This window comes from Athene noctua, chromosome 5, assembly GCF_965140245.1.
Source record: "Athene noctua chromosome 5, bAthNoc1.hap1.1, whole genome shotgun sequence".
In the NCBI taxonomy this organism is placed as follows: Eukaryota; Metazoa; Chordata; class Aves; order Strigiformes; family Strigidae; genus Athene; species Athene noctua.
Genome location: NC_134041.1, coordinates 6,238,814 through 6,344,993, shown reverse-complemented (window position 1 = coordinate 6,344,993; position 106,180 = coordinate 6,238,814). Strand labels below are relative to the sequence as shown.

Below are 106,180 nucleotides of genomic sequence, written 5' to 3'. Positions count from 1 at the left end.
ACTGACTGGCTGGAGGAACTGGAAGAGATTCCAGAGGATTGGACTTGAGACCCACAAGACAGGGGAAATGCAGAGAACAAGGGAATGCTTTAAGGACAAAACCAGAAAGGAAGGTGGGGAAAGAATACAAAACCAGAGATGAAAAAGCAATAGGCCCACAAGGGCTTCATTTTCTCAAAGGGTGATGCTGAATGTGACAACAGGGTACTTGGTACTTGACAGTACAGTTTTTAATTATTCTGTGATGACTAGTCTCCCCCCCTGGAGCAACCTCACCTGCACAACTCTTATTTATGCCTTGGGTTACCTACTGAATCAGATTGCTGCTCCTCAGTTCTTCCTTCCCTCCAGTGGGGAGACTGGAGCCGTGTGGCTCGTGGGTAAAGCAGGAGGCCAGGATGGCCAGTTCCCAGCACTGTGACCCGTTCACAAGCTGTAATTCGTGTGACCTCTGAAAATCCCTTCAAACAGAGGGTCTGGAAGGGCACAGGCTCCTGAACCCTCCAGAGTGCCTCGCTCCCAAGGCTGGCCTGGCTCTGAAACCTCTGATCTGTAGTTTGCCTGTGGCAAACCCACTCACAGGGGGTCCTGCAGAACCCTCACTAGCTTGGGTTCCCCTGCCACAGGGGTTACCCATCAGGCTGGAGGAAGGAGGAGTCCCTCACACATCCTGAAGTTTGGCCTCACTAGCCCAGGTGTGCATTTCTCCAAAATTCTTCTCTTTCTCCTCTGGTTTCCCTTAGCAGTTGCTGTTGGTGCAGGGTAGCCACAGGGTACAAGTAAGACATGTTACAGAGGCAGGGACTCTCCACAGGCTCCTGTCTTCATGCTGGGGAAACCCTTTCAGATTCAAAAGGATGAAAGGGCTGAATGGTGGCTCCCTTGTGCTAGGTTTCTCTGGCATGGTGCTTTTGAAATAGCTAGTTCCCTTTTTACAGGGGAAACATTAAACGAAGGAGGCACCCAATCTGGAGAAAAGGTTCTTTTTTCCCTTTTCTTACCAGATTAAGCCCAGTGCACAGGTTTCTTTCAACAAAAGGGTAGATAAAGCCAACAGACCTACAGAGACCTGCTGCACCCAGCAAAGAGGGGAGGGAAGCACCTCCTGGAGGTGAGTGACATCTCCTGCTCCCCCTACCCATGCTGCTGGTGCTCAGAGAACACAGGGTGGGCTTGGGGCAGCACCGGGAGGGACAGAGGAGGGATTCACCCCTGCCAGAGCTGACTTCTGAAGAGCAAGTTTGGGAAGGCACCAGGTGACAGCCTGCTCTGTTCATCAGCAGGCACAGCTCAGGAGAGCTTTGTCCTGACACAAATTACTTGGGCGAAAGAAGACGGGAGTAGACAAGACCCTCCCTGTCCTTTGGAAAAGAGAGTGCACAGCGGCTCGCCATTTTTCATCTTTTAAGAGGCTCTTCAAAGGTTTCTCCACAAAGAACCCAAACTTTAAGATCTCATTTGCCTCCCTGGCAGCCCTGTAATATGAAGGGTTTGCTAGGCTGGCCCTGGATTAATAGATGTTAAGGCAAGGAACAGCCACAGATGTCTTTTGGAGCCCTGATCATTTGAAGGAGGCTCTGGGAACTTCCCTCACAGGGTGTGTTAACACACAATGGGAGCAGAAATTGGGGGCTGGAGCAGAGGAGGGACAGTAGAAAGCAGAAAAAAGAGGTAGAGGGAGGGAAACACATTGATGAGTTCCTCAGCCTGGCCAGCAAGAGCTGGCAAACCCTTGCCCCCTGTGCAGCGCACAGCACCAGAAGCACTGAATCTCTCTTGCTGCTTTGAATGGCTGCAGCACTTCTAAAGTGGTTTTAATGCTAAGGAGTGAGCCCTCCCATAGCAGAGATCATGTTGTGGAGGGTACCATAAGGGCCGGTGCCCTTGTTTTTGTCCCTGCACTTGTTTAAGCACCCCTCTGCACAGGTGTAAATACTGCAGGATAAATCCCCCCAGTTCAGGTGGATGTACTGGCATTTCACAGGAGAGGAAACTGAGGCACAAAGGGACTCTGACATGCCACGCAATGCAGAAAAGGGAAGCTCGTGCCAGGGTTACACTGCAATTAATGTTGCTCTAATTCTTCTGCTGGCAGTCCACTGAACAACAGCCATGCTCTCTGTCAATTAGGCTAGATTATGGGATAATCCTTGCTAATTATATATTATTATACAGCAAGCAGTTATCTCCCTATAAAAGGGTGCTCCTATAATGGACAAGCACTGTTTCTCTAACACAGCCAGCCATAATGGCAAAAAAAAAAAAAAAAAAAGCCAAAACCATTTCCACTGTGGCCAATATTTTGCCTAATCTGAAATTGGATAGATGGAGGAGGAGGGCTGCAATAGATAGAGCCAGTCAGAGAGGGGAAGCAGGGTCAAATCCACACCCCCTGTACCCGCTGCAGGGGCATGGCCATAAACTCAAAATCTGGCTGTAGATTCTCCCATACATCACGGAGCAAATCCTCCGTTCAGCCTCTGCACTCCAAAATCCCCACGAGCAGGGGAGGAGGAGGACCTTGCCGTCCCCAGGGCCACAACGGCTGGGAAACGGGCTTTAAAATAATCTGGGAAAACAACTCCCGGTAAACGCCGTGATTACCTTTTTAATTGTCCATATGCTTGATCCATTGTATTTCCCCAGATGGCAGGGCTGCTTGACTACTGCCTCCTCATCTGTGCTGCCATGCCTGGGGTCTCGGGCGGGTACCTGGATCCCCAGGGTAGAGATGCCCACCCGAGCAGGCAGGGTTAGCTGCTTCCCCGCAGAGAGGAGCTTTGGTCTGCCGGGGAGAGGGGATTTGCTTGCAGCTGAGGCTGAAGGGGTTGGGGGTTCCCGTTTCCCTTATTGCTGGTCTGCACCACGGAACTTCAGTCCATGCAGGGACGCTGCAGGGAGACTGGATGGCCAAAGGCTGGCTGTGAGTCACTGATGGGGAAGGAAGGAATCCGTGAGTGAGGTCTGAAAGTCACACAGCTGAAGAAAATAACTTCAGGGCTTTCTACGGCTCCCCCATCCCAGTTTGTCAAAGCTCCTTTGGCATTTTACATACTCTGACCCAAGCAAAAGTGACCTGCCCAAACCATGGGCTCAGAGCAGAAAAGTACCTGGAATCCTACTTGTGCTTTAGCTTTTATACGCTCCCATGTAGGAACAAATTGATGCTTTCTTCAGATCTAGAAACAAATAACCCCCTTTCCAGGAGCCAAAACAAGTCCCAGTTTTGCAGCCCAGTGATGCCCTGTGAGCAGGGCTGGAGGTGCTTGCACCCACCTGGCAGGTTTCACCGGGACAGCTGACACGGTTTCTGTCCCCATCTGCCCTTTTTGCAGATGTTTTGGTCCCCATCACAGCGACAAGGGAAAGAGGGGGCAATTCCCAAGGCTGCTGGTGGCCAGTGCTGCTGCTTACATTGATGCCCCAGCCAGCTCCAAACCAGTTACACCTTCCTTCTCCCACTGGGTGCAGAGGATGGCCAGGCAGCCTTGGCAACTGGGACCAGTAAGTGCCTTGCTGCACCCCAGTCTGTGGGGGCTCCTTGCCCTGACCAGTGCAGGACAGTGAGACCCGTGAGGGAGACACAAGGGAATGTGCTCCGTCCCAGACCGATCTCTGGTTAAGCAGATAGGGTTGTCTCTGGGGTGCAAGGCTGGGACCCAGTGAGGGCTGTCACCAACCATGGGCTCAGGCACTGTAACATGGTGCTATGGTTCCCCCCTCCCTGTCCCCACAGGGGTGGGGAGCCAACACCTCCCTACACCTCTGGTACAGGATGAGCTAAGTCCTGGAAACCTTATCCTGACTGTAAAATGTGAGTGGGAGCAGCCAAGGGGAAAGATGGCATGACTCAACCCATGGCGTAGGATGTTTTTCCTTCTCCCCCAGGCATCAGGGGGTACCAAAATATCACGGCTCACCCCCTCCCTGTAACAGAGCTTGGGGAGGCCTTTGCCAAGTTGTTTTTCCACCCACAAATACAAGGAGAGACTGCGGGGGTGGCTTCGTGCTGGGAGGGAGTGCTGGGGTACAGGGCAGCACCACCTCCATGGGGCTGCTCAACTCACACCCACTGTTTTCAGGGGGCTGGGGGCACTGGCTGGCCCCACAGCACACTGCCTGCATGCTCACCGGCTCCTTGGGGCGCAGGAGAGCCCCTGGAGTGGAAGAGTGCAAAGACCACATTGCCACTGGCCCCAAGTGCTACTTGGGGCTGCTACTTCAGCCAGGAAAACTTCTGCCTCTACTCCATGGATGAGATCTGGGTGGAGGCTGGGGGATGGGTGTCTGAGAGGCTGGTGGTGAACATGGGGGACATCAGCGAGTCCATCACTGTGCTGGGAGGGAAGAGGAGGAGCCAGCGTGTGAAGCTGGTGGTACCTAATGGTGCAGGCTGGGTGGAAGGGGGCTTCCTTCACCAACACAATCCCCTGTCCTCAGTCCATCACCAGTAGCTCGAGGGAAGCTGCTGAGCAGCCCCTTGCTGCCCGCAGTTGATGCTGACTCTGTGGTTTGCTTCCCCCAAACAGAGCAGCCAAAACAGGGCACGACGGCCAGGGCACCGACCTGTTGGGCTGTCAGTACCAGCTGGGCATCACCATTTCCTACTTCCCACTGTTGTTCCAGCTGCAGTACCAGGAACAGGGCAGCGAGTCCTGCGTCCATCCCAGCACAGAGCCCCTCGCAGTACAACACCCGCCGACCTGTCTGTGCCAAGGTCCCAGGGAGCCGTGATCAGCTTGGTGGCAAAGGTAGCTGGGGGCCTTCTGGCCTTAAACACCAAACTCCTGAGAAAACTACCCCGAGGAGCCACAAAGCTGCTGGTGCAAGCCCACAAACTGCCCTTGCTGTTGCCTCAGGGACAGGCACTGTTAAATTAACCATAAAGACCCATTTGAGGAGAAGATGCAGGTTGGAACTGGGAGAACGGATTAGGGGAGCTGAGCCAGCCTCATTCCTGACATTCCTGGGGAAAACAAGGTAAAAAGCCAAAGCAGGATCAGAGTGGGACTTCCCAGCTAGATGGACCCCAGCCATGCCTCCATGTGGGACTCAGTTTGGCCAGGCAGCACGCTCATGCCAGGGTTGCTGGGGGTATCTGGAGCTGTCCTGCACACATCCTGCACGGGGAGCAAGGAGCCTGCAAGCAAGTCTCTGCTGGCTGGTGCCATGATCAGCCACTCCCAGGGTCTTCACACCACCACTTCTGGAGCTGGGGGATTCTGGGGAGGGTGGAGGACACAGGGCACACTCCCAGCCACAGGGTACATGTGCCAAGAAGGAAAAACCCTCAAACTATTCACCAAAGAAGCAGGGTTCATGCCCCAGCAAAGCTGCACACCACCAGCACCGCTCAGAGACACGGGGTTCAGCTCCAACACTGGCTTCCTGGGTGTCACGAGCATGCCAGTTCTCTATATCCTGATCCCATGCTGTGGGACTCAAGTATAAAACCTGAAAATATACAGAAATAACCCTCTGAGCAGAGGAACAGGATGAAGAGGAAGAAATCACTGGAGAAGAGCTGCGATGTAAATACATTTCCTCCCCTCCTTCTCAGCACGAGCTGACGTGGGGGAGCAGAGCAGCTACCACATCTAAGACGTGAGGCCAGACACAACCTACATGCGGATGGTTTGCTGCGAGAGCACGGAGGGGAACGGCTTCTGGAGTGAGCAGAGCACCCTGGCCAGCTTGAGCTCGGGGGCTGTTGATGCCCACAGCGAGAGCACACACCCCTCAGAGTGGGGCTGGCCCCAGTCCCAGCTCCCCTTCCCACCCTGGGGTCACTGCAGAAAACTTCACAGAGTGTTACACAGAATAAACCACTGAAGGGCAGTTGCCTGGTAAGGGGCGAGCACCCATCTGGCGCTCAGGAAGCTTTTCTCTTTCTTTCTGCAGCCACCAAGGTAACATACCAGCCATTTTATTTTTCATTTTAAGAGAAAGATGTGAGTCAGCAGAACCTCAGTGTGCCCCTCGGGCCACATAAATCTCATGTGAGCAGAGCGTGTGACGCTTCTGCTTAAGAAAGCATCAGGACATCCTTCATTTTTTCCAAGTATGAAAACCTGGGGTCTATAAAGCATTCCTGGAAAGGAGAGGGACCTGAGCTGCCCATCACGCCAAAGCATTGCTTTGGCAAGGAGAAGCCCCTCAAACAGCCAGCTCCTGCATGGTGACTCGCAGGGCTGGGCTTGCAGCCCCTGACCTACAGCATCCACCTGCCTGCGGGAGCAGGGCCAGGCCCGATGTGCTGAGCTGGGGTGACAAACCAGGCACCTGCCTCTTAATTACCGCACTGCAGCCAGAGGGGCCCCATCCCTCTCCCCACACCCCCAGCCCCATGGTGTGTGTGCAGCCAGGCAACTGTGCTTGAGCAACCAGAGAGCCCCGAGCTCTACCCCGCACTGCAGGGACAGACCCAGTGTCCCTGGGGGGGGGGACCCAGCATGGCCACTGAGGGGTCACCCAGCCCCGAGAGATCCCCAGAGCTCACCCAGCTGTGGTGCTGCTCGGCATTCCACCTCCCTCATGCCAAGCGGCTCCAGGGGCCTGGAGAGCAACAACACCAACCCAGACAAACTGACACCCTGCCCACACCGCACTCCTCCCAGGCCTTATGGTACTCCGACTGCCCACCCACAACTTGGGGGGTGTCTGAGAGCCTCTGAGCAAGCCTGAGTTCAGCTGCAGCGCTGCTTTCAGCTGTGCTGAGTTTGTACCCTCAACAGAGCCCTCCCACCCTGGGGCTCCTCACGGCCATCACAGCATGACTGGCTGCACCTGAATGGGCTTGCTCCAGCAGCAGGCAGGATTTTCCGAGGCTGCCAGACCTTCATGTTGTGGATCATGACACCATGTGCTTGCTGAGAGTTCCAGTGGGATGCCCTGTCCTCCCCAGTGCCGGCCCCGTGCCTCCGGGCAGGGGGAGCAGGGTCCTGCTCAGGCAGTGATGCCCATTTTGGGGCACTTCAACCACCAGGGCACTTGCCCAGTGCAGCAGCAAAGAAGCACAAAAGCCCATCAGCACATCCCACCAGTGTGACATGTTAGGAAAACCTTCCTGGTAAATAAAGACAGAGAGCATGGCTGGGATTTTTAGGATATTTTAGCCCAGCTTCTCTCCGGTAGAAGCAATTCCCCCAGGGAGGCAGAGGAATAAACCAGCCAGGGCTCCCAGGGGCTCTTCCAGTCCTGTTTTCTATGATCTACGATTTTCACCAACCGTTCTTCCCCAGATTTGCAAGCAGACGTTTGCAGAGAGATAACGGAGGTTCTCCCTCCTGCACAACAGCAAAGCCTTTGTCTGCTCCGGAGAGACACGACTCCACATCCATAAGCAAAGCCAGGAAATGGGGTGGCTGCATTCAGCCCAGCGCAATCGTATCATCAGGCTCTAAATAAATAATCAGATGAGTAATGGGAGCGCTGCCTACGCCCGCCCCTCTCCTCGCCTGCTCGGGAAGCACCGAGCAAACGCTAAGGAGGGAAACTGAGGCCCTGTGCCTGAGGACTGAGGGCATGGTGGAGGGAAGGAGCTCTGGTGGTGGATTCCTGATATCTGTTTGCAACTCATCTGAGTGGCTTTTACATGAGAAAAAGGGGTTTGCTTCACACAATGACCCAGGCAGTCCCTCTCTTCAGACTGGCACAGTCCCCCTTCCCTGCTGGCCTCCATCCCCAGCCGAGGCAGTGCCCAGCCAGGGGACTTGGGACCCACTCACAGGAACTTCTCCCCTCCCGGCTGTCCCTGTGTGACCTCCTGTGCTGCTGGGATCTTCACCCGTGGGGATGAGGACGGACCTGTTTGCTGAAGGAGAACTGCTTTGGGTGCCTCTCTGGTCCATGCCGTGGCCATGCTCAGCAACAGCACGAGTGGCAGCAGCGAAACCCTCCAGACCACAGACATGTCCCTTGATCCATTTCTGGGGAGCTTTGGTTGCATGGAGGAGATCAGATGAACACAGATTTCTTATTAAAATTAATTTGCAAGGCCAAAAGAACTCCAGCCCCTGGTTATGCCTCTCCCTTCTCCTCCTGGCCCCTTTCTGCTGGCTCTTTCTGCAGCTCCTGCTTGTTTCGCATCACATTGTTTATCGAGGTGACAAATAAGCGGGTGCCTCCCCAAGCCCCCCTCCATGCCAGGTGTCTCTGTCACACCTGGCTGTGGCCAGGGGCCGGCTGGGACTCGGGAAAGGCAATTTAAGGCTTCAGGAGAACCTGGTGAACCTCAGCCCTGGAGGAAGAGTACAACCACTCCCTGTCACAGTTGGGTGCTGGACAAGCACAAAGCCCCATGTGCACAGAGCTGCGCTGAGGGGGAAAGGTTGCCTGAGGCCAGGAGGGTGATGGCTACAAGGGTCTTTTGTCCTGGGTGTGACAGGGACAGGGATGGAGAAATGCCTCTGGTGCTGTCAGGTCTTTGTGTGCACTGGTGTGAGATGCTGGGGCCGTCGTGCTCTGGGACCATGTCTCAGCCAGCAGCATCACACTGCTGGGCTGCCTGCAGCCCCTGGGAAAGGGGTGCTGGCAGGGGAAACACCCCGACATGATGGGGGAAAGGAGCTGGGGGAGCTGTTGGGAGATTTGGGGAGCAGGGGGTGCAGAGAAAGCAGGATAAACCAGCTGGGAGCACGTTTGGGCTGGAAATCTGGAGGGATTATCACTGGCAGTGCAGGGGTCTGGGGAGGCTTTGCAAAGCCACAGGCACATCATGAGCCCTTTGGCCATTGCTGTTTTGGATGGAAAACAACTCTGCATTAACTGGGGAGAGATGGTGCTCCCAAGTCCTGGCCACCAAGCTGGAAGCACAGTCAGGGCCTCAAGCATTATCTCTGTCCCCAAGATGTCCCCTTTGCCCCATGCTGCCAGCATGGCACTCACTGGGGTCCTCACTGGTGGTTTTGAGTCTCCAAAAGCAAAGAGGACTCACGGCCAACCCTCGTGGTAACATGTCCAGGATTTTTGCAGCAGCAGCTTCCCATGTGTCAAATTTGGAATGGAAAGGGAGAGCCCTGTATATCAGGGAAGAGGCAGTTTAACAGTGGACATCAGTGAGCAAAATCCTGTGGGGCAGCAAGAGACTGGATGCCAAAACCCAAAGGAGAAAATGGGAGGCTTGCACATGCTGGAGTGTGACTGGAGGGTGAGGAAGATCCGTGCTGGGCGAGCACGGGAGGCTTTCCTCGCTCTGAGGGGGATGACGGGCCCGAGTGGCTCACCGCCGGGGGCAGCCGCAGATGCAGCTGTGAACGCAACCGGGAACAAGCCAGGAAAGGGCTTTTGTAAACCTTCAAGTCACATTTAATTGCCCCAGCCATGAGCCCCTGGATAATGCTCTGCGGGGCCAGGGTGCTGGGGAGCCCCTTGGCTCGGGGGAGAGGATGTGCTCCCACGCTTCGGTCCAGAGCTGGAAACCCTCCCTGCAACGAGAGTAACAGCAGTCCAGTTTGCTGTAAGACTCTGGGACCAGATCCAACTCCTTATTTGAGTTCAACACCACCAGCTACCCAGAAAAGCCTTTTTCCTTGCAAATCACAGGGTGCCAGAGGCTCCCACTGGGCAAGGAGTTGCCCATCCTGTGGGCAAGGGGCTGGATGCTGCTGGGTGCTGTGGGCTCCCCACCAGGCATGAGCGGCTGCAGCATTCACCTGTTTCAGCAAAACCTGGGCTGCCAGGAAGGTTAATTATATCTTTAAGTTTCTTCAGTTGTCCAATCTTGTAACTATGGTCTCAAGCTGACAGTTATATACCTAGCAATTAGCTGGCAGCAAGGCTTTGCAGGCAGCAGGGGGGTCTGGCCTTGTTTCCCATCGATGTACACAACACGCTCTCAAAACGTTGACTTAATGGAGCTTAACAGGGCTGGCAAATATTTCACACAGAAATCTTGCATTTGCCGACATGTTGCACCAACAGACACCGAATCAATGCAGGCTCTGATAACAAAGGCTCCTCGGTTAGGAGGCATGCGCAGATTTGTGCCGCCTTTCCTCCCCAGACACCCTCTCAGACATCCGTGGGCTGGTGTAAACCAGGAGGAAAAGTCACTTGATCATCATCCTTTTCCTTTTACTGTTGCTTCCTCTGATGCCCTGATGTACAGACCTGTCCCAGTGGGTGTGGGAAGCAGAACATCAGCCAGGAAAGCCTTTCACCTACGGGACTGTCCTGCTGGCTCCTGCTAAAAATCCCACCAGTGGATTCAGCAGCAAGAGGGGTTTGCTGTGTGGTGTGATGCTTTACAGGAACAGCCAGGACCCCCCTTAGGATGGGTTCATGTTTGGAGATAGCGCTATTGAAAAATGGCTCCTGGATTACCCACTGCCCTCAAATTCGATTTTTTTGCCCTTGAATGTCCACATTTGGACAGTTTAAGATCTCTCCCTGCACCAGAGTGTGTTTTGCAGAGTTTGGGGTGGGTGGTCCCTCTGCCAGGCTCCCAGGGCTGCATTCACCCTGCTTCTGCAGTGAGATTTCATGTGGACTTTGCCATATGCTGGCTCTGGCCCATGCCAGGACAAACACAGGCTGCTCTGTGATAGCCACCCGCTGCGTGATGCTGAAAGGGAATTTTCTTCGCGTTGGTACGGCACAAGAGGCAGGTGGGGGTTATTTGGCCATCCAGCAGTCAGTAGCATCAGGGCTCTTGGGGAGGAACCCAAGTTTTCTGGAGGTGCAGATGACAACAGGACTCTTGTTTTCATGCTCTCAGCTGCTGAGCTCACCTTCTGCGAGGACCAAGGGTGGAGGTCTGGTGTCGCTGAGGCTGTCAGCAAAGCCAGACAGTCCCAGAGGAGCCAACCCCTCCTGCTGAGGCCATCTTTAAAAGGTTACTGAAACCTCCGTGCCCAGGGTTTCAGACTCTGGGAGCGATGCCAGTATGGAGCTCACAGTGGTGGATGCCTGGGCATGCTGGAAAGGAGCAAAACACAGAGAAGAGAGATTGTTCTCCTTCCCTGGTGACTGAAGTGCTCAGGTGAGTCCTGTGAGCAATGGGTGGGTTAGACGACATCTGAAAATCAGATGAGGATCTCCAGAAAACTCACTGAATGCATCTCATCACATCACCCACGGACATCCGAAAACCACCTGGAACCATCTACATGAGCTACATCTATACTTGCTGAGTGGAGATACCTCTAACACAGCTCTATGGTACCCCCCTGAGCACGGGTGGGAGCGTGGAAAATATTTGTTGGGAATATCATTGTGTTTGGGGATGGTTTGTACCTTCAAGAATTCAGCTAGAAATAACTGAGAGGATGATTTGCAGCCATTGGCAAACAATGTTACTTTCCCGAAAAGCAGCAGTACCAGAGGGAAAACAAATTGAAGCAGGTGCGGGAAGAGTTAGGAAGTGCAAGAATTGCATTCCTGAGCCAAATGGACAGATTGAGACAGAGGAACACAAATTGGGAAGGGAAACGGCTGCCTATTGCCCAGATTTTTCAGGCGCTGGGAGGTTGGGTTCAGGCTCTGTTTCAGGGCCTGGGAGCTGTGTCTCCATGTGAGCAGCTGTGTTAGTGCTCAGCCTAGGGTGAGGGTGGATTTTGGGGTGCATTTCCACTCTGGGCAGGGCTGGGATTGCAAGCCCTGGAGATCTGGGGAGCAGCACCCTACAGAAGCACCAACCCCACCACCGCAATGACCATGAGGAGCCCGGCCAGGATGCAGATACTGATGAAGATGATGTCGCTGGTGTCCTGGCTCTTGATTTCGTGGGTGACCGTTGCTCCCCCCTCCCGCTGCTGGGCATCCACCAGGTTTTCTGCCTGGCTGAGCCTGGATGGGTTGGGGCCGGCAATGAGGGTCACTGAGGCTTCCTTCCTCTTGGGCTCACACTGCACCTCGTACTGGTGGATGTCCTCCTGGCCACCCGCTGAAAAATCGATGTAGAGGGTGCTGACGATGACAGACGTGTTGTTGCGTTTCTGCAAGACAAGGGTCGTAGCTCATCAGGGCTTTGTGCAGCTCGTTTTCACAGAGGTTTGGAGGGCAGTTGCCCATGGATCAGACCAGCATCTACTGGTAAGACAGGACAGGGACTGGGAACTTCTCTCTGCAGCTGGTACAACCATTGCGGGGCTGACTATCTACTCAGCTTGCTTTGAAGGAAGTTTTGCTGACTGCTTACCTGGGATTCAGTGCCACAGGTGTCAAACCTGGTGTGTATTTTAAAGTTCCCGCCAACCACCTGGGCTGCACAGAAGGGGGTCCCCAAATAAATCCTCTTCCTCTCCAGCTGGGCCAGGGACCGCACGGGGATCTGGATGTGGAAGTCTGTCCGGGTGCAGCTGACGTTCATGGGCACAACTGTTGGGACAGAAAACAAAGTACACATGAAGGACGGCTGGGAGGGGATTTCCCCAGGCTGCAGCGACTGCAGTAGCTCAGTGCAGAGCCACAGCCATTTTCAAAGCTCGCTGCCCCCATCACACATGAAGCAGGCAACCAGTGGTGCCAGGAGTAGCAGAGACATCGGCATCATGAGTTTGCCATGCATCTCGCAGTAGCTGGTGTTGCTGTAGGACTCATGGGATGAGTTTTCAGGAAAAAAGGAGCTACACCTGAACTGCGGAAAGCAATATCAGTATTTTAGCTCTGTCCTGTGACAAAGTCAGGCACAGTTGGCTCCCAGGCATTGCCCTGCTTTCTGCCCCAGGGAGAGACCCCACCAACAACCCTCTTGAGCTTCATCCTCCTTCACAGCTCCCCGAGAGACACTCAAGTGCCATTACAGGCCACACCATCAGGTCACCACTGCCATAATCAAGGAGGGATTTACCCTGTGAGAGCAGCCACTCTCCATCATTGCAAAGCCAGCGAACCATTTGAGTTACTGCCCAGGATTAGACCATGAGAGCTTTGCTGACGGCTGCCGTGGGCACAGAGCTCCCCTGCATGCTACAACACCCCTGCAAGAGACTCTTACAGTGACAAAATGGAGGAGATGCATCTCAGGAGGACCCCACCCCTGCCCACCCTGGAGTGATGGTCCCCAAGGAAGGGTGAACTGGGTCCCCGGCCCTGGGGCAGCCTCCTAGGGATGGCCCAGCCCAGGTCCTGTCGCAAGCATCATCAGCCCTCCACCGCCCCCAGAACGTTATTTTTGATGGGGAGCTGGTGAAGAGTGTGTGGAGGGAGCTGCAGTTGAAATGCCCATGATGTCAAGATGAAGAGCAAGGAAACCCAGCCCCTCTCCATCACTCTGCCTCGAGCACCGTATTTGGCCCGTCTGAATGCAGAAAGCATTCTCACAGGGAAAGAAGCAGGGAGGAAAAATGCCCCCCTCTTTAAAGTTAATCCTGACTCAGCTTGAACCAGCCACTTGGGCAGTATGAATTATTGAATTATTCCAGCTTCCTCTGAATCTTGGCCTTATGAAACTGGTAAGACGCAATAAAATCAATACAAAAAAAATAGTGTCCCTTTTCTCCACTTAGTGCATTATAAAATCATTAGAAGATTTACCAAATAACTAAAGTGCATTAGATCAAGAGGAGGAGGAGGAGAAAATGGATCCTATCTCCCGGCGTGAATGCTTTCACTCAAGCGGCCATAAATCATACACGCCCAGCCCAAGTCATGCCCTTTCGCGGGCCTGGAAGGAAAATATCTGCATGGCTGAAGGGCCATAGATGTGGACACAAAAAGAAAATATTTGCATGTCTGAAGAGCTGTGGATGTGGACGTGGAGGCTGAGGTGCCCCTTTGCCACCGAGGGCTCCTGAGGAAGCCAGTGGTGGGGAGAGGCCGGTGGCCCTGCGGAGGGCAGCTGCTCTCCTGGCAGGGTGCTGGCGGTTGGATGTGCCATGCAGGCTGCTAATTGCAAGCAGATGCCCAAATCGCTGGGCAAACAGAGCAGGCAGCCTTAGCTTTACGGAGGGAGGCTTGGTTTTATGTTCAAGCTTTTGTCCACCGCCAACGTGCATCCAGCAGTGTGTACTGGGGGATGTGGGAGCTTCAGGCAGCTGGGAGAAGCCACGTCCTTCTCCGTGATGGGGCTTTCCCCTGCTGTTCAAGCTAGCATCCCATCTATCTGCCTGCAAGCTCCTCCGAAGGGAATGGGGTTTCTCCATGACCAGACACAGTGAGGCCAAGATTTCTCTCCCTGCACACCACTGTAAAACAGTAAGAAATAAACAGGACAAGGACAGGGACAGACCTGCTGTACACACTAAGGTCCTAATAGATGTCTGGTACAACCTCACTCAGGCTGCAGAGGCTGAGGACAAAACTTCATCCCATCTCTTACCCTTAATGCCACATACCTCCAGGTCGCTTCTGCTACACTGAAAATGAAAAATGGTTTTGCTGCTGAGGGATAAAAAGCTTGTAAACCCAGGGCCAGCCACCCCCAGCTCCTGTGCTGCTCATCCAGCAGCTCTGCTCTGGCTCCTGCCCACCAACGAGGCTGCCCCTGACTGAATCATCCCTGACACACAGGTCAGCTCAGATGTAATTATCTTGAAATACAACAAATGCCATAAATTTGCTGGCTTTTGAGGTGCAGAGGTTGGCAAATACACGAGGAAGGTTACACACCGCTCCTCCCACCAGCTGCGGATGCACCAGCTGGGATATGGGCACACTGGCAGCAGAGAGGTCCCGGGCAGGGTTGGCTGGGAGGATTTGGGAGCACCGTGCCCCAGGAGTCCTGCCCCTCCGGTGCTGCTGCCAGAGGAGGAGGGGACATGTTTTATGTCTGCCTGCTCAGCCATGTGCCAGCAGGGATGGAGAAGAGAACAGTGTCGTGATGCTTGAAGTGGTCACCTACCCTGGGGCTTTGGTCCCATAAAAACCACCTGGGTTTTCTCTCCTTCATGCCCTGAGAGAGGAGCAGGAGCATCGAAGTGGCAGAGATGCCAGGAAGAGAAGCTGGAAAGCATCTCCTGAATACTAAGCATGACGTGGAGCATGTGCATCTCGCACTCTGCGAGAGCGGGAACTCACCCACCACACCTTCTTCACCTCATCCCTAAAGAGCCACGTGCTCTGCTCCTTCACTTCATGGTTCTTCTGGAAATTACATGGTCTTGGGCATATCCCAATGGAAATAAAGCACTGCAGAGCACCCAAGTGAGACCTTACCTCCCACGTAGGCGATGGAGAAGCCCCTCTTGGCCGTGTTGCGGTCGGTGTGGAGGACCAGCAGCAGCTGGTTGCTGCGGGAGGTGACAGGTGCCAGGCTCTCCCACCCGCACCAGCGCCCCAGAAGGGACCCGTCCTCAGTGCCACCATCGAAGGCAGCCAGGTGGTCATAGTCACAGCCACCCGTCAGGCTGCTCCGGCCCTCCAGCTCCATGTCCAGGAAGAAGACCTTGACCCGGTAGCCCGGGGGCAGCTGGATGCTCCACTGGCACTTGAGGTTGTTGGGGTAGAAGTTGGGGTACCGAGGGCTAGAGAAATTCCCTTTGACGGTGGTGAACACCTCCTGGCACTCACCTGCTTAGGGAAAAAGGGGAAAGGAAATAATGAAAGCCAACCTGAAGGCCCCTGAGCGGGGATAAGCTGGCAGATGAGCAATCCCTTATTTTATTGCTAAAGCATGCACTGCCCTCCACCTCACCGCTCCCCGGACTTGCATCTGGCTGATGGACACCTGTCAGTTTTGGGGAATATTCCAAGGTGGCCAAAGTCCTACAAGGGCAGAGAGGGAAAACCTGTATCCCCAGGGAATGTCATGAGCAAGGGGGAAGGACGGCCCTTGCTCAAGAGAAAGACAACCCAGGGCCTGGGAGAGCCACAACAACGCCATTTGCTTTGTGTGGTGGTTTACACTTCACACCATCACCTCATGAGCTCTCCCCAAAGGGCTCCTCTCCGCTATCATCTCCTCTTGCTGCTGTGGGAGGGACAGCATCGCCACCACCACCTTGGGGACCCATCCCCACATCCTTCCCACTGCCCCACCACCCCGAGAACCCCGCACCCGAGTAGAAATGGGCCTTGAAGCCCCTGCCACCGATGTTGAAGTCTGACTTGAAGAGGAGGAGGAGGTGCGGGGTGGAGGAGACGGTGCGGGGCGGGCGGGTGTTGCCGCAGTAGCGTCCCAGGCGGGGGGCGGCAGTGGTGGGGCCATCGAACAGGGCCACATAGTCAAAGCCACAGCCCTGGCCCCCCTCCACCTGGAAGTCAGCGAACACCAGGGTGAGGAGGCCGCTGCCACCGTCCCCCCCGATGTTCCAGCGGCACTCGGCGTCGTTGGGGTAGGTCTCAGGGTAGCGGGGGCTGGTGATCTCCCCGGACAGCCCCGTCAGCTGCCCGCCACAGGCATCTGTGAGGAGGCACGAATGGTGAGGATGGTGGGAGAGGATGGACAGACGATTCTCCGCCACCACCATCCCTCCTCACTACCTTTCCGGTAGGCGGCGGCGAAGCCACGCTTGGCCACGTGGCGGTCGGAGCGGAAGACGACGGCCATGACGTGCCAGGCGGAGGAGAAGGGTGGTGGGGGGCTGTGGCCGCAGAAGGTGCCCAGGAGGTTGCCCCGGTCTCGAGCAGCCCCGTTGTAGACCTGGAGGTAGTCGTAGGCGCAGGCAGCATGGTACTCCAGCTCGAAGTGGCTGAAGGAGAGCAGGACGGAGGAGCCCTCGGCCACCACGATCAGCCACGTGCACTCTGTCTCGTAGGGGTACAGCCCTGGGAAGTTGGGGCTGGAGAAATTGCCGGAGGGTGCTGAGAGCACCCCCCCGCATTTGATGCCTGGGGGACACAGAGGTGGATGTGATGTCCCCTTTCCATGGGAAAGCCTAAAAGAACGGAGACGGGGTGCACAGCACCGGCTCCATCCCACCACCAGCACTACCGAAACACCAGCACCCTGCAGATCTCCGGTGGGCTCAGCCCCCGCCTTCTCCCTGGACACGAGTACCCCCATCAGCTTTCATCCCTCCACTGCCCCCTTCTCCCCCTGCCACTCCTGTGCTGCCCCATGGTGTGGCTGCAGCAGGGCTCAGCCGTGCCCATGAGCTTGTCCTGCCAGCGACAGCGTGACGTCCCCATCGATTTATTGCTGGGAAAAAGAAAGTAGGGAGTGAGTTTTAAAGGCTCACTGGCTCCAGCCTCACCAGTGCCCCGGCTGCCCAGCCCCTCAGCTTTGTGCCTCCCACTAATGATGCACCCCCCATATAATGGCAGTATCGGTGAATTCAAGCTGGAAGAAATAGGGGTGAAGGGCTTGATGCGCTTAACAATGAGTTATGCATGTAGGGATCGATTTTCTAATGAAATCTTCATACTGAGACATGGTTATTATAAAATAAGGCGGAAGGGGGGGGGGGGGGGCGGCTGCCACCTGCCCCTGGGTCTGATTAGGGTTGGGGTGAAGAGGCTGATACAGTGGGCACATACATCATGTCTGGGAGGGACACAGACCCTGTGCAGCCCCCGGGAGACCTGTGCGGGTTCCCAAGCAAGGTTGGGCACTCGCTGCCATCAATCTCGGCCAAGTATATTGCAAATCAATAGCCAGCCAGCGCGCGTTGCTTTTCATCACGCTCGCCGGTGCCGTGACCTCCCAGCGAGGGGGGGGTCCTGCGGATGTGTGTGATGCAGCACCACAGAAAAAAATGGGTAAGAGGGGGGTGTGCATGTGTGGGTGTGTCGGCATAAGCAGCAAAGCTGGCCAGATCTAAAACCGCCTTGCTAATTACCAGGGATAGATAATAAAGTAATATGGGGCTGGTACTAAAGGAATAATGTAATTGGAATTAAATATCCAAGAGGGGAGCATGTGGGTGGGGTGAATAGCCATGGGGCAGGCAGATTGATGGATGAAGGGCTGGGTGACTTGGGGTGCTCTGGGAAGCCCAGGTGGGTGCAGGCAGGGGGGTGAGCAGGCAGCCCTGGGCAGCGGGGCAGCTGCTTGCCCCTCAGGAGCACCCCCACTGGGGCAAAGATGGGGTTTGGTTTCTGACACAGCCCCTTTGTGAGAAAGGCCCTGCTGTTTTCGGGGAGGGGTACTGCTCATTAGCCAAGTTACTGGCCTGATCTGGCCCACCCTAGCCCCCTGGATTACTGTGTTGTCTGCTAACCCTGCCCTGAGTCCTGGGGGGTGTTTTATCCAGGTAAGGTGAGGGGTTTATTACACGCACAGCAGCATACACATGCATACATACATTCAAATATATATGTACAAATATGTGTGCAATGTGTATATATATATATATTTATATAGGCATGTGCAACTCCAGAAGTTAACAAACCCTTCAGCAAACACCACAACAGGACAACCCCTACCTGCAATCTTCAGGGAAATAAGCGTGAGACAGAAAATCAAGTGCGGAGCAGTGTCCCGCACTTCCTGCTGCGCTCAGCGACTGCAGATCCCAGCTCCTTTCCCCAGGCCAAGCTGGGCAGCCCCTGGCCTGAGCAAACGCCTCTCCCTGCACAGGCTGAGAGCTGGGACCTGCTTGCACCCCAGAGCCACTGCAGCACCCTCAAACAGCCCTCTCCTCCCCGGGGTCCCCACTGGGAGATGGGACCAGGCTCTTACCTCTGCTGGGAGCATCCCCAAGAGCCCCGCACAGCACGGCCAGCGCTGCCAGGCAGCCCAACCCCATGCACCCCATCCTCCGGCAGGCAAATCTCCCCTCACCGGCACCCGAGCATTCTTTTGGATCTGTCTATCTGTGAGGAAAAAAAATAAATAAAGAGAGAAATAAATAAAAAGCGTGAGGACGGTAGAATTAATGGCAGACTGAATAATTCATCGCTTGTTTGAATTAAGAGCAGCACAGTAACTTGATCTATTCCTCCCTTCCTTCACTCAGTTTTAATGATCTGGATCAAATGTCCCAAGGATTTACACTATACCAGATACCTTGTCAATACACTATATTTAGAAGAGATATTAATGTTTCAGATATGGTGTATAATGGCAGTAAGTCTGGGCTGACAATACGCCCTTAAGGGGCTATGAAAATAATTTAGTTCGCCAAGCAAGCCAGTGAACCAAAATGGGAATTTCAGACTTACCACGGAAAAGCACCTCAGGAATTAACGTGATTTGTACTGCGGCACCCACTGCACAAAGCCAGGCAGTGGTGAAAGCTAGAGAAAGAGGGAACAGGATTTAAATGCAGCCACATCTCCAGGTCGACTGCCAGGTCAGCATCCCTGCAGCGAGTGCCCAGGCTCTGCGGGATGCTCAGCCCGGGAAAGCGGCAGTCGCGAGCACTAAAGATAGCAAATCCCACCTCCCCCAAGGAAGAGTAGAGATGAATTGTGACTCACGGGCAAAAAACATTGTTTATTATAGAACCTGCTAAGGCCTTGGAGAATTACCATCTTCTTCCACGCCAGCTCACACTCCTTCTCACCCAGGCTCTTGGATGCACTCGGCTGAAGGTAATCAAGGCTTTGCATTCGGTGGGAAAGATGTGCTCCTCGTGCTGTGCCACATTAGCTGGAGAAAGCCCAAACCCAGCAGTGGTTCAGTTCCTTCCCTCTCGCCCAGGAGAGAACAGACTTTCCTGCTGCCATAGCCCACACCCAGATGAATGCCAGGAAACAATAACCCACACAGGCTTCCCAGCGTGAGGGACCTGTGCTAAAAAAGTCACCTTCAAAGCAGTGGGGAAAGAAGCAGTGAGTATCTCTAAATCTTGGGTGGAGAGACAAGTTGCATTTATTAATTAAGCAACGAGGATCGATGCCTGAGACATTTCCTGTGGATTAATGATGGGCTGGGAGGAGCTGATGGCCTGAGGTGCAGCTAAGGACCATTAACGCCAACTGGTCATGAATCCCCAGGAAATGCTCCATGCCAAGGTCGTTAAGTGCCTGCATATATTTATGGGTAATAATAACAACAATAATATTTGTATAGGCTCTCTCCCCACTGCCTGGCCTCACTGGAGCCAGGCTGAGGGCTGATGGGAGCATCGGGGCATCCCAGGCAGGAGCCCTCTGTCCTGAGCCCAGCGGAGGTGGGGTACATTGGGGTGTCTGTCCTGGGGCATTGGGCAGTGCGTCACCCCATGGGCACCAGGACTAAGTGCACGTTCAGAGGAGTTGATGCAAGGCAGCTCTCCCTGTCCCGGGCTGCAGCACAAAGCTCCAGCTTGGGGAGATGGCTGCTGTGCTGGCACATCTCCTGCCAACCTCTCAGGGATACTGCAGAGCTTCATTAGCTGCTTTGCCAACGGGTTTGGAGAGGAAGGCTGTCCCTGTGCCTTGTCCAACACACATGGGGCCAGCACCCACAGCAAAGAGGCAGGAGAGGTCTGGCACCGTGGGTGATGGACAACGTGCTCCCCAGCTTCTCCATTGTTGAACGACAGAGCCACACATTCACCCTCGCCACATCCATCTCCGGCAACACCCGCTGTCCTCCCGCCCTTCTACCGACGGCCTCAGCGCCGCGGCACCTCTCAGCATGGAGCCAGAGTCTGGGACACCAGTAGCTATGTGGCCACTCTTCTCCATCCCTCCAGCTGCGCTCTATATCAGCGACATCCCCAGGAGACCAGGGGGAGAGGCCAGGGCTGTGCAGCACAGCAGCTGTGCCCCCCTCCTGGGAGAGGGCATCCATCACCCCCTCCTGGCCCGGGGGTGGCTGTTCCCTGGCTGGGCCTGAGCCCAGGTGACACAAGCAGAGAGGGAGGGTGGAGGGAGGCAGGGGGAGGATGAGATGTGGCAGGGAGCAGGCAGAGGAGCCAGGCAGGTCCTTCTGCATGAGGTCTGGTTGGAGATGCTCTGGCTAAACCCAGGGTGCTCTGGCTCCGGCCAAAGACACAGTGGGTGATTTTGAGGTGTGGTCTATCAGGGCTGCCTCTATTCCCCTTTGGGAAAATTTATAAATCGTGAGTCAAAAAGGCATTTGATTCATTTAAATAGAAAGGATGTGATCAGGACTGAGACTTCAGAGGAGATCAAAGGTTTAAATACAGTCCCCAGGAGAAACAGGAATTATTTAGGCAGGAAATAATGAGATGAAATGGAGAAGGTATTTAAGCTGCACATGAGGAAGAAGAAAGGAAGCAAAGCAAAGTCCCTTTCCCCAGCACGGCGCTGCCCAGGCAGTGGGGGCTTCCTGGGGGGCAGCCAGAGCACCAAAGCATCCTGCCAGCACCCCCCTGCCCCGGCAGGAGAGGGATCCTGCCAGCACCCCCCTGCCCTGGCCTGGCAGCAGCCACCCACCATGCAGGGAGCTCACGCACCTCCAGCTCCACAGATCCCCCGATAATCGACAGCATCGCCACCGTTTCCCTATGAAACTGCCACCACGGAGTAGTTTCTGGACTTCCAAAGGGAAGGAAGCCACTCATCTTCCTTTGGTAGGGAAAATCCTACCCGAGAGCCTCTCCATCCAACGTCCCTGCCTTTGCAGATGCGCCATGCACGCCTCTGAAAGAAGCTGTCCCCACGGGGGACATGGCTGAGAAGAGGGGACTTGTGTTAAAGCCAGCCTGAGAAATGACAAAAGGCAGGAGGGGGAAGGGAGAGAAGGCCAGAAAATAGAAAAGTGCCTACGGGCGGTTTAAAGGCCCCTTCGAGTTCATACTTCTAAGGGCACCCTCTCCCCCACAGAGAATGTCTGGCAAAGACCCCCGTCCCCTCCGGCACGGCGAGCTGGGCTGCCGGCTCGGCATGCATCACCTCCTCCCGCTCTCCTGCAGCCTGCCTTTGCAGGATTGCAACCCGCAGCATTCACAGCCTGCTCCGTCTCTCACCACCCTCCCTTTTAGCCACGAACAAAGACGGAGGCTTCGCGGCAGAACGGCCGGACCAGCTGGGTAGGGTTTAACCACGGTGGCCCATATGTGCTGAAATACCCAGACATATTGGGGTTGCGTTTAAAGGAACACTCCCAGCTTTCGTTGTAGAAAGTCGTCGCTTTTCCAAAGCGAGCGTGAAGTTTTACTTCAGGCCTTTGCAAAAAGGCTGGGTGGATTTTTAGCAAAATCTTAGGCAGAATATTCAGAGCAAGAGGTATATAAGTAAGGATTTAAAGCAAGAGTATATAAGTAAGGTTTTCAGAGTATGTCATATTTGAGGAAAATATTTTCCCCATGTTCCCAGCTAAGGCCAAAGTAAGAAGAGAAACTGGAGAAAGCAACTCCTTATTTTATCAGCCCCATGCTGTGCAGAACCACCTCCGCTACACAGGGGCTAACAGCCGCTGAAGCACAGTTTGGATGGGAGTCAAGAACTTGCCTTGGACCTATGATGGACAACTTCCCTGGATCTCCCTGCGTTAAAATCCAGAACCCTATTTTGGGTTACGAAGACGGCTTTCTTGTCAACTCTTGCTCTGAGGAAATGAACATAAAAGCTGCAGCTCCATGGGATTAATTCCAGGCATTTGGTAACTGGAGACAACCCTCACTGATGCGAGCGGAACCTACGCTTCCTCCCAACGCGTGAATCAGAGCCATCGTTTTAGCTGCTGGTTTTGAGTAACTCTTAAACTACCTCTCCTTTATGTAAGGAGATTGCAGGTAAAAAATGAGGCACGAATGATAATGCAGCATCATGTCTGGGAAACCCCGACACAGGATGAATTGGGAATGAACAGAAAAGCACAAAGGTGTGCAGAAAGGCCGTGTTACCAGCTGTAGTTAGTAAATGGAGTGGTCTAAGAGGGCAGAAGAGTGGACAGCAGATACCCCAGAGGAAAGGCAGCAGTGCCTTGGGCTGGAAGAAGCAGAAGGGGCCAGGGCAGCCACGGGGTGTTCATGCCCCAAGGCAGGCCTTCAGCTCTGCCCCCCGCCCCATGGCAGAGCGCCCCAGCAAAGCCTTGAGAAGCTTTCACTCCTCAGGTGGTGTTCTCATACGCTTAGGGCACCTGTGAGAGTTCTGTGACAAAAAGAACCAGCTGTTTATTTGAAAAGAGGTTCAATTTAATGAACCAGGGCTATTCTACAACACTTAGGGGACACAGGAAGCAACCAACCATCCTCCCTGACAGATAGCAGCTACAATGCAGATGCTTTCTCCCACAGTTTTAAAACATGCTGTTTCCTTCCCCAGGCAGCCTTACGTGGGTTAAGGATCAGTGTAGACAAGGCAGGCTGTGCCAGGGCAGGAGGGCAGCCTGCCTCACTCCTCACTGGGCATCAGTATAATTCCATCCCCAGGTATAGTTTTTCCATATATGGTTGGAAAGGCTCTTTTCAGGGAAGATCAGTGCCTCCTTCTCTATATTAGTCTATAATGGGGCAACCGAGGTGCACAGAGGTTAAAGTGACTTGCCTGGCATTGCCCAGCAAGATAATGACACAACCAAAATGAACCCCACGGACTTCAGAGGGCCGGGCCAGTGCTCTGCTGTTCCCTTGGCCAGGCAGTCTTCTCCTCGAAGATTAAATTTCTCCTCTGGATATCTAACAGGGCAAATATAACTGCAGACTAACATGGATCACAAAGCAAGACAATGTTTTTTGTATTACAGCAGAGCTATGTACTTGGATGCTCTTTAGTACCCTTAGGATCTCTTTAAGATTGCATGTAGAGACTTCCATTAACATCACCATGCTGTTCCCCAAGGTGTAGGTGATCGTAGCAGCCACTCTGGAGTGAGACCTGATCCTTAAAACACTCTCAAGAGGGAGAACCGTACTGGAGACAAATATTTGATCCAAAGGGTATGACAGTATATGCACAAGGAACTCAGTCTGTGGAGACGACTGAATCTGAGCAATGTCTGCAGAGAAACAAGGACATCCAAGACTCGGCCTAAGATTTCTTAGATCAGGAATATTCTGCTAAAAGACAAAACAGGAATTTTCTTTGATTCCTGCAGCTTTCAAATATCTACTCATATCTTCATTGAATGCAGAAGAGCCACATATTAATACAAATGGCTTTCTTCGACAGGAATTTATTATCATCTTCAGCAAGTCTTCACTGAGACGACCAGTATAAGTGTTTTCCTGATAGCTCCAAGGAAGTTTCTCCAGTGATGTTTCCTGAAAAGACAAAAGGTTTGCAGTGTGCCATGTTAAAAAAAGATGATTGCTTAGAGCCAAATCTCCCTCTTCCCCTCAGAGTACTGCACAGGACGTTTGTCACCCTTGTGACTCCATCTGGGTAGAACTGATCCATCCTAAGAGCTATGTTCCTCTTCCAAAGACCAGATAAAGTCATTCCCTGTCACAAGACCTAGCCACTCACTCAGAGCAGACTGAACAAAACCAGAGTGTAATTCTTGCCAAGAAACACTGCAGAACCTTCTCCTTTGAGAACCACTTCCCACCATGCCACTTCTATTCCCAAGTCCTAAATCCTAAATCTGTTCCTCTCTATTGCCTCTTCCATTCCCAAGTCTCTTTCAGTCCCATCTCCCTCGACCAAAACTGAAGGAATCCAGCCCTGCTCCAAACACAGCTCTGATCCCACGAGAAACATTAGATCCCACCGTGTTAGATCCAGCAGGGACTCCCCTACTGCTATTAATTAGAAGCAGAAGATGCTCAGATGTGGTGGTGACAGGCAGCAGAGTGAAATGCTGAGACAGACAGAAATATAATCCCCTAAAAGGGACGATTCAGAGTCAGTGCTGGACTACAACAAACCTGCCAAGAGAAGAGAAGGAAGGGAGAGATATACACACGGGGCAGGCAGTGTTGACAGGGGTTAGGTGGGTTTCTTGCCCTTCACTGATTGAATTTCAAGACCTCCTCCTCATGCTCTTGAGGCAGCACTGTCCTGAAAAGGGTACTTAAGCTATGTCACCAGAGACAATTACTGGCTACTCTCCTATAAAGTAGCTGAGGGGGTGCCTAAATCACAAGTACTTTTCTCTATACCCAATCTCAACTTGTCGAGGCCATATGTGGAACATAATGTATGAGGCAGATCCACCATGAGAGATACAAAAAAAAATGATTCATCTGAGAAACTAAAAATGCAATGGGATTCATTCCCTTAGCATAAATAATTCTTTCTGTATCCTCCCTGCAATGAATCCTCATTTCTGAGGGAAATAATTTTCAACTACCAAATCTGTGCAGAACACAGGCAACTTTGGGACCAAATGGAAATGAAAAAGACTGCTCAAAATGTAAGACCACTGAGAGGTATGCCCTCATCCCATGGATGTGGCAGAAAAAGTAATTTTAAGAGGGGGAAACAACTTTAAGAAGTTTAAAAATGGGTCAGCTGGGAAAGATAATTGCTGGGAAGTTGGTGCTAACACACTAGAAGAAAGGAGCTCTAGCCATGAGCAATGAATGGAAGATAAGGACAGATTAAGGCACTGGCATCAGGAAAGAAGAAATAGTTTATTTGCTGTGGGTCTCCCAGTGTCCAGTTTTCTTTGCACAGATGTTTAAGCGCAACAACAACTATCTGAAGTGGGGGGAAAATAATCAACAATGACTATGAACCAGTGGGTCCATCCCAACAGAACCAAGAAGGTAAAGAGGAATAAGCAGTGACAGTTGCCTCCCTGAAATTCTCCAGACTGGTAGCAGTGTGAGAATATGTAGCAGATTTAAGAAGAGCAGCTACTGGATCACAAAATACTCTCTATGATTGGGAAAGAATTAAGATCACGTTGACAGAAAAAACAGGAGGCTCATTCAGCACCCAGAACCTTCACACAAACACGTTTCATATCCATTTATTTACCTGGCTTAGGACATAAAATATTCTGATGTTCCAGTATCGAGCCAAATCCTGGAGAAGAGGTTTCAGGTAAATTTTGTCAAATGTACGGAAGCAGCCAACAAGAGTTACAAAGGTTTCATCCTCTTCATCATCTGTTATGGACTGGAGGATGGGAAGCATGGGTGCGAGGCCGGTACCAGATGCCAGCATGAGGAGTTCTCCGTGCTAGCCAATAAAACAGAGAATTTTGAATGAGCTGAGGTGACTGGAAACGGATGTACTCATTGTCAGTTCCTGCTTGCTGCCACACTGGTAAGGGGCCCCGAGAGAGAGAGAGAGAACATATCAGAAAGTCATGAAGTAAATTCAAATCACAGAACGTATTTTTCTGCGAAGAATATATATATAAAGATACATAAACACCTTCAGGGTTTATATATCAAATGTAACAAAACTCTATTTTACTCAAATATAAATATTTGTCTTAACTTTAGTCTTGGTTGCAGTTAATTTATATTTCAGTTCCGATTCTGCAGTACACTTTGCTGACCCACTGTGTGTTGTTTTCCCACTGGAAATGCTCCCTGTGTTTATCCTGAATGCTGCAAATCCTGAATGTTCTCTGGAGGAAATGGTTTATTCTCCATCCTGATCCACGTGTCTTCCTGGTGCATGATCTAGCTTTTCTCAGAAAGCTCCCAGCAGCACACAGTGCTTCCCACCTGCAAGGGGGGACATTCACTTGACTCACGATAGGGATGTTCAGGCAGTAAGGTGCTGTGTGTAGGAGGACTGAAAGTTCTCAGCAGTTTCCCCAGGTGCCAGCCAGCACACCAGTGCCAGAACTGGGACTGAAGCCCCTATTAAGCCCTCAGAGGCTGCTTGTGCTCTGTTTTGACTGGGCAGTTTATTGTGCATGGATCTGATCTGCCAGAATCTGAATCCTATTCTATTGGCAGCAAACAGAGATAAAAGAAAATTTTACTATGAAACTAGTATTTGAGACTTTTGTTATAATTCCTAAATAATTCCTACAGCAAGTTGCTTTAAAGGTTCCTCAGGTGCTCTGCCAACTGCATGTACACGGATCACCCAGAGAGCCCCTGAACGCAGCCGCTTCTAGGCATGACTGCCATGTTCTGTCCCAAATGATTATCTGGAAGCTTTTAAGAAGAGAAGGGAACAGTAGCCTAAAACAGCAGGGAGAGCATTTCAGGACGCAGAACACAATTGCTCTGCATGGGAGCTTGGCCACTGGGATTTTACAGCCTTGTTTCTGTTGGGGGAAAAAAAAAAAAAAAAGAAAAAAAAAAATACAGCTTTGGGATCTTAATGACCAGTGTTTCAATTTTGCTCCTCATTTCAAAGGTCAGAATTAAGTAACCAAATTAGTATGTGTGAGAAGGCTTCCTCTGAAATTGGATCTGCCTTTCTTTGCACCGAGTCTGGTATCAGCAGGTGGGATCAACATTTGCAGAGTGGCTGGGTGACGTGACACCTCACTGAAGCTGCTACAGTTCAGGGAATACCCAAGAGAAAAAGAACAACACCTCTCCTTCGCTCACGCTCGGTCACAGAACAGCAATGTGGTTCAAACAAGGCAACACCCAATCCACACTCATTGCTGGTACAAAATAAGTTCCCTTTGTTAAACACATCAGGAACTCCTAGTGCAAGTGATGAACAGAGCCTTGCTAATATTTTCCAGGCTCCCATCCACCTCCCTCTCCTCTTCCTCCTTAAATATTCTGCAGTTCAGTAAGGTGTACTTTCTCCAATTGACTGCTAATGCTCTAGCACTGTACAGTAACCCAGGAAGTCCCTAAAATAATCATGAAAACAGTAATCAAATTGATGTCTTCCCTTCTAAGGGGAGTACTAAACAAAGCTAGCTGCCACAGGCTGAAACATCCTATGTCTCTTAGGGAACTAACCTTATTAGGTCGATATGGGAACCCTCCAAACGGCCCACGCCAAAAGACCATGTCTCCTTTTTTCCACGTTTTTATGTATTGTGACATTAGCCCAGCTTCATAGCACTAATAAAAAACATTGCACAAAAGAAAAGAATAATTATACTCTGTTGGAAAGTTTCCCAGCTTAAAGTCAATTATAAAGTTATCTACATTTAAACAAGAAAGGGACAAAAAAACATTTCATGTGTTTAAAAAGAAAGAAAGATCATTCTATTTGAAAAATAACTCAAAGTTAGACCCAAAACAAAGACATTTAAATTAAATCATATTGGATCCATTCCAGTTTGACTATAATGTAAACACAACCCACTCTCACGCAGCCTGAATCTCCAAAACTGGAAAAAGCTTATCAGAGTTCTTGCTTACAAAGCACACAGAGAAGAGTGTCTTGAATGCAAGGCACAGTCCAAGCCTTCAAGTGCTCTCTAAATCTCAGGGTATGGGGTCTGGAAATGCCCTCTGGGTATTGGTAGTTATATAAACACTGCAGAGCTCTTGCTTTATTTCAGTCTCTCAGATGCTGTGTTGATACAATTAGTGATCCAAAGTCAGGTTTCTCATTTATAAAACTCTTGTTTTCAGAACAGATCATCTGGACGCTAAGGGATGTCTTCACATTTAAAAAAAAAAAAAATGTTAATTTGGGCCTCCCAGAATAAAAACTTAGCAAAATCTGCTGTACTTTCTACCAGGCACAAAGGATATTAATCTAGGCTTTTGCCTGCAGGAATGCTAACCTCATTCATGACTGATGAGGAAGGGTCAGTGCTTGCTAGAAACAGAGAAGCAAGAAGAGGCTGGAAAATGAAGGGCTCATCCAAGCAGCCTTGTTGCTATGTGCTGTATATACCTGTACATTCTATCTGTATGACCACTTTATGGTTAATTAGAAAAAACATGCACAGAAGAACGGCCACAGTCTAGGGGATCTGACCAGGGAACAAGGGCTGGCCCGAGCAGCAAGAGCAGATAAGCCCAAGAGCTGTGGCTGGTCTCGCACAGAGGCGATGCCACTGATAAGCCCGAGGAAGCGCAACACAACCAGAGGTCAAAAGATGAGATGTGATTTAAGCCTTCAAAGACTCCAGCCCATACGAAAGAAGCATATTTTGGGGTATTTTCTGCACACGCATTGGACAGAAGCCCAGCTCCACACCCTGGTGCCTTGGCTGGCCACCAAGCTGCACTGCAGGCAAATGAAATTGGTGAACCACAAAGAAGCTAAGAAAAAGCGAATGAGGGAGCGCGCGCTTGTGCTTGCAAGCAGTGTTAGCTAATAAAGAACAGAGATGCTCCTCCCCTCCTAACAACCTCACTTAAACAAGATACCTGAAGTATTAACAACTATTAGCACCGGTTGTTACACTCAAAAGGTAAATGTGTAACATACACATAACAAGGCTCTGAGTTGCTGTCAGAAACATTTTATGTTCAGAGAGCTCTGGGCAGGTACCAAGTCTCTCATGCAAAGAGTGTGCAGTGGCATCAAAGGAGCTGTATTTTATACCTCCCTTCTTCAAATATATATGGAAACCCACGGCAAGAACAGAAAAGGCAGCCCCACTTACTGCCTATTCCCAGTGGACCAGGGTAATGGAAACTAAAACAATCCTTCTTTCACCAAAATTATTTCCAAAAATTGAAGTGAGAAGTGATTGAGTGGGTTTAAAATGAATTTTTCTAAATAAAAAGAAAAAAATAATTATCTCCTGGGGGAAAACTTCTACACCCAGTTTTACATGGAGAGAAACCCTAACATTATAAAATCACTCAAAAAGAGGGTTATGCTCTCTAAATGGCAACTCCCTCACTCTTAACTGTAGTATCACAAATGCAATGCTATAATAACAGGAGACAGAAGGATTTGAACAGTGCTTGGATTGCATAGTAATAATAATAATATAGTACTTTCCAAAATTGCCTGAATAGTGTGAAATATACCACAACCTACAGGGTGAGTTATAAAAATGGCTGCTTTACACTGGGTGTTACCAACCTCTTTTGTCACTGCCAGAGAATAACTAGAGCTCCCTTTGGGATGAAAGGTTCTATAGAAAGGAAAGGTATCATTACAATCATTACTATTATTATTGAAATGCAAAACCAGTGAGTAATAAGCAAGTATACATGAAATTTCACAGTCATCCTGTGAATGTATCCTATTAATGCAACTCAAATGCAACATTTCTCTCCCCTACCATACACCAATTGCCACAAGAATGGTGAAATGACCCTCCCACAGGTGTCCTATAGAAGCTGTACACTTTTCTAAAGAACAGGATTTGTGTTTGAACATATAACGCTTAATAAACCCCAAAAAAGTGAAATCCTGGAAGGCAGGCAGAGGACAAGTGGTCATTCTCTGCAAGCCACCTGGGATACCCAGCACTCTGTGCTGCACACCTATACTGAAGCCTGTGTCTACCCTGAGGAATCACTAGTGACATACCAGTGCAGTATCAGAAAAATTTTCATTAACTGGATATTCTCCACACAAAGTAATCATTTATGAGGGCGACGCAGACTTTATACAGACAAATTTCCAAGCCAAGTTCTCCTACAAAATCCTTCTGAACTCAACCAACATTTTGTGGTGGCCTCCAGAATGGCTGGAACATGCGTCCAAAATGGGGCTCTGCCACCCCTTGCACCTCAATAGGTGCAGCCCGTGGGCCACAGGGACGCTCTCAGCCTGCAGGCAGCTCCAGAGCCCTGCCTGCAAACCAGAAACAGCTGCCTGTCTAGGTTTTTAAACAAAATGAAAAATTTTCCTGAGGAGCGTTCTTAAAGCAAAACACAAGGGGGAGGGTAACAGCTGGGCAACGACTTCCCAAACTCAGTGGTTCAACTGGGCTGACAACTGGGTGCGATTTCAAAGACAGATTGAAAAGGCAAAATGAAATCGTGGAAGTGGAAGGGGCACCTCTTTCCACACTGGTGACCACAGTGCTCCTGAGAGGTTCTCCCAAGTACTTAACAGGGCTCATGCTGCAAAGCACTTGTTTGTGCGTCACCTTCCTCTGCTTTCGGTTTTGTTGGAAAACCTACAGTTTTTATCGGCAAAGCACAACCGCTTCAAAACAACACCGAAACAGTCCACGAGGGATTTGAGAGAGTCTCACTTAAAGTGCTGACAGCGTGCTTGGTTCCTAAAGAAAACACAGGCCCCGGCACCTTCGACTCTAATCCATATTGTACAGGCTTACTTACTTTCATTAACACTTCAAAGTACCCTTCTGCATTCCCTGGGCTAATCGGGGTATAGGCTCGCTGGACCTCCAAACCATTCACCACTCCTCTGAGGAGAGAAATACAGGAACCCACTGTGACTTGGGTCATTGACTGGTATTACCAAACTTCTGCAGTTCTCTGGGGAGATGAGGGAGGCTGCAGGTCCTCTTCCCAGTGGCCCAGCCTGCATACAGATGCAAAACATTTCCCTTCCGGAGGTAAAAATCCGGGGAGAACATAATGGTTAAACACACCTTTTGTTATCCCAGCGGTGGCCCCAGCTGTACCTCACATTCAGCTCTTGGACACACCCCTGGAAGGATGTTTGAGCTGGTTTGTGAGAAACAGCCAAACGTGCAAGAGTGGCAAAGGGCAGAGAAAATTTTGTTTTCGTGGTTAAGTTTGCTATCTCTTTTGGGCTGGGGTCTACTTTCCTTTCTGTGTCCAGAGAGCATCCGGTAATTAAATAATGGAAGGTGGGGCACAGCCCTGATCCCAGGTCTTGTCAATATATACCGTATTTTCCTTTAAGTCTTCTCTTTCCATAGAATATATCCACCTTGCTCTTTACTACTGACTGTGGTAATTGATTGAAGTGACCGAACCTTCTCCTCTGCAGCATTATGAGAGATGGCTGAAGGGAGAAGCGTGTACTTTCAGCAGCCAGCCAGCTGTACACATCAGCTGTTAACGCACAAATAACGTCAACAGATACAGATCAATGGCATCATAACATGACTTTTTCTATCTGGCAATGATCACCACAGATGGCTGAGAGAGACATAAACTCTTCCCAAGTGGCTCCTTTCTGGCAAGAAATAAACTATGCAGGAGGGTTGTTTTGTTAGAAATCAGGCAGGAAATGCCTGGACACTGGGGGTAACACCCCGAGTGCTGAGTTACCTCAAGACACACGGCCTAAAATACCAAGCTCTGGGCTAAGCGCAGCTCATTGTCTTCATCCCAACATGCTGGAGTAAATCATCTGTCTTTGACTGTTTCTTTCTGCAAATGGGTTTTCTTAATCACACCTGGTTCTTTCTGACCCACTGACGCAATGATAATGCTGAAGAAAAATACAGCTTTGGAATGGCTTTTACTATAAAATTAGTAGCACTAACGAGCTCACAAGTTCTTTCATCTGTGTTACCGTGGAGGTATAGGAATTATGATTTGCCTGGTATGAAGGCTTTGTCTATTGACAAAAACCTACATATTAGGTTACATAATGCAGACTGTTTAACTAGCAGAGAGAACAATACCTTAACACGATATGTTGTCCTAAACTCAATCGCAGACTGCTATTTCCCGGTAATTCAAATTTGTACTGGTAGGTGTCCTCTGTTAGCTGCTCCACTGAGCTTATGTTGAATGCAGTAAATGTATCTGGATTCAGTTCTGAATTATTGCTCTGCAAGAACAACAATAAATAATTACTTGGTTAGATGGTGTCTTTTATTATTTCATTTTTCTTTGGAAGCAACCGTGTGTGCTAATTTAGTGCCGGAGATACTCAGGACTCCAGAAGAACGCGTATTAAACGCTGGGGCCCAGCGCAAATTTCAGCTCTCTGCTGATTCATTATCATGTTCTGCGGCATGCACTTTGGGATCTTACATTCCCTCCCCCTCTCCCTTTTAAATTACATTTTTACACCTTCCAGCAAGGTCATCCTATTATGACTCACCACAATCATTTTCTCTTGTCTGGAAACAAACAGAAATAATACTGCTAAAAGAGCTGAGCGCTGCTTTGGGGGCAACTTTGAAACCTACCGACGACCACTGGGAATAGGAAATATTGTTAGCTGTTTCAACGCTGATCATTTTTGCTTGACCCAGCATAGTTAATCTTATGTAAAAGGGCACTGACAAGTTTAAAATTACGCTCTGAAGACAACTACTCCACCACACACAAAGAAGCTTTTTTCACCCTCAGAATGAGTCTAAGAATCGGGAAAAGGTGAAAAAGGTCAGGAAAACAGAGGTTCTCCGAGGAAACCATCAGAGAAAATTGTGATTCTTTGTACCTTTCACCTATTCCCACTTCCCAGAGAGGCTGGCTCTGGCTGGCTGAGGTACCCGAGCAAGGAGAAGCTGCAGACCCAGGGCTGTAATGCGACACCAGGGCGAACTCGACACTTGGAAAATCACATTACAGCAGGGAGAGAGCGGGCAAGGGGGAGGGTGGCTGTGAAGGCAGAGTTTGGGGAATTGCCTTTACAGTCTTCTCTTAAGGCACCGCTTTAATCTACTGCTGCATCCCTTGCCCAACACCACAACCCCTCATGCTAACAAGTACGATCAAAGCACAGGCTCTAGGATGTGAAGAAGATAAATTGACCTGCTTCTTGTTTTCCAGGAGGAGGCTTTTGTCTTGCTTGGCTTTGGCCCTCTCCCATTGTGCAAGCTCCTTCTCATACACATCATAGATGCAGGGTTTGCAGCCGCTGCCGCAGCACTGGGATGGAGAAGGTTCCTGGGGTTTGAGAGCCAGCCAGTCGTGCTCATTTCCACTCATTGTCTGCAAAACACAAGCCCTGCATCAAAACCAGCACACTGAAGAGCAGCACGTGCTCATCAGCCAAGCATTATTTAGAGAAGGACTGAGAAAATCTCTCTCAAGCATCTTGCATGTGTATCTCAGAGGACACAGAAAACTGAAAACCTGCGAGCCGATCTGGTGCCTGCAATGCTCCATTTTTGCTCAAGTGCTCGTTCGCTGCCTCTGAGCTGTCCAGTGCAGGAATGCCAGACGTGGCAGCTACAGGCCCAGAGCTGCACAAACTGACCCCAGCCCAACCTCAAGCTCTGCTTCCCAGCCTGGCTGCCCAGCAAAAGCAACCTCCAGCAGCAGCAGGCACACCGTTACTCCTTCTCGTTCTGCCATGGTGATTTCCTACAAAAGAGCTTGGTCAACCGGAGCACAAACATCTTAAAAAAAATCTGCAGCTCGCTCCACGAGAACAAGTAACAAACCCCAGTCACCAAGACATGGCCTGCTGGTGCACAGCTTTAAAATGGGAGGAGGGCAAGTGAGCTGAAAGTGGGGTTTAGAGCCAAGAGACTAGAGGCAAACGTGGTAAAGTCACAGACAAACAAACGCTTCGGTTATCTGGCAGATTTGAGTCGGGCTTTAAATGCAGACAAAAGGCAAGAACCACGGGCAGTGTGGTTTTTATCCTTTACAACCACCCTTGTTCCAGACAGGTATGTACCTACTGAATGCTCCTCAAACCGAAATCACGATGCAGCTCTCTGGGGGACTCTGTTGTTTTTACACAATGGTGGGCTTAACGCTGTTCCCAATGCATCTGTAACTCTATCAGACAAAAGGAGGTCCAGAGGAAATTACAAAGCCACGGGTGAGGAGGCTGAGGAAGAGAACACTTAACACTTAGAGTAGCTTCATTTTCAAGGTTAATTAATTAACTAACCTTCACCCCTGCAACACAAATACACTTATTCTAACGTTACAGGGGGAAAAAAAAGAACTAAAAGCTTTCCACAGCGGCTGCCAGGTCCGTGCCCCCATAGCGGGTCTGGGGGCCCTGAGCACCCACAGCTCCTCCAGGGGTGATGAAGATGGGGGACCCTGACCAGGCCGCGGATAGAACCCTGAGTCCCCAGGCTCGGGCTGGCCACATTTATAGAGTTCCGAGCACTTACTGTGCACGGCTGGGGGCCGGGGCACCCGCAGAGCCCCGGCCCAGGCCCAGGCCCAGGCCCAGGCCCAGGCCCCAGGCCCAGGCCCCAGGCCCCAGGCCTGCAGGCCCGGCAGCCCCCGCCCCCTGCCCGCCAAGGGCCGGTCTCTCAACTGCTCCTCCCGTCCCGTCCCGTCCCCCCCCTTGCCTCCTCACTTACCAACATGGCACCTGCCCTTCACCCACCGCCCCGCCCCGCACTTTGCCGACCCTCCCTGACCGCGGGGCGCCTGTTCGCTATTGGCCGCCGCCGCCGTCAGTCCCTCGGAGGGGTGGGGAGAAGGGGGGCCGTGGGCCCGCCCGCCGCGCTCCCGCCGTGCCGCGCGCGCCAAGATGGCGGCGGGCGGGCGCTGAGGCAGCCGCGGGAGGATGGCGGCGGCGGGGCCGAGGCCGATGGCGCTGAGGCGGGCGGGGGGGGCGATGGCGGCGGCGGCCCGGGAGCGCGGCCTCCTCACCCGCGGCATCCTCACCCCTGCGGTGCCGCCTCGTCACCGCGGGCCGCTGCCGCGCACGCCCTGGACCACCCGCGGGCCGCCGCCGGAGGTGCTGGCCCGGGCGGTGGAGCGGCGGCCGGTGCGGGAGCAGGTGGAGCTGGACACCATCACGTACGCCGGGCGGCAGCACTTCCTACCCGGCCTGGCCCGGCCGCGCTTCCCGCCCTGGGACCGCGGCTGGTACGACCCTTGGCACTCGCCGGGGCCGTGCTACAAGGACATGCCGCTCTACAAGGAGCGCGGCTGCTACATCTGCCACCAACGCGTCCGCATGCTGGAAGGTACCGGCCCCGCGGCCCTTCCCGCGGCCCTCCTCAGCCCGGCGCACACCCCTCTGCTCCCCATCCCCCAGCGCTGCCCCGGGCCGCGCAGCGTGTTCAAACACTTGCCCTTCCCTCCAGCCAAGGTTTCTCCTCAGTAGTGTATAAAAACAGGCGGCGGAGAGCCCGCTCTGCTTCAGGCACTAACTGCGCTGCCAGCCCGCGCGGCAGCCTCGGTAATACGTATTTTCTTTGTGTTTCAAGGAGTTCGTCAAGCACAGTGGCTCACCAAGACGAAGCTGGTGGAAGGCTTACCTCCGCCGGTGCTGAGCATCGCTGACAGCCTGGCTCACCAGCTCGAGGAGCACGAGGAGAGGGTAAAGCACGCGATCTCACACGCGCGGTTCTGGAACACGACAGAAGTTGCTCCCAGGAGAGAACATTATTGGTAAGTATTCGGTCGTAGGGAAAATCCTTTTGCTGTGTGGTTATGGCTTTAGCATAAGCCGCTCATCAAGCAGGTAACTTAAGAACCAGAGTTTTTAACACTACAAAGAAAATTCATACGTAGATCTGCTGTCAAGAGATTCACTTACAGTGCGGAACTGTTAGACTCTTTGTATCAGGTTGTCAACTTGTAAAACAACCACCAAAACACACACACCCCCCCCAATTCTGAATGTTGACAATAGTACCCATGTAACCACATACTCTACATTAAAGCTTCTTTCAGGCCAAAGTCTGTGTTTCAATTTGAGATCTACTTCTGGCTGATGCAGAAAATCAATTTTTAAAATAACTAATGGTAAGCATTACCTCTGCCAACTTGGAACAGGACTGGTGTGTGGGATATTAATCTGAAATCTGTGTTAACTGTTTGGAAATATTATGCTGTTCTGTGTTTTACATACAGCAGTGTTACAGCATTCATGTCCCAGAAGCATCTGCCCACCATTTTGATCACATTTTTTATATAACTATTTTTTTTTCTCATTCTAAAGCCCAGTACTGTTTGAAGACTTGATACATTTATGTCGGTTAATATCTGTGAAGTGGCCTTCTCTGTCTAAAAGAATGTTGGCTAGAAACTACAGGATATCAGCTACGTGGGAAAGAGGTTAGTTGCTGCTATGGTGGAAGCATTTAGCTCTTTTAATTAATATAAGAGGGGTAACAAAGTCACTAGCTTTAAGGTTGAGGCCTTGGAAAAAATTAAACAATTTCTGGAACCAAGTAATTCTTTCAGTTTTAAATAGTGCTGTAAGCGTGGGCAGCCTTTGATGATGGCAGGATACTTGCCCTGAGGAGACTGTTAGGGTGTTAAGACAATATTGACAAGATGGTGGGAGAAGAGAAGCAGTTTCTTAGAACTGATTGTTTATTTTTTGTGTCCAGAATCGGTGCTGTTGTTTTTCTAAGTATGTTTAGTTAAATTAACGCCACCAGTTGCCACTGGTATTTTAGAAGAACCTATAGCTGAGCTGCTATTTAAGATGAGTTTGCAGGTGATAGGGAGAGACCGAGCCTTGCAGAACAATGACTTGTTAGAATGCTGCTGCCCAAAAGGAAACATACATTTTCCCCTAATCCTATTTCAGCAATGTTTCAGCCTAATTTCCCTTCCCAGAATCCATTCTCCTTCAGGTCCGTGGCCTGAATGGAATACTTCTGAACTCTATGGCCCCAATACCACCAGTCGCTTCCAAGGAGGAGATCCTGGCCACTGAAGAACATGTTCTGGAGACCTTCTATCCCATTTCTCCTACAATTGATCTCCAGGAAGTGAATGTGTACAAAGAGCTTAACAGTACAGGTAAATCTAGCCGTTGATAACAGTTTTCTGTCAGACTTAAATGTTCAGGCTAACCTGGAGTCCCTGCCCTTCGGCAAGAGGGCTGTGGGTAGGGAGTGTGTGGGAATGAGGGGACACAGGAGCCAGGCACAGGGTTTGCAGTGCAAGTGCTCCAGACTTGTGGCATGTATGTTGTGGCCTAAGCAGGACTGTGGAGAAGAACTTAAATCCCAGCAAATTAGCAGTTCCTGAAGATATGGGAGGAAACATTGGCTGTGTAGTCTCTTACTGAGCAATTTCTGACATGTTTATCTGCTCCTTAGGTTTTAGAGATGGTTATCCGTACGCTCATCCTCACACTCTGTTCTTCCTGGAATCGGCCAACATTCGTCCTGACAGGTTCAGACCAGAACAGCTTCGTGCTAAAATGCTGATGTTTGCTTTTGGCAACGCACTGGCAAAGGCTAAGGTGCTGTACGGGGTACGTACTGGAGACTGCTCCTCGCTGCCTGGACCTTTGTTCTTTTCTGTAGTGCTTCAGCTAGTGGAAAGAGTAATGAAATTCCCTTGCTGTGGCATGTTAGAGTAGTTTTCACATCTGAGTTTCCCAGTCCAGAGGTCTAACTCTTAACCTTCAGGTATGGTCACTGGTGTCTGCTGATCCAGAAAGCCACCGCTCAGCAGTGAGCTTGTTCGTGATGTAACACGCGTTGGTGTGGTAATGGGTAGGAACCAGGGAGTAGGTTCGACTGTAAAACTCTTAACCCATCCCACAGCTCAGTATGTAAATTGATACTTCATTGCTGGCTGAAGGAAGAATTTTAATTAAAATACAAAATCTACATTCAGAACTTGTTTGACTAGAGTAATTTTCTGGGCAAGGTAACAATACATTTATTAAAACCCTGGCTTTAAACCAAGTAGAAGATGCAGAATCAGCAAGTACTCACACAATTTCTGCGGTAACTGGCTTTTTAAACATTCACCCCCCCCACTCCCTTCTTTCCTAGAACGATCCCCAGGTTTTGGAGCAGCCAATAGTGGTGCAAAGCGTTGGCACAGATGGCCGCGTCTTCCAGTTCATGGTGTTCCAGTTAAATACAACAGACCTTGTCTCTAATGATGGCATAAAAAATCTAGTCTGGATCGACTCTGATCAGAATCTGTATGAAAGAGCCCAGTGTATTCCAGAAGTCAAGAAGAGAGTTGTTACGGTAAGCAAAACTTGGGAAACAGTCCTGGAAGTCCTGCCCTTTCAGCTCTGCTGGAGTTTTGGGAGCTGGCGTAGAGCTGCAGTGCGGGTTTGAAACCAGCAGAAGGGACCTGACAGAGGCACTGGCCTCACTCTTATTTACGCCGGTGTTACTGACAGGGAGTATTTGTAGTGCTGATGTACCGCGAGGCGTGCGAGCCACATGCCACGCTTAATGCGAACTCCTACATAAAGATATCCCCATCTGTAATCTACCGTCTGATAATATGCTTGTTTAAAATCAGCCCGTGCTCCGATGAAGGAAGCGCTTACGTGCAACTGTCAGCTTTGCCGTGGAGTAAACGGAGCCCGGTGCTGTCAGCCCTGGTTACGCTGGGAGGGCGCCGCGGTTGGATGGGCAGAAGGGTTCTGCCGTTTGAGATTTACACCAGTTGAAGTACCCACAGACAAACCCATCTAGGGAGGGAGAGCGCAACTTGGAAGCTACCACGTCTGAAGTCTTATTCAAGCGTATTTAAAGCTGTTGTTTGTCTGCATTAATCACTTCACTGCAAACTGAGCATCCATGTCTCTTTTTCTCTGCAGAAGCCCGCTGGAATATATGGCTTTCAGCCAGACACATTCAAGAAGTTTCTGGCACTGTATCTGCATGGAACTGTGTGAAATTCAGCTCAAATGAAAATACTTCACCAACTGTACCTGCTGCTTCTCTTTGCCAGAACCTTCACATAATTAAAGAAAGGTGGATTAATTTACTTTCAAAAATAAATTATATTGTTACGGAAGGGAAATTTTTTATTTTTTTTTTAAATTAAGTTGTGCGTGAAGAAACCCTTTCATTTTAGGGGCTCACCTCTGGATTCGGGTTAGAGAGAGTCATCAAATGCATCCTCCTGCACTCTTCCACTGTTGCTTAGAAAGAACATAAGCCAGTCATTATTCTTCTGCGCAGGTTCTGCTCTCGGTGTGCTTTTGCACAGAGCTAGACTCAAACCTATTTTCCGAGGTTGCTTTGAGTACCTCTGAATGCAGTGTGTGTGGAAGAGACTTACAAAGCGTCAAGGGGGGAGCCTGAGACATGAGCCTTTTTCATTCTGCCTAGCTTTTACTTTGTTTTACTCCTGCCTGCTTTGGGATGTGTCGTGCTGCCCTGCGCTTAGTTCCCAAAGCACTTAATCGGTGAGATTGCTTTGTTGGATCTATAGAACCGCAGTTCTTTTATCCCCCAATCCTGGATGAAGAGACCTATCCATTTTGGGAAAGTGGTGTAGAATGTAGCGTGAAACTTTGGTGCCTGGTAGCTGGTATTTGCTGCTAAAAATACAAAGGAAGAATTTTTTCCTGCCACACAGAGTTAACTGAGCAGGAAGCATATTCTTTTTAAGATGGGGGGATTAGTGTGTTTTTTGTAAAATGAAAGCTAAATTAGCTCCAGCCAAATGTAGAATGTTTTGCAGTTCTACACTGATACCCTCCAGCACATGGGAAGGAATAGGACAGCCTGCGCTATTTTAAGGTGTGGAAGAGCATATTTTCAAGAAATTCATCTTGTTTCAGTGTCTTGTGTCAGAGACTGGTCTGTGCTTTGTGATCTTCTCTGACCATCTGGATGAACACTCCAGTTGTGTGTTCCAGTCTCAATCCACCAGACAGCTCTACTCTGGAGGTTTCAGAAAACAGATTTTCACTACTCAGATTTGACATCAACAGTTGCACCCGGTAAATTGGGATGCGTTGGCTCTAAGTTAACAAATCCCTCAATAGGAGAAAATACTTGAAGGAGAAATAATCTAGGAAGAGTTGCATTGAACTAAATCGTGTTGATTCTACCTGCTCAAGGGATGCCTCATTCAGCTCATAGATTTAAATCTGCTCAGATCTGTAATTTGCACCCAGTTGTTTAGGAATGTATTTTAGTACCCCCGTGCTCTGTGGAGACTGTTGCAGTAGGTGGTTCAGGCTGTTGGCTCTCAGCTGTGTCCCACCGACCCTGCTGAACAGCTCTAGGCAACAGCCCTCAGACTCTTGACATCCCCTCACCCTTCCAGCTTTGGGTCATTACCCTTTTTAAGGAGGAAACCCTGCAGGGCAGCGTTAACATTCCTGAGCAAAACGGTTTCACTAAGGAAAGGGGGCGTGGAGAAATGAAACACCTCCCATGCTTCTACTAGGTGTGGGAATCTGTGAAGATGGTCTACGGGGGAAAGAGCCAGAGTCCCTTTAGATGCCTCTCGACAAAGATGTCTCTGTTAGGACAGGCAGAAACTATGTGAAGGTGGAATCCTGTCTCCAAGAGTGAGCAGAGACAAAGCTTGAGAGCGTGGGGGGAGATGCACGAAGGCAGAACACAGGCAATTTTGAAAAATGGCAGCAGCAGTAAGACAGGGGATAGTCAGAGGGGGAATGAGGTGTCAGCAGGTTACAAGAGGCATCATGAAGCCACTTGAGATGAGGGGATGACACACACATGCAAGACCGTGTCCCTGGTTTGCTCAGGGCATGGCTGATCCCGCCTGTGGCGAGGGGGGAGCAGTGCTCGGGTGTTGCTGGAAGGAGCGGCTGATCCCGGGGCTGGGTGAACTCCTCGGAGGTTCAGGAGGGGAAGAGCAGAGCGGGGCTCCCAGCTTGGCACCTGGGGCGATGCTCAGGCTGGTCGGTCGTGGTGCGGGGGCGAGGTCTGTCCGTGGGCAGCCGTGTACACGCGGGTGCTGTCCCGCTGCTCTTCCCAAGCACGTGGCTCGGTTCACCCGCTCGTTCCTCTGGTGTGATCTGCTGGAATTCGCCCAGCTGAGGGAGATGGGACCGGGAACAGGATGATGGGTCACAGAGGCACATCTGGGTTGGCATCAATAAGTTATAAAGACTCGTCAGCAGATGCATGGCATTACCTCAGCGTGGACCGAGAGCCAGGCATTAACTTTTAATGAACAGCAGCCAGGGAAGCAGAACATGCGAGAACAGGGCGGCAGGAGTCCGAGGGGAAGGCCTGGTGGTGCCTGGCTGCCCAGAGGAGAGCTCTGCAGCCCCGGGCGCAGGGCCTGGCCCCCAGCCTGCCCTGGGGATGGTGCACGGTGTGCTGTCCAGGCTCCACCACTCCACACCGCCTTCTCCTGAACCGCTCCAGGTGCAAAATCCAACTCCACGGGCTGTGCTCACCGTGCCAGCGAGGACATGCTGTGCTCAGACCGGAGCTCCTGGTTGTTCAGATCCTCCTCCCGCATTTAATTTAATGAAAACTAATGGGGGAGACAATTATCCCTAAGGTTGGGCTCAGGAGACGTTCAGAGGAGGGAACTTGGCAGTTTCTCGTGCTGGTGTTTAATAAAATTAGCCTGTGACCCAGTAGGAACCAACGGGAAGGGCTTTTCTACACCCGGCAATAAAAACACAACAGGCAGCCAAGCACTGCCTGGCTGGGCAGCGAGGGCAGGAACGGCCCCAGGGAGCTGGGAGGGCAGGAGGCCCTCATCAGCGTCAACTAATTACCCCTGGGTCATGTTTCCAAATGACAGACAAGGCTCACACGCTACTTTCTGCAGAGCACAGCAGGACATGGCTCTCTGGACCAGAAACCCACATGGGGGCACGGCTGCAGACCCTGCACAAGGACACCTGTGGTGTTCACCTGGAGGCAAACCTGCACAGGGTGCGAGCACACACCGCTCCTCAGCCCCGCCGTTAATTACAAGCTAATGGGCTGTGCAGGCAGGATGATTTTTCTGGGTGGTTCCCAAACCCAGCAGACATCCATCGCGTTGCCTCCTCGCCCTTCTGGTGCATGAGCATCCCCGAGCACGTGGCACTCGCTCCTGGAATCGCAGCAGTGACCTGGCTGCGGGAGCATCCCCCAGGACTGACAGAGCTCCAGGATGGCTCACAGGCCCCCGAGCCCGCAGCCCCCCGAGCCCACGCTTGAGCATTCCTGCAAGGAGGGAGAGGAGCTGCCCAATGGCAGCCATCCATATCCTGCCTGAACTAGTCCAAGGCAGAGAACAAGTCTCAGACAGCAGCTCCCAGGAGCGTTTCAGGCACCCGGCACTTGCAACCACCCATCTAAAGACCTAGAAAGCCCCAGTTCTCCCCAGACGCTGCAGCAGCCTCTGATGCTGCCTGTCGGGGAGCCAGGTCAGCCTCGCCCGGGTTTCCCCATCTCCAGCAGCTGGTTCAGAGCCTGGAGCCGAGTTTGATCCTGCAGCGGTGCATGTACCCACCCTGCACTGCAGCCAGCCCTTGCCTGAGGAGGGGCTCAGCACACCCCACGGCAAGCTTATGTATGTATATGTATTTTTTTTTTGGTGACACTCATGTCCCTTCCCCTCCCTTGCTTACCTCCCAGCAGTGCAGGACACAGCTCCTCTCCCAGGGCATCCCCGATCTGTAACCTGCTGCATGGGACACCAGCGGGGAAACCCTGGGGGACAGGGTGCAAAAAATTTCCACACCCCTCCCCCTTTAACCCCAGAAAATCCCCCCTCTGCCTGCAGCAGGGAGGGTGAGGGTCCTGCACAGTCCAGTGCAGGGCAAGAATGACCATTTTCTTAGGCCAACAGCTTAATTTTCAAAATGCTTAAGCAAAATAACCTAAATACCAAGTGAGCATCATTAAACCAAAACTCTCCCAGCCCCTCGGGAGCCAAATCCCTGTTCACCTTCCCTGCCTCAGCCAGACCACCCCCCCCACCCCCCGACACCGACACCGGCCACCTCTCAGCTCCCGCATCGCACACCTGGGGTTTGGGCCTTGATAAATAAAAAGTAAAAAAAAAATACCCCCCCCTCCAGGTCTGGCATCAAATGCCAGGAACAAACTGCAGAGCACTGAAATCAAATGTTTATGTTGATATTTATTACAGCATGGGGGGGGGGGGGGGGGGAGAGAAGGGGGGAGAACCGTTTCATTCAAAAAAACATCCCATACCAATGAAGACAATAATTTAGCTATTCATTTTAAAATACATTAAAACCGGTCCTTTCACTTCCTCACGTCAAAACAAGAAAACAAAAAAAAGAAAAAGAAAAAAACCCTGAACAAGATGTAAAGCGGAAAAGGAAAAAAAGTTGACCCCCTTGGGGAGCCCCCGGGTATATTTGCGATGCAACAAATCTGCGTTCGGTTATTTCTCAGCATTAACTGGAAAATATTAACCTGACTGTAACTATGAGACTGACACCTTCACACCTCCCCCATCCCACCCACCCCTCCCTCCCCAGCGACTTTCTACAGGTAAAGCACAATTAAAATGCCTAGGAAAAAGAAGGCAAACATTAAAAAAAAAATAAAAATCGTATTACACACTAAAAAAAAAGTTTTGTCAATCATGTCTTGCAGTCAGAATAATAAAAACAAGCCAAATGTTCCCCAAAAACATTTCAATGAAGGGGTGCGGAAAAAAGACATCCCTTTAATAAAACATTATCAACAAATATCGTACACAAACTACAATGTATAATAATTATTTTTTTTTTCCCCTCGGTAATTTTCGAACCAGACTACAAGGTAAGAAAAAACACTGAAACAAGATACAATGCTTTCAATAATCCGCACAAAGGTCAAATCCAAGGGAGAGAATATTTTACAGAATATGATATACATGGAGCAGAAATGGGAGCTGGAGAAAAACAAAGACCAAACTACAGGGTAGTGTCATGTACAGAGATCCCAACCCGCCGCCTTGGCTCGTCCCTTCCTCTCCCACCAGAAGGAAGGGCCTTCGATGCTTGCCATTAATTTTTATTTATTACAGAGCGAGCCTACAGAATAGCAAGGTTACATTTTAACAACAAGAATTCCTTAAAAAATATCTCCATCCAGTTCCAAATCATAGATAAGTGAAACCCTGACAAGAGCACATCTCTAAAGAAAAGACACCCCCCCCCCCCCCCCAAAGTACCCCCCCAAAGTAAATGAAAACCCCCAAAAAACCCCCAAAGTTAGCTGGAGATCACAGTTTCAAAGTCCCAGGTCAGATTAACTCTTTCTTTCGGTGGATTTAAAAAAAAAAAAAAATTTAAAAAATCAATTTTTGCAGTGAACCAGCTGAAGGACTCTGGGGAAGGGAGGGACAGAGATTTCTTCTTGTATTCGGAGGGGGGTGGGGGGGGGAAGACTAACACAGTGCATGCCACAGTCACAGAGAGCAAGATCACGATTCATTCGAGGATGTGATCCTAGAAGGGGTTAACTGCGTTAACAAAGTTTATAACGAGGTGGTGGAGTCTCTTCCCCAAAGCAGATCTTGTTAACTGGAGGAGGAAGCGTTGTGCTGCAAACGAACCAAAAAAACCCCAAAAATAGAAGGGAAAAAAACCCCAAAACCAAAAAAAAAAAAAACAGGCCTTCTGAACGAAAACCACCATTGTAAACTGTCCAGTTTATTTAAAAAAATGACTACAACAGAGACAACATGAGATTTTATATCTAGACTAGCTTCCTGGTGTCGCACGGCACAAACATACAACAGGTTCGGTTTCTGTCTTTATTTAAAAGAACAAAGCAAAGAGATCGGAGTTGGGTGCTAGAGGCTTCCGTTTGTTTCCAAAAAGAAGTGTCATGTACATATATAAACCCTTCTGCACAAAGAAGGGTCTTGTCATGTCTTGAAATATTTTAAGTTTTGTCCTTCATGTTTTATGGAATAAAAAGTTCAGCCTTTTTATTGCATGAAACTAAACCTGGGGTTTTGGCCCCCGCCACGCGTCTCCCTGCCCATACACCTAGCTTCCTCTTCTTCTTCTTCTTGCATAATTCGTTGAGAACCTCCGAACGGCAGCTGACTCTCTTGATCCTGGAGAGGAGGAGGGGGAGGGAAATCACACACTCATCGTCATGCTGGGGGAATACTGGAAGAGAGACAGAGCCAGGGTGAGAAACCAGGCGGGCCAGACCCCTGGACACCGAAGCGGGGTGGCAAAAGGAGGCTGATGACAACTCTACAGCAACCTAATTGCATCTAATAAATCAGGAGGAGAGGCTATGCTGGAGACTTGGATTTATCAGGGCATGGTCTGCTCTGTAACTTGCCTTTCCAGGGAGAAAACCGTCAGAACAGTATGGGGTGAGATGCAATTAAAAACAAATAATTAGCATATGCATGTGTATATGCTGCTAATAGAGAAAGAAGAGGAGGGGTGTCTGCAGCCACGCACAGCACCTTGAATCAGCCAGGCAAGCACAGCTGGCTGCATCTGCACCAGCTCCCCTCCATCCTGCGGGATCGTCTCCCCTCCCTCGGTGCACCCCCATCCCGCCGAGGACCCGGGCTTGCACCCACCAGTGTATTTCTTCCTTCCTGCTTTCTGTCCCGGCGCAGCTCACACACGGCACAACCCAGGTCCAAAAGGCACCCGCTGCCAAATCCACCCGCCCCTGCCCCGGGGACCACCCCCCCGTCCCCAGGGAGGCACTCACTCACATTGTCATTTTGGAAGGAATGGAGAAAGTTGCCTCCCAGCTCCCCGTCGTCTCTTGGAGTTCCCGGGGGATTGCTAATGCCACTTATGTTGTTTGGAGAATTCTGTGGGAGATGGGGGAGGGAGGAGGGGGTGAGCAGGTCCCTGTGCCCCCCCCAAACACTGTGGGGGCAGGACACAGCCCCGCCTGCCCCAGTCATGTCCCCCCGACGTGTCCCCATCCACTGGGGTTACACTGGCACCCTGGTGCCGAGAAAAGGGGGACCCACACACCCGCTCTGCAGCTCACTTACTTTTGGAAGTCCATCTATGTCTCCTGACCCTGCACAGGGGGACAGACAAAAGGAGAACAGCCTTACTCAGCATGCAGCAATGGCCCCATACCATGCCACCACCCCCCCCCGGTCCCTCTTCTGATTTCCAGTCAAAGGCTCTGCTTCAAGCACTGGCCCAAACTGGGGGCTGACCCTGGGACGGGAGCAGGCACTGGGACGCTCCGCCAGCGTCCCCGGGGAGCGAAGGCACGGCGGGGCTCCCCGATCCACAGCCCCCCCCTGCACAAGCACTCACCTAACGATCCGTTCATGTGATGGGGCTCCATGCCGCCCATGCCGCCCATGGGGCCGTCAGAGCCGGGGCCCATCGGGAACTGCAGGAGAAAAAAGGCAACAAAACCAAAATCAGCCACAAAACCACCCCGGGCACGTCTGCCACAGCCCCGGCAGCTCCTGGGGACTGTCCCCTCCCCAGCCATCCCTCTGGAGCGGGGCGAGAAGAGGGACCCATGCACCCCCTGAGGCTGCGGGGCACATTTGGGGGCTCGTGGTCCTGTGGGTTCACCTAGAAAATTTGGCCAGATGGGTGTGGGCAGACCCAGACCTGTGGCAGCGCAGAGGGCTTCCTCCTATCAGCATTTAATGAGATTTAAATCAGCCCGTATCCCGCAAAACACAGCATCTCGCCGGGCACACAGCTGCCACCACCTTGGCCGGAGCAGCAGGACTGCTGCTTTCTAATAAGCATAAAAAATTAACAAAGTTGCCGAAGAGTTAATCGCTTTTTGATGGTTTGTTTTATTTCTGTTTTGTAACAAATGGCTGAAATCAATTAAACTGCTTTACTCTCAACTGATGAAGTTAATTATGATTTGTTATGGTATCTGATATGTAAATTATTAGAAAGCAGACTTACATTCGATCGACTGCCTGCGGGCGGTACTGGATTAATCATTGTGTAGATGTTGTCACTTGAATTTGTTGAATCTGTGGAACAGTGAAGCCCAGTAAGTCGGGTGATTAATTCATTTCTTAATTAAAACAAACTCATGCCACTTGAACTCATTCTTTTGTATTTTATCACCTAAAATTCCCTCTAAGTACCACCATTTTCTGCCTAATTTGTATTTAATGAAGATCCACAAAGTTTTTAATCACAGAAATTCAACTGTGAAAAATAATTCAGCTCCTAGCTGGGAAGCGTGGGGAAGTAATTCCCCACTGTGTAGCATTCCCCACCTCCCCGAGCCCCACAGCATCCAAATCCAAAGGGGGATGTAAAAACATCCCCAAACGCCATCCCAAGTCCAAGCAGCCCACGCTGCTCGCTCCCCAGAAAGGCGAAAGCTACATAAATCAGTTATTGCTGGTGGGGCAGGGGTTGCCCGTGCTCTGTGGCGCAGCCCCAAGGATGGGGGCTCCTGGCAGGGGAAGGGGCAGGAGCCCGGGAGGGCTGGACCTGGAGAGGGGGGACTCGGGGGGCTCGTACCTGCAGGACTGGGCATGATGGGCGTCCCCGGAGGACCGCCGCCACCGGGCGGACCCTGCAGAGAGACAAAGCGAGGGTCAGCCACGCAAGCACAAGCATAACCCAACTCCTCAGGTTTTCAAACGCCTCCTTCAGCTGGACCTCGCAACCCCAAACCCAGTTCCCTGTATCGATTCCCCCTCCAAAACCACACGAGCTCCCTGAGCCGTAACACCTCCACACCCCAGCGACAGGACAGACAGATGGAGCAGGAGGACTCACCACGTATGTACCAGGCGATGAAGAAGAGTATGGGATCTATAGAGAGAAGAGAGCCAGGTTCAGACACGGGGTGCACGGGGGCTGCGCCTCAGCAGGGCACAGCCAAGAGCCCCCACTGCCCCCCCAGCCCAGCCAGGACGGGGGTCCCAGGGTCCACCAGCTGCACCCCACTGCAGGGAGAGCAGCACAGGAGCAGGGCTTAAGCTTTAGATAGAGCACCTCAACAAGAAGCCAGGGAACCCCCTCTCGTTAGCAGGATTCAGCTAACGGGGAATGGCCTCATTTGCAGGACGGTCCCCAACCAGCCCTGCTCTCACTTCAGGGACCACGAGATACTCACTGAGTTAGCACTGCTGGGGTTCGGCCACGGTCTGCCTGCTCCCGGCCCCCTGGGGTCAAAATTAAACAGGGAAAGAAAAAAAAAAAAAAAGTGTTTTTATCGGTTCGGTCCCACAAAGCCCAAGTCAGCAGCCAAACACCCCCAGCGCGGGGTTTGCCTTACATGTTAATTCCAGGCATGCCGGGACCGAGGGAGTTGGGTGGAGGTCTCATGCCGCTGCCATAGTTCTGCAACGATAACCAAGGGTCAGTCTACTGTAACGGGAAGGGAAACCAGAGAATGAAAAAAAACCCCAAAACCAAGAAACAAACAAAAAACCAAGAGGGTTAGTTTGCAAAAATGAGCTTTAAAAAAAAAAAAAAAATTAGATGATGATGAACGTAGAGGCCATTAGCAATTGCTTTTATAAAAAAACAGGCAGCTGAATATGGAAGGGAGCCAGTCTGAGCCCCAGAGTGCCCCCCCAGTCTCTGATGCCCTGTTGGTGGAGGGAAAACAGCCCCCTCCCAGCTCCAGGAGACAAATCTGCTTACAGCCCCCAGGCGCCAACAACAGCCTTTCGGGTTTCTCTTTTTGTGCAGGAGAAAACAGGAGCAGGAGGAGAAAAGCTGCATCGCTTGGAAGGTTATTTCTGCAGCGTAAGGATAGGAAAAGGCTGCACGACCTCCCTCCGAGATGGAGCATCCCCTGCTCCCAGGATGACGGCTGGAGTAGGGGAAACCAAGCCAAGCTTGTTTTCCCGTTGCTTCCCAGCTCTCTGCTACATCTCCCGGAGCTGCGGGGAGCAGGCGAGGGCAGGCAGCCCCTCGGGGCTCCTCTCCTGGCTTATTCCACCCCGGCTTAGCCTCCAGCTGGGACCAGGAGCCTCAGATCTGCATCCCTCATCTCCTAAAACCAGCTCTAGTACAAAGCCAAGCCCAAGGCAGTGAAGGAAGAGGAATCCCCCGAATGCCGCGCTCCATTTGGTCTGCGCTTTGCTCCCTGTGCCCCGCGGGCAATGTGCAGCCAGATTTAGGTCGTGCTGCTGCTCCTCCCCTCCCACCTTCCTGCCACAATGCATCTTTTTGGGCTGTATTTCTGCCATTTAGAGAAAAAATTCCTAGGGCAGGAGGAGGGACGGCTGGCCGCTTCCTATTTCGCAGCCCCTCAGAGCGCTCCGAGCTGGATTTTAAATGCAATCCTTCAGTGCTGTTGATTTTTCTCTGCATTTATGGACCCACCGGAGCACGGTGCTCTGCTGAGGGCATTGCCAAAGTTTGTTTTGAAGAGGCAGAAAAGGGTTTTCCCAAACAAATTACCGGCAAGTCCTTAATTGATTGAAATCCAGCCATTTACACTGAATAGCAGCATCAAACCCCTTGTTTAAAAAAAAAAAAAAAAAAAAGCTCAGCGGTTTTAATTGGAGCTGAAAGGCTGGAAAACGAAGCCATCTGAAAGATGCTCAGAGAGGGTGGGGAGGGAACGCAGCTGTGCCGAGCGACCTGGATGCCGGGCTCCAGCAAGACACCACCGAAACCCAGCAAGCTACAAACCCTCTTCGTAGAGGCACCAGCAAACCTAATTTTGGCCTCTGCAGAGCTAAAACTGTGACTATTAAAGGGAAAAAGGCAGTGGTGACTGGTTGTAAGGGATGATTCATCATCGGTGTGTAATAAGTAGCTGTTGTCAGGTCGCCGGGATGTCCTGGCTGGATGCTCTGCAGCCCTTTGGAATAACTTAAGGAGTATTTGGGAAGGTCCTGATGCAAAGCTTAAAGAAAAAAGCAGCCCATGACACGCAAGGGTGTGAGGGGCTGCTGGGTTTGGGTGGCTATTTTCAGTGGTTGCCTGCATAGGCGCTGGTTCCTGGAGGGCTGCGGGGAGGCAGCGCCCCGTGGGTGCCAGATTGGGAAGCCCAGCTCTTCTCCAGGGGAAGGCTGCCTTTTAAAAAACCTCTCCCTAATGTACATACACAGGGAACGGCGGAGTCAAAAATAAAGCTCTGAACATTTCACAACTCCTGCCGGCTCCCAGAGCCGCCGCATCCCACGCGGCGTTGAACGCGCGCTCGCGGCTTCCAAGTTTCACGGCGAGCTCTGCAAGTGGGAAGCGAGCAGCCTCCCCCAGGCAAACCGCCGCCGCTCTCCTTGGCGCAGGCCACGCTAACAAATGCCATTTTTTTTTTTTTTTTTTTTTGGGTGCAATCCTCCTGGAAAGGAGGATTTTAAGCAGAGCAGCGGCGCTATTGCAGGGCTTGTCCGCAAAACGATGCTCGTGCAGGTTTTTTATCCCCTGCCCTAGGATGGATCTGGGTGCCTAATGGAGACGGGCGGGCATCCCTGAGCAGCATCCTCAGCCTGGTGTTAAAAAAGAGATGACACAACTCCCTCTTTACACAATATTCACTTATTGCAACAGTCTCTGGGGGAAAAACAAAACAAAACTCCAGCGCACCCGCTTGTCTCTTGACAGACTCTGATCCTCGCGCTACAAACTTGACGTAGGCGACGATGCAGAGAGGATAAACCTCCAACCAAAATATGGTAATCTGGTTTTGAAGTCTCGTAGAAGGAACAAACAGGAGTGAGTCAACAAGCCACTCCGTAAAGTGAATCAATGGAGAGACAGCATATATTAACCCAGATCTGCTTAATTTCAGGAGTTTACTCCCCTTTCCTGAAATAGAGAGCTCAAGCAGGCAGCGGGAAGGGCAGGCAGAGGGGAACCTCGCAGAGGAAAGCCTTATTCCCCTGCTAAAGGGATCTTTGCAATTTATTTTTATTTATTTATTTTTATTGCAAGCCTCCTTTGCCTTTCCTGCTGTTAGGGTCGTAACTATTTCCCAGGCAGGCAGTGTAATGCACTCAAAGGTTGCTCCGGCGCGGCGCTAAGTGCCATCCCCTTTGACGGAAGGGCAGGAGGGAGGTTGCAATACCCTTAATGAGCTCTGAAGACCTCGCTCATGTTAAAAGGAGGGATTTCCAGATGCAAGACTAATGTAAAACACATTAACACTAATGGGAGGACAGGGCATGGGGGGGGAACTCCCAGCCCTTTGAGCCCCAGGAGGTTGTTTCGATGATGCTCTTTGGCGCTGGGCTTACCTGCGGACCGGGACCCATGGGGCCCATCCCTCGCGGAGGATTCATCCTTTGCATGGGGCCGCCCATGTTAGGGTGCCCTGTTGGGAGGAAAGCAGGGGTGTTATGCGGCACAGCAGCCACTCAGAGTCCCAAATTAACAGCTAATGAGAAACGTTAACGTTTGACCCTCCTCCGCTGGGTTTACCTTGCTGTCGCGTGGGATCCATCGAATTGGGCAGCAATGGTTGTGTACCGGGAACGGCACCCGGGGGCTGTGAAAACAAGGGGAGGGAGATTAGAAAAAACACTAATTGTTAAAATGCAGCCTACAAAGAGAGGTTTGGGTTGAGGCTTTAGGCTTTCAGGGGGCTCCTCGGTGTGCTCCCCACAACGCACCACCACTCCTGCCGCAGCACAACCTGCGGCTGCACGAGCATCACGCGGCATCCTGCATCCCGGGCATGGTCCTACAGCCTCCAGGTGTTTGCCTCCCTTTTCCTTTTGCAAACACCTTCTAAAAACCAAATAAGGCACCAGCTTTTCCTCCTCTCCTTGCAGCCTGCGTACAGTCTGGCTGCCGTATTTTAGGGGAGTGGGCTGCATGGGGCAGAGGCGTCAAAGTCCACAGGGAAAGGAGACGGGCAGCGTCACTCCCCGGTATTTACACAGCGCCAGGGCCAAACCATACAGGTTGCAGTGACCCGTTGGCTGCCCGTGGGGAGATGCTCCATTTGCAGCAGACCAGCATTTGGACCCACACCCATGCAGGCAGAGGAGAAGGTGAATGCTCACCCCTCCCCAAACCCATGCTCTGCTTGGGCAATGCGGCTATTTAAAGTTCAAAGGCTGCTCCAGACAGATAAAGGGGGAGAAAAACACAGATATCATCTGCCTGGGGGAAGCAAACTGTAAACAGTTTTGCTACAGTGCTGCCTTTTATTTGAAGGCCGACATAGGACGGATTCCACTGCTGGAACACAGCACAGGCACTGGGTGTGCACGGCTGTGCCGAGACAGAATCTGCCCACTCCCATTTTTTTTGCAGCTTGGAAGCTGGCAGCAGGAGGAAGATAAACCAAGGGGGTTGTAGGGATGGATATTTACACTCCTGCTGTTTGACCTTCCTGCCTGCCCATTTATTCCTCTCGTCCCTCTGGATGTGACCATAACCTTACCGAGCTCTGCGTAGGTACAAACCTGTGTTTTATATGTGGTGTTTGGGGGAAAAAAATTCAGTCCTTATAATTAACTCTACCTACTCCTGAAGGTTTGACCCTGCTGCAAGAGCAGTCCCCCCACACCGGTCTCTCCTGCCTGCCCCAGCTCACTGTGCTCACCTCCAGCGGAGCTCGGGACGAGCCCGGGACCGCAGCAGGATGGGGTCCCCTTAAAACTGTCCTGTGAGGAGGTGCAGTTAATTAACACCTCACTAAAACAGCCATCAGTGCCCTGGGATGCTCTTCCAGCTTAGCTGGGCTTGGGGGTCCTACATCAGCCCCTCGCCCCTGCTGAGTTCTCAGCTATATCTCAGCTGTTTCACCATCATTTTGCAAGTTCCAGCAATTCAAGTCTCAAATCCAGCAATCACAAACACCAAGCTGTTACATCCTACTCCCCAACTATCCTGCTCTTTCTGCTCCTAAGAGCTACATAAAAATGCTAGCCAAAACCCAAGCTCCCACATTAATTTTTGCAGAGTCACCTTTGCTACTCAGAGGAATTACAGGTTTCCTTTATTTTCCGTTTAATGACAAATAACCTCTGGTTTGGTCATTACTCTATGGATCTGCACGGCATCGTTGGGAACGAGATGAATTCCTCCACTCAAGGCCACGCGTTCAGGCAGCGTGTGGGGTGGAAGCCTTCGTCCGTAAGGCCAGAAACAAACTGCCCTTGTTTAAGCCAGGATAAGAGGATAAACCAACCCAAAAAATTCAGCAGTGACCTGCCCTGCTTGACCCCACTGCTGATCTAAGTGCTCGGTCAACCCAGCAGCAGGATTATCTCCATCACTTTAATTTTCTGCGACTGCAGGGAAAATCCAGCCGGGCAGCGAGCCCACAGCACGGCATGGCCGTGCTGAAACCACCACAAAGGAAAAGCAGCACGTTCCCCACCGCTGTTTACACCCTGGATATGCCCAAACCTCAAAATAAAATTAAAATAAAAAGGTTATGTGACGCTTGATGCTCCAGCACCAAGAAAACGGAGGATGCCGAGGGAGGAGACGCTTGCTGTCCAAACCCAAGGAGCATCTGCAGGACACGTGGTCCTTGTTCCCCTCCCCAGGTAAAAGCCCTCCCCAGGAAACCCCCAGTACCTGGTTGCCCATCCTGATGGGGGGCCGGGGACCTCCAGCGTAGCGCGGCGACATGAACGGCTGCGGGGACACAAAAAGGAGGTCAGGGCCGAGCTGCGGGGAGGCAGCACGCTCCCCACGCACGCCGGTTAGACTGTACACACTGTTCTGTTTTGGTTTTGTTTTGGTTTTTTTCTGGAGACATCCTTTTTAAAAAAGTTAAGTTTCAAAAGGAAAAAAAAAAAAAAAAAAAAAAAAGATGTCCGGAGTCCATTTTTAACATTTTCTATGTAGATTTATTGTTTGAGAGTGTTTGACATCGGCAATACTAGGTGAGGCTGTTAAAATTAGCACATGGGAAACCCTGAGTGTTAGATACTGTTCAAGTTTAAATATATAGAGATATATTAAAAAAAGTGGCAAATAAGCACATACAGACACGCACACACAAAAAATACCCCCAATGCTAAGTACTGAAAAAAAAAGAAGAAAGACTTAAAGTTACTTTTTTACAACTGCTGCTACTAACAGAAGCTTAAAAACCCACATCAAGTTAAATTTCTCAGGCTACCTTGGGAAGGTAAAACAGTCTGATACCCACGATTGACTTCTCAGTCCATTGACAACTGCACATCCAAAAAAAAAAAAAAAAAAGAAAAAAAAAGAAAAAAAAAAAAGAAAAAATGGGAAAAAACCCAGTATTTTGCTTCGGAGCTGGGGTGCCCGGGCGGATGCTCCCCGGGGGAGCGGGTACCCGCTGCCCAGCATGCTTATAGAGGGAAAAAAAAAAAGCAAATCGAGCGCACGTCCCGGTTCACAGCCCTACCCATCGCTAGTGTCTTTACCTGACTGTGGGGTCCCATCATGCTGTTAGGATTGTGGGGTGGAGGCTGTGCGTGTGGCGAGGGCTGTGACCCAGGCGGTCCCTGTGAGGTCAGACAGTAGAAGGAGGTTATAGATTAGCACATGAAAGCGCAGAAAGAGCTAAAAAAAGGATTGACGGGTGGACCTGTTTTGTCGGGGAGTCAGTTCTCCCATTTTTAATTTTTTTTTTCTTTTTTTCCTCTTTTTAATTGAGTTTCTATTCATTTGTAGCTGAACAATGAATAATGATATATGCAAAAAAAAAAAAAAAATTAAAAATCAGAACATCTGTCAAAATACAGCAGCCACACTGACGGTAAACGGTCCAGTAGTTCAAACCAAGTCTGCAATGATAAACACACAGGGAAACACTTTGCAAGGGCGTGCAACAAGGAAGAAAAAATATGCAGGAGAGGACCACTGATGTTGGGGGAAATACAAAAAACATCCCCAATCAAAAAAAAAAAAAATTATTTTTTCCTCTCTCATCCCAAAGGTTGGAAACACCTCCGGGTTTGGTTTATTTTTTTGAGTGTGGTTCACTGGAGGTGCTGGAGCGAGCGCAGAGGACGCGGAGCACGTCCCAGCTCGTGCCTGGGCAGCATTTGGCCGGCACAACCGGGGCTGCATCGCCAGCCTGTACGGATGCAACATCCTTCCTCGAGGTGGATTCCCTAAGGATGCGAGTAAAATGGCTTGCGAGCAAAGAAAGGATGTCTAGGGGAAAAAAGGAGAGATTAGTCGGTGCAGGTTTAAGGCTGCAATGCAGCAGCCGCTGACATTTTGGGCTTCAACGCCCACTTTTTTTTTTTTTTTTTTTTTAAATTTCCCTTAAAAGCACGAAATGAAAATTTGCTTGGAAAAACCGCGAGCTCAATGCAAGAATATACCGGTGCGTGTTAATGTAAGGAAAAAAAAAAAAAAGTATTTTTTTGAGTCAAAGGAGGTGTAATTGGTAGAGAAAGCAAACGAGCTTTGTCAGTAGGTGATGGGAAGCGACGGCAGGCTCCAGGACCGGCGCCGGAGCAGATGTTTTCTACCTGCCTCGTTACTAATTTCAACAAGTGTTCGCCTTCTAGCTGCTGCCAGCAATGGCATGGTTTGTTACCATGAGCAATTTTCTTAATTAACAGACATTAATTAGCCATTTAGCAATTTTGCAAGCATTTGTTTAGCAGCTTTCCTAAACATGAATACCACTGTGATAATGGTACTGATTAGAGGGTCCCCTAATTAACAGTACAGGGAAGGAAAATTGAAATCACATAAATTAAAAAGGGAGGGGAAGTTAATGAAGGCAGGACATATTTGCACCTGCAAATCTTTTGTACGGCGGAAACTTGAGTGCAATGTAAATAAAGTAAGAGGGTGGGTTTTTTTCCTTTTTTTTTTTTTTTTTTTTTTTTTTTTTTTAATTTGAACGGTTCGGCGGCGAGATGGAGCCAAGCGGATTTAAACCAACAGCCTCCTGCCAGGCTCTCTGCCCGGGGAAATGAAGTCCCACCATTTATTCTCCAGGACCCAAAGGCAACCAGCCCCTGCCCCTACTGCCCTGTGAGCCTTGGCTGGAAGAGGTCACAGAACCTCAGGACAACCCTCCCGCTGCCAACACAACTGCCTTCACCACCCACATCCCACCAGAGAGGAGAAGACAAACCACTGGTCCAACTGCAGCATCAACCTCCTTTAGCAGAAGTCCTCTCCATGCATGAAACTTGACTTAATTTTGCTTCTGAGGTGGCTAACTCTGTGCAAGGGGCAGCAGCCACCTCCCACCACTGGCTCATGGAGGACAGCACTCCCCGACCAGGTCTGGCCACCACCAAAGCCCTTCCTACACGTCACAGCTGCAGAATTTGGGGTAGGGAACATGGGCAGAGGTGAACGAGCGATAAAAACAAGTGGAAGGGAAAAAACAGGACTCGCAGAGGCCAAACCTCGAGACCCATCAATGCAAGAGTCAACAGGTCCTCCACATGCTACAAGGAGGAGGTCACTGTTATCCAGGTACTGACCGGAGAGGCACACAGACCCCATCCTTAAGTTATTAAACCCCTGATGTCCTCCCTGGGTGGGAGGGTGTGGGGTTAATGGGTATCAAACGTGTGGGGGACATGGCCACCTACACGCACGCTGGCGGGGCTCGGTGGTGATGCTTTGCATCTGCATTTACAGCAGTGCAGCGCAAGCAGCATTTGGTTATTGTAGAAAAAGCAGCTCTAAAACACAGCAGCGTTTTCACCAGAGAAAAATCCCCCGTGGCAACTGGATCTGGAGAGCACCAGTTGTTTGTGCTGCTGAATGCATCCTCCAGAGCCTGGTCCTGCCTCGCCGCCCCAAGGCTGCTCCCTGGGATGCTCCAGGCTCGGCGCCGCTGCATCTCCGCTGTTGCATTATCCCATGTGGTGCCACTCCCGGCACAGACTTCTGGATAACATGACTGCAGACGCCCAGCTTGTGCAAAATGGGCCTTTTTTTTTTTTTTTTAAAAAAAAAAAATTCTCTTCTTGCTTTTTCAAAACAGCAACGAGAAGCAGCATCCAAAACGCTTGCTCCGGGCTGCAAACGCTGCGGCCCCTTCCTGGCATGGCTGCTCTGCTCCATCAGAAACACAGACCCTCTGGATATTGTTATCTCTGTAAATATTTGCAGATGTTTCAGGGCTGGGACCTGTGTTGGGCCAGGAACGCCTGCCGGATCGGTTGCTTTTTCGCACGGGTTTCCCTTGCTGCAGAGGAAGCAGCACATGATCCCAATGGATCATGGCAGTTGAGACAAGTGTTTTGCAGAGACGACATGTGGGCTCCAACCAACAGAACAACCCTTTTTTTCTCAAAAAATGTGTATTTAGCAGTTATTAACTAGTGCTGCTACAAGAGGAGGCTGAACACACGCAGTCCTGCTTCCTCCACATCCCAAATTCCCCAGAGTTGCATCCCCTCAGCAAAGCTCCATCCGATGTGTCATGCCAGGTGAGCAGGACCTGCTCCACAGTTAACTCACTCTCATTAAGACCAGTGCTCTCCTCAACCAGAGAAACCCCATCATCTCTCAGGTTTTCATTTTTTTTTCCAAACTGGATGCCTTGCACAGGGGGGTTATTCTTCACCTTCCTGTAGCTGCCTCAAAAAACCCGCAACAAACAACCCCAAACAGCTAAAACGGTGTTAGAGGAAACTGTTTTCAACAGCTCTTGGTGCCCCAGCCTCCTCTCCATTTGATTTTTTTTCTCCCCTTTAACTACAGGGACTTTAAAAGCCCAACCTGGCCCGTCAGACGACCCAAGTTTGCTGCCGCTGCTGCTTTCTACGGGGAGTTTCCAGGCGATCAGGTTATTTCCACTCTGTCTTTCATGAGCTCGAGCCCTCAAAGTTCTTGTAAAATATTAAAGATGGAAAATGGCACGAGCTATCATAGCTCTGTGTGTGTCAATTTATGTTTCCAGCGTAATTCACCACAAATGGATCATGTTTTATGGGCTACATACTTTCAGCTAATGGGGGAGTTTTTCTATTTAAAAACATTTTCAAGCACCTCTAGGGGTGGCAGAACAATGCAGGATGGTACGAGAAGGCAAAGCATTGCTGCCATGAGATACCAACGTTAGAGTCAGCGATAAGAAGGCATCTTGTGTTTTAAAATACCTGCCCCCGCCTACTGGTTTTGACATTAGAAAATACTAAAATAAATTAGATGGAGATTAATTAAAGATGTGCCTGGGTTTATTGGATAGGAGCTTTCTTTCCACTGAAGGAGAGAGAAGTTTTGCAAGTTGTCAACAAAAAAATAAGGTATCTCTGAAGGAGCCTTTAGGAGAGATGCTCCAGGTGCCTTCAAAGAGGAAGACCACGGTGGCCTTCCAGCGTGCAGTGCCGGCTGAGGACCCAACCGCACCTTCCCGAGAGAGGGCAAGGCAAGGCAAGGCAGGGCAAGGCAGGGCAAGGCAAGACAAGGCAAGGCAAGGCAAGGCAGGACAAGGCAAGGCAGGGCAAGGCAAAGCAACGCAAGGCAAGGCAAGGCAAGGCAAGGCGGGCCAAGTTCCCCCGCAGACGGCGGAAGGCAGCCGTGGGCAGGAGCTCTGCCTCGCCTGCAGCTGGGGCTCCCAACTGCAGGAGCCTGGTTTTAAGGAATATGTTTAACACAAGCTCTTCAGGAAACAAACCCGTGTCAGCCGGAGCCAAGAACAGTCACCTCCATCTGGCTGGAGCACCCGAGAGAAAGTTGACTGCAAATCCCACCATATGCTCCAGACGCTCGGTACAAAAGCCTCAGGCATCCTACTAAACTTCCAGAAAAAAAACTTTCTCCAATGCTTGGTTTTCCTTTCCTCGAGCTCGTAAGTCACCTTCCTTCAAACCCTGCCTGGTGCAAGGCTGATACTGAGTTCTGCCCTGGGATTTTGGGCAGGGCAGCCTGGTTTTTGCCACTCTCGTGCCACCTAGCCGGAGCTGGTTGATCATAGATGGTAGCACCCACTGAGAGGTGGCACATCCCAGCGAGACGTCAGGACAGCCGAGCAGGGGGAAAATGGTGGCATCCAAGCAGGGAGCAGGACAACATGGACCCTCTCCTACTACCACTGCTCTACCCTCCTCACCCGCTGTGGGCAACCTTACCCAAAGAGCTGCGCCCCGGGACGCAGGGAGGAGAGGCGGGGAGGGCAGGGGATATTGGGGTGAGTCCCCCTGGGCTCCGGAGCCCCCCATCCTCCCCAGCTCCCGAGGTCTCTCTGCATTAGGGGGCAGTGTGGGAACACCGAGCAGCCCGTGCTTTGTTTTGGTGCATCTCGGCGCCGAGCCGCTGATGCATAGCTAACACAGCCGCCGACATTGATTTATGGTCAACTTTCCATTTCATCAGCGTGCGGGGTACGGGGCGGCGCGGGGAGTTCGCACCGGGGAGAGGAGGCATGGCTGTGGTGGGGGGTGCTGACTGAGCTCCCTGCCCCCCCCCCCCCCCTTTATTTAGTGTTAAGGTGTGGTATTCATTGCTTTCAGTTTTTTATTTTCCTTCCCACATTTCCCTGGCACTCCCCTGTCCCTCCTCTGAGAGATCTGCACCCCGGCATCAATCCAGCTTTCAAAACAAAAGCAGGAACGCCTCCGATGACCTTTAGGAGGATGAGCAGAGGGTTTGTTTGCTCATCTGAATGGGACAAAGAGAGAGATTTAAATAAAAGCATCTACCCACGCTGGCCATCAACCCAGCCACCTTTTGTCCAGAGCGCAGCCTGATGCCGTGTCGCTGGCTAGCCCCAGGCAATACCCTGGCAACCCAAGGGTGCCCCGAGCCTCTCCTTTCCCATCGTTTTGGGAAGGTTTTGGGAGACCCTGCGGGCTGCATTTCCCTTGGCCCCCAGCCCAAAGGTCGCTTCTGAGCCCCAGCACGGGGAAAGGGCTCTCCCTGCAAGACAGTGCCTGCAGACAGGCGCTGCAGCCTGGATTCATCCTCTCTTCTCCCTGCCACTTCTCCTCCAAGCTCACTCCCACGGGTTTTTGGGCCACTAACTCCGAGGAATGGCCCATAGTTTTCTCCCTTTGCCAGTGGTGGACACTCAAATGCACAGGGCTGGAGGTGTTCATGCAGCCCGAGGGAACTTTTCTGAAACCTGAGCTTCGCTGGTGACTCCCTCCTCAGCTCTGGTGTGATGCCCCACCATGTCAGGACAGGACCAGGCCCCTAAACCCTCCCAAAAATGGTCTGCCCATGCCTGCTAAGCTCGGGGATATCCCTTGCAGGTCCCTAGTGCCTGCAGTATGGTGCAGAAGAGGGAGATGCTGAAACCCCGAGCCCTCTCCATCCTCTGGCCTCCTGGGATGAGGAGGGCACTGTCTGAGGTGGAACCTCGCTCACTCCCAGGGCTGGCACACCAAGAATTGTGGAGAAAGTCCTTGTCATCTCCTCTGACCTTTCTGGTTTTGCCCTCTTCAGTTCAACACTTTAATTTCCTACAGAGATAGGAAATTACCCACAAGCTGTAACCAGCTCATCGCTGAGCCTCCAGCCGCCTCTGCAAGAGCTGGTCTCCAGCATCTCCTGAGGCTGGAATGAGCTCCAGCACCCGCAATAAATCAGAAGGGCTTTCATGGAGGCGATGTTCAGACTGTGTTAAAAGGTGGGATTTTTCTTCTCCCCTCCTCCCCTCCATCCCCAGGGCTGGGAGGAGAAACCAGATGTTGGAGGGCTTTCAGGAAAGGCAGGCTCTTGAGATGTCACATGCGAGCCATATGCAGCGGCAACCGTCTTCTCTTCCCTCCAGCAGCTCTGGGGATGAGCAGCATCCCTGCACACAACACCTGCACTGGTGCCATTACTTCTGCTGGGTTTTGAGGACGCCCCCACCAAAGGCCCTAAGAAAGAAGAGCTGCTTTTGAGCCCCCCCCTTCCCCAGCAGCTCCTGATCCAGCCGCACGAGAGGTATGGAGCCGGGGTAGGTTGTCTGCTCCTGAATTGGACCTTCAGTGCGAAAATGCTACAGGAGGGCAGAAAGAAAAGCAGGGGGGACAGCTTGGAGGCTGTCAACGGGAAGAGTTGAGATGGGAGCATGCACAGCATGTCTGGGGAGATGCGACTCCTCTTCTTCACCTTCCCTTCATGGGGAAAGCCAACCCATACTCTTGAAGCCTTGCCCTAACTTCGTGCCAGTTTTGCAGCCCTCGCAGCTCTGAGTGAAGCAGGAGCCCCAAAGGACAGTCAGCTTCACTGCGGGGCGAGATCAGGACTTTTGGAGACACATTTGTTGGAAGCAGCAGCTTGGCACTCAAATTGCTGGCAGCAGCTATGACCTGCGAGATAGCATCTCCACTGTTGGCTTCACCCCGTGCCGCCGAGCCTGTTTTAGGGTTCTCGATCAATATCGGATATTCTTACTTTGTCAGAAGCATGTTCAGGAAATGGGATCTCTCTAAAAAAAGAAAAGACAGGACCCTCCTTCCCCCTTTCCACACACACACACACAAACGGCGATATCGGGCTCAGATATCACCACAATAAATCACAAGCGCCTTATCAAGTTCGCCTGTCTACTGCCCGAGAAGTTCTCCCATATACAAATCACAAGTCCAGATTACAAAAAAGCAGCTTGCCAAAACAAATATTCCTTTCAACTCTTATCCCATTTGTTACATGAACAAGTGTTTCTTCCTCAAGAAGGGAGATTTTAATGCACCAAGAGCTTACGCCGCTGCAAACCAATGTGGCTCATGCCATGCAAAGAGATTCCAGAGAAACCCCCAAAACCCCCCACGGTTTCAAGTTTTGAAAACTCCTTTTCTGTGTGCTTGGCGAGATCCTTTCCATCAGTGTCACTCCAAACATACGTTACCCCCTCCTCGGTCAGAGCTCGGTGCGGGAGGTGGAAGGAGCGAGGGGACTTTGCTAGGTATTTGCTTACAAGGTGCCTCCATGGCATTTGGGGACTTGGCTGGAGCCTGCTCCTGCCTGCAGCCACAGCCAGCGTTTGTTAATGCTTTCAGTGATTGCATTTGGAAAAAATCAAGCGGTTAACCAGAGGAGGGGGAAAAAGTTTCAGGAATCAAAATCCAGAATGTTTTCAATTATGCACGTCTGTTAGGACCGGAGAACAAATACAATCCCAACCCAAACACAAACCAAGCAGCTTTGGAAAAAACATCGGTTGTAAATACACAGTAACCTCTTCGAGCAAGAAAGAAATTTGCTTTAAGGCCACAAAAAATAGAAAGCAAATGTGGAAGGACAGCAGAATGCGAGTTATTCCTAGACAGGTCAGCTGTGCGGGCATGCTGCTTCCCTAGCATCCCCTTAGAAAAAAAACACAGGCACGACAGCGCTGACACCCAGAGCGTAAGCAAACACGTGCGTGGTGTGGAGGCGAGCATCGGGAGGAGCGGCAGCCTACCTGGAAGAACCCGGGCGGGATGGGGCCCCCGGGCATCCCGTCGTTCGGGGGAATGTTTCCAAGCACGGGACTCGGGGCGGCAGCTGCGCTCTGCAGGGAACAAAACCAGAGAAAACATGGTGGGTTTGAGTCGGAATTAAGAGAAAAAAACACATTAAAAAAGCCGTCTCTCCCGCCACACCACACTGAGTCAATTAGCCTGTTACCTCCAGAGCCCTGAGCATCACGCCCCGTGCCCCGAGCATCCTCCCCCCATGAGGGAATGAGCAGAGGATGCTTGGAGCTGGAGGGGCACCGGCCTCTGCAATTCACACATGGAGAAGATGGCTGCACAAAACCCGGGGATAATTCTAGGGCTTATTTATTCATTTACCCAGGCATTTAGTCTCGTTAATCCACCAAGGAACCTCATCCAACGCGTCATTTCAGGCAGAAGCTGTTTTAAGGCTTTTTAAATGCTTCTCTTGCTCCACCTTCCCCCACATGCTCGCTGGCTCAGTTCTGTCCTCCAAAAAAGATGCCTCCCTGACCTCAGCAGCACACCACAGTTTCATTACAAATTTCCAAATTCATTTCACCCAGTCTGTGGGGTCACAATCCCCCTCATGCCTCCCCAAGACAAGCCACCCAAGTGGCTCAGCACTAAAAAGGAGGGATGGGGCAGACACGAGGTACCCGGACACCCTGCTCGCTCCTGCTCAGCATCTCTATTTGTATTTACTTCCTCTCTGTGATGTACATTGACAGACAAAAGAGGTTTTTCTGGGGCAAGAGGCAGCTCTGGCAGTGCTGAGGGAAGGGCAGCATGCACCAAGCCCCCTTGGGAAAGTACCAGTGTGACGGGAGGCTCCTACCCAGAAGGAAAATGGTAAGAAAAAAATCTTTCCCCTGCTGACACATGTGCTTGCTAGGATAGGAGTGATACCTGTGCTGCTGAAGCGCATTCTCGTTTACCATTGCCAAACAAACCCGCATTCCCAGGGCAGTTACAAGGGAGCCTCAATGATACTAACTGGGTTTGGATCACTGAACTACTCCGTCCACGAATTTTTATGATGGACTTACCCACCTAAAACTATGTGGCAGGCCCAAGGAAAATCATCCACCGTGAAAAAAATTGGTGGAAAAATTTTCCACTGTGGAAATCCCATGAGCATATGTGCTACACGTGAGCCTGCTCAGGCTTGGTTTTATCTCAAAGCTTGGAGCACCCTGATCCCACCAAACCCCGCATCCCAACAGCAGCAGAGACAGGCCTGGCCCACAGCTGCATCCGATGTGGTGACAACTGCAAGATGCAACAGAGTAGGGAAGCCAGGGTGTCAGGACTCGGGCAGCCCTGAAAATTATTATTAAGGACTAAAGCTTGCCAAAGTGGGACTCCCACATTTGGTTGGGAATCTCGCTATTCCGGACCAGGATGCCTCGCAGAGGCAGGTGAGCATCAGGCTAATCGCTGCCCTGTGCCTTCCTGGGTCATCCCTCGTGTCCCCTCCCTCACGCTCTCCAGCAGGAGCCTCTGTGCAGGATGTGGGATGAAGGCCAGGACCACGCCAGATGAGCGGCTGCTTTTCCCACCCCAGCACCTCAGAGCTGCAAGCGGCAGAGACGACAGCGCAGGCCGATTCCCCAAAACGAGACCCCCTTTGTGAAACAACCAGGCTCCCCCTGCAGCTATGGGGTCCTGTGCCCCCAGGCACAGTGCATACCACGCTCCCCCCATGCCCCTGAACAAGGCATCTCGAGCAGCTTTCCCCACATCAACAGCAAAGGCCAGATCTGAGTGGTTTTACAGTTAATAAAAAAAAAAAAAAAAAAGTCCTGGCAGGAAAAATAAGCCTGCCCGTTCCAGGCTCTTTTTATACATCAGACGGCAGCAAAAATAGACGGGAGAGGGAGTGAACCCAGTTCTCCCCCTCCCTCCATCCCCCCAAGTGGGTCAGCTATAAAAGTAAAACCAAATCTTAATCCAAGGCCATGAACATATTGCAGTTTCTCTGCAAAGCAGATGACGGTTCTTAATGCAAAAATATCTAAGACCGAGCCCCAAACTGCAGAGAGCCCATTTGGAATTTCCTTTATTAAACCCTCTATCACGCAAAACGCTTCTCTCCCAAGGCGGCAAGCGCTGCAATAAAGCTGCCAAGGTGATATTTTATGGTTTCAAGAGATTTCCAGCACACCATAATCCTTTGCTGGGGGAATCTCCCAAAGTGAAATGGATCCCAAAGTGGTGGGGAGTGAGGATGGACACGTATGTGGGGATCCAGAGGGAAAGTACGCTGCCCTCCTCCTTCCCTCCGCAACAGAGAGTGGAGGCAGGAGGGCAAAGCAGCCAAAGAAAATTTTGAAGCAAATGCCCGTTTTTCCACAAAACCACAGAGTATTTTTCTGCGTTAAACACCCCGAAACCTCACCTATGCCTTCGCGGCATAAACGGGGATTATAAAGTTCCTCGCACATGTGGCGCTTGGCAGAACTCGGTAATTAAAAACCCACAAGTGCCCTGAGCATATTGTAGGATGGGAGCCAAACTGGTCAGCCCTTGATGAATGATTTACAAGGCTGCGAAGTGACATTTTATTTCTTTTTTATTCCCCTCCCCATCACCGCCGCTAAGGTAAACACCGAGGCACCTTTAGCCCCGCAGAAGCAATGGGAAGGTAGCCTTGGCTGGAGCAGCTCTGCAAAACCCTTGGGATGGGCCAGAAAAGAAAGAAAAAAGGGAAGACAGTGGGAACAAACTTCCCAAACCTTAAGAGTGAGGACCCAGACCCCAAGCATCAACAACCGAACCCCAAGGGTTGGCACCCAAACCCCAAGGGCTTCCCAGCACCCATTTCCAGAAAACCAGCGCTTTTTTGCCCTCCCAGCTCCTCCTACCCAGCTTATTTTCATCATTTTGGCTCAGAAACTCTTTTTAGGGACTATGGAGATTTCAGCTGGAGTTTGCCTGCTGGGCCCCTTTCATTGGGTGAATATCTAAAACCCCCAAGCCCCCCGCTCCGGCACAGGTACAGGCAAGGTGGAGATGCCACAGAAGCCGGCAGATGGGAAGCACCAGCACAGTACAGGAGCATGAAGCTCGCTCTGCCACCACCAAACCGAAAGCATGTCCAAGCCACAAAGGTCCCCGTTGGCACGTGACGCCCCAAATTTCCTTCCACCAAAGCACATCGGAGGCCACTGACAGAGATGAGCAAGGACAGCTCTGGCACAGCCAGCGTGCTGGCTCGTTTGCCTTTTATTAGATGGTAAATTTGCTCCATGCTGGAAATAAAATGGAGTTCCTGGGGCATGCATATAGAGCTGTATACACACACACACACACACACACACATATTTCTTTATCCTCCCCCTACATACATTGGATTTTTTCCACTTTTTTGGTGGAAGCCAGCGGAGCAATGACAATCTGGATTGCCGTGTTTCGCTTCCAAACCAAAGCTCTCAGTTAACACACCGGCTCGGTACGCCAGCAGATGCCGTCTAAGCCTTTAAATCGCACACTAATTGCACTAATTGAGCTAACAGTCTCTGTTTCGTCTCCCTACCCTGAGTCAACCAGCATCTTCTGGTACTGCTGTAGAGATCCAAGCTGTTGACTGTAGTGTTATTTTGTCAGCCATTAAACGATTCATCAGAGTCATTAATTGATTTATTACTGCTGCCTGCGAGTATAGCTTTGCAAATAAAGAAGGATGGAGGTCAGGAGGCAATGGAAATCGGACAAAACAGCACAGCCAGGAGCTGGGCACTTGAATTATCAGTAGGAGCCTGCTGGCATCAGGTTAAAACGGGGGGGAAAAAAGAAAAAGAAAAGATGTGCTGTTCAGTTGCGCTGCCAAACCAGTTAGGTTTTTCAGCTAAAGTCTACGTAGGATGGAAAAGGGCTATTAAAACCATCTTGTTTTCTTAACCTAATCCTTAGGAAGAAACCAGGTTATTCCACTGTATTAATTGAGTTTAAGAGCAGCAGGGAAGAGGCACCGGTGCGGCTGCACTGAGCAGCTCCATGGTCCCCAGAGCAGCCCGAGCATCCCAAGCTGCCTCACCAGCACTTCAGTGTCACCCAAATTTGCTTTCCCAGGCTGGCTGAGCTGGGAACACAGCTCACCTCTGCTCGTCCCACAGCCCTGGGAGCAGCTGCGGACCAGTGCTTTTATTTATTTACTTTCTTTAAAGCAGTTTAGGTCTCTGCTAGGCGTGAAGGTTTGCTGAGAGCAGGGTGCGGCGAGCCGTTTCCTGCCCCCCGCCCTGTGGCAGACTCAACCCGAGAGGAGCTGTGAGGCACCGCTGAGGCTGAGAGGGTTTGGGGGGCTGAACTTAAAAACCAGAGCAGCCAGCACAAAGCTGGTGAGCTGAAATCACCACCAGCCACAGCACACTGCTGCCCCCAGCCCCAGGGTAGCCCCGGTAATAAAAGGCAGCACCCAACAAAGGAAGGTTTGGGAAGCTGGGGAGCTTTCTGGATGCGCTGTCTGCACGGCAGCCCTCAGGATGCTGCAACGGGATTCCTCCTCCTCATCGCTGGACAAGCTTGAGCTGCCTCTAAGAGCATCAAGAAGGTGGGCTAAGGTGCTGTACCCCGATGCATCCCATCCTGCAAGGCTCCCAGCGCAACGGTGAGACGATACCCTGCGGGGTGGCAGGGCATCACCTGAGCCCCGGCTTGCCACCTGCCCAAACTCACCACACTTCACCCACACAAGTGACGGTTTCTATTAACTATGAAAAACAGGTTCCCATCGGTGTATTTACTCTGTCGTTAAACATGAGCCGGTGTCCCCACCGCACGCTCCGGGTGAGCAGTGTTGGGTCACAGGGGCAGCTGCACAGCTCAGCTCACCCCAGCATCCTGTGGCTGGCTTTCACCAAACACTTTTTTAAAAAATAAAAATAACCTCCAAACAGTGGTGCAAAGCGCTGGCAGGCAGCAGAGAGGATGCTCTCTTCATGGGAAACACCACCAGCACCGGCTGCTCTGCCAGCCCCAGCCTCCATTAACCCAGCAGTGAGATGGGGAGAGCAAAAATATCTCCATGGCACAGACCTAAAACCAAACTATGGTTTGGTTTTTTTGGCTCAAGCTGGTTTTGCCCTCGCTCTCCTCTCCAGAGGAGTGGACTGGAGGATTTTGGCTGCATCTCACACCCTGCAGACACAAGGCACTCGAGGGCAGCTGCCTCTGGTACAAGCACGTGGGGATGCTCAGGACATGGTGGTGATCTGCTATCTATCTGTCTCCTTTGATTTTATTTTTTTGCCTAGAGCACAGGCTTTGGAGCCTAAGGAAATCAGCGTGCAGGTCGGGACTTAAGCAGGCTGCGTAAACAGGTAATATGGAATTTAATTGGACTCCAGTTAAGCCTTTTCATCTCGTTAAAGCTGCCTTCATCTTATATAGCCAGGTTTTAAATTTAATAATAGAACCCTCCCACACCTCGCAGTAACCCGATTAACGCCGGGGAGGACGGCACACTGACTGCTTCCTCCGGACTGAGCCCTCAGATGCTCTCCCGCATCAGTCCCCTCCATGGGTCGGTGCCAGCACCTGTGTTGCATCAACATGTGTGAAAACAGAAAATAAATAAAACACCAGCCTGCTGCAGCCGATGCGAGTGCGATTGCTGGCCCACGTGCTGGTGGCGGGCACCCACTTCAAAAACACGGTGCTTGCAGAGCTTCTCGGGCAGGGGCAGGGTGTTTGTGGGGCACGCTGTGCTCCCCAGCCAGGGTACACCGGAGACTGTCCTGCTTCCTCTGGCGCAAACCACTTGGCTGGATGCTCCAAGAGACAAAACAAACTGGATTTGGTTTATTTTAGAGCACAAGAAGGTAAAAGGATACTAGGATGAAGCTTTGAGTATTGGCAAGAGGAAGATATAAAAGAAAAATAGATTAAATGGGTTTGTAGCAGTATCACCACACCACCCAAACACCATCACTGTGCTCTCGTGGGACACCGAGCTGTGCATACAAGTTCAGCTTAATTATACATCTATAACAAAACAAGCTTTTTGTGCTTGTTTTAAATACATCACCTGCGAGCCACCCGGCACAGGGAGCCCCGGCACACAAAGCACCAGCGTACACCCTGGCTGGGAACAGCCACACTCAGCCACTTTTTTCCCCTCCTTTAAAAAGAAAGAAACAACCCCCAGTCCTGCATTTTCTCTGAGCTTTAAAAAAAAAAAAAAAAGGCACAACAGTCGAATGATGTTTCAAGCTAATACATGACTTTTTTCTTTTTTTTCCCCTCCTTGTAAAGGATAATCTGAGACAGCAGCTCTGGCCACGAAACAATAGGATTTTAATCTCTTAAATCGGCGTCCCCCTTATCCCCGGGAAGGAAACCCCTTCAGTCATTTACAAGTTTGTAAATAAGGCTCTTGGTAGCATCTCGCGGACATCTGCTCCACCAGCCCGACAGCGTTCCTGCTAACATTTACAAACATCCTTACGCAAACACCCAGTGCGCTCTGCTGAGCTGGCTTTCTCTAAATATATCCCAAGGAAATAACTTGGCAGGGTTGCAAAAATTTCACAGCAACTGAATTGGGGTGGGGGGGAAGGGAGGGGATAAGCATAGAAGGTATAAAACAGACTAAATGCAATTAGGCTTGGATTTGCACGCGCGTGTGTACGGAAAGGTTTCCAAAGGGAAACTTCTAGGAAGTTAAGCTGGGCTTGCTGGTAGTGCTTCCCCTGACTTAGGAAAGGCCTTTGCAGAGGAAAACGCTCTGGGGCTTCATGCAACGTGGTCAGGTGCACAGATGCACCCCACCCCTGGTATTTGGGGATGCTTTGCCAGGGGCATCCCTAAGGCACCTCATCCCCAGCTTGGAGTGAAGATGAAGCTGAGGGTCCCGGCTCTCCCACTGCTGGCATCTTCCCTGGCACAAGACCCACATCCAGCCTACACCTTAAAATCAGTGTACGAACCCTCCTCACTGCCAAACAGCTCAAATGGATCGTGTGCAATTAGCAGCCTGGAAAATGCTGTAAATACACAGGTATTAATTACTATCAATTCTCCTCTAATAATTCCTGCAACAGACAGGCCAGGCTCTTTTCCAGCAATCAATACCATCCATTTCAGGGTCCACCTGCCAAAAAAGTTATATAAAATAATTATATAAAATTTTCATTAGATAATGCAATTGCTTAGGACTATTAATCTACTGCTCATCTATCAGCGCAGGATGCTCAGCTCTACCAAGGGCCACCCAGTCACTGCCATGGTGCAGCTCCTCACACCAACCTGTATTTTCTCCTGCACCGGACACTTGGCAGTTCCTCCTGGATTTGCTCCTGATGTGCTGACACAAGCTTTAAGCAAAGCTTACAGATTAATTTCAGATTAAAAAAAAAAAAGATTATTATTTTTAAAACCAAAAGGGCAATAGCCCCAGCAAGCAAAGCTGCTGGGAGAGGTAATTTGCTGGAGTTTTCTGTAAAGTTCTGATGGTTAAAGCAGATGGGATGGACTCCCTGTGATGCCCCTCGCTTCACACTGCTGCTGTCGGGGTGTAATTATGTGGGGCTGCATGGCTGGATGCTCGTCGGCACGTGCACCGGCTCGTCTTCCATCCTTGCCTTAAGCATCACAGCTGAAATCAAGTCCTCCCCTTTACTGGCCTTTGAAAAGCTCAGATTAAGGAAAAATACTGCCTCCCTCTCAAAAAAATAATAATAATTTGGCGATGAGGTGCAAGGGAGTCTGCTGCTGTCGGCAGCTGGACTTCTGCTTCCTAGCGCCTGTACAAATCACTGCTCCTCTGCTTCTGCCTTCTTCCAGATTGAAACTGCCAAGCGAATTTTGGAAGGGGTTACAAGAAAAGCTAGTTTTAAATTGGTAATCTAATTTAAAGGAGGAAAAAACCAATCGTAATCCGCGACTTTAGAAAAACGCTGTGCCATCGCACCATGTGCATTCGAAAAAACATAGTTTTAACTTGTCCAGAGGATTTACTAACAACTAATGAGGATATTGCCAATCCCATCAGCTAGCCAGCACACCGCAAAATGCCCCAAAGGCATCCAGTGCCTGGCAGTGACTTCCCCATTAAAGATGGGCGCAGATTAGAATTATTATTTTTTAAATTTTTTTTTGTCTTTGCCACCTTGCGTTTCAGCTAGCCAATCTCATCGGCTGCTGTTTGCAATCAAAAACAATACAAAATAAACTGTGAGACTGCATGGGGTGCCAGTGATGTCCAGTTCCTAGTCCTTATCCAGATCCAGGGAAGGAGGCGAGACGCACCCCCCTTCCCCAGCGCCTGCCTTTGCAGTGCGGGGGGAAACACCACCACCTCCCCAAAAAACCATCCGTTTCCATTGTCGCTGCTGTGGGATGCTGTGGGATGAAGCACCAACACCCCGGCACAGCATCTGGCCCTTCCCACCCCGGGTCCAGCCAGAGGAGACCAGGATCTGGCTCTGCCCCGCGGGAAAACATCCCGGTATTCTCCATCCTCTCCCGCTGCGGGGAAAGAGAGGAGGGATTAATGCAAATACTCCCATTCTTGTCATGCACTTGAATGCCAAAATATCCCATTTGCTTAAGCCTATTTTACTGCTAGCAGCTGCCCCGGTATTATTCTGCGACACCAAAGGCAAAGGGCAAAAGAAGTTGGTCCAGAGCAGGTGAACACCATCTGCCCGTCCCCAACAAGATGCTGACGGCCACCATCTCCATGTAATAACACAAAGCCCGTTTGAACGCCTGCAAAAGGTTACAGCGGCGCTTTTTAAGCGCCGCTGTAACCTTTTGCAGGCGTTCAAACAGGTTTTGTGTACCTACGGAGGCAGCTGAGCATCCATCCCCACTCGCAGCGGCCCCTGACGGATGTGCCTGCTGATCTGTGAAGAGTGAAGTTTTGCCACAACGAGCCTTTGAAAAAGCAAAAAAAAAAAAACCCAAATCCTCTTCTCTAACAAAGCGGGAGGTTAACAGTTAAAAAAAAAATCATAATTTTTAACAAAAGTGGCTTTGTTGATGTTTGAAGATGCCTCGTAGCATCTTCTCTGCACAACATCTTCTATTAAAATATGCTGGTGGAGGGATGCAAATGCCTTAAATTGAGGCAGAGGTGGCAGCTGACTTAAGGGCTGTGACTGGCTGTGCGGGTACAAAGTCCGGCACCTGGTATAAACCCTGGGGAGGCAGATGGGGAGGAAGGCAGCGGACTTTGCACAGGAGCAGCCGTCACCGCCACGGCCAGACCCAGGGCAGCCCATCAGAGCCCTGAATTAACTGGGATGGATGGAGGGATGGATGGATGGATGGACGGACGGACAGACGGACTTCCTGCAAATTTTGAGGACTGTGGCATTCGGTAGAAATTATGGCCATGGGCTTTTGTCCTCCCCATCACCCAAGTAGCACCTGTGGTCCCATAGGATGGGTCCTATAGCACCACGCTCCTGGGAGCATTGCCATGATGAGCCCAACAGGTTTCTGCACCCCTGATGTGTCCTGAGGAGCAAGTATGGGCTTGGAAGTCTTTTGTGAGGCTGCGGTGATGCTCTGACAGCCAACCCAGCCCTTGATGAGCCTTTGCTGGGACAGCAACACTGGGGCATCACAAGGAAAGCTGTTGGCAAACCCCAATCCCAAGCAAGATGGGTTTTGTCACTGAGTGATGCCCTCGCTGGCATGCATGGAGAAAAGCCATTGTGCCTCACCACGATTCCTACAATTTCCAGGGTGATGTTTTAAAAATGGTAAAAATATTCTGTTCTCCATGCAGTGCTTTACACCAGAGCGCTGCCCGGGTATGGAGCCACAGAGCATCCTACACCCCTGCATCCTGCAGCAGCGATGCCGGCCCTTCCCAAGCCCCAGATGGCCACTGGCAAGGTCACAACACATGGGACCTCCCGAGTGCCATATCCCAGGCTCACCCGTCCCTGGGGAGCAGGTTTGTCCGCGCAGCCTGGCGCAGCACCGAGCACCACCGATGCTCTCTCCGGGCAAGCTTAAACCTTGAGCAAACAGCTCAGGTTTGAAACACGAGCTCAGGGGAAGACGTGACGTGTGGGTGTGAGGCAGGGGCAGGAGGAAAACCCCAGCTTTCCTCATCACCCTCCGGCACAGGATCCCAGCCCAGGCTGTGGCCATCGCTCTGCCCTGGCAGCACAGAGACTGGGCTGTGGCTCCGGGGCCACAGCCAAAACCAAAGCGGCACTAATTGTCCCCAGAAATCATCCTTGCGCATCTGCCAGGGGTCAGACATGAGGGTTTTTGGGGAGGGGCGGGAGGATTGCAGCAACTTTCCCCTCCTCTCTGCTCATCTAATCCTCCAGGCTAATCCCTTCCAGCCATATGGAGCCCTCACATCCCAAACCTGCCCCCAGGAAGCACCCGCGGCTGCCCCTCCGCACCCCATATCCCCCTGGGAGCAGCGCTTGGGACCTCAAAAGCAGTGTATGGGTGGGGAAAGGGTGTGAGCTCCCCCAGGGCCCCTGGGGAGATGCTTCCAAATGCCACAGACAGGCAGTTTCTGATGAAAATCCACACTAAAATAGTCTTTAAACCCAGGCGAGTGCAGCCCCCATGACTGCTTCCTCCCCTTTTTTAACAGCAGGGTTTATTGCAGTTATTTGTGGGTGCTGCTCCCCAAAAATACTGTTTCCCAGGTCTGGTAATTGCTTGAAGCATTTGAAAATTAATAGAGCAGCTAGAGCAGAGAACAGGAGGAGTAAATCTGATGTAAGCCAGCGTGTAATTCAGTACTCTTACCAAGAACTGGTGGTTTTCTCTGCAGCTGGCAAAAGCCAGGGGCCAAGCTTGTTTGGAGGGGGTGCCGATCTTCCCTAGTAGGCTGAGATTTTTTTGAGAGAAGGATGAATGGGAAGAGTTTAATTTCCAGAGCATTTTAAATATTTCGGCATGTTCTGGAGGAGGACATGAGGTGTGCATCCATGGGACAGGAGGGAATTCACTGCACAGCTCTGTGCAGGGGAAGAGTGGGTACAAGCTCACCTCCAGCTCTGCTTTCTCTCGCTAAGCCCTACCTGGGATAACACTGTGCTGAAGTGGCCCCACATTTTATTTACCTTAACGCCAGCTCTCTGCATTGCTTCGGCCACTGGCAGCAGCAGTCTGGGCACAGCCAAGCTGTGGGGCTTCCCTGTGGAAAAGTCTCTCCGGGGTTCCTTTAACTCAAGGAGCAACCTCAAAAGGTGTGTATTGGGCTAGGGGAGGATTTCTGATAAAAATCTGAGGTTTTTTAAATTAGTTATTTTTCTCTTGTGCTCACAGAGCAGTTTGGTTAGATAAAACCCCAAGCTATGTTACCCTTAAAGCTTACAAAACATTGATTATTTCACTTCTAAGAGCACCTCTCCCCATCAAAATAAGGCGGTTAATACAAACCCCCCATTTATGAACTGGGAGCTTTTTGAAGCCAGCTCTGGAGGGACCCTATAAAACCAGCATGCAAACCCCTGCCCCCTGACCCAGCCATAAACTAGTACGTGAGGCAGGAAAACTTAAAGTCTTGAGAGGAAGAAAAAAAAAATAAATTAGCCCCAGGCTTTCAGACAGCAGGGCGGGGGGAGGGAGCAATGCGAGAGCGCTGAGCATCACTGCAAGGTCTTGTTTAGACTGGCAGCGCTGGGGAAAACCTGGTTACAGAGTGGGTGGGCAGAGTCCGAGGGATGGACGGGGATGATGAGTGGAGGGAGGGGATGGGCATGGTGGTTATGGCCATGAACTGCTGATGGAAACTTCCTGATGGGCTTTTTCTTTTTTTTTTACAGCCACCATTTGATATCCATAGGTAAGAGCAGCTTCTCTGCTCCAAACAGTCAGAGCTGCTCTCGCAACACCCTGATGCAAGCTCAGGCACACTGCTGGCGGCACAGCCCCGACAGCACCCTCCTCTCCACGGTCACATGCCTGTGGGTGCCGAACTGTGCCCCCATCCCCACAGCGAACCCTCCTCGGTCCCCAAAGCTGAGCATCCCACAACCTCCCAGCTCTGACGGCTGCTGCCACTCAACTCTCTGGGAGTAAAACACCCCCAAACCCCACGGGGAGCCGTGGGCTGACCCTGGGCTCCCCAAAAGGCAGAGGATGCCCTCTGGCACTCCAGTTAGTTTTTTCTAAGCCTTGGGACAAGCTGGAGAGGACACCCTTCCCCTGTCCACCATTCCTGGGGCACCCTGCAGATCCCTGAGCTGTCGGCAAAGCTCCTGTGGTCTGTAGGGTTTCTCCCTCCCCCTGTCCCACCAGGACAGGGCACCCACCACAGCAGCCCCCTGCACCCACCAGCGTTTCGGTGGGCAACAGCCCCTCCTGGGAAAACTCCTTCCCGGCCACGGCATGGAAGCAACAAGAGGGATGAGAGGCCTTTGTGCAGGCAGCACCCTGCTAAGCCACACAAAGCTGGGGGGGTGGGGGGGTGTTTCAAAGGCTCCTGGCGTAGGGAAGGGCCCCCTCCATCTTCCCCCCTCCATTTTCTCCCCCTCCCCGGGCACTGGCTTTTATATCGCCTTGGCCGGATTCGTTAACTCCCCTCCCAGAGCTGGGGCCTCCTCCGCCTGCAATCCCTGCGGATTTTACCTCCAGGCAAGAGCAAGGGGGGGAAAAAAAGGGGGGGGGGGGGCAGCCCAGAGCCATAAAAGAGCCTGGTAAAAACAACAGACTGCGGTTGGGGGATAGATACATGATGGCTTTAAAAAAGCGCACCGCCGAGGAGAGTTTGATGGCTCTGCCAAAAGGAAAGAAGTGTCTTCCCACTTGCAAACAAGAGTTAATTATAGAAAAAAAGGCCCAGGAAAGTGTTAAAACCATCTGTGCCATGAGGAAGAGGCTGGGGCCGGGCAGGCGCAGGCAGCAGCGCTGACAGCTGCTGTGTACAGGCAGCCTGGACCGCTCCCCCCACGCCGTGCCTCGCCACCCTCCCCGCCCTGCCATGCTATCCTTGCCCTGCCACCCTTGTCGTGACAACCTCCTGTTGTGCCACCCTTGCCGTGCCATCTTCCTGAGCCAGTGGCATTAGCAAGCCACAGTGCTGCGAGGTCCTACCCATCCCACCACGTCCCCAGTGGGACCCCCACCAGCAGCTGCCCTCCCGCACAGGGCAGGAGCTGCAGGGCTGGCACCACCAACACCAAAAAGTGCTCCAGGTGGCACAGAAGGGACATCCCTGGGATGCACGCAGCAGCCTCACCAGGAGACCTGTCCTAAACAAATCCCACCGAAGCATCACGCTGGTACGTCCCAAGGGACAGACCTCCAGGCACTCATCTGAACCCCAAACCCCAGGGAAACGAGGCCCACGCGATGATGCCAAGTGTCCTGCGTGGCCTCTGCCATCTCCTCGACAGGGCTGAGGATGGACGTGCCTCCTGCCGTGGGAAGGATGGGGTCCGTGGGAGGCCAGAGATCAGCCTGCACGGCTGCAGCACTGCTGCCCGACCCTGCAGCCAGATCCCAACTGCTTCACAAATATTTACCTAACTGGTTTTTAAACAAACCTGAAATGCCAGAGAGTTTAAAGTCCACATCCCAAACAGCTCCCGTCTTGCTCTCGCTTGCCCTCGGGTCCCCAGCTGCCTGCCTGGGGAGCCTCCAGGCTCCTGCACCCTGCCCCGACCCCCAGTTTTAAAGAAACTGCAGGCAGGCAGGCAGGCTCCTGCCTGGTCAGGCAGCCAGGCCAGCGGTAACACTTCTGCCTCTTATTTTATTAGGGCCATTCAGGCTGGATGATGCCTGAACACGCAACTGGTGCATTTCAGAGGAGACCTCATGCTGATGAGCTTGCATATAGATTCACCGCAGAAAATAATTAGCCATAATTAAGGGCTTCTGGTTTATGGCTCCAACAATTGTTTAAACAGCAGAGCCCTGTTCAAATTAAGTTCGGGACTCAGCAATAAATATTTCTTTACCGTGATACAGTTTAGTTTCAAACTCCTGCTCTGAGCGGCAAGCCTGGGCTCCTCTGATCAGGGTCAGAGCTGCTTCTCCTTCCTACAGGAGTCGCATGGGTGGACTCAGCCCCAAAACCATGCTCTTTTGGATCAAAAATCTATTGGGGGTACAAGAAAGGAAGGGGAAATGGTAGGAAAAAACTGCTGGGAGCTGGAGAAGATGAGAGTGGATGAAGAGCAAGAAGGTGCTGCCGGCGGGTAGATGGCTCCGTGGTGTGACGTGGGCACCAACGCCCGTGGCAGGGCTGGATCGGCTGGCGTTTCAGCTCACCAAGTTGGAGGAGCAGTTTGAGGCTCTTCCACGTAGCATCTACCCACCGGGCCAGCCCCCGCCCCACCTGCGGCACTCCCTCCCTATGGACAACATATGGCACGTCTCACCTCATTAGAGACATAACTAGCAGAAATAATAAGCAAGTCTTAACACAAAACCTAAACTAAAGCACTAGAAGAAGCTCTTCAGCACTGAGGTTTTCTGGTGTCCCCCCAAAACCCTGCTCCCAAAGCCAGTTGTGGTCCTGCTGTGTGCTCGTGCTCCTCTCCACCAGCCTGGGTAGTATCAGCTGGGAAAAGCAGAGTTAAATGTGAAGATCAATATTCCTATCAAGGCAACTTCTAAGAGGTTTAGTTAGTTAAGTAGCCCGGAGATTTTGTCTGTGAAAGGCAGCGTGGCCGACATGGCCGTACGCTGCCCAGGTACGCTCAGGGGTCATCGATACAGTTGTGATCTCCAGAGCAAGGACCTGAGGAGAGAGAGCCCCAGGCTGATGGGGTAGGATGCGAGAACCATGCATGGGTGGAAACCTCCAAGCAGCTCCACAACACATACACTGAAAGTTTACTTATTTCCACTTTTTAATTAACGCCAGCCCTCCGTCAGGGCTGATGAAGAGGGAAGCCATTGGCATGCCACCATCCGCTACGAGGCACCGTGCTGTGACGCAGTCCCACCACGCTGGACAGATACAGGACAAGAGAAGAGGAGCCCATACGATGGCCTGCGGGGCAGCTCTGTCCCCAGCATGGTGGGGACATCGTCCAGTGATGCTGGCCCTCATCCCGGGCAGCTTCTCCTCTCCAAGGCAGGTCCTGAAGCCACCTCAGGGCCACCAAGTATGGAAAGCCCAGATGTTGCTGCAAATTAGTAGAAGCCTTTCTGCTGTTTTCTTGGAGGAAAAGGGATGGTTTCCCCCATGCCCACTTCTTCCAGCAGACGAAACCTCAGAAAGTCCTGGGAACAGAGCAGTGATGCTGCTCTGCCACTCGAAACAGCATCTTCATACAGGTTTGGTGCCTCCCCAGAGGAACAAGCACCACCAGCTCGCATCAACTGCAGGGTTTTTCCGATTATGATCTAGGAGCACCGTGGGAAGCGCACAGGGAAAACGGCCATATCATAAACCAACTCAACTTTACGACCTGAACGTTTTAAGACGTAGCAGGAGCCTTTGTACTGTGGCCATAGCTGCAATATATCAGTTAGCCATCGCTTCCACCAAGATCTAGCGCTCTAGATTTTGCAGCAAATGCTGACTTAAAGACCCATATCAAATACATTATGATACCACAGTTTCCCGTTACCCACGCTGATGATTCAATTAATTTAAAAACAGCAGTGAAATTTAATTTCACCATTAACCCCGCAATCCCCAACGACCACCAGCTGGGAGGACAGCAGCCACCTGCCCAAGTTTGCATGGACCAGAGGGGTGGGAGGAGAGCAAAGGGATGAAAGGTGAGGAGCTACGCATGTGAGCAGAGAAACAGGGCAAGGCAGGACCTTTTCTTAGCCCTCTGCAGGGTAGGAAAGTTTGTGGGAGAGTGGGGACAGGGAAGAGATGAGGGGCCACAGAACAGTGCCTGCAAAGGGCTTTAATCAAAACAGGCTCCTGTGGGAAAGGCTTGCTCTCCTCTTTTCACCTCCTTCCACTGGTGTGGCTCAAATTCACGTGGCCCTACACAACTCCAAAGATGAACAGACGCAGAGCACAAAACATACTGTCAGCCACCCTCTGGAAGGGTAACCCCCAGAGCCTGCCTGGGTCTCACCTCAGATTCATCAGTAGGGCCAAGGGTTAACAGGAACTCTCAAATGGAGCACGAACTCCATGAAGGCAAGCTGTTCTTTCAGGGGTGTAAAAGGCTGTCCTTTAGAGATCTGCAGTGATGGTCTGCACACAGGCTCACACCTTGGGTCAAGCAGGAATCACCCATGGCTTCCATCGGGAAGCCCAGCTCACTGCAGAGGAACAGGACAGAAGGGACACAGCCGCCCAGCAAGCCTTCCTCCCCGACACACGTCCAGAGAAGAATAGTTAGCCCAAGCAGAGCTCTCCCATCTGCTTTTGTTTTCCAGTCTTCAGTCCTGGGCTCTGCTAAAGCCCCTGAAGTCACCGGGCATCTGTTCTCCTCCACCCATCGCAATCTGCCAGCCACCGCCGCTCTGACAGCCATCCATCACGCCGTAATACGCTGACCACGAGACCCAGTGGGACATCATTTTCAAGTCAAATGCAGCAGTTAGCATAAAATAAAGCATCGCCCTGGTTTAGTTTTTTTTTTTTTTTACGATTCTGCAGCTGCAGCTAGGGACTCGGTATGCAACAAAAGTGAGGGGGGGAAAAAAGGCACAGGAAAATGGCAATTCTACTCTTCTGAGTCATAACAATTATGACGTTGTGATAAGAAACGTTTTCTATGAATTTTTAAGTACCAGTAATCCTGTTTTGCAATTGTCCCCCGGGAACAAGGCGACAGATTGAATGGGGCTGACAGTTATTTCCATCCTGACAAACGCGGCTCCGACGCGCCATCTCCTCCCTCCAAACTTCCCAGCCCGGCGTTCAGCCCACTGCTCCAGCTCTGGTTTGTTTGGTGCAAGCGAAGCAAAGCCCGGCTCAGCCACCAGTGTGACTGAGGACATCCCCAATAACCCTGCAAAAACCACCCCTCTGACCCCAAACCCCAAGCATGTACTTATTCATGCCCCCATAAAGCAGAGCTGCCCTCCAACGGCATGCACGGGGAGGAAACGCACCCAATAAAGTCCCTTTGCCTTGCACATGCAACTATCCCCTTGAGAAACCTTCAGCTGTGAGCTAAGAGGCTCATCAAACATCTTGGTCCCCCTGGTCCAGCCACAAGAAACACCCTTGCAGGTCCTGGGGAGATGCATCAACAATGAAGAGCATCCTTCAACGTTTCAGTATTTGAGACTCCCAAAATTTTCATCACCACCCTAAAACCCTACAGTTTTAGCTCACCACCATCGAAACGGGCTGTGGGTGAAGGCAGCAGGGAAATGCACCTTTTTGTTGAAGTCTTTCAGAACGGGAACAAAACCAGTTCCTTTTACCTCTTTTGTAAAATGAGCACCGTCATCAGAATCAGTGCCGAGGAGTGAATTTGTTTTGCAGAGGATCAAATAAATAATGGATGATGAAGGAAAGCTGCCACAGCGAGACTGCTCGGGAGGTGCTCTGCTCTACGCAGCCTTGCCCAATATGCTCGTTCTTCCAGCTCCTCACACCGGCACCAGCTCCAGCCTCAGCGATGCTCCCCAAACCCGGGTACCACAGGGTGCACCGGCCGAAGCAACACGCTCCAAGACATCGGTGCTGTGGTCTTTGGCAGCCTATACATACAATGGGGATGTGTTTAAATTCCTGGCAGGCAAGGAGAGAGATGTGGGGTGTGCTCCTGCAAATCCAGGGCACTGCATGGGCCCCGGGGCACGAGCAGCCCAGCACAGAGAGCAGCACCCCTGGAGAGAAGCCTGGCTTGCTGTCCTCCAGCATCAGCCTCAGTCACCAGCCTGTCACTAAGTCTCAACCCTTTTAATAATATGATAAAAAAAAAGGAAAAAATAAGTTTCTGCCACCTTGCAAGCAGTCACCCCACACCTCTCCCACCTCTGCCCTGAGACTGCTCCGTGGCCACCATACCAGCACCCAGCAAGAGAGGGGATGATGCCCAGTGCTCACCAACAAGGGAAGCCCAGGTCTTCAAGCACTCTATAGCTAGAAAACATTAAAACCAGCCTGCCAATTTAGATGCAGATTTATTTTAGATGCGACAGAGGGCTTACAAAAAAAGGTGTGCTAGATGCTGTTTGCTTCTGCTAAGGCTGTTGTAATTTGGCTCCCAGGGGCATTGGATGGGTGCTGGGATGGGTGAGCTCGAGGGATGGGTGCCAGGATGCAGAGGCTTTCACCTCCGGATCAGACCCTGGCTGAAACCAGCTTCATAATGACCAAAAGCCCTTAGTCTGAAGGCTGTGCAAGCTGCTGCCATCCAAGAACAGTAAGTACAGAAGCGTGCCCACCACCACTGCCTCCTCCATACCTCTTCCTGGCAAGTAATCCTTGGTATGATGCTGCCGAGACCAGCATCCTTTGTTTCCCACTTTGTTCTCCTTCCCCAAGCCTGGGCAGCCCTCCTCCTCCTCCTTCTCCTCCCTGTCCCTACCACCACCGCCCCAGGGCCAGGCTGCAGCCTGGCAGGTCCCCGGGGCGGTTTCTCAGAAAGCGTAACCATTTCTGCAGAAAGTTTGGCAGCTCGGGCCAATGGCAGGAGTTTCTTTAATCAACTCAAATTGCATTTTCTACAGATAAGTCTCCCACTCTCAGACGCCAAGAAAAAGCCAGCCGGACGGCAGAAAAAAAAAAAAAAAAAAAAAAAAAAAGACACAACCCCCCCCACAGAGGCTGCAAAGTCACCGCACAAGCTCGCGGGGTGATTATTTATAGCCTTTCCCTCTGCAAAAGCCAAAAATAATTGTTCCAGCCCAATTACCGAATTTCTGAATGCTCGGCTCAGGAGCAGTCGCCGAAGTGCCGTGCCTCGAGCTGCTTGCAGTGTGTTGGGTTGGCGTGGCAAGGTTTTGGTAGCCGGGGGGCTACAGGGGTGATTTCTGTGAGAAGCTGCCAGAAGCTTACCCTGTGTCCGACAGAGCCAATGCCAACCGGCTCCAAGATGGACCCGCCGCTGGCCAAGGCCGAGCCCATCAGCAACAGTAGTGCTGCTGTGATAACGTATTTAAGAAGGGGGAAAAAAAGGCACAACTGGGAAACTTCAGACGGAGAGAGGAGTGAGAATATGAGAGAGAAACAACTCTGCAGACACCAAGGTCAGTGAAGAAGGAGGGGGAGGAGGTGCTCCAGGAGCTTCAGCAGATTCCCTGGCAGCCCGTGGTGGGGCCGCTGTGCCTGGCACCCATGGAGGTTAATGGGGGAGCAGAACCCACCTGCCCACACCGGCGCAGGGGGGGATGTGCCCGAAGGAGGCTGTGACCCCGTGGGAAGCCCACACTGGAGCTGGCTCTTGTCAGGACCTGGGGCCCTGTGGAGAGAGGAGCCCACGCTGGAGCAGGTTTGCCGGCAGGACCGGTGACCCCACGGGGGACCCACGCTGGAGCAGTTCGTGAAGAGCTGCAACCCCTGGGAAGGGCTCATGTTGCAGAAGCTCATGGAGGACTGTCTCCATGGCAGGGACCCCACGCTGGAGCAGGGGAGGAGTGTGCGGAGCCCTCCCCTGAGGAGGAGGAAGGAGCGGCAGAGACAACAGGTGATGAACTGACCACAACCCCCATCCCCAGTGCTGCTGCAGGGAGGAGGTAGAGAAATCGGGAGTGAAGTTGGGCCTGGGAAGAAGGGAGGTATGGAGGAAGGTGTTTTAAGATTAGGATTTATTTCTCATTATCCTACTCTGATTTGACTGGTAATAAATTGAATTAATTTTTCCCCAAGTCGAGTCTATTTTGCCTGTGACAGTAATTGCTGAGTGATCTCCCTGTCCTTAACTCGACCCACAAGCCTTTCGTTGTATTTTCTCTCCCCTCTCCAGTCAAGGAGGGGGAGTGATAGAGCAGCTTCGGTGGGCACCTGGAATCCAGCCAGGGCCAACCCACCACAGGCAATTAGCACCCGGCGAGGTGGGATGGCTAACGGCAGCGGGCATCTCCAGAGAGCCAGCATCCATCAGCACGGCAGTGCTTCCCGCATGCCAGGTTTTGGTGAGGGAGATGTGTCTTATGAACCTCCACGGAGCTGAGCTGGGGCTCCAAAGAGGTTCTCCAGTAAAGTGCTGGGCTCTAACGAGGTTTCGCTGCAGCCTGTGCTGAACCCCAGAAACCCCTGTAGGTGTCTGACCACGCGCACCAGCTGGGAACGCGCATGGGGAAACACTGAGCTGAGTTCCTTCCACCCTGCCCTGAAGCCCAGCAAAACCAAAAGCCTTCTGCAGCCCCCTGCTCAGGCACCTTCCCCGGGTGTTTCAGCCCTTCCTCAGCTTCCCATCCCTCCTTACGAGCCCTCCGGTTTTGTGTGGAGAGTGTTTTTCCTTCTCTCTCGGCTCAACCCACCCACGCCACTGCTGCCTTTTCTATCGGCAGCGAAGGCAGGCGAAGAGGAGCGACGGTGATTTGCATGGGAAGAGCGGGGAAGTGCCAGGCGCCCACTCTGAGTCCCCTACCTCTGCACACCTTCTCTAATATAAAAAAATTATATATATATATATATAAAAATATATATATAAATATATAATACATATACACATCAAAAATGCTGCTGGTGAAGCCAAGCCAAGGGGCAATTCAGGGTTGTACAGTTGCCATGCTTGCAGTCAAAACCAATCTCCCAGGTTGAGTATCACACATTTTGGGGATGTTTCATCTCCTGACAACTCTGTAAGAACAACCCAACCACCCGCAACCAGCACGAGCCCCGGAGGCAGAGAGCCCCCAGCATGGCTGCTGAGGACCAGCAGCAACCACTGCTGCCTTTGGAGGGAGAAAGCCCAGGCTCCCTCTTCTGTGTATGCTGGCTTCACCTGTTGGGAAGTCTCAAAAAAATACCGGCTTTGGAAAAAGCAGGTAAAGCAGAGGGAAACCCAGCTGGCTCCAGTGGCCCCAGCCAAAGAGCCACAGGAGCCTGGCTGGGGAGGAACCTGTGTGGGAACCCAGAGATGCTCCCACAGCAAACCCACAAAAAAACACTTTTCTTTTTAGAAAAAGCTGATGAATTTTCCTTATTGGGAGGGACCTCTCCTTCGGTATCTCCTTTGGGAAGACCAGATGCATCATGGTGAGCAGCTCTCACAACAGCCATTGCTTGGGGTCCCTTGGAGAGATGCACCCTATGCTGCAGAACACCTAGTTGCCAGCACGTGCTTACAATTCAGGCAGCCAGCGAAGCTGCAAACACCTAAAAAAACCCCCAAAACCTGCCCATTCCCTCCCACATGACTCATCCCACCCCATGACCATCTTCATCCCAGAAACAACCCAGGGAGGTCTTCCTCCCAGGTGCAGAGGAGGGGGCTGCAGACCCATGGGACACCTCCGACCAGAACCAGACGGGGTCAAGCACACCAGCCGGGGCTTTAAACCTACCTAGAGGACCACCAAGCCCCCATCTCGGGGGGGTGGTGGTGGGGGAGTGGGGACAATGACATCCCCATCTTTACCCCAGCAAGTGCTGCCCCCCCTCCCCGCGAGGCTTCGCCGGCTCCAGCCGCTCCCGCGATCCAAGCGGAGCAGATGGCACGCGCAACACTTACGGCTTCGCTTTCCAGCCGCCATCGCAGAGCTGCTTCTCAGCAGGGCGGAGGCGGAGGGAGGGGGGGGGGGGGGGGAGACGGCTTTTTTTTTTTTAATTTTCCCTGGGAATTTTGATTTTCTTTACAAAAAACCCCCATGTATAATTGTGCGCCTGAGACCCGGGAGCCCCTGGCAGGCAGAGCGCAGTGGATGGACGGGGCGTGCTGGCGGATCGTCAGTCCGTCCGTCTGTCTGTGCCTGGGGAACCAGCTGACCATCCAAAATCCCCGCCGAGAGGGACAAATCCTGGAAAGCCTCACAAAGCAGAGATGGGGGGGAAAAAAAGGGATGAAGCGATCAAAATAAAAGGGCTTTCTAGGGATTTTGCCGGCTCGCCTGCATTTCCTCCTCTTTGATGGCTCATACCCTGCTCATCAAGAGGCAGCTTCTGCCACCCCAGCAGGGCGGGCAGGGGGTTTGGAGAAGTGTGCCCTGAGCGGAGGAGACCAGGAGGGAAAGTCAAGCTGTGTTTCAGCTCCTTGGGACAACGGTCCGCCTGTCTCCACAGCTAAGATGGAGCAAGGGAGAGAGATGCTGCCCCACCTGAGGCGATGATGGGCTCTGGGGGCATGCATCAACTTGGGGAGGCCCAGGTCCAATGCCGTGGCAGACCACGGTCCTCTCATCCTACACCAATGGCTCAAACCAGGTTTTTCGCTTCCCAGTGGAAGCCAACACCTAGAACGAGGCTGGGAAACCATAAATCTGGGCATCGCAGACACCAGATTGCTTTCAGCAGCCGCGTTCTGCACAGAGCTCGGCGATAAGTAACAAAAAGTCTGCGCTTTGCGCCACTGATTTCTTGTCTGGGGATGCATAAAACCTGGGAGATGACAGATCGGCACCTCGATCCAAGAGCATCCCCGCGCTCGCTCTGCCGGAGAGGCGGATAAACAAAGGCGGCTCTCCCCGGCGTCCGCAGGCAGCTGCCACCGCCGTCGTGCGATAGCGGGAGGGGGAAAAAAAACAAAAGAGGTCTGCACCGCCGGGATCCGTGGGAATGGGATGCTCCCGGCGCTATCCTGGCGCTTTTATTCTGTTGGTACCCACAGGGAGCTTGGCCCTGGCCTCCTGGACACCTCCCTCTCCCAGGGGTCTCCTTGCCCAGCCACCACGGCTGGATGCCAGGGGCAGTCCCATATGCCGTAACCACTCGGCATCGCACAGCGAGGAGCAAAACATCCTGGTTTTGGGCACAGAGAGGGGCTTGGCCATCCCAGCAAAGAGCTCAACGACGATTTGGACCAGGTCGCAGCAGTTTTGTGCCGACGGGCGCTGTTAGGTGTGACACATGCCTGCCCAAATCCCACATGAGACTGCGCAGGCAGAAGAGTTTGAGCGCCCGTCCAACAGCACCCGGAGATTTGATGAGGTCAGATATTTGGCACGGAAGCTTTCTGATGCGGTTTCTTAATTTAGACAGCCCCACCGCTGGCAAGGGCTGGTGGGTGCTCACAAACACTTCGCATGGGGTGGTCACAGCAGCAAGGAAAAAGGGAGCACGTTGGGAAATGCCAACTTGAGGATGCTTCCAAGGAAAAAAGAAAAGGCAGATGCGGCTGTGGTACCAAAACACCCAGGTCTTGATCCATCCATACGCAGACACGTGCTGGTTGTGCTCGCCTGGCCTTGTGAGCTCAGAGTGGCCTAAGGCAGCTGGAATAACACAGCCACGCTCCTCTCAAACCCGCCCTCCTTCCCCAGCATGCTGGCTGGACACACGTGTCTCACCCCCATCGCCTTTTCCAACCCCTGCAGACCTGCACTGCCCTATTTGTTCCCCATCAGTTTGTGGCTTTGAGCACCAGCTCCTCGCACGAGAACCCCGCTGCTGGGCTTCACCCCAACAGAGCAGCACAAACCACAAAACAGGGAGTTTGGAAGTGCCAACGAGAACGTCTCTAGCTCCTGGGGACCGCAGGCATTATTTCACCAGGCCACCACAGCGAATCCTTCTGAAGAAGGGAAGGCAAGGCAAGAAACCATCTTTGCAATCCCAAAGTTGAATAATTATCACCTGGCCTGTGGGAAGCCCTCTCCTTCTCCCTGGGCACCAGCTCCCAGGACCCTCCAGCACCCGGGGAGGGGGCCACGTCGCCGGCCCCCCTGGGGCTTTGCCAAGGAATGCCGGGGGCGGCGGTGGGGGGGAGCAGCCACGGCGGCGGCAATGCTGGGAAGGGAACCAGCTGGAGAGCCGCAGCCTCATGAAATAATGAAATGCCAAACCAACCCCTGCATCTTCCACAGTCTCTCAGGTCACCTACCAGATTAGGAGGCCTGTTGCTAAGGCAACCATATCTTGCAAGTGCTAGCTGAACTTCCCCATCGTTTTTAACCCTTTAAGGAGCAAAAAAAAAAAAAAAAAAAAGTATAAAAAAAATAAAATAAAAGGGTAACACCAATGATGCAACCCGTGGGAGAACGGCAGAGGCAAAGCCGGGGGGGCGGCTGGGAAAGGGAAATAAAAGAGAAGGCGCCCCAGCAGCCACCTCCCGCGCGATGCACGCCACGCTGGCTCCCTTCCAGGCGGCTAATAAAATTATTCGGCATCCGCGCACGCACACGAGACCCGGCAAACTTTCGATGCGCCTGGCACGGCAGCAGGGGTGGGGGGTGGGGGGGGCAGGGGGGCGGAAACAACAAAAAGTCAGGTTATGCATATGAAATGAGGGCAAACAAAGCAAAAATGGAACTTTTTTTTTTTTTTTTTAATTTAAAAAAAAAAAATAAAAGCCCTCCTGGCCTCGCAGACGCCAGGCAAGCCCTGCCGCCGCGGCAAGCAGCCGGCAGGCCGGCGCCGCACGGGAGGGGACAGATGGCCGGCACTGCGCCCGGCAGCAACGTCGGGATGGAGGTGATGGGTGCCTGCGGCCACCCTGCCAGTTTTGCTGCAACCAAGGGCCAGGAGCATCCACGATGGGGATGCATGGCTTGTCCTCTGCAAGGATAAAATAAAATAAAAACAGCCCCCTCAGCACCCAGGGATCACGTCCCAGCAGGGTGATGGGGACCACAGTCCCCTCCTCCAGGAGGATAAAACACCATTTTGAATGCACACAAGCAGGGAGCCCCGAATACTGCAGCTTGCTGGGATAACGGGGAGGCCTGTGAGCAGTAAGAAAAAAAAAAAGGAGCAAGGCGATGCACAGGCAGCACAAGGGAGGAGAGGAAAAAAAAAAAAAAAAAAAAAAGAGGAAGGAGGGGAGAAAGAGGCATGGAAACGAGGAGAAAATGTGGAGCAGCATAAATCAGGCGGGCGGGGGGAGCCGGGGAGGCATGGCAGCACGTGCTGTGTTCCAAGCGCGCAGGCAGCACACGCGGCCGGCTCCTGCCTGGCAGGGTCAGCACCGGGAAGCAAACCAGCCCCGTGCCGCAGGGAAAGGGGCTCCCACCACCCCCAGAGTGCTAATTTGGTGTGGGGTATGGGCTCTGCCACAAGCACACCATGGCACCCCTCTTAAAATCTCTTTGGGAAAGAACAAGCCTTTGCTGGTACTGCTGCAAAAGGTGCTTGATGGCAAAAATCAAGGGCATCCCCCTTTTTCCACCCCCCTTCCCACTATCAGGCCAGGGTGGGGCAGTGAGTGTGACATTTCCTGCTGAATTCCCCTCAAATGAGAGCAGCAAGATGGAAACTTGCTCCCAAAGCCGCCTTCTTCCCACCAGGCGGTTCCAAAATCACAGAGATGTGCAAGGGTCCATGTAAATCCAGCCCCGCTTTGCTCTGGGGCTGTGATGAGATGGGCTCATGGCCAGGCCACCGCGCCGAGGGGCTGCTGGCATTGCCACCCAGCTTCGGTCCTGCCCTCTGACCTCACCCCCATGCCAGCACCCCTGCACCTTGCCAACTGGTTGGCGGGAGAAACTTAATTAGCCATGTCCATCAACCCCAAGCATCTGTAACCAGCAAAATTTACAACCAGAAATAAAGAGGAGTGACCTTCGCGGTGTTGAAAGACAGTTGGGTTCTTGTATTACAACAGCGGGGACGGGCAAAATTCATTATCTCTAATAGCCGTCCTTATAACCAGATTAAACACAAAGGCAGCAATTCCATATTCCCTGACCCACCGCTGTCCCCATCCCGAGCAGAGGGGAGCTCCCCTCTGCCGCAGAGCCGCTCGCACAAACCCCACCACTGAAATTTCAGCTGGTGTTTATTCATGCAGCGATCTCCATCCCTCCTACCCGGGAAAGACAATACCCTGGCTCGTCCCACCCCAGCGGGCTGGGGACACCCAGCTGGCGTCACATCCTTCCTGGTCCTTCTCCGGGCAGCACCGGGGAGATGCTGGGCTCCCCCGCCAGCATCCTGGCGGGTACCAGCGGCGAGCTGCCCCTGCACCAGGGATGCTGTGGTGGGACCTGGAGCCAATGCCGCAGATGTCTGCTCACAGGATGCAAAGGAAAAACACCTGGTTTCCAGCACACAACCAAACAGAGCCTAACCCTCCAGAAATAACCACTGTCACGTCCCAGCGCACGTACATTCCCGAGCATGAGGGCTTTTGTCCTGAAGACGCAGCCAAGGCTTTCGCCTCTGGCTGCAAGATGCACGCGGTGCCAAGCGCTGGCCGGGGAGCAAGAGCCTGTTATTTTCATCAGAGGATATTCTCCAGGGGGACCTTCAGCTGCCAGCCAGGAGAAACAAGCCACTGGAGAAAACCTGAGCCTCCTAATGGCTTTTTCTTCACCACCCCTGGCTCTGGCAGCAGCATGAGGGCAGCTCCTTCTCCAGAAGGTGAGCACCAGCGGGGCCAGCTGGTTTCTCCCGTGTTCAGCAGCAACAAGTCAAACTGCTTGGAAAACACTTAAGGTGGGGGGGAAGCTTCAAATGGACCAGGCGGACGGTGCACCATGCTGAAGCAACGGTAAAAGTTAAAATTAATTAGCTGGCAGGATGACAAAGAAGCCATTGTGCAGCACAGTGGAGCAATCCAAGTACAAAGGCTTTATATAAGTCATGTTGAAAACTCCTTGATGACTGCAGGTAAGGACAGACAAGCTGTCAGGACGTGCCACGACACCCTGAAGGACTCCCGGACAAGCAAGTAAATGTGTTTTTAATGATGAAACGAGCCCTGGGAGCCCCAGCCTGGACCTTCTCTCCAGAGGAGCCTGGCAAAGGCGTGAAGCACCTGGGTGTTATCAGTGCTGTGATGCCCAGGATAAAACGAAACCAACTGGTTTGGGTTTTTCCATGGAAAATCACACTTGAGCTGGGCTGAAGATGCCTGCGTGCAATGTGAACCAGCGTTTGCTTCCTCGTGAGCTCCCATCTTCATCCCCAGCCATACCCCACCAAGCACACCCCTGCTGAAAGCTCCCCCTGGTGAGACCAAGTGTTCCAAAGCGTGGCTGCCCCTGCCTCAAACCAGACCCCAGCAGAGTCTTACAAAACCAGACCTATCTCCTGGTTCACGCCTGGCAGAGAAAGATCCCAACAGCCAAAGGGTCTCCATCACCACCAGCAGACCTGGGGTCTGCTTCTTGGGGAGAAATGAGCACCCTCCCAGAGCTTCCAGAGATGCAGGAGGGGCGCAAGGGGGGGCTGAAGCTGTGATGGGGAGTCACCCCAGTGCTGCTAGCAGCCACAACCCCTCCTCCGCTTCCACCTCCCCACCCACAGGCAGATGGGCAGCAGCGTGGGGGGAGGCCGGGTGTGATTTACACCCCACCAGCTGCACAGCTCTCCCGCAGAAAGGAGCCGAGGGGGTGGGAAGCACCTCTTCCCTCCTCCTCCTCCTTCCTGCAAGTATTGCTCCCAGACAGGGGGATGCAGGGGCTCCCTGGCACCCCGTAGGTTGCCCTCATTCCAATGGGGCTCCCCCCAACAACAGGGACGAGCACCCAGCGAGGGCTGAGCATAGCAGGAGGGCAAGGAGGGTGCCCTGCCAGGCTCTGGCAGGGGAGCAGAGCCAAGCACGATAGCACAGCCTTATCTGCCCACCCCAAACCAAGACACGCTGCAAGGAAGCACCCTGCCCCCTTCCTCGGTGTACACCGCCTTTCTTTCACTTAAAAAAAACCCGAAAAACCCACCCAAAACAACAAACCGAGCTGCCAGCTCCTCCCCAGCCCAGAAGCTGAGCTGCAAGGCACAGCTCAGGGCAGGCAGCTGCTCCCTGCCTGCCTGGAGGGGCAGAGCTGGGCACTGCTGGCTGCCCATGAGGGTGATGCAAGGGCTTTTCCCCCCTTACAGTTGCCAGAAATGAATAAATAAGCAAAGCCAAGGCTTGGGACACCCTTGCAGCAAGCCTGTTTCAGGAGGAATGGGGATGCCAGCCAGCCGCTCGCCTTGGTGGGCACCCATCGGTGCTGGACCAGGTGCCCTGGGTGCAATGGCAGCAGCACAGGTGGGGGCTGGGGCAGGAGAAAACCCACGGAAGGAAGAAGGGACTGGCTGTGGGCAGGCATGCCTGCTGGGAATGCCATGGGATGCCGGCACCCCAGCCGTGCCGGGCAGGTGGAGCTCACTGGCAAGCCAGAGCTGCTGCTGTGTATCCTCTGCTTCAGTTTGTAGCCAAAAAATCCCAATTACAGTTGTAAGCTCAGCGTTGTGAGGTTGTAAGAAATCAGTCAAAATCCAGGGAAAATAGGAGGGAAAACCCCCCACCCCAGACCCTGTTTGAGGCAAGCAGAAGGGGCAGCAAGAGCTCATTTTCACTACAGAAAGCCATCGCACCCCGGGAGGAGAAGCGTCAGATCAAATGTTCAAGGGTTGATGCAGAAACATTAAGAAAAAAAAATAATTAAAAAGAAAATGTTAGCTTAAGACACAGCCAGAGGTCTTCCTTTGCACTTTATCTTGAGGCAGCAGGCTGCAGCGGCGCTGCCTCGCACACGGACGGACAGACGGACCCCGCAGCCTTCCACGTGGAGGTGGAAATCACCTCGCTAAAAGCTTCTGGTGGTGGTGGCGATGGCCACGGAGGAGGAAGAGTACGGCAGGTGGGAGAGCGCTCGGTGGCCGGGTGTGAAGCACTGCTCTGCTCTGCTCTGCCGCCCCAACCACGCGCCAAATATACAGGCACATGCACCTATATCTATATCCATGTGTCTATCTTAATTCAGCATACTGTGTAGATATAATTGCATATATATATATATACACACACAGAGACCTATATATTTTGCTTAATTCTGATGTTAGCAGCCTCCGTGCACACAGCGTTAAAACTCAGGCAGGAGAGCGGGTATTTCTCCTCTTCTCCAAGAAAGATGTATGGTTTAAAGGCACAAACCTGAGACAAAAGAAAAGCTGGCCTTACCGCAGGGGGAGCTGCACCCCACGCATGCCCAAACCTCACCCAAAGCCCCAGCGGGTGCCCTTCTCGCCCCGGCTGGGCACGGACGATGGCCGTCACCACCGCGGGATGCGGGGATGGGGAGCAGGGAGGTGGCAGGGGGGAGGCGGGGGCAGCTGGATCCCACCACGCGTGGGAAGCAGCACCCACAAGCAGCCGCTGAGTATTTTGGAAATCCCCCTTGACTGCACAGCTGTAGCTTTGAACTCAGCTCCTGGCACTTGTGGCCACGAGCAGGAGTTTTGAGAGAAGAAAAAAAAAAAAAACAAACAAAAAACCCAAGATCAACCCCAAACCAAGGCGGAGGCGAGGTATTTGTTTACTTGCAAAGAGCTAGTTTTGTTCCCCACTAGCCTGGAGGAAAGCACTGCTTCCGTCCCGCCGAGCCCCCCAGCCCCGGGGGGAGTCTCCCCTCAGGGATCTGCAGGGTCAGAACTCGGAGGGAGAAGCTGCTGGGAAATAAGGGGGGACGTGGCTGTGGGCTGAGCAGGAGCCTCAGCGGGAGTTTCACAACCTGACCCCCGAGCTGGGTGCTGGTGAGGCGGCTGTGTGATGCTCACAGGGATACCCCCGCCATCGGGGGGGGATGGGATGCACCAGGGGAACATCTCTCCCTCCACCAGTCCCTCTGTTTATACGGATCCCAAGGAAAAACAGGACCAAACACCGCTGCAGCCGCTCCCCCAGCTTCTCTCTTAAGCACCCCCACCCCACACCCCATCAGTGAGGGTTTTGCGCAGCCGGGTGCCATTTAGGTGGTGCTGGCTCTGCCGTGGGGGCGTGCACGGTGAAAGAGGAGAAGGAGCCGGAGCCCCCCGCCCGCTCCCCAGGACCAGCTCTGGCAGCTGTTTCCAATAGATCCAGGAACGGCTTTACAAGAGAAAAATAGGGAACAAAAGGTAGGAGAAAATCCAAGTTTCCAAGGTAAGGAAGGAAATGATCAGGAGAACAGGAAAGCCTCACTCGTACCCAATACACCGCGTCCTGACCTCACGAACCTCCCCGCTGCCCGTCGCAGCAGGACGGGGAGCCCCCCCGTGCCGGCCAGCGTCCCCGGCACACGGCACAGCACGGCGGCTCGCGGCCCCTCGCCCTCTTTGTTCCTTCGAAGGGACCCCGGAAAGCAAGGGAGGGCAGGGCTGCGAGCTTTGTGCTCGCCCGGAGCTGAGCATCTGCCGGGGGCGGCCACCCCCCCTGCAGCCCACCGCGCCGGCGGGTCCCCTCGCTGGCCTCACCGAGCTCGCCCACGTGGCCGTGGCGCCGCCGGGGCAAACAATGGGATGGCGCGCTCGCCACGCAAGGCCTTCCTCCTCCTCCTCCCCACTGTGGGCTTTGCCTGCCACCGGGAGCTGGCCCCTCTTGAACACGGGGTGGGGGGTGGGGGGGGTGTGATATTAAAAAGAAAAAAAAAAAAATACAAAAACCCCACAGAAAATATGAAAAACTCTAATTTGCCTTGTGGCTGCACTGAGATGAGAGATGGGGATGGCAAGGTGGGGACCTCCCTGGGCAGCACCCAAGCACACACCCCCACAGCACCCAGGGGTGCAGGGGATCCCTGCCCATGGCATCAACCCCGAGCTGCCCTCCCATCATCAGCCAGGACTGAAGAAATAAATCCTCTCCTCTTCTCCCGTCCCACCCCCAGCTTTTCCACAGAAACCCCTCCCGGATGGAAGCTGGAGAAACTTTGCATCTTCACACCATTTGTTGACATAAAATCCATCCCCTGCCTTACTTTTGCAGAGGCACTCGGGGTGGGGTGGAGGGGGGGAACGTCTGTTTCCATTTGAAACTGTCAAAATTAGCATTCAGTAATTAAAAATCACACCCTTTCTCTTAATAACCTAACCAGCATGATACAATCAGGTTGTGCCAACTCTTTAATCTAATTGACTAATTACAGATTTTAATTTAGTCAGTTACTGAACAACTGTTGACAATTTGTTTTCATTAGGGACAGAACAGGATAAATATTTAGGCTCCCCAGTCAAAGACTAAGACATAAGCTCTGGGCTCTGACCTCCAGTTTCGTGCCGACGGCTTCTCCACCGGCACCACCCATGGAAAGGTGCCGCTCTGGAACGCCCCGGTCCCACTGCCGGGCAGCGGGAAGCGCCGCAGCGGAGGTCGCTCCATCACGACAGCAGATATTGTTTAAAATATAAAATTAAACTAATCCAGCTTTGCATGGCGCTCCAGTAAAAGCAGGGTTTACAGGACACTCGGGCTCGCAGGCTGGATGGGCACACTACCCTAAACTGGGAGGGAAGGCTGAGCCCAGCGTGCTGCCGGGAGAGGTAATTTCTGTATTTATTCTCTTTTTTTTTTTTTTTTTTGAAGTGATGTGGAGTTTTGCAGCTGCTCCTGGCAGCCTGCCACTCCCGAAGGAAACTCCTCTCTCCGGTTACCTACCAGAGAACCCTGTCCCTGCAGAGTGGAGCTGGATGGAGCCCAGACAGAGCACGGTCCCGTGCAGAGGTGGGATGGAGCTGTGTGTGCTGCTGGCTGAGTCTGTGCCCAGGGCTCAGGCAACGCCCATGTGGGCTCCCAGGGACCACACAAAGGTGTTCCAAACCTCTGTCCCCTGATTGCACCAAACTTGCCCCCAAAACACCTGCTCTCCTATGCAATATGTTTGTAATACACTGGCTGCAAAGGGCACATTGCAGAGGTGTCCACGGACCACCACCACCACTGCAGAAGTGTCCATGGACCACCACCACCACACTTGCTGGTCCCACACCCACTCCACACAGCTGTGGATGCTTGGACCAAGAGTCTCAGAGTGTTCACTGGAAGAAGACAACAGCCGGGCATGGGAGAGGCAACAGTCACACTGAGACCCTCAAGCATGTAGAGCATCTCCTCCCAGGAGGGGTCCCACGCAGCCATCTTGCCTGCTGAGGTGCCACACAGACCCCAGCAAGCAGAAGATGCTGTGACAGTGAGGAGATGACCCCCAGCAGCTCGGGGACACTCAGGCAGTGATCCTGGGACGCGCTGCCTGTCCCACAGCCAGCCAGGGTGTGATGGGCAGATCCAGCAGAGAAGGACCACTGCCCATGCCTCATCTCCAAAGCGGGGCTGGAAGGGCACTTACAGGGGGTGAAATGGCTGGGTTTAGGGTTCAAACTCCAGTGCCTGGGTGACACCCCCAGCATGTGCTGCCAACAGGCCAAAACCCTTCCAGCTCCTTGGGTTTCACTGGGTTCCCCATGGAGCAGTCTTGCCCGTCAAAACTAGCAAGGCAGAACGCTACATCCATCCAACGCCAGGGGCTTCAGAAACCCCCTCACCAAGATCTCAATCCAAAGGGAACTGTTTGAGATGGTGGGGAACAAGGAGGAGCCCTGTTTGTCCCCAACCAGGATGGGAAGACACGAGATATACCATCTTTTCCCAGACCAACCACCACCTTTGCAGCAGTGACCACCCCCGCTGCAGCAAAGCATCCTTCCAGACCCAAGTTAAAAAGAACTGCAGCAGCTTTCCAAAGTTAAAAAAAAAAAAAAAAAAAAAAAATCAATCAATGCTTTGCATTAATGGCAAGTTGAAGCCACCACTCCGTAGATCTTGCATTGCAAACAAAACAGCATTTCAAGTGCTCCCAAGTGTGGGTCCTTCTGAGAGAGGAGCAGAGGGAAGGATGAAGTCAAAGTCTCTGGCAGCCAAAGGCTACCCTGATTTTTCTCTCCTGCACATTGAAGCTCTGAGCAGGCAGAGCAATACCACAAAAAGTATGTAGCAACAGTCAACTAGATTTAAGTTCATTTTCTGTAGCTGGAGGCCAAAATCGACTGAAGTGGTTCTGGTGATCAAGTTTTCTGCAATTCCCCTTTCTATGTATTACCTCTTTGACAGAAATTCACTGCGGTATTTAAACTGGCAGTCATCACCGCTAACTCAAATTGTATTGGCTTTCATGGCGTTGAAATGCTCAACTGCGACCAGCCATCGGCCAATTCGCAGATAACGCGGCGGCTGAAATCCCCTGTCATGCCGAGCGATCCCGTTGCAACCGCGCCGGCCGTGGGAGCGCCCCGTAACGCCGGTGCGTTCGCCTCGGGGCTTCGCCCAGCAGCGGACCCCAAATCAACAGCTACAGGTTGAGTTTTAGGAGTCGACGGGTGCTCGTGGCGCTGTTAACTTGGATAAACTCTTTTGATTCAGGTGGGAGAGGCTGACTAATAACCCTCCAACCAGCACAACTCGTTAGTTGTGTTAACTCGCAGCCGTGACGGAGACGGAAGGAAAGGGAAGCGTGGCATTCCTCGCGCCCATGCCGGGTGTATCCCTGCTCCCAACACCTCTCTCCCAACAAGCACGTCTGCTGAATCCCAGCAGCCTTTTGTCCTGTCTTAGGACAAAAACCTCAGGAGAAAGGTAAAAAGCAATATTCCTAAGCCACTGCAAGAGCCCACGCCTTTCAAGGGTTGCCCAAAAAAACCCAGAGGGGTAGGATTTCTCCTTTATTTTCCTTACTAAAGGGTTAAATGTTAAAAACTGGAGGGGGAAGTTGGTGATTTGTCCTGCTGCTCCTAATAGTTTTCATAGGGTTAGGCTGGGAAATGAAGTGGAAATGACGCAGCATGCCCATCTCGCCGTTAGCACCCCACTAACGAGGCGCACTGCTCCTCCTCCCAAAGACGCGTCTCCTGGGCGAGCACCCCTCCGGCACCGGCTACGGGAGGGCAACGTGCCAAACCCCGGCCGGCCCGGCACTGCTGCGCCGCTCCCAGAGCATCCCCGCTTTGTCCCGAGAGTGGCACGGTCAAAACGTCGCCTTTGGGTAAACAAACACCGTATTTCAGGCAAACGCTGAGCTGCCTGCACAGACACTGCCCAGCGTTGGCCAAGTGTAAATACGATGCTTTACCAATCTGGGGCAAGACTTATATCAAGGTATTTTTAACCACAACCACCATATGAAGGGATTCATGACTCACTGGTCCAGCCCCCTTCAGCGCTCATACCCCATTTTTAGCTGCCACACGCCGCTGATGGGTTGTGGGGTTTTGGTGCTTGAGAAAAACCCATCAGTGAGGCTGGCCACAGCGCTCACCGGTACCCCGGCAGCCTGCTCCAGCCCAGGGGCTGGTGAGAAACAAGGCGCTATTCACACTCCCCCAGTTATCACCCGGTTCTTTGGTCAATATTTAAGTTTTGGCTGGGTAGGTCCCTCACCCTGTAAAGTACACGACGTGCCAGGAAAACACTACTCCTTGGCAAAGGACCGTGCCATCCGTCACTGGCCACGCCGGGCAGAAGCACAACCCTGTTTTAAGACCAAAACATGCCGAGGGAAACCAAACAAGTGCCACCAAGTCAAGGGGAAGGGGAGCAAAAAAACCTTCTTACGAGTCTTTTGGGTAAAACCCAAAAGGTAAAGCACTTGGGGCTGTTACAAAACTGCATTACACTGAGAATTAAAAACAATCAGGACTGTGTCTATTTACTGTAAGCTTAAAGCAACATGTATTAAAGAAGTTTATGCGAATCATCTAATGCACTCAGGACTATTGTTAGAGTTATTACCAAGCTAAAAAAAGATTAATTTCTCTAAATACACTAAATCCTCAGACACGATGGAGGAGACCGCTGTGAACGAAGCATTACCAGGTCTTGGTTGTTAATGTTATCTTCACCTGCGGCTTTGTTGCCTGAAGATCTACCTTTGCCTTGCTCCTGATGAGCCTGCTGTCCCGACTGGGCTCCAAAAAAGGCAGAATTTGGCCCAAAACACCCAGGAAGCGAGCAGCTTCCCATGCCAAGCTGAGCACCAGTAGATGCGCCGCCAGTTGTCAGCTCTGACCCTCAGTTCAGGAGTTCACCATCTTAATCTGACCCAGTAAAAACAAGCAATGCAGAGAGCGGCCGCAGGGAGGGACAGACAGACAGACAAACCCCCACCTAGCAAATAGATACCCAGACTCACTTCCCCCCAGCCCCAGCGGGATGGGCATCTTTCCACCCTGGGCAGAGAGGAGAGGCAGCCCAGCAGGCAGCCGAGGCTCTGCGGCCGCCCGGCGCTGCCCGCACCCCGGGGTGATCGCTGCGTCCAGCACCGGCACGCAGGAGCGTCGCGGAGGTCCCCGAGACGCTCGCCCGGCGCTGCTCGCCAACAAACCCTCGTGCATCCCAAACCAGGCATGTTGAGGCAACGAGAAACTCGGGAAGGGAGGAAAAATGGTTTCCATACCATAGGCTCCCCGGAGCAGACAAAACCAGCTCCTGCTACAGGGTTTAAACTCACTTGACTGGGGTCCAAGCCCGCAGCCAGGTGACTAATCCTTTGATGCAAATTCCTCCCGACGCTGCGGATGCGGGCGATGCGCGCAGGACGGGAGCGGGCAGCCCACCCGTCGCCCACCAGAGCCGACACGCCACACGCTCTCCCCAGGAAGAATTTTTTTAGGAGGCATCCCGCCCCAGGAGGGTTATCCCGGGGTCACACTAACACCCCTGCAGAGAAGGACCCAAACCACTGCCAGCCAAGATGCACACCCTCAACCAAGGGGGGCGTCTGCAACACCACCTTCAACGAGCAAACACCTTCAACTTGTTGGTTTTGAGGGACGACTCGGACAACCAAGGAAGCCCCCAGCCTTGCTAAAGGCAGGGAGATATTCACTGGGGCATTTTGGGGAATCCCTCCCTCCTCCCCACCACAATCCAACCACTGCCCACCCTTTGAGATGTCCTCAGCATGAAGTATCTCACCATCGATCCTCTAGTAAAACGCTTTGTTGTCCATCGCTATACAAAACTGCTTAATTCTACCAGTAGCCTGAATGCCTTTAAGTGCTTAAGATAAGGATCTGAGCTAATTTACATAATTGCAACATTATGAAATACTGTTCAGTCAAATCAGAACATTGTTGGTTAAAAAAAAAAACACAACGAAAAAAACAAAAAAAACAACACATGCTTTTGCCAGTGGGTTACGTCGATGCACCGGAGAAGCCGGAGCTCCCCAACGCCGTAATTACCGCGAGGATTAGAAACTTGTTACTCACGTAATCATGAAAGGCTTTCGCTTCACTCGAATGTTCACAAGTGTCTCGCCTTTCGGGAGCTGCGCAGTAAAGGTCCCAAAACACGCTGCGTGGCGGAGAAAGTCAAGAGAGGAGGCAGTTACTCATCAGGGCTGGCGCAGCGAGACAGGGGGTCACCGGAGGTGAGCAGCTTCCCACCCCACGGGGCCCACGGGCGGGGAGGGGACCTCGCCCGGATCCGGCCGCGCAGCCGAGCTCGACGCCGCTCGGACCTCTGGAAGTGCCCGACCCGGCGCTGCTGCGCCCAGGATGGGTGACAGGGGGTTGTTTTAAGGGGAAAAAGCAGCCTCGGAGGGGTAACTTCTCCAGCCCTCGCGGCCATCCTGCCACCTCCTCCTGCTTTCCCCCGGGCGCCCCAGTGGCCCCGCCACAACTCGGTCCCTGCGGCCGCCCACGGCAGCTTTCCGGCCCCGCTGCGGCTGCCGCTGCCGCCCCGGGGGCCTGTCTGCCGGCCCGCCGCCTCCAGCCCGTTCCCGTGGGGCCGGGGGAGGCTCCGCCGCGCCTCGACGCCCCGCGGGGAGCGAGGAGCCGGGGCGGCGTGGGGCTCGGCGAGCCGGTGCTGACTCACGCCGTCGCCGGGGCTTTGCCCCGTGGGGTCCCGCTTCGCCGGGGGATCCCCCCCCCCACACCCCAGTGAACCCACCCACCCACCGCGGGGCCGGCGGACAGCTCGGGGGCTCCCACCCGCCACGGGCACCCGCCTGGACGGTCGGCGCCGTCCCCCCCCCCAGCACTTACCACCACCAGGAGTGCAGGAAGCCGGGGGGCTCGCCCAGCGTGATGTTCTTCTCCCACCGGATCTGCGGGCGAGAGGAAGGCGGGGGGTGTGGGGGGGGGTGTGGAGGGGTGGGGGGGGTGGTCACGAGTGGGCGTGGGCCCCCACGCGCGGCGACCCCCCGGCGCCGCCGCCGCCCCGCGCAAGATGGAGGGCGGGCGTGCGTGCGGCGGCGGCGCACAAAGGGCGCGGGGGGCGGCGGGGCTCACCTCGGACAGGAAGGTCTGCGCCGACTTCTGGGCGCCGACGTGCAGCAGGTACTCGTAGACGTACAGCGCCAGCCTGCAACAGCCGAGCGGCGGGTCGGCGGCGGGGAAAGAGGAGCGGGAGGAGGAGCAGCGCACACACACCCCACACACCACCCCCCCGCCGCTAACCCCGCACAAAGCCGCCCCGCCGCCGCCCCGCTCCCCCCGCCGCCGCCGCCGCCGCGCTTACTTCTCCCGCGCCTGCCCGTCCGAGGGCACCGCCGAGCCCTTCCCTTTGGCGAACATGGTCCGCGCCGAGGAGGAGGGGGGCGGCCGCCGCCCGCCGCCGCCGCCGCCGCCGCCGGGAGCCGCTGTGCCCGCCGCCGAGGGAGCGCCGGGGGCTGTCAGAGCGCCGGCCGCCGCCGCGCCCCCATCGCCCCGCGCCCACCGCCGCCGCTCGCTGCGCCCGCCGCGCCGCTGGCCGCGCACCCGAACGTGGCCGCGCCGGGCACCGCCCCCCCCCCGCCGACGGGCGCTAGCTCTCGCCAATCACCGCCGAGGGAGGGCGGGGTCGACCCGCGCCACGCCCCCTCTCCGGAGGCGGCGGGCGGCCTCCCGCGGCGGGGAAGGAGGGCGGGAGAACGGCGCCGCGCAGGTCCTAGAGTCCCCCCCTCCGGCCCGGCCCGCAGGCAGCGCCGCCCCCCCGGCCCGCTGCCGCGCCGTGGCCCTTTAAGGCGCCGGGCCGCGGCGCGCAGCGGCCGCTGATTGGCCGGCGCGGCGGAGACCTCGGAAGGGGGGGCCTTGAAACCGCCCGCCGGGCGGTGAAGGGGAGGAGGAGGCGGCGGTGGGGGGAAGCGGCGTCGGTGCGGCCGGGCGGGCGCTGCCTCTGGCCGCGGCGCCGGGCGGGACCCGCCGGGGACGGGCCGGAGGTGGCGAGGGGGCGGGGACCAGCCCGGCCCCCCCCTCCCACCGCCTCCGGGCCCGGCCCCGGCGGGTCCCGCCCGGCGCCGCGCACCGCCGGCCCCGCGCTGCGGGCGGTTACCTCAGGGCGAGGCGGCCCTGGCTGTGAGGAGCCCTGGGGGCGCCCGGGGCCGGCGCTCCCCCGGCTGCCAGCTTCAGCGCCTCCAGTCACGGGGCGAGGCTCGCGGTGGGGCCTCGCTGCCCTTAAAAACAAGGGGGGGAAGGCACCCCCGTGGCGCCGGGGAGGGCAGGGTGGTGCTCGGGCCTGGGCTGGGGGGGTGCCGGCCCCGCCGCCACGCTGGGGTGCCCCGGAGGGGGCTGTGGGGAGCCCTTCTGCCCCTCACCAGGGCTCTGCCGCGGGCTTGGGCAAGGCCATGCTGCAGCCCCGCTTTCGAGGGGGCTGGGCTTTGTGCCGTTTTGACGGGAAGGCAGGAGCCCACCCAGCTAACCAGCACTCCCGGCTTCTGGGGGCAGTTTCCACGCGAACAGATGTTGGAGCAGCACAAAAAATAAGGGCTTCAAAAGAGTTCTTCCCCTGCCCCGGCCTCACCTCTACCTTCCAAAATGGCTCGCCTCACAAAAAAACGGCGGGGTTGGAGGCTGCGCGCTGGGTAGGGGTTGTGTGATTAGTTCCTGATCGTTAAAAGCGGGGTGGTGACACGCATCGAGCCTCATCCTGCAAAACGCTGAACAGCTTGAGGAGTTTGAGCAGGGCCGTGTGGGCCCGGCAACCCGCCTGCGAGGGCAGGGAGGCTCGGGGTGCCGGCGTGGGGAGCCGCGGGGTGTAGGAGTAACTCCTCCGGCGGCGGGTAGTGCTGCTGCACCCCGTGGGAATGTTCACGGCCATCGGGACCTGCCTGAGCAGGGCTAAACTCGCTTTAAAGCAAGGTTTAAAACAAACGGGGGGCGGGGGGGAATAATCTCCTTGCAATGCGGTAGGTCGAAAAGGATCAAAACTTGAAGGCATTTTGAGATCCTCTCTTTGGAAAGAGAAAACCTGGCGCGTTGCGCGAGTTTTGCTTCGCGGGGTGAGGGCCGGGGTGACGGTGGAGACGACGAGACGGGCGTTGGGGACTCTGCTCCCTGCACGCCTCTGCGGCAGAGACCGGAGGGCCAGGCCAGACAAATCCCAGACTTTGTGTCTCCCGAGCCTTCGCGTCCCTCTGCTCCTCTGATGGGCTCAAAAATAACCGGGAGCCTCCCCAGGGACTGAGGCTATGGGATAAATTTGACCCTCCAGCAGCACGTGAGATATTCACTCAATATCCCCGGTTAAAAATAATACCCTCGTATTCTGTACCTTCTGCGTGGAGGTGGAAAGCATTACTGCCGCTGGCGTGATTGGCGCCGAGCCCTCGGCAGCAAAAGGGCCTCTCCCTGCCCAGAATATCGCCCTGCCCCGCTCCTGTTCATCGGGAGCTTGTTTTCTTTTAACTCGTTGATTTTCTGGGGTAGGTGAGCAGACAAAACCCAGCTGCCTCCTCTCCCTGACCCCTGGGGTCATTTGGGACGTGAAGCTAGAGCAGGGAAATGCGGTGGGAGCCGGAATCTCTGCCTCCTCAGCAGCGGGATTGCTGGTCTGCAGTGGGAGGGGAGGACGTCCCCGAGGAGCTCAGGGGACAGAGTGGCTTACGGGGGGGGGGGGGCGGGAAGCCCCCTCAGCTCTCCTCCTCTCCTCCAGACCAGCTCTAGTTCTTGGCTGCTGCTGGGGGAGATTGAGAAGAGCGGTTGAGGGAGAGCGTCCCGTAAGCGTCCCCAAAATAAAATATCAATATTGGCAGAGCCCGACCTGCCAGCTGCTAAACACCGGCCCAGCGAGGGCAGAAACTCCGGGCCCCGTGTGAATTCAGCAGGCACCAGCCCTGCCTTCGCATCTCCCGCGACCCGGTGATTAGAGCAAATTATAAGCCGGTGCTTTAGACTAACTTAGCTAAAGATCAGAAGGGAGACTAATTTCGTATCATCACCACCACAGAATGCAATTAAGTGGCTCTGCAAAGTTTTAACGCAAGTTGTGACAGGAAATTTAAGAAAAAAAAAAATAAAGAACTCCCCACACCCGCAGCCAGCAGCTCTGTCTAGCCAAGTTGCAGGAGGACGTACCAAGGCCGCTGAGCGCTCCCAAGGCTTGGAGGGTGACCTGTGGGCCACCTTATTCCGCTGGGATTTCCCTTCCTCGGGAGATTTTCTTGGGTTGCAGCAACGAAAACACCAGAATTCATGAAAAACCCCCAACCCAAGAGCCCAGCTGGTTGTTTTAACCTGTGGATTTCTCCCAGCCGGGGCCACGTTGCAGCACCCACCTGGCGGGTACCTGCCAGAGCCCGGCTCTGCCGAGCCCGAGGGCAGGAGAAGGTGCTGGGGAGGGGGGAAAAGGCAGCGTCCCCCGGGCACAGCGAGGGGGAAGGCACAATTGCTGTGGGATCCCTGTGGGCAGGCTCCCCGTGGGCAGGGATGCGCAGCAGGAAGGACAGGTTTGGGAGGGAGTAGCTGTGGGAAGAGTGGCCTCTCCACGTTGCATATTAACGCTCCGCGTGCTTTAATTGCGGTGGGACCGATCGAGCGGAGCCATTTGCGTGCCGCGCGGAGGAACATGGATTTTTCGGGACGCCTGCCTGGCTCCAGGCTCTCAGCCACGGGGAGGGGGTGGGCCGTGGGATGCAGGAAGAGGTGTCTCGTCTCCCCCCCCACTATGTGTGTCCCCCCCCGCCCCAGGGGCGCCGCTGGAGTCACAGCTCCTTCCCCAGCCCCTGAATCATCCCCGCTGCCATCTGCTGCACCCTCGCTCTTCCCCACAGATGTCCTTCTTCCTTCCCCAGAAGGAGATGAGAACCGAGGATGAGGTGCCAAACGCGACTTCAAACAGCATCTAATAAAACACAGGATTAATTTCTTCTGACTGGTGTTCAATGGCTCTGATTAAGCAGAGCAGGATTTAATTAGCTTGTTTGGACTGCCTCGAAACCCGTGCCAAAGGTGGGGGAGTCACAGCAGCTGGGTCCCCCCCGGGCCCTGACCACGAGCAGGACCTTTCCCCCGTGGAGCAGAGCCCGCTGCATGCCCTGCCAAGCCGGCAGCTCCCTCGGGGTCCCCCGATTGCCCTTTATCACCCAGGATGGGTGCCCTTGGCTGTGCTTAATCCCAGTGACACCCACGGGGCAGGCACGGGGAGGAGCGGGACAGGGGGTGATGGGGACACAGACAGGTTGGTGGCCCCGCCAAGGGGACGCTTCTGTCTTCCCAAACTGCGTCTCACCCTCTAAACCCTGTGCCTTTTGGCATAAACCAAACTCGCCCTGCCACTGAGTCCTTGAATTTAAAGTAACCCCGTTCTCTCCCTGATTTACTACCAGTTGCTGGCTCCTCTCCTCTCCCTCCGCCTGTCTCCTTTAACCCATTTCATTATCTATGCTAGCTTAGGCTTGTCTACGTGGGAACATCACGGTGAAGTTATTGCAAAATAGATGGGCTGTGAATGTAAAGCGCGGCAGCTATTCCCCAGCAGCTCCCTGCGTGGCAGCTCGGATTCCTTGCCCGCAATACCTGCATTAACCTCGGCTGCAGGCAGGCACTGCAAAGTGCCGAGCAGGAGCACCCATGTGGGACACGGCTTTCCCGGCTGCTGGACACGATGCTGTGTCCCCAGAGCTGGGATTTTAACTCTGTGGGTTCCCGTCGTTGCAGAGGAAACAGTAGAAGGCTCGAAGGGAGAAAGAGCCAAAGATAACAGCCGGGGAGCACGACTTCCCCAAGTGAGGAGGGCAGATGACTTGCGAGCCCCAAACTTGTGCTCTGGGGTGCAGTTGGACTCCCAAGGAAAGGGGCAGGCTGCACGCTGGTGAAACCCAAAATGTCAGACCCTTGTTCCCCCGTAGCCCTGACAAAACGTCACCTCTGCCCGCCTCTTGCCAGTGCCAGCCACTCTGGGCAGGTCAGGTCCTCCTGGTTCCCACCCGCCGTGTTGCTAGCCTACATCTCCCTGCAAGGGACATTTTGCAATTAAATATCCCCTTCCCAAGCAAACCAGCACCGTCCTGCCCAGGGTGGTGGCATGGTGACAGCCCCCAGCCTGGCTCCTACTGGTGATGGGGCTCTGTGTCTGGCCCTGCTTGTTCCCTGCCTCCAGTGGCAGATACGTGGGGCCAAGCAGGGCACTGGCGTAGGGTGAGGAGGCTGCAGGGGGTTACGTATGCAGCCTGTAGGACTCCAATGGCAGTGGTAGAGCAGAGACCCTCCCAGGGGGTCCCAGCAGAGCTGGGTGTGCCTGCAGACCCTACAGACGGTGCCTGTTTTAGTGTTTCCTCCGTGATCCCACAGAGATGGCCTCCGAGCGGTGCTACCCACCACCCGGCGTCAGACCTTCTCAAGTGAAGGCTCGCAGCCTTGCCAGGGTGGCAGCGGGTGTCAACTGCCTCAGGAGCCAGGCAGAAACCCTGCTGCACCCACTAAGTAGCTGCAGTTCAACGTCAGTGGTTTCCTCACCCCCTTGCCCTCGGCGAGGAGGGGTTTAGGTGGGGAGCGGGCGCCCAGCCTGCATTACAGGATCTAAATCCAGCTCTGCTAAGTCTGGTCTCAAGCCTCCTCGCTTTGCCGGGACAGTGCCTTTGGGTCCTTATCTCTCCCATTTCTTCTCCAGGCTGAGACCCTTATCTGTCACCTCTTCCATCTGTCCCCGCCTGATACGCGTGGCCGGCAGTGCCCCGAGCCAGCCACCCCCGCCAGCACCCTGCAACGGGCCGGAGCGTCTCTCCGGCTCTGCTTTCCCCCGACGCTTCGCCCGAGGGTGACCTTGACTTTCCGAGCAGACGTCCCCCCTGCCGCCACCGGCCCCGCGGGTGCTCCCACACCAGGGTGGATGGGTGCTGGGTGCAGGCGTGGAGCTTGCAGATCTGCGAGTGCAGTGGCAGTACGTGTGTTTATTTTAGCAGCTTTGTTTTAGGCAAAAAGCTGCTGCAGGGTGAGCTGTGGTCCAACTGGCTCCGCTGCCTGCAAGGGTTTCCTCTGCCACTCCCAGGAGCTTTTTGGGAGAAAGGAGGACTTCAGGAGCTGGAGGAGAAGCTTCCCAGGCAGCAGCCTGCCATCGGAGCCAGCATCCTCTGGGAGACTTGCCTCTGCAGCATCCTCCAAGGTTTCAAAATGAGCCCTTGCTGCTCAGAGGCCGGGCCCTGGCTCTGCTCGCACACCCAGGCACGCTCACAGGCAGCGAGGGGACCCGGCCGCTCCTCCAGCCCCTTGGCTGCTGGCTGCTGCATGCATCGGGCTCACCCCCAGGCCATGGCCTCCCGCCCTTCCCCGCTCCCACGCTGCATGGAGCGCCCCTTTCCTAACCCCCCAAAAAGCCTTTTCATCGAGCTGATGTTTTCCTGGCTTGCACCGTCACTTTGTCATATGGAAACGCTGTGACCGGCTCTCCCTCTCTGACCTTCAGGCGGGTGAGGCGCTTCCCCCTGCCTGCTTTCACCTTTACTGTTTTAAGCTCGGTCTCTTCCTTCTTCCTCTGAGCGCTCATCGTTCGCGTCTAGCCTGCGCGACTTGCTGACCCAGCACTCCTGCCCGCTCCTCCATCCGTTTTACCTCCACACGTAATGTGCTTCCATAATCTTCCCTAGGGAGGACGTGCAGAGTGGGGTCGTGGTGCCGTATCGGGGGCTGTGACCACGCAAGGGTCCCCATGCACCACCTGGGGCCCTGCACCTGGGTTTTCCTCACTGTCCACCCCAGTACTTGGTCCAGACACCTCCAGGGATGTGGGAAACCCCAGAACATCTAACTGGGGGGCTGTCTGTAGGACAGCCATGCTGCTCGGTGATCCCCCCCCACTGTGCTTGCCGGCTCGCTGGCCCTGGGGCCCTTTGCACTAAACCAGGCTCAGCGCTCAGGCTGTCGACATCCCCCTCGCATCCTTGCCCTGGCTGCTGCCAGATGAGTGGGGAGGAGGCGAGGGCTTGTGACAACCCGGGGAGGAGGGGAACAACAGCCCCGATGTGTACAACAGCCCAGATGGGAACGATAGCCCAGCTCTGCCTATGCCACAAGCCCAGGGGTGCTTTGTGCAGGGGCAGCTGCCCCGATGCCTCCCTCTGCCCCAAAATCTTTTGTCCTGGGGAAGGTGCTGCCTGTGCCTGGGGCGCAGCCTCCGCGTCTTTGCTGTGCCCACAGCATGCCCCCAGCCACCACCGCTGTCCCACCCAGCGAGAAACCAGAGAGCCATCGCACGAGACCCAGCCGAATCCTCTCC

The 106,180-nt window shown here is 53.0% G+C and overlaps 4 protein-coding genes across 29 annotated transcripts; 1 reads left to right on the top strand and 3 right to left on the bottom strand.

Moving 5' to 3' along the window:
• Positions 1 to 9,335: 9,335 nt before the first annotated feature.
• On the bottom strand, positions 9,336 to 19,322 carry CDCP2 (CUB domain containing protein 2). Of its 3 annotated transcripts, XM_074906160.1 has the most exons (8): positions 19,243 to 19,322; positions 18,985 to 19,059; positions 18,503 to 18,636; positions 16,363 to 16,710; positions 15,938 to 16,282; positions 15,097 to 15,450; positions 12,140 to 12,318; positions 9,336 to 11,936 (listed from the first exon to the last, which is right to left on the bottom strand). In XM_074906160.1, exons 3-8 carry the CDS (start codon positions 18,576 to 18,578, stop codon positions 11,622 to 11,624), a joined length of 1,617 nt encoding a protein of 538 aa, XP_074762261.1. In that variant the 5' UTR covers positions 18,579 to 18,636; positions 18,985 to 19,059; positions 19,243 to 19,322; the 3' UTR covers positions 9,336 to 11,621. The 3 variants fall into 3 exon arrangements, with proteins under 3 accessions (XP_074762261.1, XP_074762260.1, XP_074762262.1); XM_074906159.1 differs by lacking the exon at positions 19,243 to 19,322 and having other exon boundaries at positions 18,985 to 19,158; XM_074906161.1 differs by lacking the exon at positions 19,243 to 19,322 and having other exon boundaries at positions 16,363 to 16,626; positions 18,985 to 19,158.
• Positions 19,323 to 22,868: 3,546 nt separating this feature from the next.
• CYB5RL (cytochrome b5 reductase like) lies at positions 22,869 to 34,651 on the bottom strand. Its single transcript, XM_074906162.1, has 7 exons — positions 34,634 to 34,651; positions 33,114 to 33,293; positions 32,033 to 32,181; positions 30,750 to 30,837; positions 27,498 to 27,602; positions 25,585 to 25,788; positions 22,869 to 23,921 (listed from the first exon to the last, which is right to left on the bottom strand). The coding sequence occupies exons 1-7, from the start codon at positions 34,637 to 34,639 to the stop codon at positions 23,718 to 23,720; spliced, it is 936 nt and encodes a 311-aa protein (XP_074762263.1). The 5' UTR covers positions 34,640 to 34,651; the 3' UTR covers positions 22,869 to 23,717.
• Positions 34,652 to 34,800: 149 nt separating this feature from the next.
• On the top strand, positions 34,801 to 39,014 carry MRPL37 (mitochondrial ribosomal protein L37). The gene is made up of 7 exons (XM_074908087.1): positions 34,801 to 35,248; positions 35,492 to 35,675; positions 36,229 to 36,344; positions 36,855 to 37,040; positions 37,343 to 37,500; positions 38,030 to 38,233; positions 38,818 to 39,014. Exons 1-7 carry the CDS (start codon positions 34,843 to 34,845, stop codon positions 38,893 to 38,895), a joined length of 1,332 nt encoding a protein of 443 aa, XP_074764188.1. The 5' UTR covers positions 34,801 to 34,842; the 3' UTR covers positions 38,896 to 39,014.
• Positions 39,015 to 44,887: 5,873 nt separating this feature from the next.
• SSBP3 (single stranded DNA binding protein 3) lies at positions 44,888 to 99,366 on the bottom strand. Of its 24 annotated transcripts, XM_074906136.1 has the most exons (19): positions 99,233 to 99,366; positions 99,004 to 99,076; positions 98,758 to 98,819; positions 97,981 to 98,065; positions 62,111 to 62,200; positions 57,215 to 57,217; positions 54,213 to 54,293; positions 53,389 to 53,448; positions 51,274 to 51,340; positions 51,090 to 51,166; positions 48,170 to 48,258; positions 48,008 to 48,056; positions 47,668 to 47,703; positions 47,407 to 47,461; positions 46,834 to 46,904; positions 46,213 to 46,291; positions 45,936 to 45,964; positions 45,645 to 45,746; positions 44,888 to 45,072 (listed from the first exon to the last, which is right to left on the bottom strand). In XM_074906136.1, exons 1-19 carry the CDS (start codon positions 99,286 to 99,288, stop codon positions 45,043 to 45,045), a joined length of 1,194 nt encoding a protein of 397 aa, XP_074762237.1. In that variant the 5' UTR covers positions 99,289 to 99,366; the 3' UTR covers positions 44,888 to 45,042. The 24 variants fall into 24 exon arrangements, with proteins under 24 accessions (XP_074762237.1, XP_074762235.1, XP_074762236.1 ...); XM_074906134.1 differs by lacking the exon at positions 57,215 to 57,217; XM_074906135.1 differs by lacking the exon at positions 57,215 to 57,217 and having other exon boundaries at positions 48,170 to 48,234.
• Between the last annotated feature and the right edge of the window lie 6,814 nt (positions 99,367 to 106,180).

What these genes read in the sequence shown, in the direction of transcription:
- CDCP2 (XM_074906160.1), bottom strand. Translation starts at nt 18,578, where the DNA reads ATGGGGTGCATGGGGTTGGGCTGCCTGGCAGCGCTGGCCGTGCTGTGC. An exon ending in TGGGGATGCTCCCAGCAGAG is followed by an intron (nt 16,711 to 18,502) that starts GTAAGAGCCTGG and finishes TGTGTCCCCCAG; the next exon opens with GCATCAAATGCGGGGGGGTG. An exon ending in CGCCGCCGCCTACCGGAAAG is followed by an intron (nt 16,283 to 16,362) that starts GTAGTGAGGAGG and finishes GCCTCCTCACAG; the next exon opens with ATGCCTGTGGCGGGCAGCTG.
- CYB5RL (XM_074906162.1), bottom strand. An exon ending in ACTTTGAAGTGTTAATGAAA is followed by an intron (nt 27,603 to 30,749) that starts GTAAGTAAGCCT and finishes GTTTTTTATTAG; the next exon opens with TGCTATGAAGCTGGGCTAAT. An exon ending in TATTTTATGTCCTAAGCCAG is followed by an intron (nt 23,922 to 25,584) that starts GTAAATAAATGG and finishes TTGTCTTTTCAG; the next exon opens with GAAACATCACTGGAGAAACT.
- MRPL37 (XM_074908087.1), top strand. Translation starts at nt 34,843, where the DNA reads ATGGCGGCGGCGGGGCCGAGGCCGATGGCGCTGAGGCGGGCGGGGGGG. An exon ending in ACGCGTCCGCATGCTGGAAG is followed by an intron (nt 35,249 to 35,491) that starts GTACCGGCCCCG and finishes TTGTGTTTCAAG; the next exon opens with GAGTTCGTCAAGCACAGTGG. An exon ending in ATCAGCTACGTGGGAAAGAG is followed by an intron (nt 36,345 to 36,854) that starts GTTAGTTGCTGC and finishes TTCCCTTCCCAG; the next exon opens with AATCCATTCTCCTTCAGGTC.
- SSBP3 (XM_074906136.1), bottom strand. Translation starts at nt 99,288, where the DNA reads ATGTTCGCCAAAGGGAAGGGCTCGGCGGTGCCCTCGGACGGGCAGGCG. An exon ending in CATCGCCTGGTACATACGTG is followed by an intron (nt 47,462 to 47,667) that starts GTGAGTCCTCCT and finishes GTCTCTCTGCAG; the next exon opens with GGTCCGCCCGGTGGCGGCGG. An exon ending in ACATAGATGGACTTCCAAAA is followed by an intron (nt 45,747 to 45,935) that starts GTAAGTGAGCTG and finishes CATCTCCCACAG; the next exon opens with AATTCTCCAAACAACATAAG.